A 144,179-nucleotide genomic window follows, 5' to 3' on the forward strand; every position below is an offset into this window, starting at 1 on the left:
GGCCTCAGATCTACTTCATATAGTAAACAAATCTCTTCACTCAGGTATTTTTCCACAGGCCCTGAAAACTGCAGTCATTAAACCGCTCTTAAAAAAGAATAATCTAGATGCTTCAGTAATGAACAATTACAGGCCCATATCAAACCTAAATCAATCTAGGTAAAATCATTGAAAAAGTTGTTTTTCAACAGTTGAGTAATTTCTTGCATTTAAATAACTGTTTTGATGTGTTCCAGTCAGGCTTTCGTCCAAACCACAGCACTGAGACTGCTCTTGTAAAGGTCTTTAATGACATCCACTTAAACACAGACAGTGGCAGAACTTCAGTGTTAGTATTATTAGATCTCAGTGCTGCGTTTGACACTGTTGACCACAGCATATTACTAGACCGACTGGAAAACTGGGTGGGACTTTCGGAAACAGTTCTGAATTGGTTTGAGTCCTACTTAAAGGACAGAAACAACTTTGTTTCTATAGGTAAATACACATCTGAGTTGACAAATATGACATGTGGGGTTCCTCAAGGCTCCATCTTGGGGCCTCTTCTCTTTAACATCTACATGCTACCACTGGCTCAGATAATGAAGAACAACAAAATAAGTTACCATAGCTATGCAGATGACACACACATTTACGTAACAATTTCACCAGGAGACTATGCTCCAATTCAAACACTGAGTAAGTGCATTGAACAAATCAATGACTGGATGTGTCAGAACTTTCTCCAATTAAACAAAGATAAAACTGAGGTAATGGTTTTTGGAGCCAAGTCAGAACGTATAAAAGTTAGCACTGAGCTTCAGTCTGCAATGTTCAAAACAACAGATAAAGCCAGAAATCTAGGTGTAGTCATGGACTCTGACCTGAGTTTCAACAGTCACATTAAAACAGTTACTAAATCAGCCTACTATCACCTAAAGAATATATCTAGGATTAAAAGACTAATGTCACAGCAGGATTTGGCAAAACTTGTCCATGCTTTTATCTTCAGTAGACTCGACTACTGCAATGGTGTTTTCACAGGTCTCACTAAAAAATCTATTAGGAAGCTGCAGCTGATTCAGAACGCCGCTGCTCGAGTCCTCACTAACACTAAGAAAGTGGATCACATCACTCCTGTTCTGAAGTCTTTACACTGTGTCAAAGAATAGATTTCAAAATACTGCTGCTGGTTTATAAAGCACTGAATGGTTTAGGCCCAAAATACATTTCTGACCTCCTGCTAAATTATGAACCATCCAGATCTCTCAGGTCTTCAGGGACTGGTCAGCTTTCTGTCCCCAGAGTCAGAACTAAACATGGTAAAGCAGCGTTCAGTTATTCTGCTCCAAATATCTGGAACAAACTCCCAGAAACCTGCAGGTCCGCTGCAACTCTGACTACTTTTAAATCCAGGCTGAAGACTTTTCTTTTTGTCGCTGCTTTTAATTGAACTATTCATATCTTAGACTGCACTGTAACTTTTATCCATGTACTTTTTTCTTTTAATGTTTAATTGACTGCCATGTATTTTTTTTCTTTTAATGTTTATTTTATTAGCTTTTCTTTTTAATGACTGATTTTAAATGCCATTTTCTTAATCTCTTTCATTTTTTGTAAAGCACTTTGAATTGCCTTGTGTTGAAAAGTGCTATATAAATAAACTTGCCTTGCCTTGCCTTGCCTTGCCTTGCCTAAACATTTGCCGCTGACGCATCCAGGCTTCAGGCCGAGGGCGCAGCTAAAAAAAAAAAAAAATGATAAGAAAAACAATCAAACCAATAAACAGCCCGTCAACTGTTCCCCTTCTGAGAGCAGCTTCGGCATCTCTCAAAAGGCGGATTACAGGCGGGTCTGTGAAGGCACCACCGTCATGCGCATGCGCAGTGCCGGCTGGGGTTTTAAAAGCACCACCGCCACGCGCATGCGCAGTGCCGGCTGGGGTTGTGAAGGCACCACCGTCATGCGCATGCGCAGTGTCGGTGGGGATTGTCGAAAGGGGGCACCACTGTGTTCAGACACTAGAGGGCCCCATAACACAACAAATAGAGACTCAGAGGGGAAGAGATGTGACATCTCCACTGGCTCTAAGGAGCATGCAGTGGAAGATGCTCACATCATCTGCTTGGGTTTTCAAGACAGTAACACGGGGCTACAGACTCCAATTCGCTGTCACCCCCCCCCCTCGCTTCTCGGGCATTCTGCATTCGCAGGCCCGAGGAGAGTCAGCCCATATTCTGGAGAAAGAGATTCTCTCTCTCCTAGAAAAGAGGGCTATATCTATTGTACCCGCCGAGCAGAGTCAGGGCGGCTTCTATTCCAAGTACTTCCTCGTTCCCAAACGGGGAGGGAACGGAATTTGAGGACTCTGAACAAATATCTAAGAAGATATAAGTTCAGAATGCTCACTCACACATCTCTGCTGCGGCTCGTGCGACAAGACGACTGGTTCACATCAGTCGACCTGAAAGATGCGTATTTTCACATCCCAGTATATTACCCACACAGGAAATATCTGAGATTCGCATTTCAGGGGATCTGTTATGAATACAGAGTACTCCCCTTCGGTCTGTCTCTCAGTCCAAGGGTGTTTGTACGATGTACGGAAGCCGCGATAGCCCCGTTAAGACAACAGGGTATTCGCCTGGCGACCTACCTGGACGACTGGCTGCTTCTCGCACAGTCGGAGCAGGAGGCTGTTACGCAGACAAATGTCCTCGTAAAGCACCTGCTCAACCTGGGTTTCATAATAAACACAGAGAAGAGCATGTTGTGCCCCGCGCAGACTATACTCTTCCTGGGTTTACACCTAAACTCGGTGCCCTTTTCAGCTCGCTTGTCAGCGGATAGAGTGAAAGCTTTCAGAGCTTGTCTCGCTCTTTTCCGGCTGCGCAAACATGTTCTCTTCAGATCATGCCTGCGATTGCTGGGGCTCATGGCGTCAGCCATCCTGGTCGTACGACTGGGATGCTTACACATGAGGGAGTTTCAGCGCTGGGTGGCCGCCCTAAAACTAAACCCCGCGCGCCATGATGGTTACTGTGAAATGCGTAATGGCACTGCGCCACTGGCTGCACCCGACTTTTCTAGTACGAGGTGTGCCTATGGGTGCTGTCCTTTCACGGAAAGTGGTCACCACGGACGCATGTCTGACAGGTTGGGGAGGTATTTATGAAGGTCGCCCGGTGAGAGGTCTCTGGAGCAGAGACCTCCAGCGGGCGCACATAAATTACCTGGAGCTTTTAGCGGTGTTTCTCACCCTAAAACGCTTTCTGCCTTTCCTCAGGGGACATCACGTCCTCGTGAGGACAGACAATACGACCACAATATCGTATATTAACCGCCAAGGGGGTTTGCGTTCTCTCCAGTTACACACACTGGCGCGCAAACTTATCCTATGGAGCGGTAGGCGTCTCCTCTCTCTGAGAGCGACGCACTTACGGGAGTGAGGACCCTTCGGGGGCAGATCTACTGTCCAGAGGTATACCACTTTATGCAGACTGGACTCTACATCCAAGGATTGTGAGCCAGCTGTGGGTGCGTTACGGCAGAGCCGCGGTGGATCTGTTCGCATCGAAAGACAACGCTCAGTGTCAGCTGTTCTTTTCGATGCGCGATCTAAATGCACCGTTAGGCGTGGATGCACTCGCGCACAATTGGCCCCCGGGCCTTCTGTACGCGTTCCCACCCCTGGCTCTGATACCCCCAACTCTGGCCAGAGTGAGAGAGCAACGCCACACACTTATCCTGATAGCTCCGCACTGGCCAGCTATGTACTGGCTAGCGGAGATATATCAGCTGCTGTGCGGGCAGCCATGGCAGCTCCCACTACGCAGGGACATACTGTCCCAAGCGGGGGGGGCGATCTTTCACCCACACCCAGAGCGCTTGGCTCTATGGGCCTGGCCCGTGAGTGGTACAATCTAAATACAGTGTGACATGACACTGACCCTGGCAGCTGCCAAGCGAGCCAGTGGCACTCATGCACTATCTGTACAGTTTTCATGCACTCAGTTTGCCCCAGGGCAAACAGAGTGTGGTTGAAGCCTGACCCTGCCTTTATCTTAAGGCGGTCGGTTCGGGTACCACATTTGACATTAAGGCATCCTCCCTGCCACTGTATTCCTCCGGGGAACAGCGGCCGGATTTGCCGTGTCCAGCCCGTGCTTCACGCACGTACAGGGACAGATCAAGGGTGCTTTGTCATAATGACCAACCCCTTGTGTCCTGGGCTAACCCTTATAAGGGCAAGCCTGTTACTAAGCAACGGCTCTCCCACTGGTCTGTGGAAGCAATTGCTTTGGGGCTCATACGAGTCAGAGTTCGCAGGCACCCTCGGGTCCGCGAGCTCTTTCGACTCAGAGTCTGGCTGCATTCTGGACTCTGTCCAGGATGTCTCCCATCAAGGACATTGGTGCAGCGGCGAGCTGGTCCTCGCCGCTCACTTTTGTCTGCCTCCTAACAGGCTGGACGTTCTGCTCCCAGTGTGACTCAAGCAGTGCTGGGCACCTGGTTGAGTCAGAGCTCTACCTGTTAAGTTCTGGTTGGTTTGGTGATTTTCGAGATAAGCTCGTCTGGCAATACGGGAGCTACAATTTCCCATAGTGAGACATCGAACGGAGTGTTATGAATGAGAACTATAGGTTACTTACGTAACCCCAGTTCTCAGAGTAACATGAAGTGGCAATGGCGCATGCGTTGTGGCGCAAGCTACTTATAGGGGGTGATTTCCCTGACACTGACGGCAAGATCTCCAGCCAATCAGGATTGGCGTAATGAGATTGATGCTTCTGTTTGCTCCGCGATGAGGCGCATCCCATAGTGAGACATCTCACTTCATGTTACTCTGAGAACTGGGGTTACGTAAGTAACCTATAGTTTTAGCTGCCTCTTACAGGCATTCTTCAGGTCTGGGTCATCTGTAGAGGAAGTAGAAATAGGCTGGCAATGGTACTCCAGCTCATAAAGTAAGGTCTGGGGCCTCATGTATAACGCCGTGCGTAGGATTCACGTGGGAAGGTTGCTTACGTAGTAGAAATCCGAAAAATAGGTCCATACATTTTCCGCCACTTCCCGATTCACCAAACATTGCGTACCGGCAAGGAAAGTGGGTATGGCACTTCCTACGCCGGTTTCCCTTTATAAATCACAACCGACTCGAAATGCGGTGCAGCTTTTGCGGGCTTCACGTAAAGCCCATATTTGCCTATAAATAGTCAAAGAAACGCCCATTCATTCATTCATTCTGACTGACTTTATGAAGAAGATCGCAGGAAATGACGACAGAACAGTTAAAAACTACATCTCACACCGTGTCAGATTTTGATTATTTTGGGGAGGTCGAGATAAATCATATTGTTCGGTGGATGCAGTTTGAACCAGAGTAGCAGCATGGAGGTCGGATCGTCACCAAAATAAATAAATAAATGGCCCGAAAAAGGTTAATGACAAAAACAATACACATAGCCTTCCTCAGGCAGTGTGTTTGTACCGGGGACAGGAGACCCCCCCTTGATGAGAGACTGTAAGAAGTGATCGGGGAATCCCTCCGGAGTGGAGTCATGACGACTGGATCTGAATTATGTTTTTGTATTTGGTGGTTTGTGTTCCAGCTGTCGATCAGCTGTGCGCAGCCTCTCCACTGCAGCCTGTGCGTCTCAACCCCCCCGCAGCAACCCTATATCCACCAGTTAAAGGAAATACAACTAATGTGTTGTGTTATATCAGCTGTACAATTTACCACATATGGTGTTCTTAGCTTCCATACCTCCTGTGTTTTACGAGCGACTTATCAAGTCTTGGCAAACGGCATAAAACACGATTAAACGTGATAGTATATAAAACCATGCTCGTATCTACAGCCTGTAGAAATGCAACACGGCGTCAGTTTAGACGTAATTCTGTCCTCCTGCTTACCGCATCATTTATGAGAAAACTTTTCATAACATTAACACAACATATTCGAGGTGGTTTTAAATAACATATCCGTATTTATTTATTTCTCCAAGTTATGTTTTTGTGTGCACTGAGGAGTCTCAAACAGGCGTTTGTTCAATCATTTTAAGATTGGCTTTAATCAATGTTTGAAAATGAATTCTTCATGTGATAAATGAGAGGTAACATTTTGTTTATGGTATTATTTCCACATATTTCTCTCCATTCGTCCTTCTGCCAACGGTGTCGCAGTTTCTCGTCTCTCCCGTTGTTGTGCTTAGTGCGTACGCATGGGTTAGAGTTTGCGTGGAGGACCGCACGTTTTCCCATCAAGTTAGTATTTTATAAATCGCAAACATTGCGTAGAAACTGGCGTACGCCATTTTTTGAGCGTATATCGCTTTATAAATGAGGCCCCAGGTCACACTGGCATATGGAAAGTTGAGCTCCTTCGTGAAATTGTATGCATTTCTTTTTGGAGTTTTTTGGTGCTGAATTTGGATTTGAGATACACATTTGTGCCATTTGCAGCTATCTTGACTATACGGACCAACTATGTCATCCATCTCCACGTAGGGTTTTATAGTGAACCAAAATGAAATAAGGACATTCAAAATATTGCTGTGAACTGAAAATAAATAAAAACAATGTATTTTGTACATAAACAAAATTGCCTGGTTAAGATGTTTTTAAATATTATATTTATTATATAATGTAAGATTGAATAAATTAATTATAACCCTGTTCCCCTTCACTATATTTTGCAAGGAGGTGCAAATTAACTTCACAGAGCCACCCTCAGTTGTAAACAGGCATTCATGGTGCGTTCACACCATGTCGACAAGGTGGGAAGAAGAGCTTGGGAGTAGCCTTTTTTTACAATGCATGTGTGCGCTTCATTTTAGATAATGGAACCAAGCAGGCCATGGATATCATCTTGTTGTTAGTTACGTTTTTTCTTAGCCTCAGTGGCGTTTTTATATATGTACAAAAGTGGTGGGGCACAAAAAACTTAGATGTCTATATATAAGCTTCTGCAGTGACGTGCAGTTAGGTTCATGGCTGGTGAGGCACACACACACACACAGGGGTTAAAGTGGGCCGGAACGATCCAGAACAGCGTTCCGGCACCTTCGATTAATAATTAAATAAATCTGATTGGCAGTTTCATACATAATAATGTCAAGCGAGTTCACAGGGCTGCCAACTCTCACACAATTGACATTTTTCACACGCTCTCAGCCACAAGTCCAATTTCTCAAGCAGTGACAAACAAATTCATAACTGATAATGTCATCGTGCGAAAAGAGGACACTACTGCACATTGCGCAACAGCAGCACCAGGCAGCAGACCATCTGAATAGCGAGAAATATACACAAATGTATTATATTGTAACTTATTCCCATGCATGTTGCTCAAATTAATCTCAGTCAGTCTCACTTCTGCGTCTCTCCCAAGGGGCAAACTCTGGGGAATAGCCGGGACGCCAATACGGAAGTGCCACACACTGCAGTTCATATATTGGCCGATAGGCGATGGCTGCAGAAAGGAGCAATTTCCATAGACCCCCATGTTAAAATGCCCAATTTTACAGCAGAAAAAAACATGTTTCTACCCCTGGCTCCATACATTTTTATTATCGATATAGTTAGATTCCACCTTCATGATTATGGATCTGTGAGTGAATTGTTTTCTAACGCGACCCTTTTATTTATATTAGGTCTTAACGTTTTTGCATAAATTAGGGCGTGGTCACATTTAGTGACGGCTCTGTCAAGTGACTGCTGCTGCTAGCTTCTTGTCTCTCTGCTAGCTGCTCCGTGAAGCTACAGGGACTCTGCCTGCTCAGCTCATCCAGGAAACACAACTTGAACTTGTTTGTTCTTCATGCTTATATATCAGACTATTGTGACTCGCTCTGCGGTTAAAACAGACGGTGCATGAATGCGGTTTTGCGGTAAGTGAAATTCGAGTGCTTTATTTATGTGTTAATGATTTTAATCAGCTACGTAATGAATGTTAAGGCTTGGGTTAGCGTGTAGCGAGTGGTAGCTACATCGGTGATAATGATGCAAATCGTAGCCTCCAACTTAAAATAATAGACTGTATATATAAAGGTTAAAACGAAATAGACGTTAAGTGGGATAATACTGTTGAACAAACGGCTTCTGTTTGAGGTTGATAAAATAAGGTCATCCTTGTAACGTAGAGAGATATTTTATTATGTAGGTAGGAACTGTATGCATCGCTAAGGTTAATTTAAATTGGCTATGCTCAAGTATGTAGACAAGCTAACGTTGAAGTAGTGTATGTGAAATCAACCTCACAATAAGATGTGTGTATATTACAATTATTAATGTCATATTTCAAGATGATTAGTTAGATATTACAATATGGTTGGTTGAGCTGGAGTTCATTATCGAGCTTACACGTTAACGTCACAGTCATCTGAAGAACGAACCCAAACCTTGTTGTTTTTATTAATTGCATTACCAAATGGGTATCAAATAAACAGTAAGCATTGGTAACACAACTTCCAAAGTTACAGTAAAATAAAAAGGACCCTGACTCGGACAATACACAATCCAACATGTTCAACAGAAGAGAATCAGTTATATTGTTTGTACACATGGTTCTTTACATATATATCTGTTTGTTTAAGGTGTCCAGGTGATGCAGACAGGCTGGAGCAGAGAGTGAGAGACAGAACTGGACTCCTCACAGCAGTGAACTTCAGCACAGGTACAAAGACTCTTTTATTCATACTGTACAAAGAATCAAGAAAGATATTGGTTTAAATAAATGAAGTATTGACTTGAATACACTGATATACATTCCATTAAACAATACTAAATACTAGATCACCTACACATCAGTTAAGTTGAGGGTTTTTTCCATGCAAAAAGTTACATTTAGATGTTAACAAGTACTATGATTTTGTCAGCTTTCTAATTTAATATATTGAAGGCAAAGATATTTAACACATAGTGAGAACTGCTACTATTTATCTCTCAATATTGTCTGTAAAAAACGTGGTAAAAGTTATTCTTTCAGTGAGACAACAGAGCAAGCTTCTACAGTTGCACTACGTTTTGTAACAGTTCAATATTATTTTGATAATAACATATATTTCAATGTTGATGAACTTCATACTGTTCATTCATAATCTGATAATCTTTGTAGCTCACTGTTGAAATAAAAAAACATTACAATTACAAAATAATTATATCTACAGCCCCTAAACACACAAACACAACGCTTTCATAAATAACACACTTGTTCTGCAATAATATGTTTTATGTTTCCTGTCATTTTTGTTCGGAAAGGACATGCCTGAAAGACACGACATTTTCTCCTTCTGAGGGTCAAGAAGAACATCCAACATTAAAAGCTGATGTTATGAGATTTTAAGACCAGTACACTAAGAAACTACTTTTATTGTAAAAACAGTCAGCTGATCGAATGCACCTATTTCCACATCTACACTCCATCAGCTGATTATTTCTATTTGCCTCGCTTTATGAGCTTCACATCACTTGTGCCTTGTACCGCAGAGTTTGCAACGTCACAAATAAATGGGGCCAATCTTCAGTCAGATGTGAATGTGTAATCTAACATTTTCAGTAAGAATAATGGACAAAAGGAGTGCAAATACAATTTATTGAAATGTGAACCAAAAGTTAAACAAATGTTTTAAATAAAAAGCACATATGGACAGAAGGTGTAAACCTATTAAATGTATAAGTAAACACATTTAGTCAAATAAAGTGACAGACTAGGCATGTGCAGTTGGTATCAGCTTTGCCCAGCATGGGCTCCTCCATCAGGCCTGGTCCTCCTCGCTGATGAAAGACCCTCAGTCCTCTCCAAACCAACAGACAGGACGTCCATCACACGGAGGTTTCTCCCTGAAGTCTCTGCTGCTATCTGGACACCATGCTGTCTCAATCCGTCCACACTGAATATGAGAGGGGGAAAAGGAAAATAATAAATGCTTTAGACAATAAGAAACATAAAGTTGACTGTTGAGTTGCTCAGTTTTTTTAGATTGTCAATACTATTACTGTATAACTAATATATCAGGTTAAGAGGCACATTCAAATAAAGATTGGTCTTTAAATACATGTTGTCTTTTGAATTGTTTGTCTAAAGTCAAGGATCTAGAACTGGTACTTAGTTTTAATGATACAGTCTGGTTATTATGCTGTTTGGAGGAGGCCTCACAGGTAAGAGCACTAACTAGCTACCATCACATGTACCTTAGCTTGACTTAAATGTATTAAACGTATAGTTAAGTGATATCAAAATACAAATAACTAATGTCATGCAAACATATTAATATTTGCTTGATTCCAGTGTTGAATTTAGCACAATTGCATACAAACATTAAGGGGTTTTAAGATTCTGAAGTATTATGCCAAAAACTCAATAACTTAGATTATTATTTATAGTTTTGCTGAATAGTTTCATGTCCGCTTACCTTAGAAACGTAAAATGTGACGGCAGTGTGCAGATGGGGAGCATGTTAGCTTAGCTTGGTAGCTTCAGCTAGCTCTGGAACTTCCAGCTCGGTGGCAGCAGGTCCCGCCTCTTTGCCCTTATTTGGAGCAGGCTGGAACAGGCGGGAGTTGAACTCTGACGTCACTGTCGAGCCGTTAGTGGCCGACTCCGCCTACTATGGGCTTCTCTGCAACTCTGCAGAATCCTATAGGTGATGTCACGGACCCTACGTCCATTTATATATACTGTACACTCCCTCTCCTCTTGCGCCATGCGCACCAGGCATGAGTGAGAGTGAGTTACCATGGTTACGGGGATGCTCTGTGTCTCTGTCGCTCTGAAACTTCTCGCGATTCCCAATAATACGTTTTTAGTAATATAACATCATTTTACAGTTTTGGTTAACATTATACAGGGTTAATGTTTCTTGATTAAATCCAAAGAGGGCAAGGTGGTGTAGACATGTAGGAAATGTGTTTTAAATTACTATTTTTTCACACACACACAGAGAGAGAGAGAGAGAGAGAGAGAGAGAGAGAGAGAGAGAGAGAGAGAGAGAGAGAGAGAGAGAGAGAGAGAGAGAGAGAGAGAGAGAGAGAGAAAAAAGAAAATAAAGAACACCCGCATGGCAACAGCAGCGATTTCCGGATACTCCTGTTCAACCGAAGGCCAAAAGCCCACATGCCCCCCTTGGCCGAACCGGATTCTCAGCCTCCCGTCGCATGCCAGGTCCAGCAGCTCCTCCTCTGCTTTTCCACTGAGACCCCGCGCTGATGTATGGGCAACGAAGGGGTCGCGCGCCCAGTCCCAGGCATCGGTGTCAACGTCAGTGAAATAGTCATTGAAATAGTCACCAAGGGAGGCAAGATGCGAACCGATTGTATTTTTCACAATCTCAGCTGGTATTTGGTTTGTGTCCAAAAACTCTGTGAGTTGAGGGAACATGACTGTAATGCCATTTTTCACCCGCCTTCTCCAGATCGCTGTTTTGGCACGGAATGCCTTGATTTTGTCGCTTACCTCCAGGATAGAGGCATATCTGCCTTGAACGGACAAACTGAGATCGTTCAATAAGTTGAAGGTAGGCGAGCTGTGTAATACATTTGGGGTCCGAGAAGAGTGCTGCAGTGGTTGGCTTGTCATTCTGGATGAACTCACACAGCTCTGAGCGCAGTTCGTACACTCGCTGTAGCACTTTTCCACAGGAGAGCCACCGCACCTCTGAATGGAACAGCAGGGTGTCCTGTCCTGCGCCTATCTCCCTGCAGAGCTGGCCGAATAAACGGGACTGCAGTGGCTTACACTTGATGTGGTTGACCACAGATACCACCGTGCTGAGAACGGACTGTAGCTCAGGACTCAATGATTTTGACGCAAGAGCCTGCCTGTGCAGCATGCAGTGGGTAGCTATCAGTGACGTGCAGTGAGGTTCATGGCTGGTGAGGCACTGACTCTTTCAGAGTCAGATTTACAAATATCATATTTTGACCTTAATCGAAATATTCTGTTATTTTCAAAAGCTTTTTTGGTCTGATGTTTCGATTCATTTTAAACAGACCGTTCAACAAAAGGATACCCACAATCTAAATATTGGATTGTTCTTTCTTAGGAAGAACCAATTTTCATTACCAATGTGGTCTTACCTTGACTTGAAGATGAAGTCCATGCTATCCTTCTGGACAACAATCTCTATTACTTTTTTGTAAAAGTCCTCCTTATCTTCCTCTAGTTTCAAAAGTCTAGTTTGTTGTTCACGTCTATACCGTCTCTGCGTAGAATAACAGTAGCAACAAGGACCTGTGGGCTCACGTGCGCCCCCTTCAGTGCGGCAGAGGTTATGGCTGCCTCCCCTGGTGCTTTTTTCATTGCCGTTGTACGGCGAGCCTAAATATCATATATACGTGAAATAAGTTATTTATGGATGGCGAGGATAAATGTAATAAAGGGATCTACAAACATTACATTGGTGACAAACAGTGAGATGGTGCAGGCATGCGCGTAGGGCCTGCTTTCCAGCCAGTTTCTGTGAGGTGACGCATTTTGAGGTGAGGCAGAGCTCATCTGTGCCTCACCTTACCACACAGTAACTGGCTTGAGCGCGCTCACAAAATAAGTGCCCGCGCTAAATTAGTGCCCGCGCTCCAGCCAGTTACTGTGGGCTTACGTGAGGCAGAGCTCGTCCCTGCCTCACTCCTCATCGCTCCCATGTAGTTGTAGCGGAGCTCGGCAAATTTGCTGATTTTGACTATAAAAAGCGATTGGAATCAAACATAAATCACATTTACAACACAGATCAGTGGAGACATTTTATTATTATTACTATTTAGTTTTTCTTTAGTTGTTTTTCCGTTACATTGTAGTATGGCCAGTCTATGAGTATGACAGGTGAGGCTCTGCCTCCCTTGCCTCCCCTGACTGCACGTCGCTGGCACTAGCTATCATCATTGGATTGTGCTTGGCACGAGCAACCACCCCACTCTTGCGTCCGGTCATGGCAGCTGCCCCATCCGTGCAAATCGCAATGCAATTCTCCCAACTCACATTGCCAGTCTCCATGAACATCTCCTCACCTGTTGCTCGCCCCGTCAACTCTTGACAAAATAAAAAATCTTCCTGAATCCTTCCTTCCCACGGGTAGCGAACCAGCGCGATGAGCTGCGCAGAGCCGGACACATCAGTGGACTCATCCAATTGAACCGCAAATGTAGACCCTCTCAGTCTTTCCAGCAGTTGTGATTTAATATCAGCAGACATGTCCTCAATTCGTCGTCTGATGGTGTCATTTGACAGAGGTACACTTCTCAATTTGGCAGCCGCATCTTTCCCCACCATCACCTCACACAGATCCACCGCAGCAGGGAGCAGCAGTTCCTCCGCTATTGTGTGGGGCTTTCGCGCCTTAGCAATCCTCTGCGCTACCAGGTAGGAGGCCCGCTGCGCTTTAGCAGAAACAGACGTAACATTAACCATCCGTTGTTGTTGCTGGCGGTAGTCCTCGCCCTTCCTCTCAAAAAAAGCCCGGTCTTTTTTTACATAATCTGGATGCTTGGTCTCGAGGTGCCTCTTCAATTTGGCAGGCTTCATCGCCTCATTGGCAAGACACCGCAGGCATATCAGACATTTCGGTTTCCCTTCCACTTCAATAAATCCATATTGGAGATACTCATCGTATTCCTTACTTTTGTTTTTTGTTTTTCATTTACTTCATTTGTAGCCGTAACCGGTCATTTTAAAAATCTGTCCATCTTCGTAGCATGCTAGCCGTGTTATATCTCTATGATGCTAGCAGCGGCGCTCTCTGACTGACGTACCAGTTATTGTTGTTTCCACGGTAACGGGTGACGCGCTTGATTTTTAAATGTATAGTTTTGTTAGATTAGAACGTAATCTATGAACTATTTTAGATTAAAAAAATAAAATATTATTTGTTGAACTATGAAGCCTTTTGTAAAAAAATAAAATGATATCATGATAATTTAAATGAATGAATCTGAAAATCTGAAAATCTGAGGATAGCTGAGGATTCTGGGTAGTGTAGTGTCTTCTACCATCCTAAACTCTGAAAAAATATGTGCTTCTCCGAATCGAAGGGGAAAAATACAAAAGCATTGTACACAATTTAAACCAATCAATGTTGTGTAATTAACAAGGATAATCTGGTGTTTTTTAGTCGATGAGTAGTGCAGATATCACTGTAAAATCATTCGACAGTAAGGAGAATACTTACTTCCAGGTGTAAAATCCTCCGTTATCCAATGGGAATGGACGCTCACATTGCCTTTAACTGCCGCCGACATGGCATTGCGGTGCTTCCCTGAGCGTCAAATACCGCCGCCGATGGGAATACATTGCAATCAGTTGAAAGCTCTTTGCGTCCGTTTATGAAGCTGAAGGAGACTCGGCGCGTCACAACTGCACGCCTTAGGACCCTGACCAAGCGTCGCTCCTGGACGTTCAGGGAGTGAGACTGTGTTGACTAAACAGGTCAAATCACCTTTATTATAGTAGTGGAGAAAAGAGGTGGCAGCTTGCTGTGCGGCTGCTGCTTTTTTTTCTCCGCTTAATTATGTTTTGTTTAATTTTATCATTGACCTTGGAGATTGTATCTCATAAAAAAAAGTTTAATTTCAGTTACTTTGAACTATAACCCCAATTATCTACCGTTCTGTTTACTTATTTATACCTGTTCAAAAATAGTGTCTTGGGTTTTAAAAGTTTTGTGAGAAAAAGTATTAATATTTGCTTATACTTGCTCATATTTATCTATCACTACACACCAAGCGTTAAGAGAAAAAAACAGCAGAATAAAGAATGAGTTAGCCCAATTTAGAAAACACACACAGCCTTTTTCCTTTGGGGAATATGCAGTACACTTATTTGATTATTTGCAGTAATAGCCAGCCAAAAACAAAACCACTTTAAAATGCAACAAATAAGAAACAAAGGCAAAAAAGGCATTATATAGGACAATGGAAATGGAGTAAGACAAATAGCTCATTAAGCCCCTTCACTCGATAGTTGTTCTTCCTATGCACTATGTCAAAACTAATGGCAAAAACACCTGAGCAAAACACATATCAAGGTGTCAAGAACAGGAGCCTATTTATTTATTGTCACTGGCCTCCTTTCTCTTTCTTTCTCTCTCCAAGGTGCTTTACTTTTGCCTTATAAATCTAACCGAGGTGAGGCATTGGCACAGAGTTGGATGTGGCAGATTGAACTCGGCTCAAGTCTCCAATCATCAACCAATCACAGATTCTGGTGCATTTTATCCAGAGGAGTAGCTTTAGTGTATACAATATAACTACTAACAATACAGGAAAACAAACAAATACGAGGTACAAAGTGTAACACGAATAGGAAATAGACATCAAACGAAGCAAGAGTTAAACATTTCCATCATGCACACATTCAGCAATCTTGTGTAATATCTAGTGGTGCAGAGTGCTGCAGTCTTCACACCAGGCAGCTGTAATGTTCTCCGACATATGCTGTGAAAATGACTTGAACATTATGCAGGGGCTTTTACTTCGTCCATCACAATGAGAGCTGCACAGTTTCTCCACCTTCCCCTGCTCTCTAAGAGCCTTCGAAGGGGACAGAAGTGTTGGCACATGGCTCTCAAGCCGTGTAGGGAGGCATCTTTGGATGGGAATGGTGAAAGAAACCTTGTGGTGGTGTTGGCTGTTAGCCCATTGTGCTCTGCTGGACAGCCATTTTCTCACCAATTTGACATGCATGGCATTTTGTTATCTGGCAAGCACGTCAGAGGAGTAGACTACCCTCTGAATGTCGAGGAGGGATATTGTCTCCCGTCTTTCTTTAAGGGTCCAGAAAGCTCAGTGACTCCTTCTCTTTCTCCGTTATTTTTAAACGTATTTATTGTATATAATAGCGTTTGAAGTGAATGACATTACAGTCAGATGCAAATGTCTCCATGCAGGCAAAGGTAGAATAAAAATCAATAAAAGGTGACATGAGGAATTTAATTTTATAAAATGTTCAAAACAATATCTGCCAATGTCAGGAAAAGGAAAGAAAACTGTGACTAATCCAATGGTCCTGAGCGAAAGCAATACACCGTGATAGGATTTGCATAAACCTTTTGACAGGACCATAAGGTGAATATTAAACTATCTTCTTTTTACTTTTTGTAGAGCATGTTTCTGCAAAAGACATGGCTACAAATATCACTGCTTAGTTCAATAAAGCTTGTCATTTTGGAAAAACAAACCAACTTTGACTTTTTACGAACATTTAAAGCACCCACTGACAACTGCATATTTCTGGAAAACACAGTGTCCCTTCTATGATGTATTATCATAACCACCTCAAAAGGGTTTTACCTCGACCTAAAAGGTGATGGTAGGTGATAACATATTCCTGTTGCTTTTTCCAGGTAAATACCAATAAAGGAAAATCATGCTCGCTCTTTCAGTCCTGCTGGAACCCCTATGTAAGGATGGCAATATTTTGGCTTTGTAAGTTATCAGAGAAAAGTTTGGAGCAAATCGAGTGGAGTGGAGACCTTTACAGTTGCTGCTGTGACCTAACAAATATACGCTTTTAGTGGCACCAGTCAGAACTCAGCACTAAGGGCAGTGACATTTCAGAGACCTTCTGGAAACAGAAGTAACAGCTTGAGCTGGATTTTAAACAAAATAAATCCTCTTGGGCCACATGAGAGCCCCATAAAAGAGTGTTGAGGCTTTAGTGAGTTAGTTACTGGAGACTAAGGCATGTTATGATACAGTATAATAGAAATACAGAGCACTCTCCTCAAATAGAAAATCTATTGACATTTTAATGAAGGAATTTTAAAGAATACATAAGGGAATATGTATTCAATTCAACACATGGTTGAATTGTATAATATGTCAAAAGTTAAATGGTCAGGTCGCCGTAGAACACAATTGTATATATATTCTATATAATGGGGCTTGGTCTCCATGTGGAAGACTTGAGTTTGAATCCAGCCCATGACAATTTACCGCATGTCATCCCAACACATATTTTTAATACAACATTTTGAATAAAGTGATATGGTCTATTTTCTTACTGTCTAAATGGTGTTGCAACTGCAGCTTTATTTCAAGAGTTATTTTAGTTCTTACAGTAAAACAATTAATTCCAATTATTTGAAAGTGGCAACATGATATTTTGGGAATTAATTCAATATTTAATGCAGCACATTTCTGAATAGTAATTGAGTTTGTAGCTGTAATGGAGAAAATGTGCTTTGAGAAAAAGGTAAAATCCAACTTTTGGAAAAGCCTCGCCTGAGGAAAATAACTTCCCCTAGTTAATATCTTAGACGAAGACCCATTAGTAATTCTTGTAGAATTGTTGCAAAAAACCTCTAATTAACCTTCATAAAAGAGTAATAGCATAAGCTCTGTGTTGCAGGCATAGTAATTGTATTCTCTCAATTTGACACTTAGGACAAGGATATATAAGTAAATTAATCAAATTGGGTCCCCCAAATAGAACCATGATAGAGTATAATATACTTTATGCAAGTGTTTATTCTTAAGGAGATGCATTTAATTTCTTGATGTTGAGTGTTTATATTTAGTTATTTTAGGATTACCTTTAGCTGTGCCCTAAAGCACATTTAGTCTTCCTGGGGAACACATTTAAAAAGATTCATTAAACATTGTCATAAATCAACACATTTGGTAACAGCAATTAAACATGACAGTTGTTACGTGCCAGGCAGGCTGTACTTGTGTGGTTTTCCTTCCCTCCTGTGTTTCTCTCTTCTCCCTGGTTGCGTTCCGATAATCCAAAAATCAGCTCCTAAATTCTAACCCTATCTCCTATTCCTTGACCTCTGAGTGAAACGTCACGAGGTTAAGGGATAGTGGATAGGAGAATTCAAAAGGATTTAGGAGAAGAGACTGCGGTACTTTAGAGAATCCGAATGCACTTTCACTATCCGACGTGTTTATCATGCGCCAGCGGACGTCATGAATGTGCGTCTGCTGCTGTGGGGAAACTATGGAAACTACAGTTTTCTATACAGCGGACTACAACATGAATGTATAATAAGAACGAGGGACTACTGTAAACTCATCTAGAGACTCTGCACCGTGCTCTGATGCTGTTGCTTTATGCTTTATGAACGTGGACAACAGAGAAACATATTCTTCATGACCAAAGTTGGAATTGAAATAAAAAAGGAAAGTGAAACTTATGCTCCTCACCCTCTCCCTCCGGTCCACATTAATACAAATGATCCCAATACGTATGATTGTATGAACTATGAAAAGATCTAAGGACTAACGTTTATAATAAATACAAATGTATTTATTATAAACGTTAGTCCTTAACACCTATCACTGTGTATATCACCATTCAAACATCTTTTAAAAGTTGAACAACCCCACACAGCTCAGTAAAGACTGTGAAATGTTGACTTTATTTGATCATTTCAGTAAAAACTAACGTTCATATTTCTCTTTTTGATTATAATACTGATGAACGTTCAAAACAAAGCACTTTGGCAACTTACCACATACGTTTTAAAATGCGTAATAAGCACCGTAACTTTCATGATATAATTTCTCCCATTATCGTTTGTGTCCGTGAACGGCCGACTGTTGAGTGACTGCAAATGCTGCGGCTGCAATGCATTGTGGGGCAGCATTTTCTCCTCTCCTTTCGGTTAGGGAGGTCCAGTGGTTCCTAAGCTAAAGGAGGTTATAAAGGAAGTTTGAAACCTCCTTTCCTTTCATTTGGAGAATTGGAACGGCACTTATCATGGCTGCCAGTGACGTACTTCCGGGTCATTTCACTCCGTTAGGAAGGTTCCTAAGCTAAATGGACTATTGGACTGCAGCCCCAGTCTTCTGCACAGCTAATCAGCAGCTGATCGGTATCTGCCTGTGCACCTGAGTCTGATGGCTGATTGGATCCTCTCACCCTCAGCTGGCCTATCAGCAGCCAGGGCCGACCATAAAGGAGGCACCCAGGAAGTCTTCTCGCTCTCTCTCACCCTGGGCCTGTTGCTGATTGAGGAGCCTGCAATTGACTGCCTTGTTAAGAAAGTCATTCTACTTTGTTTGTTCTAACCTTTGATAACCTTTGTGTGTGTGTTGAGAGGTGGGGGAGTTAGGTAAGTCTGGGGTACCCTGTACATTTCTCACCACGTAGCTAACTAATGTTTAGACACACTAGGTTAACGGATTGTTGCCACCCCTGTATATTGTTTTGTCAACTTCTTTTTAGTTTAGTTAGTGAGGGGTTTTGTTTGAGTTTTGGTTTCAAAGGGTAGATGTAGAGATAGGCCTGGTTTTGTTATGCTTGTTTCTTTTGTTTGGCACAATCCTTTGACTCCTCCTCCTTCTCACCAACAGAGTGTTTCAGTTATATGTCTGTTCGGTTCTGGGTTTACACAGAATAAACATGTTGTCAACTGTTACGCTGACTCCCTCATTTTTATTGGTTGTATGTTATTGTCTCCAGGTCCCCTAGACCTTAGTGGGGACGTAACAACAGTCAACACAGATAAAAACAAAACGTACTTGTTCAGCATAGTTCCCAATCAAAAAATAAACCTATCCATAGCATCCTTCAAAAAATATGATGTTCCGAGGTTATTCCCTATTTTCTTTTTAAACATCGATTCCTGTGTTTAGTCAATAACAGTGTTTTTTTATTGCTCAATATGCTACTTTGGGTTTTAGGAGATTAGTGTGTGCCTCAGGGAGTGAAAACTGGCCTTCTGTATCCTGTTGGCAGATACAGTCAATATAAACAATTTAAAACTTTGCAGATACAGATAAAATGTTTCCCCATGCGGTTTAAAAATAATGTGATTGAGGAAGAATTATTTTATTTTTTTTAAACATTACTGCTGTTAAAAATGGGTAGCAAGTAGCAGCAAATTAAATATAAGTCATTTTTTTGAAGACAGCATATCCAAAAGGACTGCCTTATAGAAGGTTGTGAAGAGCAGACTGTTTTCCTCTAGGGTTGGACATTTTAGCAATTCAATACGCTTTATTATTGTTTCATGCAAACCAGTCTTCAACCAGAAATAATTATATGACATAAATACAATTACATATGCTTTTCAACAAGCCAAAACAAACATTTTAATTACATTCCTGCTTTTTATCGAGCAACTATGTTAGTCAATGTATGTTAGCCAACACAACAGTTAGCACTTTGTAAAACAAAAGAAAGTTGAAATGTAAAGAAGTAGCCATATAGCATAAAATCACATGACCCATGGGTTTGACTTCCTCCTGTCCTCTTTATTTTTGCATGTTAATAGCTGCCAATGCAGTGTATATTCAATAGGGTTAAAATGCATAAAGCAAATACCCCTTATTTTTTCAGCTATTAAACTTTATTAGCTGTTTGTTTTGTTCAAATCTGAATAAAATGTCTAAAAGTGTTGGGGATTTTTACTTATTGTTTGGCTGTTTCCTGCCCAACAGTTGTATCCACCATATTGGAAATCCTGATACAGTGGTGTTAGAAAAATATCTCTTGTCACCGGCTTGAGCTTCAATATCAGGATACATGTATTTATTATCCTTGCAAGAATGGAAGCAGTCGTCACATACAGAGCATGGTACAACTAGTTCCCAGAACAGTGTCCTTCACATGCTTTATATACAAGACAGGGTGTTATTCAGTCACAAGATACATGTATACCGGTTCAAAGCAGTATTCAATGTTTAGTTTAGATTAGCTAAGACCCACGTCAGAAATGATCGTCATATGTCTATCTCCATAGAGGCTGAATCATCATGTTAATCGTTGTCACATCGCTGTACTAAAACAGTCCTGATGCTCTTCTAGGTAATCGTACAACCTGTCACACAGCTGCGTATGGCCTTTGTTATCATGTGCTACTCTGATATTGGAAGAGTACATTCAGTATTTTCCCAACAAGTGGATTTGACTTCTGTGTGTGTTTGTGTTTTTTGCCTGTGTGTGTAATCCACAAGATTTTGGTCTCCTGGCCAGCCACCTAACTTGTTAACTTTGCAGTCTGCTCACACCCGCACAGCTCTCTCCTTTAGACAAACACAGCAGTCTCCTCTGTGATGGATGTGGAGTCTAAGTGCCACCACTGTTTTTAGCCTTCTAAATATTTCTGGTTTCGCACAAACGCTTCCATGTGCTTGACGCTGCCTTCTCTGTTTGGCCTCTTTGTTGGCAATATTTGCACCTGCTCATCTGTCTCTCTGCCCGGCATGTTAACATTTGTTTTCTTCTCTGTGTGTTTCTTGGAGAAAGTCCAGTAGATATTTACTATAGGATGATATGCTAATTTCCCTGACAATAGTATGAGGAAAATATACTGCCTGTTGTAGAGAAAATGTGCCTGCATACACAATAGCATACATACATTTTTGTGGGCCATATGTTAGTGTTATTCTCTGCTTCTTTGTCTGTATGCAGATGTGTTCTGCATTCTGCTCCAACATTAGCTCAGTTTGAGTTTATTATGGCTCATATGATGCAGCATTACAGGAAACCCGTAGTGCCTGCGGTGCCAGACACGCGGAAGCCCTTATTCTGAGATTTCTCAGAATAAAGATAGGGATCTGCTGCAGAGGGCAAGTTAGCTGACACGCTTATAGACAGAGACTGGGAGGCAAGTTAAAGACACAAAAACGGGCTTTTATGAGGCTGAAGAAAATGTAAATTCTAAAGCTAAAAAAACACCTTAAAGGACAGTGTGGAGGTGTTCTGTAAGAGACCAATACAATTAATACAGTAAACTATATGAATAGGTTTTAAATGAGTGGGACTACTGCAACAAAAAGTGAAGGTTTTAAAAACGGTATACTGCTGAATTTCACTTTGCCGGTATATGTGAAATATATCTATTCTTTATAGTGTTAGTCAGAACAAACTCCCAATCCAATTGCCACAGATATTAATGCTGATAAATACATGTTTTATTTAATTGATTATGATTATTTACAGCCGCATAGAAAGCTAATGTTTGATTTAAACCCACTGTGCTCAATCAGTGCTGTGCCAAAAAAACAACCTTGTCATTAACTTCAATGACATCACTGTAATGACACAGCAGGACTAATAACACAGGCAGCTTTGGCAATATTGGACGGTGGTACTGGCCTGAATCATGCTCAACTTTTGGAATCCAACATCCAGCAATTTACATGTTTAATTCAAGATAGAATACCATGTTACATGAACAGTGTTATACACTGGCATTTTTTGAGGCACAGGCTGAAATGTATTCTACAAAAGAGAATTAGGGCCACATGTTTTTTGAGATCTGACCAAAAGTGATTTTTTTTGTTTTGCTCAGAGATTAAATACAGAATCCTTCTCACTGCGAGGTTGGCCGCAGAGCCTTATGGTGAATACAGCTAGTAGGGGAGAGTGGGGTAAGATGAGCCAATGTTTACTAATGTTGTCCTCTAGTCAAATGACAACAACAACCTTCAAGATTTCTTATCTCAATAAAAATAAAAATAATTCATATATCACAAATGGTCATGAAAATATGACTTTTAAAAAAATCGTCTTGTGACGTAACTTGCCCCATCTAAGGGGTCAATTGATCCGCATCAAGGGGTACATTGAGCCATCTTGGGGTAAAATGAACAATTGATAAGTGTTGTAAATGTGTAATGTCTTGTCAAAATGAAAAGCATATTCCTTAAATGTCCTTAAAGATGACTTGTATGCCTTGTGATTGAATGGATAGAACAGTATGCCACATTACCCTAAAGGCTTTGCCTCTGTTGACTGCACCTAAACAAGCGGCTTATTCGTAGAGGTTTGCATGCCTTCCATACTGCTTTTCAGTATAGGACCTATATTTCGATTTGTTTTTCATTTTGATCCTATCGACTCAGAGTTTTGAGATTCAGATGTTCGTGTCGATGCCCCTGTGACCTACGTTTATTTGAAACACCAGCAGCCACCTGCATGTTGGCAAATGATAACCTAGTGTGTGTGTGTGTGTGTGTGTGTGTGTGTGTGTGTGTGTGTGTGTGTGTGTGTGTGTGTGTGTGTGTGTGTGTGTGTGTGTGTGTGTGTGTGTGTGTGTGTGTGTGTGTGTGTGTGTGTGTGTGTGTCTTTCCTGACACATCGGTTTCAGACTGGCACTGATCTCCCCAGACACTTTTGTTTTGCCAGTTTTTCTGCCACTATTGGACAAAAACATCTTGGCCAACTTTAGCTGTAGGTTTATAAATAAAATAAAATATTCAGTCCAAATGTTCAGCTGGGTTCACAAAATGTAAATACATTTACAGACCAAAAACCATTAAAGGAAAGCTGTGTCTCATAATTGTTTCTCACGTAAAGTGACTCAGTTAGGAATTGGTGGCAGCACATGTGATGTTTTTCCATTTTGTATTCAGCATTTACAAGCAATAAAAACATTCAAGCCACTGGCATGACCCAAAGGCATAAGTAGTGGTAGTAAATGTTTTATAGTGTCACGATGGAGCACAAATCAAGCTGGGAGAGCTGATGTTCCAGAAATGTACAATCAAACAACCTTCCAAATGTTTCATCATTTTCTTAAAGGAAGTACTGATTTAAAACACAAACACAGGGAGTCAGATTCCAACTGCGACATTCAGAAACAGACCATGAAGGGAAGACATCAGTGCTGAGCTGTTCCCGTCCTCTTTAGGGAAGAGCGAGTAATGCTGGGAGACAGCCTGAGTCAGAGATGCACTGAAGGGTGTCAATATAGTACAAAATTGAATTAAAGTATAATTAGGGAAATCATTACCTGTCACGTCTGCACTTGGGGGATTTGGTTAATTTACTGAACAATCCTTCAGCGAGTGGACTGCGTCTTAGAAGATGTGTATGTCAAGGGTGACTGAGTGGTTGTGAGTGGTAGAGGATGAATTAATAATGCAGTCCTTAATAATGGATCACCCATTAAATCAAATTTGTTTTAAAAGTGGTTATGCGGTGTAAAAGATGGCAAAGTTGGGCCTTACCGAAGCTTTTCCGATCCTTTGTTTAAACATAAAGCCTTATTGTGAGGGGCAATGCCTTGCTGTTTGCCTTGCTCTATATGCTTTTATAGAGTAGTCTAAGTCCAAATTATAAACTTCCAGACATTTTCCAATACGACTACTCGGATGCCACAATCTGTACGTTTCATTATTGCCAAATATTTCTATTTGAGACAGACCTGGCCAAGAGGACGGCATTGAAACATAGTTGCAACAGTATATGCAAAGCGCATAGCTAAAACATCAGACATTTATAGACTTTTGAGAGAACACAGCCCCTAGTGTTGTTTGATTGGTACATACTTATGAAAGCTTTAGCGCAAGTTCAATAAGGAAGACCTAACACGAGTCACTTACACGTCACTCTATGGCTCCCTTCCCCCCTCATTAAATACGAGGGCGTCACCCCTCAGCAGCCAATCGCTGCACATGCTAAATGCCTTAAATGCCTGCTCTTCCTCCCTGTCAGTTGTCATTGCAGATGATCACACGCAATGGTAGTTGCAATACAATACTCCTTCTCGTGAGAAAAACCGTAAGAAACAACTAGCTCAAGATGTCCAACTCGGACAATTCGGAACACGAACCTTCTCTGGAAGTTTCCGATCCCGGTACGGCTCCCCACAGCGGCTTATCAACAGAGGAAGACTTCCTCATCGCCCGGCTCCTGCAGCAGGGCTTTCCCACAGCCCCAGGCCTTACGGCCCGTCCACACTACAGCGTCGACAGCTTCAATCTGCCCATTCACTTTGAATGGGGTGACGTCACGTTGCCGCTTTTTTTCGCCGAACTGAATTGTGGGTAGCAGAGCGGTCCGTCTCCGGCGTCTCAGGCGTCAGAAGTTGAACATTGTTCAACTTCTGACGCCGGAGACGCCGGAGTAGCCAGCGCCAGCCAATCAAATCCCGTTTCGGAAAATCTGACAGCTCAAGCCGTAGCCAATCAAATCGCGTCTAAGCTGGGAGAGATATCCCGCCGTTCATTTCTATATTTCCAAAAAAGATGGAGGAGAAACTAATTATCGCCGTAGCGAATCACCACCCGGTTTTTGTATGACCAGACCCTCTTCACCTACCGGGATACAAACCGTTGGAACCAGGCATGGAGGGAGGTGGCAGAGACAGTGGGTGAAACTGGTAGGTTTTCGCATGTTTGGGGAGTTTATATATATATTGCTCCCATAAAATCCCTGGGGGTTTTTGCTTTGTATGTCGGGGGCGGGAGATTCATGTGATTGGTTGTTGGTCGTGTTGCTTGAATAACATCCCCAAGCTTCAGACACGCCCAGCTCCAAGCTTTTTTTGAAGCTGTAGTGTGGACGCTCCGTCACTCTCTCTCAGCTGCGAGAGCTCTCGGACCAGGTCTCCAGCGTAGCTCCCCAGTCCGGGGCAGCAGCTCCAGTCAGCTCCCCAGAGAGCAGGACGAGGCCGCAGCCGCGTAGGTAAAAAAGGGCAGGAAGTCGAGCCCTCCAGGATCCCGTCCCCCTCCAAAAATCCACCCCTTCTCAGGCTCGCCAGGCAGGGAGTGTCACACCCCTTATGGAGAGTAGCGCGACCGGCTCTCTGCAATCCCTGGCTAGCTCCATGATAGCTATCGATGCTCGCCTCCAGGCTCTGGAAGACTCCGCCACAGGAGCTTCAACTTCCGTTGCACTCAGGTACTAGCTTTAACGAAAAATGTTTGCACTCACCCTTACACAGGGTTGGGTTGTAACGGAATACATGTAACGGTGTTACGTAATCAGAAGAAAAAGAAAAGAAAAAAAATCAGTATATTCAGCTGGTGTTACATTTGAAAAACGAGTAATCTGAGTGCAGTTACTTTAGTAAACCTGAAGTGAATACTTATTGGAATTATTGGTGGAAAGTTTCCTCACAATATGTAATATTCATTACCGGCAGAACCGTGTGCACAGCGCTGTAGCGTATCTGTGAGCGAGAGATGCAGCGTGTCCGTGAGGCCCCACCCCGCACGCAGATGAGAGAGAGAGAGAGAGAGAGAGTTATCTTTCAAAACATATTGGAAGGTAGAAACGGAGATGTTTAGATAAAACGTGGAAGATAACGTTTATGTAGCATTTATTTATTGTCGAAATGGATGACATTTATAACGGGATCAAATCTTAACTGAATGGCCTGCTGCTGCCGAATGCATGGGGCAAGTAACTGGGAAAAGTTTTAAAAGTTATTACAATCGTTTCAGATAATAAATAATAATGATATGCATTCTATTTAGGGGCGCCTTTCAAAGCACCCAAGGATACCTTACAATGCATAAACTATTCCAAGGAAAGGTTTAAGACAGTACAAAGAATGCAGTCTGGGTGAGTTTTTCTTTTTATGTGGGGTGCAGATGAGAGAGCTGTCCAGAATGACACTAAAATGTTGTGTTGTGCTCTTCATAAGCCATTAAAACAGTAAAATACGTGTCTCCTCCCGTTCACCAAAAACATACCCATCTGTTATGGAAAAGAAAAGTATTCTAAAGAGAAAGAAGAAAGAAAAGATAAAAGAAGAGGAAAGAAGAAAAATAAAAGATAAAAAGAAGAGGAAAGAGAAAAAGAAAAGATAAAAGAAGAGGAAAGAAAAAGAGAAGAAAGGAAGTATTCTAAAAGTAATCTGCCACCGGTACCGGCGGGATTGTGGTTAGTTTCTGATGCGCAGAAGAAAAATCTGACCCACCCTATATGTTACAGGCCCACCCTAAAGTACATTTCTGCCTACGCTACTGGTCCGCACAGCAGCAACAACCAATCACATGAATCTCTTGCCCCCGACACACAAAGCAATAGCAATGTTAAAACTAAGTAAACTGGAAGAAAAAATTTTTTTTAAATTCCCAACAGGCGAAAACCTACCAGTTTCACCCACTGTCTCTGCCACCTCCCTCCATGCCTCGCTCCTCTGGTTTGTATCCCGGTAGATGAACAGAGACTGATTATACAGCACCGGGTGATTCACTACCGCTATAATGAATTTTCCCTCAAATTTTTGGAATATGAGGAATTACCTGCGTAGTCTCTCCCAGCATACACGCGGTCTGATTGGCTAGCGCTTGTACTGGCAGATTTGCATAAACGGGATTTAATTGGCTGACGCTTCTGCCGAGGCGCCAAAAGTTGAACATTGCTCAACTTTTTGAAGCGAGCAACGCCAGCAAACGCTCCACGTCGCTTCCCAAAATACAGTTCTGCTAAAAGTGACGTACCCCATTCAAAGTGAATGGGCAAGAAGCGTTTGGAAGCTGTAACGCACGCCACCGTGTGGACGGGCCGTCACAGTGCTCTGCGCCAGAAACATCAAAAAGAAAAAAAAAAAAAAAAAAAAAAACATTCTGGAATATCACCCCTCCACTCCCATTAACATCCCTCAGCGTAGCAGCTGCGCTATCTACTCACCCCAAATTCCGTGTTTGTTGACTATCTCCTGTCAGGGCTCTCCCAAGGCTTCAGGGGTAGGGGTCCTCCCATCTCCCACAGTGACTTTCGTAGCAAGAAACTTACAGTCAGCCGCTAAAGAACCCAACATAGTTTCCCAGCTCATCGACAAAGAACTTCTCAAAAGGATATATAATCGGTCCTTTTAGCTCCTCCCCCTTCTCAGTGTTCCGTTCAAATCCCATCGGAATAGCCACACGTAAATAAAAAGGCTGATTTTCGATCTGTCCGCTCCCTGCTCCGGCCCATTCTGCAGCGTCAATAGCATCATCCCTCCAGATCAGTGTCTCCCTTCACCCTGCCCTCAGTGGATAATGCAATAAAGATGATCAAGTTCACAGGGCACGGAGCTCGGCTCTCCAAAGCGGACATTACCGATGCCTTCAAATCATCCCATTCATCCGTCTCAGTGGAACTTGTTCGGTATTAAGTGGGAGTCCCAAACTCTATCTTTCGCCGTTCACACTGAACTTCGGGTGCAGAAGCAGCCCCCGCATCTTCAATTCCTTCTCGGAAGCGCTCTATTGGATCCTGCTGAAACATCGTCAGAATCCCCTCCGTTCTTCACCTTCGACGACTTCCTCCCCATAAAACCCGCCACAGGACATCTCAGGGATCTCACTGGCCAAGCTTAAACACTGCTTCAGGAGTGAGGTGTCCCTCTCTCCAAAGAGAAAACGTTAGGGTCCCCGACACACGCTTAGAGTTCTTAGGCATCATCCTCGACTCCATAGACATGAAGGCGTCTCTCCCCTCCGACAAATTGCAGCGCATCCGGGAAATCAACAAGTCATACTGCGAGCAACAAGTTATCACAAACAATAGTTGCTTTCCCTTCTCGGACATCTCAACTTCGCCATGCACGTCATCCCCCAGGGGCGCTCGTTCATCCCCGCCTCCTGGACGCAGCATCAGCGGTCGACAACCTCCATGACTGCGTTTCTTAGACGAAGGCTGCCGCTCAGACCTACGGTTCTGGTCCCTCCTGCTCGCCCACTGAACGGAGTTACTTTCTTTTACGATGGCCTCGTGCGTTCCTCTGACTCAATGAGGTTTTTCACGGATGCCGCCCATCCATGGGTTTTGGGGGTTTCTTCCAGGGAGAGTGGTTCGCAGGGTCAACATTGGCCCCGTCAATTTCTACCTCAAGCAAGTTCTCATTAAATCCGGCCTATCACCCCATATCATACCCGGGAACATTCCTTCAGGATAGGTGCAGCCACCTCTGCTGCTAATCAAGGTCTCTCTACCTCATCCCTACAACAACTAGGACGGTGGTCCTCCTCCGCCTTCACAACCTTCATTCGTCTGGACATCAGCGCCGTACGGGCTTCCCAAAGATCTCTCAGACCCTAACTATGGTATCTATGCATATAACTGGTGGTGGCTCATAAACACATTCATAAGTATACATGTCTCACTACGGTACCTGATATTCAAACTGCATTCCCGTCCTAGTCCGCGGGCCCCGCCCACAGGGAATAACGTCTCGTCTTACACGCACCTACACGTAACGGGCTTCATCTCCTGGACACAGGTATCCAAATCCCATGCCCTTGCTCAAATGTGTCAGTGTAAAATGTATATCCTGCAAAGTCAGGCGTGGACTTCGGGCCACCGTACACTTCGGTGTTGTTACAAAACAAAGGAAATAAAGAAAGAGGAAAAGAGTAAAGAAGGAAAAGATAAAGATATATCCTGCGAAGTCAGGCGTGGCCTGAAGGCCACCGTACACTTCGGTGTCAGTACAAGAAAAAGAAAGAAAGAGTAAAAGAAGAAAAGAAAAAAAATATATATATCCTGCGAAGTCAGGCGTGGCGGAAGGCCACCCGTACACTTCGGTGTCGTAGGCTTCGGGCTACCGTACACTTCGGTGTTGTGGACGTTGGGCCACCGTACAACTTCGGTGTCAGTTACAAAACAAAACCGTTCGACCTTCGGGCAGCGTAGTCAAGCCCTGCTAGCCAGGCAGGCGACCCGCAGGTCGTTTTCAGATAAGACCGGCACTGATTTCGGCAGGTCAGAGTCTCCAGCATGACCCGTAAGCTTCCGGCAGTGATTCCGGCCCAATGCCGCTTACATATGTTAATCTATTATCTTTCATTCCCAGATCACCACAGTCAACCCCACAAGGTAAGCAACTCAGTTCATCTCAGTATTTCATACTTCACTGGTTTTGGGGATTTCCTCGGAGCGGTTCTTTCCCTCCTGAATGATTATCCTGCAAACCGGGGCCTAATCGCCAAACACCATTACATTCTCCTGTTGTATTATCATGGCAATCATTTCATTCATATGACGTGTAAACAATAAATATGTAATTCTTACATCACGTCTCTCCGGTTTGAAATGAAAGCTTTAGCGCAAGTTCAATAAGGAAGACCTAACACGAGTCACTTACACGTCACTCTATGGCTCCCTTCCCCCCTCATTAAATACGAGGGCGTCACCCCTCAGCAGCCAATCGCTGCACATGCTAAATTCCTTAAATGCCTGCTCTTCCTCTCCCTGTCAGTTGTCATTGCAGATGATCACACGCACCCGCCTCCACCCCCTCTCGCCTCCTGTCTCCTCAGGACAAAGCTAATCTTCCTCCTTCAGACTGGTCTCACCTACTCATCACCACCACCCAGTGTCTAGAACCCCGGGGATTTCATCGGCAGCGGCATCTTTCCCTCCTGAATGATTATCCTGCAACCGGGGGCCTAATCTCCAAACACCATTACATTCTCCTGTTGTATTATCATGGCAATCAATTTCATTCAATATGACGTGTAAACAATAAATATGTACTTCTTACATCACGTCTCTCCCGGTTTGAAATGTAGATGTAAGGATGAAGCAAACCAAGAAGAGATGTATATTTTCAAAGTCAACACATTTGAAAAGCTGCTTTAAAGGAAATGAATAGAAGGAACGTTGAAGGGTCTGTAAAGGCACAATAGAATAACATTACCATCAGAATAGAAATGTTCCCATGCTTTGATAAGTTATCATCAAAGACTAGTTGGTAAATAACAATGGTCCAAATGTAGAAACCCTGAGGTATGTCCATTGATAAAGGAGCAGAAATATGTATCTATAAAGAGAGGGCAGGAAAAAGATAATTGGCCACATTGTAGAACAAGTTAGTACGGGCAAAAAGCGGTTCATAGCTTCTCTAGATAAGGCAATACTGTGGGACTATATTAACCGAAGAGACATATTCAAAAATGTAATATAGCATTGGCCATTAAACTCATAGGTTATAAAGATGCTTTTGGATATAAATCTGATCTCGGTCACATTGTTGCTTGCTACACACAGATCATTTTCAGTCCAAACAAAGTAGCTACACACAAGTTACATGACCGCAATTAGCTACAGAGGGTCCCTCCGGGGGAGAGATTTATGAGCAGGTGCATGTTTTTGTGTGTTTATTTGTATGTGTGTGTGTAATCTTGAAATTGCTGTTCAGGGGCAAGACATTAGGTTGTGTGATGCTATTAATTTCACAGAGGAGCTTCATTTGTTGCTCCTTCTCAAGTAATTAATGTATTCATGCCAGATCAAAATAAAACCCTTGTGAGAATATGAAGGCAGGGGAGGAAGCTGGAAGGGTGTCAAAACAACTTCTGGTCGCATTGCAGAGCCGCTTACAAGCACAGAACATTTTACTTTATGGGCTCTTAGTGGTGGTGATAAATATTATATTTATATAACATGTTATATTTGGCAGAATATGGACATTTATTTTGGGAAAATAAACAAGATCTTAAATTTGGATTATTGATGTTTACCCGAATTGCTCTTTTTGATTTGTAGGCCTACTGTAGTTAACACCAGCAAGATTTCCATGTTAAGATTTGTATATGTTTCATGGAAGCTAAAATAAAAAAATGCATTAAGAAAATAGTAATAAGTGAGAGGCATGGGAACCTGATAAGCAACACCTCATCCAGTGAAGGTAAGTGTAGTTGAAAACAAAATGTTCAAAGTGCACATTTGCATGCATTATTGAATAACCAAGGGTAAGGATACGACCAGTGTGCGACCTGTGGGTAATGATGCAACATCAAATAAAAAAGGTCTGGAAAATATGACCTTCAGTAGGTGAATTATGAGCGAAAACAACTACGAGTAAGAAAAGGAAAATCAATTCTTCTTTTGAAAGCATTTGGTTGTTCTCTTATCCTTTGCACTAATACATCAACATACTATTTTAAAAATACTTTCAATTAACTGTTGAATTAGATTATAATGCACTAAATCATTGAAGGTGCCACAACCCACTAAACCAGAGTGTGTGTTCCTGCAATTATAAAACATTGTTTTACTGTTTAAGGTATCAGACTTGGGAGATAGAGTGGGTTGTTGAGTAAATTGTGGCAAATAGTGTTCATGAGCATGACATTAAACCCCAGGTTGCTCCCCATGAGGAGAGCCAGCACCTTGCTCAGCCCAGCCGCTATCTGCCTTTGAATGAGAGGCAAAGGGCTTTGTAGAAAAGCACTATATAAGTGTTCACCCTTTATCTTCTCACACTTCTTATGATTTTCTTTATTTTTTCCACATCTCCCTGGTCTGAGTTGTGACAGCTCAGGTCCCCACAGCCTCCCCTGGTGTCAGTCATTTTCCAGCAGCCCCCTCAAATCACAACATTCCATTTATTTGGTAAGTGTTTGTGATCACATGTAATTTGGTGTTGTTTGCACTGTCCCAGTGTTGATGGCAGCTGATGAGGTCTTAGAGAGCCAAGCCTTTTATTCTCCCGAGAGCTTGTCCCAAAACAGCATCTGGCCATGCCTCACAGCCACACACACACACACACACACACACACGCACCACACACACACACACACCCACGTCTGTCCCACAAACTGCCACACACACGTGAATATACTATATTTAACCAGTGCAGTCCTTTTCAATGCTGCATTATCTCTAACCACTCGTCCATCTGCAGCCATTCCATTAAATCTCACTGCAGTCTGTTGTATGCTGTTTAAAATCTCACTGTTGTCTAATTTCAGCATTGCAGAAAACATATGGTCTCTATTAAAATGATGATGTTGATGTTATATATGAAAAGCCCAATCAATTCATAACTATGTCTTGAAAAGGATTCTTATGAGACACATTGGAGATGTTATTTTAGGCGCTTTCACACCAAGTACTTTTCCCAGGAATAGTTCCCCAGAACTTGCCTCTTCTTCTTCTTCTTCTTCTTCTTCTTCTCTTCTTCTTTCTTCTTCTTCTTCTTCTTCTTCTTCTTCTTCTTCTTCTTCTTCTTCTTCTTCTTCTTCTTCTTCTTCTTCTTCTTCTTCTGGTGCATGCTGGGAGATTTTGAGGTGCGACAGAAAGAGAAGATCGAGACATTTTCCGTTTATTTTGGTGTAATGGGTGTTCATTTAATATAGTTTATCGGTGGTGGTTTGATTTGCTTTACTTTTCGGGCTTTTTGGTGGTGTTTGTGGGGTGTTTTGTGGGCTTCTCCTGCCGGTGTCTCGCCGGCCGGCGTCTGACGCCATGGTAAATGGAGAGTTTGCCAAACTCACGAGGAAGCACGGCATTAAAATATCAGCCGGCTTCCCATGCACTGTGGAGGAGATCGGGCTGGCTGTGGGAGAGAAGGTCGGGCACAGCAGCATTAAGTCCCTGGCGCGGATGAACAGCGCGGTGGTGATCTTTCTGGATCAGGTGGAGAAGGTGAACCGCGTCATCGAGACGGGCATCGTGGTGAGAGAAATGTTTGTACAAGTACAGCCGCTGATGCTTCCCGCAACCAAAGTTGTACTGTCTAATGTCCCTCCCTTCATACTGATGAGTTCCTCAGTAGAGAACTGTCCAGACACGGGAAACTTGTTTCTCCCGTAAAAAAGATGCTGTCTGGATGTAAGTCTCAGTTACTGAAACACGTAGTGTCTCACCGCAGACAAGTGTATATGATACTGAACAATCGGAATGCGGAGCTTAACCTCCGTTTTTACGTTAAAGTAGATGATTATGACTATGTGATTTTTGCAACATCATCAGTTATGAAGTGTTTTGGTTGCGGGGAGGACGGGCACACCATGAATGCCTGTCCGAGGCAAGGGGATCCGGCTCCGCCTGGTCCGGATGACCCGCAGGCTGGGCCGTCCAACGCGCCAGCGGCGGGGTCGTCCACCGCTGCGCCGGGGCCACCCGTGGCTGCGCCGAGGCGGACTGCCGCACCGGCGGCCGGTGCGCCGGTTGTAATGGAGCAGCAGGTGGCTGCTGCTGAGGGAGGGGTGTCACTCACGGTGGCGGCCGCTAACGCGGCCGCTACGGTGGTGGAGGACCCCCCTCCGGAGGCGGCCGCTGCTGCTGACGGCAACGCTGCTCCTGAGCAGTCGGCGGTGGCGCGCGATGTGTCGTCTCGGACGCGGAGCGGGCGAGGGCGCGCTGTACAGTGCGTTACTGCTGCTGTGCGCGGCTTGCGGTGCGGTGGTGTTGCACAGGGTGTGGGTGATTATGTCCAGGAAAATGAGGTGGTGGTTTTGTGTGAAGCAGAAGAAAAGGGGGATGGGAGAAAAAAAGATAAAAAAACAAATACAAATGGTGAAAAAAACCCTGGAATAATCAATGAACCACAAGGTGATTTGGTAAAAGAAAATGTAGGGACAGGTGAAGTCAGTAAAACACAGGAGGAGGATATAGATAGGGAAACACATTTGGACAATACAAGAGAGGAGAAGAAAACATGGGGTGAGCAGGTGGAGGTTGCTGAGATGGAGGAAGAGGAGGTCGCAACAGAAATGATAAATAAAAAAAAGACTGCTACTAAACGCAGGAGAAATAAAAAGGATGTATCAACCGTTGCAAAAAGCAGTAAAGTAGTGAGTGAGGGAAAGGAAGAAAGAGAGCAAGAACAGGCGGATGAGAGTTGGGATGATTGTGTCTGACAGCAGCGATGTGCCAGGTTTTTTTAGCAGTAGCCAACAAAAAAAAATGTACTCGGCTGAAATGATAACAAATGACCTGGTGCAGACAAAAAACCAACATAACGTTATAATAGAAGAATATTTCCCAGATTTGTCCGTTTTTTGTGCCTCAGCCAGAACTCATGAGCCGGAGAGAGAGTCTGTCCTGGATGAGCTGGAAATATACAGACTAAATAGAATTGTTACTAAAGTAAGGAAGCAAATGGGCAGCGGTGATTTTAAAAACCTCAATGTCTGTGTTTAATTTATTTGTTTTTATTTTTGCTTTTAACATCTCACTCGAAATGGATACTTTTAGAGTGGGAAGTTTAAATGTAAATGGAGCCAGAGAGGAAAGAAAGAGGGCTTTAATATTTCAGACTGCAAACATAAAATCATATCGATGTCCTCTTTTTACAAGAGACACACAAGCGAAGTATTTAATGAGACGGACTGGAGGAAGGAGTGGGGAGGGGAAGTCATTTTAAGCCACAACACCTCTCTCAGTGGGGGGGTGGGCTTCCTCTCTCCAGTCCTGTCTCTCTGGAGGTCGAGCATTTTATCAATGGGAGGTTGCTTTTAATAAAAGCACGGTTTGACCTTTTTACAGTTGTTTTTATAAAATGTGTATGGCTCCACTAAACGGTGCAGAGAGGAAGCTGTTTTACTCAAAGTTAATGATGTTTTTAAACCGGTTGTGCCACGGAGGATTTTTTATTCTTGGGTGGGGATTTTTAATTGTACAGAAAATGCATCTTTGGATCGCAACCATGCAGAGCCGCATCCAGCATCCCAGCATGCTCTGAGGCAGCTGGTCCACTCCACGGCCTGGTGGTGTATGGAGAAGGATGCACGCAGACAACAGGCCGTACACCTGGTCCCACATCAGAGAGAATAGAATCTCATCAGCTAGACTAGATCGTTTTTATTGTTTTAAGCATCATTTTAATACTTTTAAAATGTGCAGCATATCACCTCCTGGTTTTACGGATCACTCTTTGCTTTTATGTAATGTTTTTATTAGAAATGTTTTACCCAGAAGTGCATATTGGCATTTTAACTCGGTTTTAACATTTGATAAACAATTTTAAAGAGGCCCTTATTTATTTCTGGAGTGTTTTTAGGCAGAGGAAGGGAGATTTTAGCAGTCTTACGGTGTGTCACACAGCAGCAGCTTTGACCAAATCTTGAAAATCCTGGAGCTGGGCGTGTCTGACAGCTTGGGGATTTCGCGACCAACAACCAATCACATGAATATCCCGCCCCCCGACATACAAAGCAAAAAAAACCCGGTTCTTCTACACTATTGTCAAAATGGGATGCCGGTTATGTAGCAAGGGTAGTAAGTGTAGTAGCAAGGGTGAATTTAGTGGATGCAATGTCTCGCTGGAGGCCATGTAGTTTTCGTCGCTGTTGGGTACATCCAATACTCCGAAAACGTCTGCAACGGGGGGAATACCACGTTCTGGTCCAAGAACTCCGTATGGATGACCTGCTGTTTCAGCAGTACTTTTCGGATGAGCAAACACGTTTTCGACGAGTTGCTCCAGAAAGTGGGTCCACTGATTACAAAGGCTGACACCCATATGCGTTTTTCAATTGGACCCGCCCGAGCGACTCGCCATCTGCCTACGGTACGTTTTGTGTTATTTCTACTTCTTTAATATGACTCTGTATATAAAGAGAGAGAATGCATGCCATGGATGAATGATGACTGAAGTCTTTGATTTAGTTCAGATGGATGACATTAATTTAGATAGCTAGGTAAACACAGTCTTGCTCCCCTGTGTACATGGCGTGTGTGTGGTCTGTGTGTGTGGGGGGGGGGATCTCTGTGTGTGTGTCTGGTCTGTGGTGTGGGGGATCTCTGTGTGTGTGTGTGGGGGATCTCTGTGTGTCTTTGTGTTGGGGGATCTCTGTGTGTGTGTCTGTGTGTGTGGGGGATCTGTGTGTGTGTATATGTGGGGTCTGACATATTTATTTAATCATGTATATATTTTTTTCTCAGGTACCTGGCAACCGGTGACTCATACAGGACTCAATAGCATTCAGCTATCGGGTCGGGCATTCAACAGTGGCTGTCATCGTCAGGGAGGTTGCGGGTGCCATCTGGACCGCCCTGGTTGAGGAGACCATGCCGGTACCACAGACTCCTTTCCAGGAGTGCTGGAACATTTCCGAATTGGCGTTGGTGCCATTGATGGGAAGCACGTGGTGATCCAGGGCTCCGGCAAAATTCTGGGTCCCTGTTTTTTAACTACAAGTCCACCCACTCCTTGGTACTGCTGGCTGTCGTGGATGCCCAGTACCTCTTCAGGGTATGGATGTCGGAGGTTTTGGAAGGAGCAGCGACGGTGGGAGCCTGCGGAATTCCGCTTTTGGAGAGAGGCCTCCGAGATGGCAGTCTGCAGCTACCACCTGATACCGTCATCCTAGGAGCAGAGCGGCTCGGCCTTCTTCCCATGTGTTTGTAGGAGATGAGGCTTTTCCGCTGCTGGACAACCTGCTGCGTCCGTTCCCTGGACGCCAGATCACACGCGAGAGGAGGATGTACAACTACCGCCTCAGCCGTGCCAGGTTGGTGGTTGAATGTGCGTTTGGCATCCTCTCATCCCAGTGGAGAATGTTCAGGCGTGTCATCACCACCAGCCCGGAGGTAGTATTAGAGTTGGTGGTGAAGGCCACCCTGTGGTGTGCACAACTTTCCTCCGCAGGAAGACGATGGGAAGGCCATCATGCACACCTATCGCAGAGTCCACAGATGAAGCTCCAGCTCCTTCAACCCTGCGTGATGCACCGAGGATGGGCTCCAACAATGCCACACGCAGATCCATCCAACTGAGGGAGACCTTCAGCTCCTATTTCAATGAGGAGGGGTGCAGGGCAATGTCAGAAGAATGTGGTTGTAGGGTGAGGGTCACCATTGTCTACAAACCAAAAGCACTTTTAAGAGCTACCCATATTTTCTTTAAAAAGCAAATATTCCAAATGAGCCATTTTAAAATCAAACATTCCTAATAAACGTGTTTCTTGAATTGATATTATTATATTATGATATGACTAACAACCTTTTTCCTTCAGCCCTGTTTTTACTGATAAACCACCCATGATTACAAAAGGTTTTCACCTGAACAATTACAGAAGACGTCACATTATATATCGACATACATGAAGCTTCTGGTATGTTGCAACTGACAAACCACATGAACAAGTGAAGACACAGTAGAGCCATAACATACTTTAAATAACTTTTATTTATGTAATGTTGTCAGTGAAGTGTGTGATGAGTGTAAAAACATGTAATGTGGATCAGTATCAGTAATCAATTTTCCTCCTGGTCTGCCTCTAAAACCACCTTGTGAATGTCAAATCTGACTCTTCACTTCTTCTGTCTTGACATCACTCTCATGGTGGGCAAGAGACTCTTGAAGAATGACAGGTCCTCGTCCTCCTCCACCACCACTGGTGGGGGTGGTGGTGGCATGGCCAGAATAGGACCGACGGCAGACAGCAAACTTTGCTGAAAGGAGGACATCTCACTTCCCCTTTTCCTTTTCCCCCCGGATCGCAACACTCGCCTCCTCCTGTCCTGTCTGCTCTGCTTGCTGGCTGTTAGCTGGCTGACTAGCTGACTGACTGACTGGCTGGCTGGACTTGTTGGTTGACTGGCTGGCTGGCTTTCCTGGCTCTCTTCCTCTGGCACCAGGGTGGATGGAGGAAGGGTTTGCCGGGGGACATTGCTGGACGTCTCACGGTCAATCATGAATGGGTTTAAAAAAGTCATGACTGACGCCGCGAGATGCCAGGGCTTTAGTCCCCCCGAAGACCCCTGCACCGCTTCTTTTCCCCTCCTTTTCAATTTATTTCTCCTTCCTGTACTTGTCCCTCAGTGTCTTCCATTTCTTTCTGCACACTTCGTCTAATAAAATGAAATGAAAGAATACAGTTAATTTCTTTAATTTACGAAAATTATTCCTCCATTAATGAAAACCTAATCCCTTTATCACTGTCAATTGTATAAAAGGTTTTGTCATACTTTATCAGAATCAAAATCAGAAACAGGTTTATTGCCAGGTAGGTTGCTCATACTAGGAATTTGACTTGATGTCATGGTGCATATATAAAAAACAAGAAATCTAATATAAAACACAATGTTTTACACCGTAATAAAATACAGTTAAATTGCAATAAGATAACAATTACATAAAGCAGTAATTTACATGGAAATAGAATGCTATGAATGCATTTTTGCATATAAACTAAGAAATGTGAAATCAGAATATGTGCATAAAGGAATATGACATTGTGTGCATTAATGTGATGCAGATATACTGTAGTCTATGATGTGGCAGAGGTAAAGTGTGGGAAGGGCTATGATGAACATTTATTTTTTTAACATTTTGAACATTTATGAGATTAATGTTTATGGTGCTATTGTATGCTACATTCCATGCTGGCTAATGATACTGTCTATGCTTGCTAGCAACGAAGTAAGTTAAACTAGCAACGAAGTAAACTAGATATAAAATCCCCAAAACAAGCGAAAACCTACCAGTTCTTCACCCACTGCCTCTGCCACCTCCCTCCATGCCTGGTTCCTCCGGTTTGTATCCCGGTAAGTAAATAGGGACTGGTCATAAAAGAACCGGGTGATTTGCTACCGCAATAACTAGTTCCTCCTCCATTTTTTGTGGAATATAGAAATGAACTGCGGGTCTGGTTCTCCCAGCTTGCACGCGGTTTTGATTGGCTAGCGCTTGAACTGTCAGGATTTGCATAAACGGATCTGATTGGCTGTCGCTTCCAGCTCAGCCTCAAAACTTGAAAATTGTTCAAACTTTGGAATCCTGAAACATCCTGGAAATCCTGGAAATCTTCGCCTCGCCCCCCCACAATGCAGTTCGGCGACAAGCGAGGGAAAGTGACGTCATCCCCATTCAAAGTCAATGGGCGGAGACGCGCTGGAAGCGGTGGACAAATCGCCAAAAGCTGCTGTGTGTACGGGCCGTAAGGCAGTGGTGGGACCATGGTAAGACTGAGATAAGATTGCTCTGCCAACAGCACACCCTCAATGTCACAACCAAGACATCATTAGATCTATGAAAGACCTGGAGAGTGATATCGTGGAACAACACATCCTCACTCCCAGGTCGGCATGTTGACGTTATGTCAAGTCCTGTGTCGGCTTTTTCCAACGCAAGGGGGGGGGGGCCTTAGCGTCCATTTTCAACGCAAGAGGGGGGCCCTTAGCGTCCATTTTCAGCTTTCCGGGATTGTCCATATGCTTCTATGGACGCTCATGGAAGCACGGCATTCGTTTGTGTCCGCTGCCCTTAAAGGCAATGTGAGCGTCCATTCTCATTGGATAACGGAGAATTGTACACCCGGAAGTAAGTATTCCCCTTACTGTCGATTGAGTTTACAGTGATATCTGCACTACTCATCGACTAAAAAACACCAGATTATCCTTGTTAATTACACAACATTGATTGGTTTAAATTGTGTGCAATGCTTTTGTATTTTCCCCCTTCGAGTCGGAGAAACAAATATTTTTTCGGAGTAAAGGATGGCAGAAGACACTACACTACCCAGAATCCCCAGCTATCGTTTGCACTACACCATGTGCTCTGTTTGACGTCACGTGATCTTCAAATTTCTCCCTGCAGAAAAAAAAACATGGCCGAACTTCGTTTTATTCTCGGTGGTAAAATGCCTATTTTAAAGTTAGTTTGGCCATTAAAATGCCTTTTGATGTCATTTGATGCGAGAAATATGAGTTGTTATTTCAGATTATGTGTGCAGTGGATGTACATGATCTTTAGTTTGCTAGTTATTACGAAGATTACTTCAGGAAGTTTCATTGTTACCAAGGTGGTTGCTAGGGACGCTGCTATCGATATTAATTATGTTATGTTGTGTAACTGTTTAATGGTGTTATCTTTATTGCTACCCCCTTCCCCGTCAATGTATAGTGTTGGTCCACAGCGCAAACTTATTAGTTTAACAAACTCCGCATCTAAAGATACGTTATTTTCCCCTGTGCAATTCCAGTCTCACATCTCAGAGCACATCGTCATTAACAAATACCGGAAACAGACCGAAAACATTTTTTAAAAATAAAATAATACTTTATTCCGAGTGTGCTTGCTTTTCTCTTTGAAAGTCATCACATAACGGCATTGTAATACACGGTTCGGCTGCATTAAATATTACATATCTGCCGTAGTTCTGTATTTATAGAGCCCTGATGAGAAGACTTCTAGACAAACATGAGGAACTGAAAACGTGACGTGGATCATAAATATATCAGCAGTTAAACAACATCTTACATTTATTTTCACACAATACGTCTCCTTGCAGTATCAACACTAATTCGGCTGACTTTTATATTTGATCCAATTGGTAGATATGCTGTATTTACACCATAAAGGTGCACACCTGATATAAAGGGACACCTAGTGGTTAAAGCATGTTATTGAATTTCATTATTTTTATTATTAGATATTAATAGGATCCCTATAAAGTATATTCATTACTCGTTATTCTCTACTAATAGTTAATTAAAGACAGTATATAATGACTATTTTGCACATCCCTTTCAAGATTTCAAGATTTTCTAAGGTTTATTGACATATCATATAGGCCTACACAACTATGGTGTAGTTATGCATTGAATGAAAAACTTGGGTCGCAGGTTCCTCAATAGTGCATTACAAGACATCTATCAATATTTGTGCATACCTCCAGCAATGTTAACTATGTTGAAGCACTTATTTTAACTGATATTATACATAATGTATTATACTCTTATAAGATATATGTAGATATTTCATCTCCGGCCTTGTCAGGTATTGAACAATCAATAAATAAAGAACACAGAATTGTTGAATATAAAACACAGAATTTGTGTGATTATACTAAATGATTTACAAATGAACACCATTGCATATTTAACTGTTACACATGCTGATGTAACGCAAATGTTCCAACTTGGGATCAATAAAGTATATCTTATCTTAAGCTGATCGATGGCTACTGCCATATTTGCAAAATGTGCCTCTGAACCTTGACAAGTGCATGTTTCAGGCTTATCAATTAATGTAATGTAATGTTATCAATTAACAACAGGGGTCACAAACACAAGACCAGCTGTTAAATAAAGCTCTTCTGACCTTAGCTGGCATGTGTGTATATATATTAATGCTGCCCATTATGGGCACAAGCAATTTTCACCCATTTATTAATTATATGTTTTAAATGTGAGTGTTTCCTATCCCCTAAACCTCTATGGATGTACACAGTTTAATACTGGCAACTTCTTATTATGGGAAATACGAAAACGTCTTTTAAAACTACAACTCCCAGTAGAGACGTGCCATAGATAGAGAACATGTTGCGAAACAGAATAGCCAGCATGTGTAGTTGTGGGGACGGGGTGGGGGAGGGGGGGGACGCGGTGGTCCCGTTCAAATCAAGTTTTGGACATTCTGCCGTTCGAGGCTCGGCGTAACCCTCGGAGCACACTCTCCAATCACAGAGCTTGAGGACTATCACGGGGTTTGTCAAACAGAGCACATGGTGTAGTCCAAACGATAGCTGGGGATTCTGGGTAGTGTAGTGTCTTCTGCCATCCTTTACTCCGAAAAAATATTTGTTTCTCCGAATCGAAGGGGAAAAATACAAAAGCATTGCACACAATTTAAACCAATCAATGTTGTGTAATTAACAAGGATAATCTGGTGTTTTTTAGTCGATGAGTAGTGCAGATAACACTGTACAATCAATCGACAGTAAGGGGAATACTTACTTCCGGGTGTACAATTCTCCGTTATCCAATGAGAATGGACGCTCACATTGCCTTTAAGGGCAGCCGACACAAACGAATGCCGTGCTTCCATGAGCGTCCATAGAAGCATATGGACATCCCGGAAAGCTGAAAATGGACGCTAAGGCCCCCCCCCTTGCGTTGGAAAAAGCCGATACAGGACTTGACATAACGTCAACATAGGCCGACCTGGGAGTGAGGATGTGTTGCGTGGAACTAGAAACAATAAGTGAGACCACAGGAGATCGAGGATATATTGAAATCCTCAAAGAGAAAAAAATGGCTTTAGCCAACCTGCTGGACGTTAAAGTTCAGGGTGCACTAGTCAGGTCCCGGTTCCTCAACACCAATGAGATGGATGCTCCCACTAGCTTCTTCTTCGGCCTGGAGAAAAAGAATGGGCAGAGGCGAGTGATCCACTCACTGCTGTCAGACACAGGGCAGGAAATAACAGAGCCAAGCCAGATCAGGAGGCGAGCTGTGAGCTTTTATTCCACCCTCTACACAAGCGAGTATGAGGAGGGGGAAACTCTGTCCGAGGGGTTCTGCAACGAACTACCTCAGGTCTCCGAGGAGACCAACTCACAGCTCGAAAGGCCGTTAACGATCCAGGAGCTGCAGACCGCCCTGCAAGGCATGCAGGGACGGCGGACTCCTGGTATCGATGGCCTCTCCGTAGAGTTTTATAAAGCCTACTGGGACGTCTTGTCACATGACCTTTTAGACGTTTTTAATGAAAGTCTGGCCTCTGGCTCTAGCTGGTGGATGCAGTGGGGCCGGAGCTGAGCGATGCCCGGGCCTTGGGCTCTCTGCTGGGTCTGCACTCTGTTCGGGTGGCCGAGAGGATCCTGCAACTCTGGAGCCAGATCCTCTCCCCTGATGAAAAAAGACTTTTATGGAGCTACGGACAGGGAAGAGCCAAGCCGGACCCAGCAGACCCTTTCCCGGAGATCTACCTGAGCCTAGGGCTCGGAAAACTGACCGGCCCCCTGCTCAAGGTCGCAAACCAAGGACAAATGACCATCCACACAGTTGACAAGAAAACAATATCCATGAACATTGTAAAGAAGACCAACAAAAATGCACTGAAGGACAGGGCCTCCACTGTGTGGAGCACCAGACTGGGTGCAGGAAGCGGACCAGGCCCACAGTGGAGGATTGTATACAAACCTCCCATAAAAAAACGTACTGCCGACCTCCAGTGGAGAATTTTACACGGTGCCATCGCCTGTAATTCTTTTATCTCCATTATTAATCCTGCTGTTTTTAACAAGTGTCCATTTTGTGGTTTTAGAGAGACTGTTTTCCATGTTTTTACAGAGTGCAAGAGACTCATGGGTTTCTTCTCTCTTTTAACATTGGTTTTTAGTCTTTTTAGTATAGCTTTTACCGAGAGTGTTTTTATCATGGGGGCTCCATATAAAAAGACGAACAAGGAAAAGTGGCAGCTCCTGAATTTCCTCTCTGGCGAAGCAAAAATGGCCATTTATTTAAGTAGGAAAAACAGGGTTGAAAATAAGAAAGGGGAAGAGGCAAAAGCGATCTGGCTGTGCAACATCAGAGCCAGACTCTGGCTGGAGCATCGTTTTTATAAACACATTGGAGACTTGGACGCTTTTAAACAGCATTGGTGTTATGAGGATATTGTGTGTTCTGTGGTGGATGAGGATTTGCACTTTGCACAAGTTTTTAAGACATAGGTTTTAATGTATTATTTTAAGTGATTTGTTTATTTTATTGCACAATGAAGCACTTTATTGATCGAATGTATAATTGATCATATGTAAATAAAGTGTTTTTGCAAAAGTCAAAAAAAAGTCTTCTTCTTCTTCTGCTTTGGGTTGCTTTGGCTGCTTAGGCTGCAAACAACTTCACGGCGTATACTGCCACCCGAAGTCCCCGGCGGGAAGTCCCCGGAGTTGGGGACTGGCGAGTAAATCGCCAGAACGCCGACACCTCCTCATCACTCCACCGCTCCCATTTCTCTTTTGTGTTGCCATAAGTTAGTCTCTCTCTGTTGGTGCGCTGGGCTAATGCTAATGCTAATAATGCTGATGCGAGCAAAGAAAATGGCGGCTTCACAAAAACTTTTCTGAGTTTTAAGAGGCATGGTTTGCAATTCGCCCAGCCAATCAGAAATTGGAACGTTTTTCTCCCCAGGAAAGTGCCACCTCTCTAGCAGGGACTGAAAAGCGGTGAAAAGGTTTGCAAAAAAAAGTTCTAGTTCCAGATATTTTTGGTGTGAATGCAAAATCCCAGGAACTATCGGAACTATTCCTGGGAAAAGTACTCCGGTGTGAAAGCGCCTAATGTGTTCATGGCTTTCGGATGTCGTTCAAAAATAAAAAAAGGAGAGAAAAGGAGGTTACATTCAATGCTATCAAGAACAAATATTAGTTAACCAACCAATGAAAATCTTCTTTCCACAGATTACGTTTGGAAGTCGTTATAACGCGTCAGATTCTCCCCCATAATGTTTGTGGATCATAACGAGGTCATTGAGATCTGATGTGAGCCAACAATGACCGTATAATGACTGCAAACATCTTGCACAGCACAATTGAAGAACTCTAAAGTCTAATATTTACCTCATTATTCCCTAGCCCATTATATCACCACTCACCATGCATATGAAAAACGTACGACTGCCGGTTCGTTCTTATTCCTTTTGTTAGCAAATAACAGGAGAACCATGGTCCAATGTTCCTGAAACTAGGTTGAAGGGTATAGGATGGGCAAACAAAGAAGCAATTACATTTTCGATTGATTCTGAATTCTAGGCCAAACCCACACATTGTTTTTTGCTTATGGAAACAGCCTTCTGGTTAATTAATAGGAATATTAATTTTGTTTTTGCACTTGGGGGCAGCGAAGTAACGGTAAATACAATCTTATTGTGCGATCACAATATGTTCTATTTACACAGCTAGCAAAATGGGGCAACTTAAGCAAATATTTTGAGCTTTGTTTATTGCAGTCTGATGAATGCAAGTTCAATGGCCACTCCCTTCAAGCTCTGTTTCCTGTTTGGTCTCCACCAACTCCTTTCTTTAATAGCTTTTTTCATATTTTCAATTTAGTGCAAGACCACTTTTACACATACAATAAATGCCTAGAGCAGCTGGACATGACGATAATTAGAGGTGTGTGAAGGACAAGGGTACGCAAAAACTAGGAATGCAGGTAAAGGTTGAAAAAAACAAGGATTTGATTTGTTTTTCTATATATATACAGTTTTTAGGACGGGTTACAAAATCAATTAGGATGAAAAAAAGGTGAATTATTTATAATATAAAGAGATACAATCTAGTACTCTTCTTCCCAAGAGAAACACACACACACACACACACACACACACACACACACACACACACACACACACACAGCCTTCCACAACAATCACTAATTTTAACAAGATTACGTGCACTCAATCTAGTAAAATGGTTGGTTGTGAGGCTTGTAGCTTTCACAAGATGTAAAAACATTGCTTTGTGGTGTAAAATCAAAACCAAAAAGAGCTACAAGAGGCTACAACGCGCTGTAGATAGGAACTACAGAGCTGGTGATACATTTGTGTGTTCATCGAGATAAGAGATAACATTACATGAAGTCATTTGATCCACGATTGATATATTGTAACAATGATTGATGCCTTGATACTTTATTTTTTAAGTTTAGGATGAAACAATTAGTTGATTGACATAAAGTACATTGACAACAATTTGGATAATTAGTTATTTACGCAAGCCATTTCCCAAGCAAATGTGAATATAAGGTGCTTTCAAAAATGTAATTGAATCTCGGTTTAAGACTGATGGAAGCTATATTGGAAATTTCAATTCAATGCCCGGAAATTGTTTCCAAATATACAATAGTAGGGATACAAATGTAGAAACATTTCCAGAAAGACATTAGTCTGATTAAAAAAGTACATGTTTTATTTTGGACTTTACCTCTCTTTTCAATAGTAAAAATGGGAGCAGATCATGTCTTAAATGCACTGTTGAATTTTTTACCAGACTGCGAAACGGACTGATTGTACGAAGCCATTTGCAAACTCTAATGGCAGTTATACTCACAATGGGTGAGCAATAACAATCCAATCAGGCTTGTATAGAATATGTTTGCTGGACGGAGAGGATTGGAGCAGAACTCTTGGGTATTTTAGCTGGACGCTGCGCAACACTGGAGGCTATTGGCTGAGGTCATTTATCAGCAGCCAGCCACACAGGCAGAGTCTCTGTTTTTTTTCGCTAAAAGTCTCTCTATCACTGGTGAATTGTTTGCTTTTCTTTCCCCAGGTGGGAATGAATCGTCCTTGACCCCCAACCCACCCCACACCCCCCCCTGCAAATGCAGACCAGCCTAAAAGGAGAATAACTAAAAAGGTAAAACAGAACAGGGAGGAAAACATTACAAAGTGTATACAACGGGTAGTGCAGGCCAAGCACTCTGCATGGTCAGATAAGCATTCTTACCATGTTTTATGAGACCCTTAACAACATTCAGCCATGCTGGTCAACATTTTAACTGGTTGTGAAGCTAAAAACGTTAGCAATGGTATAATTTAGGGAGATACCATTTTCTTCTGTCTATTTTATATACACTACATTAAAGGCATATTTTAGATAGTAAACAGTACATTTTATTGAAAGCATTGAATAGGAGTCATTTTGGTTTGCATATTTTACTGTATCTTTTCCTTTTTACTTATCTATACTTAATTTCCGAATGTTTATTATTCCAATGGCATTTCCCTGAGACAACAATCCGCCGATGACTAAATTACACAACTGTTTAAAAGCATCTCAATCATTTCCAAGAAGGACTGTGTTGATAAAATCCCAAGCTCAATTATGTGCAAACATTATTAAGAGCAGAGCAGCACTTCACACATACAAAATCAAACATAACAATTTAATAAAAAGGAATAAACAACAAATGGATTACATAAGACAGACTTGTGAGTCAGCAAATATAAACAATTACTTACTAATGCTGGAGACATGGCAGGATAAAGATTGTGTAAAGAGGGTTGTCAGACTTTTATCCATTCCTCCAAAGCAGAAATTACGGGGTTTACTAATTTATTAAATTAGACAATACTTTTACTATATGTATTTTGTGATAGTTATTTGATGATTACTAGTAATAAAAAAATATGTTCTGGATAAAGTACCGTCGTAGTATTCTCAGCATCTTACATTGTCTTTATGCACACTGTAAAAGGGTGATGCAACATTGTTTCAACAATCTGGAAGATTTAGTGAATACCTGACTCACTATTACACCTACAACCAGTGACATGAAGTATATTATGGACAAGAATATACATGTTGGAGTTTGCACTTGTTAGACCACTGTTGTCTCCATCTATAAAATGAAATCATTTGTACCATTTATACACGTGTATATATTTCAATCTCTGAAGTTAATGGTTTTTCAAGTTAAGGGGCCACATTTGCAAATAACAATTTTGCTCCTGCAAATGAACCCAACTCCCTGATGATGTGAAAAAGTCTATGAGCCTTAACAAAGAGGAACAATTTGACAAGGGCCCCCTATCATATCATAGACACACACGCATGCACGAGCGCACACAAACACAACGTCTGTCACTGCATTCCTGACTGAATATGTTAATGTCAGAATCATTCAATGAGAGGAGCAACAACAGGGAGAGGCTGAGCATCTGGGGAGGCAGTAAGGAGAGGAATGTGCTTAGACTGACACATTTTATTAATTTTCTTTCCTCTCTCTCAGACTTCCTTTTTATTCCAGTATACTATATTTGCACCAATTGGTATGTCACATCTACGGCATGCATTTTTGCATGACACAAATGAAAACCAATGACAACGAAATACATAAGAATCTTTGAAAGAACATACCTCAAATGTGTACATGAGAAGATATAGATATGAGATATAGCTTAAAATGTATCATAAATAAAGACTTAAAATGCAAAACCTATGCATTGATTTCTTCCAAAACACATATTTATGTATTGTACGAGACACAGTGTTCTTGTATGCTTTGAATATTGCAGGGTTAATATTAGAAATGTTCTCTCTTGAGAAAACTCAATGCATTCTTATATAGCTGAGATGCAATAGCAAATCTATTGTATATAAGCAATGCTGCCTATAATGGAAAAGTAAACCTTATTCAGTAGGCAATTCCATTCCCTCTGAAAGACATTTGCTATTTTGTATAGGAGACCGGCTTGAAAACAAATTTGAAGAAACAAGACTTCAACAAATTATCATACAACAAAAATGTGTTATTTTGCAACATACTGGCCCATACACTACATTTATAGATTTACATATTGTCAATATGGTCATGTGAACACATATTGCATATATTTCTGTATAACGGGTTAACACGGTGTCTTCAAACATCTGTTTTCATATAGGCTGATGACAGGTGAGATTGGAATGTGCAGATATTTCTGTTATTTATGTATTTTCACGCAGCTTAATCAACGCTTTCTCCTCACAACTCAAGTTGCAGATTTTTCACACATCCACAACCTCAGAAATAATTAACTACTAGTAAAAATAAAACACATGCCCCTAAACTTACATGAACAAATCTGCTTGTTGGCAGGAAGAAGAATATAACTACAGGGAAAAAAGGCCCAATTGGACTCCTTTCTTTACTTCCATAACATAGTGACATTCCTATGTAACGTTTTGCACTCCAATTGGCTAGCGTTATAAGTATATGTATAGAGCGGGACATCTCTGAGTAGTTTGTCAATCACCACAGAGCCGGCCATTTGACCAATCAGAGCACACTTTGCTCTGGCTTTAGGCAGAGGGTCCAAAGTGCTTTATACAAAAATTAAGCACTTTTTGAACATGTCACATTAGAGGCACAAAATACAAACATGAATCTGAAAATGAGCATAATAGGGCCCCTTTGATGAAAAGCATGCCCTAAAACCTTAAACATCAGCTGTTAATCCCTGAAACAGCCTTGCAGCCCTGACTTATCTATTGACTCTTCTCTGTGTGCGCAATACAATGATGACTCGTACAGTCAGAGAACAACACAAGTTTTCACAGTGCACCAGACAGTTAATTAGAAACCGTATTTATTGTACTCAAACAAAGAAAAACGTGTGCAATCCTACTCAAGTCTAAACAGAACCTCAGCATTTTCTTAAATTGATTAATGGCGAGTTGGGTGACCCAGATGAGCGATAAGTAATGCAGATACTGATTAAAGCGCTGTCAGGCAATTGGCTCTTTTAATCACCACATTATGCATGCCTCTGGCTGCGCTGACATCTGTACTCTGGACAACATTAAGTAAGGACGAGTTTCATTTTTCACAATTGTCTGATAGCAATTTATTATTTAAAAAAGCAGTTAGCTGGCATTCTGCTCCACGACTTAGTGCTACTTATCTGAACAAAGAAGATGCTTTATCCGTCAAAGCCTGTAGGTGGATAACTTTGAAGCTTTATTTTCTGAGCAGAAACGCATCTGCACGGAATACGACGAGGCGAATATTTCATCTAGCACCTTGATGTGTCAAGCAAACTCTGGATTTCTCCCGTCCCGTAATTCAAGATGAGAGAATGAGTAAAGCCAACACTGCGGTGACAAAGCACTGACAAAGGCTGTCAGGTTTTCAGGATAATTAAAACCTCAGCTTCACTCAGTTCCCTGATCAGTCCTCACAAAGACCCTTGAGTGGCGTCAATGAGCACGCCCAAGCTTAAGTGAATGTTTACCTCCCCTAATGACTATCTGTCTCAGTGCTGAGTAAATGCAACTGCCTCGGTCCTCTCTGCGACGGTTACACACACACAGAGACGAGAGCTCAGCCCGAGGTCTGTGTGCCAACATAAAAAAACATTTGCTGGTTGTTATTATTATGCAGTGCGTAATAATTGCTGGACTGCCCGGAGGATCAGTTGTACACAGTGTTGCTTAACAAAAATAATAATTCTTATTAGAGTATACATCTCTATCCTGTCTGCTAAGAGTTGCATGATGGTTTTTCCTGTTTCTTTAAAATGGTTCCAGTCAGGTGGACGATAGCGTGTGTGATTAAAGTAGGAATGTGAATGTTTCTGTATCTGTGGTGGATTAGCTGACCAGGGTTTTTTCCCTTGGCTTGCTGTCCCATAACCCAACAATTGCTGGTAGAGCCTTTGATAATGACTTAAACATGGACACAGTGCATGGCTAGTTGAACTATAGATGTTCTTGTGTGTTACATTGCATTTATCATATGAAGCCATGTACTTTAGCTGTACCTGATAAATATCTGTTGCTCTCACAGAGTCTGTTTCATAATTGTATGTGTTTTGACAGTATATTTGAAATTACTAGGTTGTTAGCTAGCTAGCTTACAGCAGATGTGCGATATTGCAACCCAGTCTCACGGCATTTCGTGTTCACCAACACGATTTTTAATCTATTGATTCGTGTTCCCCAACACGATTTGCCCCTTTTTTTTTCGTGTTGCACAGCACGATATTTTTTCGTGTTGCACAGCACGATTTTATTATGTATTTCTACTGCTTGCAGCACGTCTTTTTCTCCGGTCGGGTCGAGGAAGACCTGAAGCTGTGTGGTTCATAAAAACATGGTCTTACTCAATATCAAGCCACAATTATTGCTTTTATTTTAAATCGTATAATTTCGGACTTTTGTTGCCGTCTGTGAGGAAAAGAAATGGGGCTCAGAGCCTCAGAATACTGAAATATGTATTTTTTATTATTTTTTTCCTTCTATTTGTTATTCTTTTCAAAATAACACACTGTTATTTACTCACCAATAATACACAATTATACTTGATTTTATTTATTGGTTTAATTCCATAATCTCGGGCTTTTTTGGCCTCCGTCAGGAACTGAATTTCAAAATAAAAATAACCGGACATAGGCATTACCCAAGATCCTCAGCTATGGTTTTAAGCTCGTTTATTGGATGTTTTAGCCGCAATGCATGCTGGGATTTGGTGTTTATATGATATGAAATCCGGGAAACATTTGTGTACCTTGTGTGCATCTAGTGGTTAAAGCACGTTATTGAATTATTGTGTTTGATTAAAAAAATATTAAGAGTACATACTTTCATAGGGGGAAAGTATAAATATAGAAATATAGAATATAAAAAATCAAGAAGATACTATAAAGTGATCTCTACAATAAAACAGTTTAGTGCAGCATGTACAAAGATATTAATAGGAGGAGGTGCAAAACAGAAAAACGAATTAACCTTTATTTAAACATTAAATAACAGATTAAGGTCTTCTTCTAAATAAGAAAAAAACGTTGGGGGTATCTATCTACAGATAAATATTAAGCCTGACAAAGTACTTAACGTCTAATATATTGCTTTCCTGCAATGTTAACTATGTTGAAGCACTTATTTTAACTGATATTATACATATGAATTATACTCGTATGTATGTAGATAGAATATGAAATGTGCAGAATATGACAGTTTAATGGTGGAGGTTCACACATATTGATAGATGTATTGTAATGCACTGTTGAGGAACCTGTGACCCAAGTGTTTCATTCATTGCATAACTACACCGTAGTTGTGTATATGATATGTCAATAAACCTTTGAAAATCTTGAAAGGGATGTGCAAAATAGCCATAATATACAGTCTTTAATTAACTATTAGTAGAGAATAATGAGTAATGAATATACTTTATTACTCGTTTCCATTCATGTCAATTGCAGATACATGTTTAGTCTTCTCAAGCACCAACTATCAAATATCTCTCCTGATTGTTGGCACTTGACAATCACCTTACCCTGCATTTTACTCAGGTGTAACTAAGTCTGATTTAAGGGTTGTTTATATTTCACATAATTAATCAGAATCTGCAAAGTAACTCAAATAAATGCAGTGGAGTAAAAATACCAGGTTAACCTCTGAATTGTAGTGGAGTAGAATTACAAAGTAACAATGAGCTGTCATGTGGGTATATATAGCGATTTTCACCCATTTATTAATTATAATAAATAATATATAATAGTTTTACATTTGATAACGCCAATGTGTTTAATACTGGCAACTTCTAATTGTGGGAAAAATGAAAACGTTCAGTAGAGACGTCCCATAGAACATTTGGCGAAACACAATAGCCAGCATCCAGCATGTGTAGTTCTGGGGGGGCGTTCGATTCCAGTTTTGGATAGTCTGGCGTGGTTTCGTTCCATTTCACACAGCTGTTTGACGCTCTGCGTAACCTTACGGGGGACTGTAGTCCTAAACGATAGCTGGGGATTATGGGTAGTGTAGTGTCTTCGGCCATCCTAAACTCAGAAAGGTTGACAATCGCAATGACGCTCGAAATGTCCCTTATAGGCCTACATCTGTTTCCGGATATTTTATTTTGAAATGCAGTCCCTGACGGACGCCAAAAAAGCCCGAGATTATGGAAATAACAGTGTGTTATTTTGAAAAGAATAACAAATTAGAAGGAAAAACATATTTAAAAAATAAGAGATTTCAGTATTCTGAGGCTCTGAGCCCCATTTATTTTCCTCACAGATGGCAACAAAAGTCCGAAATTATACGATTTAAAATAAAAGCAATAATTGTGGCTTGATATTGAGTAAGAACATGTTTTTATGAACCACACAGCTTCAGGTCTTCCTCGACCCGACCGGAGAAAAAGACGTGCTGCAGGCAATAGAAATACATTGCTTTTAAAATCGTGCTGTGCAACACGAAAAACAATCGTGCTGTGCAACACGAAAAAAAGGGGCAAATCGTGTTGGGGAACACGAATCAATAGATTAAAAATCGTGTTGGTGAACACGAAATGCCGTGAGACTGGGTTGGATATTGGCAGTAGGAATAATGCAATCAAAACTATAGGTTACTTGCGTAACCCCACTTCTCAGAGTAACATGAAGTGAGATGTCTCACTATGGGATGCGCCTCATCGCGGAGCAAACAGAAGCATCAATCTCATTACGCCAATCCTGATTGGCTGGAGATCTTGACGTCAGCGTCAGGGAAATCACCCCCTATAAGTAGCTTGCGCCACAACGCATGCACCATTCAAAATAAGCACCTCTTCTCGCTTCACCATAGCAAGGAGGGCCGTCTGGTGAGACATCTCACTTCATGTTACTCTGAGAACTGGGGTTACGCAAGTAACCTATAGTTCTCATTCATAACACTCCGTTCGATGTCTCACTATGGGAAATTGTAGCTCCCGTATTGCCAGACGAGCTTATCTTGAAAATCACCAAACCAACCAGAACTTAACAGGTAGAGCTCTGACTCAACCAGGTGCCCAGCACTGCTTGAGTCACACTGGGAGCAGAACGTCCAGCCTGTTAGGAGGCAGACAAAAGTGAGTGGCGAGGACCAGCTCGCCGCTGCACCAATGTCTTTGATGGGAGACATCCTGGACAGAGTCCAGAATGCAGCCAGACTCTGAGTCGAAAGAGCTCGCGGACCCGAGGGTGCCTGCGAACTCTGACTCGTATGAGCCCCAAAGCAATTGCTTCCACAGACCAGTGGGAGAGCTGTTGCTTAGTAACAGGCTTGCCCTTATAAGGGTTAGCCCAGGACACAAGGGGTTGGTCATTATGACAAAGCACCCTTGATCTGTCCCTGTACGTGCGTGAAGCACGGGCTGGACACGGCAAATCCGGCCGCTGTTCCCCGGAGGAATACAGTGGCGGGGAGGATGCCTTAATGTCAAATGTGGTACCCGAACCGACCGCCTTAAGATAAAGGCAGGGTCAGGCTTCAACCACACTCTGTTTGCCAAGGGGGAAACTGAGTGCATGAAAACTGTACAGATAGTGCATGAGTGCCACTGGCTCGCTTGGCAGCTGCCAGGGTCAGCGTCATGTCACACTGTATTTAGATTGTACCACTCACGGGCCAGGCCCATAGAGCCAAGCGATCTGGGTGTGGGTGAAAGATCGCCCCCCCCCCCACTTGGGACAGTATGTCCCTGCGTAGTGGGAGCTGCCATGGCTGCCCGCACAGCAGCTGATATATCTCCGCTAGCCAGTACATAGCTGGCCAGTGCGGAGCTATCAGGATAAGTGTGTGGCGTTGCTCTCTCACTCTGGCCAGAGTTGGGGGTATCAGAGCCAGGGGTGGGAACGCGTACAGAAGGCCCGGGGGCCAATTGTGCGCGAGTGCATCCACGCCTAACGGTGCATTTAGATCGCGCATCGAAAAGAACAGCTGACACTGAGCGTTGTCTTTCGATGCGAACAGATCCACCGCGGCTCTGCCGTAACGCACCCACAGCTGGCTCACAATCCTTGGATGTAGAGTCCAGTCTGCATAAAGTGGTATACCTCTGGACAGTAGATCTGCCCCGAGGTTCCTCACTCCCGGTACGTGCGTCGCTCTCAGAGAGAGGAGACGCCTACCGCTCCATAGGATAAGTTTGCGCGCCAGTGTGTGTAACTGGAGAGAACGCAAACCCCCTTGGCGGTTAATATACAATATTGTGGTCGTATTATCTGTCCTCACGAGGACGTGATGTCCCCTGAGGAAAGGCAGAAAGCGTTTTAGGGTGAGAAATACCGCTAAAAGCTCCAGGTAATTTATGTGCGCCCGCTGGAGGTCTCAGCTCCAGAGACCCCTTACCGGGCGACCTTCATAAATACCTCCCCAATCTGTCAGACATGCGTCCGTGGTGACCACTTTCCGTGAAAGGACAGCACCCATAGGCACACCTCGTACTAGAAAAGTCGGGTGCAGCCAGTGGCGCAGTGCCATTACGCATTTCACAGTAACCATCACTCTCCGCGCGCCATTGCGCGCAGGGTTTAGTTTTAGGGCGGCCACCCAGCGCTGAAACTCCCTCATGTGTAAGCGTCCCAGTCGTACGCCCAGGATGGCTGACGCCATGAGCCCCAGCAATCGCAGGCATGATCTGAAGAGAACATGTTTGCGCAGCTGGAAAAGAGCGAGACAAGCTCTGAAAGCTTTCACTCTATCCGCTGACAAGCGAGCTGAAAAGGGCACCGAGTTCAGGTGTAAACCCAGGAAGAGTATAGTCTGCGCGGGGCACAACATGCTCTTCTCTGTGTTTATTATGAAACCCAGGTTGAGCAGGTGCTTTACGAGGACATTTGTCTGCGTAACAGCCTCCTGCTCCGACTGTGCGAGAAGCAGCCAGTCGTCCAGGTAGGTCGCCAGGCGAATACCCTGTTGTCTTAACGGGGCTATCGCGGCTTCCGTACATCGTACAAACACCCTTGGACTGAGAGACAGACCGAAGGGGAGTACTCTGTATTCATAACAGATCCCCTGAAATGCGAATCTCAGATATATCCTGTGTGGGTAATATACTGGGATGTGAAAATACGCATCTTTCAGGTCGACTGATGTGAACCAGTCGTCTTGTCGCACGAGCCGCAGCAGAGATGTGTGAGTGAGCATTCTGAACTTATATCTTCTTAGATATTTGTTCAGAGCCCTCAAATCAAGTATTGGCCGAATTCCGTTCCCTCCCCGTTTGGGAACGAGGAAGTACTTGGAATAGAAGCCGCCCTGACTCTGCTCGGCGGGTACAATAGATATAGCCCTCTTTTCTAGGAGAGAGAGAATCTCTTTCTCCAGAATATGGGCTGACTCTCCTCGGGCCTGCGAATGCAGAATGCCCGAGAAGCCAGGGGGGGTGACAGCGAATTGGAGTCTGTAGCCCCGTGTTACTGTCTTGAAAACCCAAGCAGATGATGTGAGCATCTTCCACCTTAGAGCCAGTGGAGATGTCACATCTCTTCCCCTCTGAGTCTCTATTTGTTGTGTTATGGGGCCCTCTAGTGTCTGAACACAGTGGTGCCCCCTTTCGACAATCCCCACCGACACTGCGCATGCGCATGACGGCGGTGCCTTCACAACCCCAGCCGGCACTGCGCATGCGCGTGGCGGTGGTGCTTTTAAAACCCCAGCCGGCACTGCGCATGCGCGTGACGGTGGTGCCTTCACAGACCCGCCTGTAATCCGCCTTTTGAGAGATGCCGAAGCTGCTCTCAGAAGGGGAACAGTTGGCGGGCTGTTTATTGGTTTTATTGTTTTCTTATCATTTTTTGAGCTGCGCCCTCGGCCTGAAGCCTGGATGCGTCAGCGGCAAATGTTTAATGACAGAGGAACAAACAGATTTGTGACATGTGTTTTTGCGGACTTGAGGATGGTGTTGAGGCATCTCTCGAGGCGGCGGGAACACATTTAGAGCTGGGGAACCGTGGACTTCCAGCTCTGTCACGGAGGGGAGAAGGAGGGGCTGTCACGCCGCTCGCTTCTTCTTCCTCGCCTGCTGGCCAAAATTCTGGGTTGGCTGCGCCTGAGCTGCAGCCGGAACCGGAGATTTTCTGGGCCAGCTCGCCCTCGTCTCCAGCCTGGGCTGGGGACTCGGGGCGGGCTGCGACCTCTGCGTTTTCGGTGTTTTAAACCGAGCAGGGTTCAAGGCAGCTTGGGCGAAGGACTGCTGCTGCGAAGGACTGCTGCTGCGAAGGCAGCGGCTGGACCCTTCGAGGGAGGCAGAGGTGGAGTGCCTCGTCCTCCCTCTTTTTCGACTCACACCTCTTTTGCATGGAAGCAAGAGCGGAGCCGAAAATTCCCTCGGGAACGATGGGCATATCCAGCACATCCTCCTTTTCCCGGTCTGGGAGGTTGGTGAGGTTGAGCCATCTCGCTCTTTCCTGCACCACCATGATCCCCATTGCCTTACCCGTGTCCTGGACGGCGCAGCGTTGGACACGGAGACAGATGTCTGTGACCGCCGCCATCTCGTCCAGAGTGGCTGCACCCGGGTTACCCGACAGGTCCTCGCAGAGCTCCGCTTGGGAAGCGGTTAGCAGCGAGGCCACATTCAGGGCCCTGGCGGACAACGCTGCGGCTTTGTAGGACCGTTCAGTCATTGTCGACTGAAATCGGTCCGACTTTGCCGGCAGCGTGGGGTTCCTGCTTGGTGACGGGCCCATCCTCGGTAGGAGGTGGGCTGCTACCAGCGGTTCCATGGGCGGTATGCGGAGCAGGCCGAGCTTCTCCATTCCGTCACAGTCTAGGGAGGAGGCACCCTGGATTGGGACCTTGTTGCTGAAGGGCCGGTCTCTCCACGAGACCGACACCTCATCCAACATCTCCGGGAAGACCGGAAGGAGTTGTCTCTTTGTCCGCGCTGCTTGGGGAAAATGTTTCCCTTCGTAGCGGGACCTGGAGGTCTCCTTGGCCATTTCAGGCCACGGGATGTCGAGTCTGGCCGCAGCGCGTTTGCACACGGCCTGCAGGTCCATACTCAGACAGGGCGAAGCTGGTATGCTATCGTCTGGGAGAGCAGCCCTCGCTCCAGGCTTTGCAGCCTGAGCCGATGACATGAAGATGTCCTCTTCATGTTCATCCGACTCGGACAGGAGGAACACCGAGGCGTCCTCTTCGTCCTCGTCGTAATTCAGCTCGAGGACATCCTCCGCGGGTGAGACCATGGTGAGGTCTAACTGGGAGCCCCAGCTCGGTAAAGCGTGGGGTCCCGTTCCCGCGTGTCTTGCCGCCACCGGGTCCCGGCCTGCCAGGGCGCGGGAATCCGGTTCTGCGGCCATCGCAGATACTGAGCCCCAGACCGACATGGAGAGGGGTTCACTCTCTGTGGCAGATGCCCCCGCGTCTTGACTGCCGGCCGGCAGGTCAGAGGACATGGGGGGTTCCTGCTCCGACAGGCTAGCTTGGCGTGCTAGCCGTCGGCGGAGGCTCTTTACGATGAAGCGGACACAATGTCCGCACGAGCCGGGGTTGTCGATAGCGCCTCGGGCGTGTTCCAGCCCGAGGCAGGACGAGCAGACCTGGTGTGTGTCTGTGCCCGAGATCTTCAACCCGCAGCCGCAGAGTCGAGCCACCGAGTCCCTGACTCCTCTGGTGTGAGGGAGAGGGGCGTCCATCTTGTTCGCCTCGTGGCGTGGAGAGGACCCGCTCTCAACAGGTAGGTTGGGAGAAAAAGAGGTAACCACCCTGTCCTTAATCCGGAGAAAAGGACGGTGTGGGTCTTTTATTCCCAGAGAATACTGACTGGTGTGGCAGTATGCTCCTTTTAATCCTTTCCTCCTCCGTGGGGAAGAGAAAATAAAAGACTTCCTCGCTACCGTGGTGTCGGTAGTGAGGGAGCAAGCTAACGCTAGCTTGAAAAAGTCAGACCTAGCTTACTTTCCGGGGAAAGAGAGCGGCGAGGTCGATTTCAACAATAACTAGCGTTAGTAATTACCGTCTTCCTGCGAAGCAGAAGGAGTAGCCGGCAAGCGCCCGTCGACCGAAATGGATATTTGGGTTCAGTCTGTGGACCGTTAAGCTTGTCCGGCTACCATAGAGATGTGCTCTGAAGCGAGAAGAGGTGTTTGAATGGCGCATGCGTTGTGGCGCAAGCTACTTATATGGGGTGATTTCCCTGATGCTGACGTCAAGATCTCCAGCCAATCAGGATTGGCGTAATGAGATTGATGCTTCTGTTTGCTCCGCGATGAGGCGCATCCCATAGTGAGACATCGAACGGAGTGTTATGAATGAGAACATAGATTTTAGTTTAGTTTCCTGTGGTGGTAACAGTTGGAGACTTTATAATCCCTGTACAGCGCTCCAGCCCCAGCTGTGTGCATCACTTTTTAGTGTCCCTGCTTGAGCTTCTTGCAGCATTTTTTTTTATGCAGCACATTTTAGTAAAAGCTTCATGTTTCCTTAATTTGTGCTGTTTTATTTGCATCGTTTTTTAAACAGCATTTTTCTCCCAATGGAAGTGTTTTGGGCTCCGTATTTAACCCCTTGGTTACTAGGGAGAAGGTTTGTTGATCATTCCAACGTCAACTTTTGTGCTTTCTAAACTACGACTTCTAAACTCTGGGGAAATTGCTCTGAGCATCTTGTGTTAACACAGATAGGATTTAATTAAAAACCTGGTGCATCGCACCGAGAAACAGAAGGGTGGGCCATCATATCAATGATAATGTATCTAAAGTGAGAACTTGGGTTTGTGAACCATGTGGCTCATCACCAAACTGCAGACAGACACAGTTAGTGACTTGCTGTTGAACATTTGGCATCAAAAGAGCAAGATGTTTCCTTCAGAAATTAGTAGAGAAGACAATCAGGGCAGAATAGATAGTGGTATTGGACTAACATTAAGCTTCAATCATAATATGTAGATGATTACATTCATAACTTGTTTCAGCTGCCCCCAAGTGGCAAATACATATTATGTTATTGCAGGGGTTAGTTAGCATACATTTTCTGTTCACTAATAATGGCTGCACAAATCTATTTAAGGACAATAACTAATGTATGATCATTTATGGGGTCCATTGCTGGATAGTACTCACATTCAATTCCAAGTTGCATTTCTTTATGGTTTGCACATTTCCAGACCTCTGCTGAATGCGGTTGCCAAGGTTCCGCATTTGAAATCTTTGGTTACTGGGCCTCAAAGAGCATAAGATGAATCCTTGTTATACTGCAGGTCACTGCTCAACCACTGTGACCTACACATTTATTCTACCGTTCTGGAGCCATAATGAGCCCTTTGCTGGAACATTCACTTTAATCTTTTTTTCTTGTGAAGTGCCGGTTTAAATCTGGTCTCTATTGAGATCTTTGTTTTGCATCATTTGGCAATCGATGATGTTGCCTTGAATGACACTCCTAAAACTAAATAAACAAGCAGAGTTGCTTGCGAGCGCATAGTGGAAACTCATCTCGCACACACAAACGCACACAAATTGATGAATGATTTATTTAAGCCGGTAAATATGAGCTGCATGGACTTGTTTCCACTCTGCTCATTTGAGTTTTGGGGCTCTGACACCTGAAAACAACATTCTAAAAATTGCCTAAAATGCAATGTCAATCCATGAAAGTAATGAGCCATGATGCTGAATTATATTGTATTCACTATGTGTTTGCAGGCAAACTTATAATGGTCAGTTATATTGCAACCTAAAAAACTGAGAACAATTCCTCTTGCAAAAAAACACTATAGACCATAGAATGTCTCTTCCTATTAGGTAGTTGTCCTTCACAAGTCTGTATGGCTTCAAGGCAGGGTCAGAAGGAAAAGCCACCGAATCCCAAGACGTGATGATGAAACCGTGACAAATCAACTCATTCTATCACCCAGAATGTGCAAGTCCCAATGCCACGGGATTTCAGTTTCTCTTTGAGTTTGGGACCCAGTGAATCTCGCGACTCAATGGTGTTCATTTCTCTAATCCAATCCCTGTATAAACCCCCGCTTTGAACGTCTGCAGGACAGCTGAAAGGCAGCACATATCCCTCCCTGCTCTCTGCCTCTCTGATCCACGCTGTGTCCGACTCAGGCGCGCGGATAGAGCGGGGATAGAGCAGATCTAATTAAGTTTGCTGATGGTAAAAGTGATGATTATTCTGCAGGAAGAAAAGGAGAAGGAGGAAGAGGGCAATGGAGATAACAAGAGTAACTGCAGGGGGCTGAAAACACCCTCTGCTTCCTCAGAATCGTCATCATCATCCTATTCAGCATCACCATCACCACGGCCATCATTAAAGTCATTATTCAGATGGCTCAAACTTTTGATTGAGATCAAATTAAATCCATTTCAACAATCTACAATTAGTAATTGGCTCTACATCTGGCAGAGTCCTGGAATATGAATGCATTTAATCAAATTACACCTCTCCTGGTTCTTTGAACAACTTAACTTTCCATATTATATAGTGTCTTTTTATAATACATTTTTCTTTTTATTAAATTAGAGAATAGATTTTGCATTTTTTCGCATCTATTTTCTTGAAATAAAAAAAAAATAATACTGTAAATGACCTAAATTGATATTTGCTGCTTTTATCCTGATCTCATACTCTTTCCGGTTTTCCTGTCTTTCATTTATTTTAATCTCAACAACTTCTTCACGTCGGCCCCCTCTGATCATTGCCTCATCCCCCCCCCCCCCCTCTTCTTCTGAACATGAACACCGCCCACTCTCACTTCCTTCAGTTACGCCTCAGCCAACCGGGAGTGTGCTCGCTACTGGAATACATTAAAATGCGGGGGTATGGTACAGGGGGAGGGAGAGAGCGCCGCGATATCCATTCACACATTCAGTGCGCTGGGAGTCCAGGCACCGTCAGCAGCATCAGCGGGTCTCCGTGCTCCCTGCATGCGCCCTGTGCGCGACTCTCCAATAAGGATCAACAATGAGTTAGAAGGCAGCACCCAGCGACGCTTCTCATGTGCGGTTGGTGCTTTGGCCCCTGCACATGCACCGAATTCCAATACCTACTGCACTGTTAAAATAATTTGTCCACTTGGAAGGTTTCACCTGCGCGCTCTGGAAGCCGAAGGGTCCGCTGCGACTCATTCCGTTGGATTGGACCTACAGAAACTACTGCGCATCGCGTCTCCGCTTGGAAATATGCCACTGTGAGAAAGAGGAGAAGAGTGCACTCTCGGGAGGTTGGATGTCATATTCTGTTTAGCTCAAGTTCGGCTGCTCATAAGTGTGAGTCTGTTTGCATTTCGGCGATAATCCTCACCTAAAAAAAGTCCTTTCCCAATGTCGTCGTGTTTTGGTGAGGAACCGAACCCAACTTCACGGTCCTATCAGGGGATGTTGAGGAGACTAACCAGGGACCGCACCATTTACAGAAAAAGGTAACAAATCAGCATAATATAACAACAAGGTCATTATTTTCTCTCTTCTGGAATATTTTCTACAATTTAAAATGTTGAGGTACAAGAGTTTAAAATTGCATTTGCTTTTAATTGTAGCCTAGACTAGACTACATTCAAATGTCCAACATTTAGAAATAGAGACCTTTTTTAATGATTTCTGACTTAGCCATGCTGAAGAAAATCATTCCTCTCAGTTCATCTTCATGCCACTCACGCCCAAAACGAAATTACAACCTTATTGTTCGGTCTCATGCCCTGCTTCAACTCCTCTCACTCTTCCTCTCCTTCCTCCCTTCCCAGCAGGACTCATCCAGAGTGCAGGGAGAATGACGAGTCACCGGGGCCGGGGGAAGCAGCATGAGTGGCCCGTGCATCTCCACTAGACTGACGGCCCTCATGTTTCTATGGAAGTGGTTAACACTAAGCCTGCTCCAGAGCTGGGTGACACTAGGGGCCGGGGCAGCGGACCATGCAGGGGCTGGCTTCGGGGGCTCAGGTGGGCGACTGGGCTGGCTCCTGTCAGACAAGGGACCCTTTCACCACTCCCAGGAGTTTGTTGATTTCACAGAGCGCTACCAGCAAGGATTCACCACCAAGTACAAGATATACAGGTGAGGAACTGTGATTAGAAGGGTCAGGGATGACTGTCTGCAAAGCTGAGATGCTTTTTTGTGAAATGGACCAAAAGCCTTTTTTTGGTCTTACTTTGTGGGAAAAAAATGGATTTCAGAAAAGTATAAGCAAGAAATCACATCGCACTTTTCTGTAGAGTATAACATATGCAGATTAAGTGGGTGACACGCTGTGGGATGAAGCATTGAGACGATTACTTAGTGGAGTTTTGCATACAAAGCTCTGCATGTACTCTGAACAGATGCAAGCATCTCTGGGTGCGACTGCTTCCTTTTTTTGTGGGCAGCAGAGACATATGCTTTGAGTACGATACAAAACCTCCGAATGCTGCATATCAGTTTAAACTCAAGCGGAGATACCGCAGGAGGGTTTGGGCAAAGCAGCGGGACGTAACAGATATCTGACTGAGCCAGTAGATGTGTGACAGTGGGAAGAAAGGTTAGCTTCAGAAGTGTGTGATGTGAAGTGTAGTGGGTGTGTTGCTTACGAGCTGAAGGGGGATTGTTTGAAAGCTCCATACCAAGACATTTTTCTTCAATTTGTCTATTTAGATAACTCCCACCTATACATGCACAGGCTACAGTATATGATAAGTTAGCAACTTGGATGTCATGTAAATATAAAAATGAACATCTATGCTGTTTCAAATATACCTCAAAAGAAAGAATGTTTATTGCAATTCCATCAAAGTTCATAAATCACAGTTTAACAGCTGTACACATTAACTGTACCCAGCAGGCTTTTCGCAATTGTAAATATGTGACTGTGTATGCGAGCGTGGGTGTGTGTTTGTGCGGGTATATTCCACTGTTTTTTTTTTGTCTTTTCTTTAGCATTTAATCTTAACACTGAAATTCAGACTGATGAAATAATTGATGCCTTTGGCTAAGTGTCTGATTAAGGCAGCATGACCCACACAAAGGATATTACTGTAGGGACAACATTCTGTGTGTGTGTGTGTGTGTGTGTGTGTGTGTGTGTGTGTGTGTGTGTGTGTGTGTGTGTTGTGTGTGTGTGTGTGTGTGTGTGTGTGTGTGTGTGTGTGTGTGTGTGTGTGTGTGTGGTGTGTGTGTGTGTGTGGTGTGTGTGTGTGTGTGTGTGTGTGGTGTGTGTGTGTGTGTGGTGTGTGTGTGTGAGTGTGAGAGAGATATATTTTGGTTTATTTTCACTCCAGTCTCTCATGGTCCTCCAGAGGTTGAGAAATGTCTCTTATCTAGTGAAAAAAAAATTCTTACGTAGAGCAGCCCAAAAGGATGCATACTTGAGTGTCTGTATCTGTGGCTGTTTGTTGTGCCAGGTAAGTGTTGTGATACCCGTTGATGATAGCGATGCTTGGGGAGCGTCAGCAGCCGTGAAGTGGAGGGGCCGATGCCAGCTGAACAGAGGTTTGAGTGACACTGGCATTTAGCAGCTGACAGGAGTGACAATACCAGGCAAAGATAGAGAATGTAGCGCTGTTGGCTCCCCCGCATCCATCACTTGCTCCCTTGCTGCCTCTCTGCTGGTCCTTCTACCTTCTTTTCTCGCCTTACTGTAGGTGTTTTTGACTTCCTGTCTCCACCCTTGGCATGCAAATCTAACAGATATTTGCATTCACAGTTTCACTCACACCGATTTGTTCTGACTACTTTCCAAACTATACATTTATTTAAGCAGTCTGTAACCTACAGTACTGACCTCTATGAGCCAATCAGAAATGCAATCTTGACAAGTGTGTAACCCTCCTTTCCCCTTGAGCTACAGTGGCCTTTTCGGTTTCCTCTTAAGAGAACTAGGCTGACCAATTAGAACAAGAACCCAATAGTAACTCAAGTGAGGAGGAATATTATCACCATTTCTAAAAGTGGAACAATGTTTCTGCACCATCATTTCGCTTCCCTTGCCTTGAAAACAAGTCCTTTCAAGCTTTAAATATCGTGCAACCGAAGCACTTTCATCAATCGCTGAGATGTCAAGGATGCCAGTTATCTGAGAACTGAAAAGATCAGAAGTGCCTCCGAAATGCAACGGGCTGCACAGTTTTGTATTTCTCTTGCTCCCAAAAAGCCAGAAGAATCTAGGCATCTCTGGGTCATTCGTATTGATCAACAACAGGGGTTTGCTTCTTGCCGACACATTACGTTTCCTTTATGGGTCAGTAAAAGCTTTCTTATTGGCTCTTGAATCGTCACTTCTACTTGTTGTAATTTAAATCTGAAACTCAAACTGGTCTCTTATAGAACTGAGGAGCAGTTTCACCATTTTATTTTCCTCAATGCAGCTGTAGAAAAGGCTCCTACTATAAGTTCATGTATGCAAGCACATACTGAGATGGAAACATATAATAGATTATCCATTCTAATTAACAACTGGGTTAAAAGAGGTTTAAACTAAATGATTAAAATCCAACCCCTGCCTCTGCTTTTATCTCCATGTCTATCTATCTTTATTTTCTCTCTTTTCCCCTGCCTCCCTTTTGCCATCCCCCACCCTCACTCCCTCCCTTGTCGAATGATCTCAAACCAATTGCTCTCCCTCGCTCATAAATATTCTCCCTCGCTCAGTTGGCCTTTTCCAGTCAGGGGGCAGGGGAGAGGGAGTTGGGGATGAGAGGGAGGACCGGAGGAGTTTTAGTACAGAGGAAGGGGACATGAGAGGAACCAGAGCTTTACCCCCCCCTGCTGGCCAGCCACTGCACCAGTACAGCTTGTAGCCATTTATAATTATAATTAAAACATGACATGTAACACTAGAACCGCCAACGGGTTCATTTTACCCGCAGCTGTTTCTTGATTGTATGTAACTTTGTTTCAACTAAGATACCTAAAGCACCAGAGACATACATGTTGGTTAACATTTGGAATATGATCATTGTCTTGAGTTTTAAACTACTGGGTCAAATTGACCCCAGAGGATAAAGGGTGTAAAGTATATCTGAGGATAACAGGAGGGTTAAAAGCTTAAAGAGTTACAGCTTTCTGTCATAGCATCATTTATAGCATAAACAAATCTTTAGAGACTGGAAAGGAGATGAGAACAATGAATTAATAGATTTATCGGCTTCAAAGGCAGTGGAAAAACAGGAACAGGAGGCACTTAGCATTATTACTTTAGCTGTAATCGCAGGAAAAAGCATGTGAAAATGGCTGTTTTTAAAACACATCTGTTCATTTATGTTATTCTTTGTATTCTTCTAGTGGGGCTGGCAAATCTCTTAAAAGCGTTGTGGCTTTATTTGTATAATGAATGCTGTCTGCTGTGTTCACTCACCCAACAGATACACCTGGGTATATTTGAAAAATACACAATTAAAGCAATTAGCGGAATTTCTTCATTGACTGCTGTGCTTTTTCACAATGAAAGCATGACTTCCAATTAAAGACATATTCGTGCAGTTTGTGCAGAGGTGGAAATGGGTGTGTAATGAACAAAAGCATATTTGATTTTATAGTATAGAAGCTTGTGCTGATGGAAAATCATTCCTGTGAATGTGAGAAGCCCTGGCTGCATGGTTTCTAGTAGTCGAGCCATATCCATAGAAAGTAGCATATTAGTCAAAATGTCAACTCCTCCTTTCTTCTTCTTCATGGGCCATAACTTTTATATCACGCCTCATCTCCCGTGTTTTCTCCTATCTTTTCTCCTGTCAACCCACTGGCTATTACATTGACTTTATGTGAAGTAAGGAGACGTTCCAATAGAATGCAAAAACGTTTGTAGAAATAACGCATTGCCATGGTATAATGTAACAATGTGTGTGCTGCAGTGTTTAATCATGTCAGTAAGATTCGGAGGGAGTGTTGTGCTTTATGTGCTTCATATGTATGGTTTGCTTTTCTTTTGTTTTAAATGCTTTAAATGAGAACACACATTTTAAATAGATTATACAATTGGATGGAATACATGGTTGTACAACTGCATGGCATGTAGGCAGCAATAACGATAATTGAAAAGGGAGAATTAAAGAATATTATATCACAATGTGCAGGGATGAAACACAAATTGTAGTAAATAATAAAGTAGGTGCACAGGGAAGTATGCCCTATTAAGACAGATGTACAGCTCAGAGCCTTTTCAATTCATATAACATTTGTAAATTTAGTATATATGTATAATATCACAAGGAAATATTTTGTCACATTTGCATATACTGTTATATTGCAGCATGCAGTTTAAAGGTACGCTGATTAGTGATTAACAGTCGGTGGTAAAGCTAGATAGATGAATAGCTCAAAAGGCAAGAGGAAAAGTATTTATTTTTATATTTGTAAAATACAGTCTTAGATAAAATGTGCCTTTTGTTTCAGTTTAAGCAGACCTTAAGTGTCCATGACAATAGCTGTTGTCCCCGAATGCAGGGCTATTGCTGGAATTGCATCACAAAACCTCCTATCAAAAAGGTCAGCTATGGTCAGCAAGACTTTTACGTGCTGAGAGTTATAATCTCTATTTTTATGAAAGATAACATTGTTATCTTTATAGCACCCCCATTATATTGTCCTTACCGTGACCAAGTTGTGCTCCTAAGCAAGGTGAACTTCCTTAACAAAGCACATTTTTTTCTTTTTTCTTTTAATGGTTTTGGAGAGCCCCGACACACAGTTAGGACTCCAGATCAACAAAACACTCCAGAAGGCAATGATAAAACTATTGAGGTGTTCAGTTTGGAGATTGTGTTGGGGCGACTCCCAATAATTTCGACGTGCATCTGTCCCTCTGACATTGGAGGGGTCAACTTCCGATAGTAAACAAAGACAATTTGTATTGAGGGATGCAAACCCTACAAAAGTGCCTTTTTAAATTGCTTGTTAATAGTGTAAAAAGACACTTAAAGTTATTGCTTGTGTATTTAAACATATAAGTCAGATGCACAGATATGTGGCAGTATAACAATGCAGCACTTCTTCCAAGACTGTGTTCCTTGTCCCAAAATCACAAATATAGATTATTCCAAGCAATTTGAGGATAATGAGATAAAAAGAAAGGCAACTCTTCTTTTGGATGCATCAATAAGACTTTCCTGCGTTGGTATAATTACAATAGACAATTAGCCAGTAGACGTTAGTTCATTTCACACTTCATTTATTGTTGGTGCTATGTTCCTTTTTAAATGCAGAACACATTGCAGCTCTTCCCCTGTGCCCCTCCACTTCCCTGGCATACGTAACCAAATCAAATATGACCTTGTTGCACACAATGTAGAATGCAAATGCAGGTGGATGATGATGATCCTCATTGCACTATTCTTGTTTGTTCATGATCGATATATGAGTGCCTGGAAATGATTATGGCAAAGATTTGTTGTAAACACATGATGGAACAGAGCCAGAGAGAGCAGGACTGTATAATGAGTTCTCATCGAACTGCAGTTTTCTATCATGCATGCCTTGTTCAATGACATTGTTGTGTTAGAGACAAGTTTAACGTCCTCAACTCGGAGGTTGAATATGTCTCCAGGATAGAAGCTGAGCACTCTTCTTCGTTTGATCACCAGCAGCGATGGCAGTGACTAGGGCTTCACCCAGCGCAGAGCTTATGGCTTCTGACAAGTGTGTGATGGGGGAGTTATCGGGGCCAGAGGTCCATGGAAATGGCTTTTATGAAAGAGTGACTGCATGAAGTTTGAGCCATGATCATTAGGGCAGGAATTGCATACCCGTTTTAGTAGTTGCAAGTTATTTTGTCCCCTAAAGGTCTCACTATATCATCAAAACAAGTCTTGGATATTCAATTACCATTATTTAAACTGGTGTCTTGAGTGGTCAATAGAAGGATATATTCTCAGTGCAAGTAAGACCAATAATTCTAACTCCCAGTGCACTGTTTTTTGGCAGTCAACGTCGTAATACTGACACATTAGGCACCATTAAGCGTCAATGACGTATGCAATGTATCGAAGTCTAAAGAGAACTGGATACAGCATTGACGAGGGACCCCGGTTATCCCTATGGAAGTTGCTCAGTGGCGCATGAAGCAAAAAAGTACAAAAGTACCCGTATAAAGGAGCAACTTGCATTTTGCAGATATTGCCGTCTCTTATAGAATAGAATCGGAGGATGAAACCTTCTTTATTGGTCACACAAGTTCATGCACACAGCACACAGCACACACACAGTGAAATGTAGTCTCTGCTTTTTACCCATCATAGTACTTGGAGCAGTGGGCAGCTATTGTACAGCGCCCGGGGAAAAGATCTGGAGTATCTGCTATCAGCTGAGTAAAAAAAGTATTTTTGGCTCCAATGACGCCATTGGACTGACATGGATGATTGAGCACCACCATGAAAATCTGAGCAACAGACATGGTGTTAATGTAAAACATCTCCACTTTTGGTGAATTTGAGGTGTGGTGGATGGTTAAAAAAAAAACCGGACCCACAAATGATTTGCAAGGCATTTTTTTTATTCACTGTGTTACGATGTGTGAAGCAGGTAGGACCCAAATGCAGATTAACGTGAACATTCCTTTATTTCAAGGCTATACTAACAAAGACAGAACACAACACTCACCGAGGACAAGCCAAATCACAAGACGAACCGACACTGAACACGGGAAGAGACAAGCCTAAATACAGGGAGGGGTAATCACAAGCCAAGACACAGCCGGGCAGGGGAGGAGAAACACAAGGGCCACAGGTGAAAACAATCAGACAACTAGACACACCAGGGAAACTAACGACGGGAGGAAAAACACAGGGAAAAGGACCAGACAATATACCCAGAGGAAAATATGACAGGGAGAACAGCAAAACACCCAAACCAAGACATAGAAAACGTGACATAACACAATAATCGTAACAGAAACCCCCCTCAAGGGACGGATTCCAGACGTCCCTAAAACACCAAAACAGTCCAATAAACGTCCAAAAAAAATGTCCAGCAGTGTGGGTGGAGGGGGACCGGAGGAGGGACACCAGGGTGGGTGGAGGGGGTCCGGAGGACGGGTCTGGGCTGACAACCCAAGAGCACCGCGGAGGACCCGGAAGGGATCTCGGGCGACGGCCCGGGGGCAGGCAGAAGCCGAGAAGGGGGGACTCGGACGGACGGCCCGGGGGCAAGACAGAGTCCAAGGTGGGGGTTATGGAGGGGCGAAGGCCACCGCGGGCGAACTCAGGGGGCCGAGCATGAGGGCGAGGGCCGCGGCCAGGAAAGTCAGGGGGCCGGGCTCGAGGGCGAAGGCCGTGGCTCTCAGGGGGCCGGGATCGAGGGTGAAGACTGCAGCTCTCAGAGGGCCGGACTCGAGGACGAAGACCAGACAGCTCCGGAGGCCGGGCAGGAAGGCGCTGACGGGACAGCGCCGGAGGCCAGGCAGGACCCGGTGTCGGAGCTGGTGGGACAGGCCTCGGCAGGATCCCCCACGGAAGAGGACCAGGACAAGGGATTGGCAGGACCCCCGGCAGGAGAGCAGTCGGCGGGACTTCCAACGGGACAGGACATAGGGTTGGCAGGACCCCCGGCAGGAGAGTAGTCGGCGGGGCCTCCAACGGCACAGGACATAGGATTGGCAGGACCCCCGGCAGGAGAGTAGACGGCGGGACCTCCAACGAGACAGGACAAAGGGTTGGCAGGACCCCCGGCAGGAGAGTAGTCGGCGGGACCTCCAAGGGGACAGGACATAAGATTGGCAGGACCCCCGGCAGGAGAGTAGACGGCGGGACCTCCAACGAGACAGGACAAAGGGTTGGCAGGACCCCCGGCAGGAGAGTAGTCGGCGGGTCCGCCAACGGCACAGGACAAAGGGTTGGCAGGACACCCGGCAGGAGAGTAGTCGGCGGGACCTCCAACGAGACAGGACAAGGAGCTGGCAGGACCCCCGGCAGGAGAGTAGACGGCGGGACCTCCAACGGGACAGACATACGATTGGTAGGACCCCCGGCAGAGGAGTAGTCGACGGGGCCTCCAACGGGACAGGACATGGAGTTGGCAGGACCCCCAGCGGAACCTCCAACGGACCAGGACATTGGGTAGGGACTCGAGAGGAGAACCAAGGGGGAACTCGAGAGGAGACTCGAGAGGGGAACTAGAGAGGGGACTCGAGGAGAGACTAGAGGAGGGACTAGAGGAGGGAACTCGAGAGTGGACTCGAGGGGAACTAGAGAGGCGACTCGAGGAGGGACTAGAGGAGGGACCTCGAGAGGGAACTGGAGAGGGAACTCGAGAGGGAACTTGAGAGGGAACTGGAGAGGGGACTCGAGAGGGAACTGGAGAGGGAACTCGAGAGGGGACTGTGGCAGCTGGGGCCAGAGCTGGGTCTGGAACCATGGCTACGGGGGCCGGAATTGAAGCCAGAATCGTGGCTGTAAGGTCCGGTTCTGGAGCCGGAAACATGGCTGTAAGGCCGGAAACATGGCTGTAAGGTCCGGTTCTGGAGCCGGAAACATGGCTGTAAGGTCCGGTTCTGGAGCCGGAAACATGGCTGTAAGGTCCGGTTCTGGAGCCGGAATTGAAGCCAGAATCGTGGCTGTAAGGTCCGGTTCTGGAGCCGGAAACATGGCTGTAAGGTCCGGTTCTGGAGCCGGAAACATGGCTGTATGGGCCGGCTCTGGAGCCGAATCCATGGCTGCCGGGACCGGTTCTGGAGCAAGGACCATGGCTGCTGGGGCCAGAACTGGGTCTGTAACCATGGCTGCTGGGGGTTGAACTGGTTCTGGAACCATGGCCTTTTGGGCTTGTGCTGCTAACCTGGCCTTGCGACTCCTCTTAGGAGCCGTTTGGAGGCTCCGTGGACCTCCAAAAGCCAGACGAGTACCAGCGAATGGCTCCTGGACTGTAGCAAACACTGGGTGAGAAGCAGGGGCTCACGCCAGACGGACCACACCGATGCGTGTGGTATCAAAAAGGGAATCTGGAGACCTGGGTCTATCAGGATCGGGAAAACAAACCGTGAGGTAATCCAAAAGCCAGGCCGGTAAGAATTTAACCAAATCTTGATTCCTCAGCGTAAGGTGGACTGCATCTGCCAGAGCAGCATCTCGCTGCTGAACCCTGACCGCTCCTATCCATCGATGAGCGCAGTCAGACAAAGAAAAGGTATAATCCACTAGTTCCTGCTCAAACGGATCTGCTGGGCCCATATCGTGGTCGGTTCGTAATGTTACGATGTGTGAAGCAGGTAGGACCCAAATGCAGATTAACGTGAAAATTCCTTTATTTCAAGGCTATACTAACAAAGACAGAACAGAACACTCACCGAGGACAAGCCAAATCACAAGACGAACCGACACTGAACACAGGAAGAGACAAGACTAAATACAGGGAGGGGTAATCACAAGACGAGACACAGCCGGGCAGGGGAAGAGAAACACAAGGGCCACAGGTGAAAACAATCAGACAACTAGACACACCAGGGAAACTAACGACGGGAGGAAAAACACAGGGAAAAGGACCAGACAATATACCCAGAGGAAAACATGACAGGGAGAACAGCAAAACACCCAAACCAAGACATAGAAAACGTGACATAACACAATAATCGTAACACACTGCACCTTTAAAACATATTGTCACCACATGCAGCATACACAGATTAGAAAAAATAGTAATCGCATTAGCCGTTTATTTGTTGTAACATTAAAGACCTATGTGAGAGAAAAAATGCCGCTTTTGCAAGTGTGTGTGTTTACGCATTATGTGCAGTTACAGTAATTATAATTCTAAAGAGCCCATACCAGGCATGGCATTCACAGAAAGCATCTGTGTCACGAGGAGCTCTGGATTTAGCGTAGCTGGTGGCTCTTTTGTTCTATGTGTGTGTGTGTGTGTGTGTGTGTGTGTGTGTGTGTGTTTTATGAGGTTGAGTGTGTGCACAGCGTGTATTAACAGTATGTGCATGCCTCATTATGTACACAATGTGATTCCAGGCATTCCTTGTTCTCTGTGTAAAGAGGAATCTCTTGTCAATATGGTTATGACAAATAGCAGTACAAAAGGGATGGGCAGTCTTCATGTCATCAAACCCTCCTGCAAATCATCCACTCTCTCTCTCTCTCTCTCTACAACATGCCCTTGCTTTCTATTATCAGAAGTGTTGTGATATTCATTGGAGCTACAAATCAATAAAGCAATTGCTTTTTTTAACAAAAATCACCCTTTTAGTTTTATTTTCCAACACTGTAAAAAACTGTCCAATACAAAATTGGCTTAAGTTTGAAAGGCCTCAGTGGGCTATAATATGATTCAATGGTAAGATTGTTGTGTTTTCTTTCTTCCAATACAAATGTAGATGTTAAATCTTTGCCAACAGGCAGACAAAAAGAGATTCAGTAGTCACCATTTTATACTAGGGTTCATTTAAAATGTTGTAAAGATGGTTATGTTGGGAAAGCAGGAAATCAATTCAGTCAAACCCATTCAAGTCAAGTAAGTGACCATTAATAGGATATAGTATTATTGGAATTATCTCTATAAAGTAGAGCCACACACACACATTACAATGTGTCGATATTAACAAAGCATACCGTAAAAGGAGTTGGTAGTTAATAGTGAAAACAATCTGATTCTGCGTACCACTGTGTAAAACAATCTACTCATACTGTATTATTGGATGTTTCAAATAATTTTGTAGCCAATCAGTTAATTAATGAGCCACTGATGGTAAAGCATGCTGTAAGCAGCTGATGCTGATCATCTAATTAAAGCTTGACTTCAACACTTTGCCTAAACTTCTGTGACAGTTAACTTAATAATTTGAAAAACACAGATTGTTTGTGTTCATTTAATGACTTCCATAGTCATCCCATGAAGAAATGTGCAACCTCAAAGATGATTTATATTTATCCCAATAAAGTATGCTCCAATTATGTTTTCCTGACAAGCCTGTGCGTCAATGAGTGTGCCCAATCATGTCGTTTGAAAAGGAGGTTTTTGGCGTACTACTTCCACTTTTGCTTCTCAGAGACATTTAGATGTTTTTCTATCTTATACACTCAACCCAGTCCTTTAAAGAAAATATCTTTTTTTCCATGGAGTAAGCTGAGAAGATCGAGAGTATTTCACATCTGTATTCTAGATCCAGCCATTAAGTAATAAGCTCAATTTAGCATAATGCTTATAGGCAGGGACTCGCTAGCATGGATCTTTCCAAAGTTGCAGATAAACCATTATAGCGGTACCTCTGTAGCTCACTAATTAATGCATTATTTTATAAAGACAAGCTTTGGTTTCATCGTGAGTTATGCACCTGACTATTTCTTGGCTGGAGCAGTGCATTTCTGGCTCTTGTTATCATTGTAAGTGTTGACAGGCAAGCATGGCGTTTCCTGATTATTTTTTTTAAAACATTTCCGTTGCCTCTTTAGTCCACCTATGAATATTATTTCATTACAATCATTTGAAAGTCTAATGTTTATGTATGACGCTAAATACACAAAAGTCTGTACATGCATTACAGTGTCTTCATGGAGTTTATTTAACAGCTATTCTAGAAGTACTTCTATAAAGAATATCTACTTCAGTCCCTCAGCATATCTATATTTGCTTTTAAAACCATTTACCATCCCCCAATGCACTCTATCCTTATCCTCAACATGAGCTTTCAAATGTCTGTGGCAATGGTCACAGTCTTACGTGGTAATCAAGCCATTGAAATGCATACTTGAACCCTACGTAGCATCAAAGGCAAGACAAAGTGAAATCAGCAGGGAACAGTAAGGCTTCTTGTTTATGGGACCTCTCAGCAGGTTTAATAGGATTTTCACAGATTAATGGTCTGATGTTTGTTTGATGTTGTTAGAAGAACCGTTGGAGTCAATTTCGTGTAGCCTTCACAAACCAGCGGCTAATAAAGACATCATTACACTCTCTTCTCTCGTGTTGATCTGGCTTTCGTTGCATATCTTTCCATGCTGGGTGGATTATAAAATAACAAGAGTCTTCATATTTCCTCCACTCATCTTACTTTCATTCTGATTTGATTCTCCACTTGTGATCATCATAAGCTCAATTAACAAAATCGCCTCTGAAGGTGCCTTTCATGAAAATATCCAACATGCAACTGGCATGCATAGAACTTCTTTTGATGTTGCACCAATGAAAAGCCTCCTTATTTGTCATTTCTAATTTATATAATCCTGTATATCTTGCTGGTCCATGCATATTGAGAAGGATCAATGTCACATCAGATTGAACATAGAGTAGGGAAAAAACGAACTGCGAAAAATAATAAGAACATTGAATCCAGCATAGCAGTTACAGTTTGCTTGCAAGGTCTTTCACATTTTTTTATTTGGTTTATCATCCTGAATGAAGCATGAAGGACCCATTTTGTGCAATTCTCTTTGGGGAGGTCCTTGAAATAACATTGAGTCTTGAATCAACCAACTGTTTTGCACAACCGGTTATTTTGGTATCTGGGGTAACGCAGCTACACACACACCACCACACACACACACACACACACAACACACACACACACACACACACACACACACACACACACACACACACACACACACACACTCATGTTCTGAGGCCTTTTTATTATGAGAACATTTGTTTCTATAAAGGTACAGTAAATGAGGTGTGATTTTTGTCTTTCTTTTCACAGTGATTTTTAGATCCAATTTTGTATGCATTTTAATTAACTGGAACTGATTGAAGTGTTCCCGGAGCTTTGATTACATCTGAAATAACTCCAACTGCAAATCCATTGCAAACTCAGTGTTGTAGCAGCTCATGTAGGTGATCTGGTTCAACCTTCTCTCCTAGAAAGTACGTTATTCCATTATTTGAGAGACGCAAAATATTCATTCTTAACATTTCAGATCTTTGACATTGCATGTATATGCATAGTTTTGTTTGGGCATTCAGAGCTTTTTCTAAAATGTAAGGAAACTGGTTGAATATTGATAAAAGTCCACCATGACATACAACAGCAACTGGATAAATAGTTTATTCAGCATGCAACCAAAACCCTAAATAGCTTTTGTTGCCTATACTCAATGTACTTAATGTATGTGGGACTCAAGATGATGTCACACAGTTTTGTGTGTTACATTTTTACAATTTGTAAAATCAATGTAAACTTCTTCACTGAGGATAATTATCACCGACCTGTCATAAACTAAATGGTAAAATCTAAAGTACATATGAAACATAATTCCTAGGAGACATGGTTGTCTGTTTCTGCATGTAAAAATATTCTTAAGTACAAAGAAAGACCAAGCTGAGATTTAAAAAGGCTAAAGGCCCAATTCTGAGTGAAGTCAGTGTGAAATTAGTATTTTCTGAGTCAGTCGGGTAATTTAATTAACTTCCACCCCTCTAAACCACTGATATGGCTCAAGTAAATGTGCATGAATAAAATATGAAAACAAAAAAGAAAAGATCCACAGTTTCGCCAGTATGTAAATGTTGTGCATTTGCTTTGTTGATCACGCTTCAAACTCAGAGTTTTTGATATGTAGAGCATTGAACTGGACCTAACTGCTACAGTCATTATACCGTATTTGAGTGAAACAGCGAGGACATGACAGATGGAAGAAAACTGTATTCAGAGGTAATCAGCTCGCAGTCAGAAACATAATATCCCGAACACCTGCGAAGACAACTCTGCATATTTTTGCTTTAGTTCAAATGAGAATGCATTGGAGCTCGACACATTAACATTAGCATGATTGAGACAGCAGCAACAGAAGGATCATAGAGCTCATTCATGCTACACTAATTAACAGCCGAGGAGGGATTTTAACCTTAAATGATATATTCTTCTTACATACAAAACTAATCTACTCTCTGTATGGTAACATTTGCACAAATGCTTATCGGAGAGGATCAATTGGACAGTTTATACGTTACACAAGAGACACCGGAAATGTGAGTAGGTTTCAATATTCTGTGCAAATTGATACAGAGCTTTGGGTTATGTATTTATTTCATATGATTTCCACCCATGTTTAGTGGTATATCTCTTTGTTCTGTGAAGTTTATAAATGGGCCAAAGAGTTGTTCAGGCTAAGAGGAACACACTACTTGTAAATGACGTAACAAAGTTGCCTTATTTAAAAAGAATAACATAATTAATTTCATAGTTAAATTCAATAAATAAAGACTTTATTTCATGTAATATTAAAATTGCTAAAATATGGCATTATTTAATACAGTTTTGTTTTATATGTTTCACCAATATGCGTAAGTGTTTGTTGTTTCTTATGAGGGGCCGTACAGGCCGTAATTCATACTGGTCCTCTCACGCACATACATTCTCCTTTTACATACATATATTTTCACTCTCACACACATATATATTTACACTCACACATACATATATTTTCACTCTCACACACATATATATTTACACTCACACATTCATACATTTTGCTCTCATATTATCATATTTCAATGCACACATTCATATATTGTCACACATATATACATTTTGTTCTCATATTCATATATTTCAACGCTCATATAAATACATTTTGCTCTCATGCACATTCATTCAATGTTTACATTTAATTTAGCGATCACGACGAAGACGGCCAAGACACACATTGAGCCCAGAAAATGAATGTTATTAAGGGCTGTAAATATAATAAGCCTATGTCTAAAATGGACAACATTGTTAGGAGATTTAAACTATGCAGCGATTCTGCGGTCAACTCTCTCGTCTCTCGAGTTTGTTTTTTCTGACCTGTGTCTGTTTCGTGAAGAGAGCCACAGTATACTACTTCATGTGAACATCTCTCAAAAGGAATTTTAAATTGACCATGCATTACTTTACCTTCATGCTATTTTGCCCCAAGTCTGAAATACATGGTTTGGTCCTGTGTGATTTTCTATAATTTAACTGCATTGTAAAACAGAAGCAACATAGCTTGTGGGCATTTTATTACCAGGGGGTTAGCCTCTCACCCTGCAGAAGGCCTTTTTATAGACGTTCCCTTAGGTATTTTTCACAAAGAATAATGACATCAAGGGTGATCTAAACAATAGTGTATGTAGGGCAGGACCAGTGTTATTGTTCATGTGACATACAGTATCTCATAGTTACAGTAGAACATTCAAAAGGAGGTGCTTAAACACATGAGGAAAACAATGTTATACATTCTGTTTATTATCCTCTAAAATGTTGGAACTAAATGACAAAAGGCTGCTATAAGATAAGATATATTTTTGTATTGCTGCCGTAAAATTGATTTTGCTTGTGCACTCTTTTTAATTAAACATTTTTGAACGATCATTTCCAGATGTCCTCAACCTTGGAGATAACTTTAGCAGTAGCACACGCTCCCATAGCCTGCTCAGTCCCACACTGTGCTCTACCACAACCTGGATTGCTATGCATGGTAGCGTGTTTCGACTTCATCAGCTTATCCGCCGGGTTGATTCCCTGATTTGTTATGAATTGGTTTGTTACCAAGCGGCACCCTCAGGCAGCCTTTACGCTCTGATGGATCTGAGACACCTAGGCTGTGATGGACAGGTAGTAGCGTACCATTCCAATGCTCTGATCGCTGCCCCTGTAAGCTCCTCACATCCTGCTGCACGGCGCTCCCGCTCGCTTGGAGGGGGGGCTGACAGGTAGATGTGCAGCGAGCCCCCTGCTGCACCGAGCTACGGGTGAAAAAAAGCCGCGTGTGTGTGCGTGTCTGATTGACTATTTCAGTCTATCGGCATCTCACTGAGAGGAGTTCAGGGTGAAATAAACAGGCACATCCATTTTTGTGTTGTGTGTGAGGGGTGTAAAATATGATGAAAATATGTAAAATCTTATAATATTAAACGTTCAACATTAACATACCAATAACTATAATATTTGAGATATATAAGCAGATAAAGAAGTGTATTCAGTTCATGCTGCTGGTTTGAATATAATGCAAAAATACAGCAAAATTATTAATTTCATTCAACATTGAACTGAAACCCAAAAGGCTTGAAGAAAAAAAAAACAGATGATAGTTAAATTGTTGAGTGCACATTTGAACTGTGTCCCTTTTTGCAACTAACTAAAGATAAGTGTCATGAATTTGCGAAGTGGTCATCTCAATGGGGATAAGAAAAAAGATTTCCAGTACTGTATTGTGTAGCCATAGTGTGTATGTGCGTAGAATGCAGGAGGTGAGGCAAAATGGAGGTCTTCATCCACAGATCTGTATGTGTGTGGGTGCTGTATCCTCCAGTGAAGTTCATAAATGTCCATCAGGGAGCAGCACAGCGAGGCAGTGTGTCGATCACAGTTAAGTTCTCCCTCTTCATCTCTGCGCTGCTCCCTTCTTCAGCCAGCCCCGGCGGACGGAGGGAAACACTAATGGATGCTCGTTATCGAGAAATCCAGACATGAAATAGGCCTTAATGAGCTGTTTTCTGCTTTGTATTTTTATCTGGGGGTCATTGTTATTGGTGAGAAATTGATTGGCAGCTGGCCAGCTCCCAAAGGGGGCTCTGCGATATTCTGGGAGAAAGCAAAGTTGTTGCAGCAAGGGCAGCTTTGTTTAGATGTTTGCAGCTGCAGGGTGTGTGAATGTGCATGTGTGTGGGCAAGTGTCTTTGCATGAGGGGGTTGGTGTGTGTCTGGGCCGTGTTGGGGGTTGCATGCATTAGAAAGAGAAAAATGGAAAAGAAAGCTTCACCTTGGCCACTCAAGATCAAAGAGAAACAAGGAGGAAGACCTTTCTATGCAATTAGAAGAAATATGAAATTGGACATTTAAATTAAAAAAAAAACAATATCCTATTTTAGAGATTAGACGTCTCTATGGCAGTGAAACGTCCTGCATGTCATAGAACATCCTGCATGTTCAGTAAGATAAAACATACAATGCCTGAAGAGCAAAACTCGGCCAATACTCCCTCATATTAAACTTTTAAAGAATCAATCATCACAAAGCCATAACCTTCCAGGAGCTGAACCAAGAGTCTCCTCAACCTGCTGGTCATCAAAAAACTAAAAGAAAGGCGGTTCCACATATTGAAATAAAACAACTATAACAGCAGACAGATGAGGAGGAGGCTCCCTTTATGGAGTCAGAACTACATGATATCACCTCTCACCTCATGCTCCAAAATACAACACTCTGAAAAAAGAGAATGTCTCCATATAATATAAAAACAACCTTTTTTTGCACACGTAAGAGGAGAAATGCCCAAATGTGATTACATTAATCACCTCATGTCATGGACCTGAGGACAGCCAGTGAACCGAGATAAAATATATATTTAGCTTTTTTAGTAATACTGGTTGGTAGGTTGGTTGGCTTATAATTTGTATATATGATTGTCAACTATAGTTGTATTATTATAATTGGGTAAAATGCACACACACACACACACACACACACACACACACACACACACACACACACACACACACACACACACACACACACACACACACACACACACTAGTGTTTTTTTGCTTCTTTAAGTTCATTGTTGTTGGGTTTTTTTCCTACAGCGCGAGTACTGTATTGTTCTGTCTCAGTGCCCTCATCAATCCTGTTTGCTGCAGCAGCAGCAGCAGACAGCTGTGTTCAGCAAACAAGCCCAGATAAATCCCCTGTAAGCTACCTGCCCAACAACAAACAGCCTAAATTAACTGCTAAAAGAAGTGGAACATTTAGAAAAAAAAGGCCGGATATATTCTCAGAAGTTGGTGAAGACCAAACCAGAGTTTACACATGAATCACTCATTCAGTAGACAGAAACTCCAAATGAAGCCATGTCAGCATGATTTATTTCTTGTTTGGCAACACGTTATCCTTTGTTGGCACTAATAGTTTCACAGTAGTCAAACATTTCAAAAATAAGTGATCTCATTAGTGTCCAAAAATAGATTGAATCAGGTTGGATGTGATATAGATTGTAACGTCAAACATATACATGTAGATTAACAACACCTGACTAATTTTCTTTGTCTCACTTATACAGTAACTGTTCTGTCTGCTGCCGTCTGGCAAAACACACCAGACTCAGGGACAGCTGTTGCCATCTTACAATTTATTTATCTAAATAGTTATCACTGTAATAAACCATATTTTATTTAATCTTACTGCACAATATTTAATTTAACAATCTGTTCTTGTATTTATCATATTATATTTTACATGTAATACTTCTTGCACACTTCCTTTTTATTTTTCCGTTTTATTTTTGTATTTGTTTTATTGTTTATGCCTTATATAACTATGTTGCATTGTTGGAGGAGCTCGGGACATACCATTTTCTTTGCCATTTCTACACTCTAACTTATCTACCAGACTGTATCTATGTATAATCAAATCAAGTGTATTATAAATGAATGTTTGAATAGACGAGTGTTGAATGAATTTAATTAATAATTAGTTGATTCTCTTTAAAATGACTGTTATCAAGTCTGAACCAATTGTCTTTTTGTCAGGTATTTTTTCAAGTGCTCAAATTCATAGCTATTGTTCAGTTAACATCGAATATATTTACTTCTTTCTGTATTCAATCCCAACATGTTTTTGTTAAGTTTTTGATCACAGGACTAAAAAGAAAAGGTAACTGCAGCTTAAGATTGGATTTTAAAATGTTTGCTTTTCTCCTTTGTACGTTGGTATTCTTTTAACAGACAACACGTCATTCCAAACATGAGGGTAGATGTAAAAATATTGAGGAGAGAGCATTTGTGTTTCAGCCTTTGCTTGACCTAACATGGCATGCTTTCACAGCTTCACAAAGCAAAAACACATCCAAACTCACATCCATGATAGATTATTCTCCTTTTCCCAAAAGACGAGTCCACCAACAACCAAAAAGTGATTGAAAGGTCTTCAATTTCTCGCCTGCTAGGTGCGAGTAGAACCATATTCATTGACAGCTGCATTTGCATAGCACTAATCAATGCATCAAGCAGCAAAACTCTGCCTGCAATTGGTAGATAAAGGAAGCTGGCATGCTCCAAGGCCAGGCTGAATATGAAACGACTTCAGATGAAGCCTGTTCCTACCAAAAGAGGCCCTGAAAACAGCATGACTCCATCCGTGATTATAGCTCGTCCAGTAACAGCGTCTCCATTTGTGTATCAAGATGAAAAAAGATTACGCAATTATTCAAAATTGCTGGAGTAACACAATGTTTTTCGCTATCTTGCAAAGCAATTCTCAGAGCCGGAGGTACAAATGGCATGAGATCTGTCATCAGTAAAAACCTTAACTTGAAGTCCAGATACTAAGTATAATAAAAAGCAGTATACAAAGGACCATAACATATAGTTTTAACACTTAAATACACTTATATGCAGCTATAAGGACATTGTATGGGTTTATTAATGTAGCGTAATTGTCCACAATTTCAATCCCTATGGTATTTCGCCATCCAGCCTTGACAATTGCTTTACATCACTGACAAAAACGTTGTTTCTCCACCAATTTCAAAAAAATAGCACAATCCCTTTTTCCTCTTATGTGACCATATTAGGCGCTGTGGTAAAACAGAAACCTATTTATGTTCTAAAGTCAAGTACATAAGATTCACTTTGAGTTTGTGCAGATTTCCCAGAGTTTTTCTATAGCTTCTGTAAAGGACTAAGGACAAAGGTTGTAATATGTTGTAACTGTAGATTGTATTGTAGATGGTTTGTGGATATAAAACTAAATACTTGTCCACTTCAAAATCCCAATAGGTCACCAATTTTACAAAATGAAGAAGCAGAAAACAATTATTCAGTGACTCTTGGTGCACATTTGTTTTTCCATTGTCCATTTGGATGTGGTTTCTGCGCCTGCATGCAGCTTTCATGTTTTGTGTGCTCATTCTTAGCATGTGTTTTTGTGATATTGCAGGGAATTTGGCCGCTGGAAGGTGAACAGCTTGGCCCTGGAGAGACAAGAGAACAATGGCTTTTCCTTGCCACTGGACCCCGAGTTCCTCCAGACCATTAGGCAGTTGGGCAGAAGGCCCAGTCTCAGCTCCATCACTGACAACATTATCAGGAAATACGGAACCCACTTCCTGCTCTCTGCTACACTGGGAGGTAAATAAACAGCTTGTTGTTCTCTTTGATTGTTTGTTGTTTTCTTAATTGACCAACCTTTACGTGATGGAGAAAGCCATGTGGCCTAAAGCCAGGATGGACATGTGGCCCATCCGTAACCGCATAACTGTCATCTGATTAACTTTACGTGTATTTCAACTTGAGGAACCAGGGTCTAAATTCAATAGTCAATGAAAATCAATGTTGCCATACTGTGTATACCAGGGGTGCCCACACTTTTTCGGCTTGGGAGCTACTTTTAATATGACCAAGTCCACACGATCTACCTACAGGGCCGCCCCTGCCCAATCTGTGTCGCGACCGGGGGGGGGGGGGGGGGGACTACGAGCGCCGGAAACCTTGCAGCGGCGGATATACTGTGGCACGCTTACACTAATTGCACCGCATTAGCGCATAATAGCTTCAGATGAGGAGGTGAGGCCCCCTCATAACTGCATGAACCCGTATGGCACAATACAACTCAGTACATTTTTGGTAATTGTTATACCCTTTCTTTAGTAGAATTGTATAAATTGGAAGGCTAACTAGGTAATCAGCTCGTCTGTGATTTGCAGCCCATGAGTGGTGAACAGCGTGTTAGAAAATATGAGATCTCAGACTGGCTTACCTGTACATCAATCAAGTGGCAAATGCTACAGTATTGTAGTTCCAGTAATCCAAAATTCGATTGACAGGTAGCAAATAAGCTTGACTCGGACAAGATACGTCTCAGGATAGTTTGTTTGACTCATTACTTATACAAAAGGTATCAAATACAAACACATGTTTTCTCAGGTCAAAAACTATGTTGCTCTGTGCTTCTTTCTCCTTCTCACACACACAATCACCAGCAGCTGCCGTCGGCTATAACGTCTCGTAATCACGAACAGCTGCGGTCGTCTATGCCGTCAATTTCATATGGCTGGTTCAAATAAATGATATGATAGCACTAACAACAAAGGATTATAATATTCAAATATATCAAACTATACATTTTAACATATGGCTCCTACAGCTATAGTAAGGCTAACTTAAAAAAAAAGGAAAAACAAATTAAATATTTTTATTTTTTTCAATGCCATGCGATCTACCCACACTACCTGTGCGATCAACGTATTGGGCACCCCTGGTGTATACCATTGTTTAAACTAAGGAGATGTCTGGGACTCAAGCAGAAATGCAACAGGACACATGAGATATAGAAACTTTTTTTGTTTGTATTGGTTTTTGGAGCCAAGGCAGAACGTATAAAAGTTAGCGCTGAGCTTCAGTCTGCAATGTTCAAAACAACAGATAAAGCCAGAAATCTAGGTGTAGTCATGGACTCTGACCTGAGTTTCAACAGTCACATTAAAACAGTTACTAAATCAGCCTACTATCACCTAAAGAATATATCTAGGATTAAAAGACTAATGTCACAGCAGGATTTGGAAAAACTTGTCCATGCTTTTATCTTCAGTAGACTCGACTACTGCAATGGTGTCTTCACGGGTCTCACTAAAAAATCTATTAGGAAGCTGCAGCTGATTCAGAACGCCGCTGCTCGAGTCCTCACTAACACTAAGAAAGTGGATCACATCACTCCTGTTCTGAAGTCTTTACACTGGCTTCCTGTGTGTCAAAGAATACATTTCAAAATACTGCTGCTGGTTTATAAAGCACTGAATGGTTTAGGCCCAAAATACATTTCTGACCTCCTGCTAAATTATGAACCATCCAGATCTCTCAGGTCTTCAGGGACTGGTCAGCTTTCTGTCCCCAGAGTCAGAACTAAACATGGTAAAGCAGCGTTCAGTTATTATGCTCCAAATATCTGGAACAAACTCCCAGAAACCTGCAGGTCCGCTGCAACTCTGACTGCTTTTAAATCCAGGCTGAAGACTTTTCTTTTTGTCGCTGCCTTTAATTGAACTATTCATATCTTAGACTGCACTGTAACTTTTATCCATGTACTTTTTTCTTTTAATGTTTAATTGACTGCCATGTATTTTTTTCTTTTAATGTTTATTTTATTAGCTTTTCTTTTTAATGACTGATTTTAAATGCCATTTTCTTAATCTCTTTCATTTTTTGTAAAGCACTTTGAATTGCCTTGTGTTGAAAAGTGCTATATAAATAAACTTGCCTTGCCTTGCCTTGTATTTACCCAACAAAAACAAAACACATTATAAACCAATAATCTTTATATATAATTAGGCCTATAAAAGAGGTAAACAGAAAATAACTTAAATAAATGTAAATGCATCTTAACAGGTGTTAACTGAACAAACTTACCTGCCACAATGACGCAAATGGAACATATGACTAAACCAAATAGTAAACAAGGGGTCACTGCGGTCCTGCCTGACTCTCATCATACTACTTCCCTGATGGCTCCCACAGGATTGTTGACATCCTTGTGGATTAATCTTCTTATTATAGACACATGCATTTCTAAACATTTGGTCGACCTATGCTGTAAAATGTATTATCTCTTCGATTTACACACGGCATCTATTGCACGTCCTTCCGTCCTGGGAGAGGGATCCCTCCTCTGTTGCTCTCCCTGAGGTTTCTGCCATTTTCCCCTTAAAACTGTGGGGGTTTCTTTGGAAGTTTTTTTCAGAGGGTGTCGTATTGTCATACTGATATTCTGTACAAACTGTGAAGTCCACTGAGAGAAATGTAACATTTGTGATATTGGGCTATATAAATAGACATTGATTGATTGATTAAAATGATCAAAATACAAAAGGACACTGACAAAACCAAAATCCCCCCTTTCACATAGAAGCATGTGGTTATCTTCCAATTTAGCCCTCACCCACGCCTTTTTCTGAACCATGAAGCAACCTCCTCCAACGATCATGGTAACTCAAAGACAAAGAAAGTTATTATTACAAACAAATACTGGGAAACTGTGCTAAAATGTGTGAAAATAAACTTAATAATATCAGGTTACAAGCAAATTAAAGTTTACTTTTTAAATCAAATGTGTGGTGTTGATTGTAGGAGTGGCCATCAAAGGAGACCTCTGGACATCTTCTATCCAAACCTTTCTTTCAACTTAATATTCATGTAGCAGTAAATTCAAATTCAAGAACCAAGCTACTAACTACTAAACTGAACCCCAATAAGGAAAGGGCTAAAGTGATTTATTTGTTGTTGTTCAGAATGTATTTATTCCTCTATTTATCCTGAATATTGATCATTTTATCTATATTTTGGACCTTGTCTCAGATCTTACTTTTGGTATATTTACTATAGGCATTGAGCTTTTTGAAATGGTGATGAATTCCCAGAAAGATCTATTTGTTGGAAGTTTGGAAGCTTGAATGCTCAAACAGCTAAATATTTGCCAAAGAGTGGTCTCAGCTGTGACTGTCGGATTGTTTGTTGAGCCTTTGTTTTTGGGCTCATAATATCTGATTCAAGATGTAAAATCTATGTTTGGAGTTGTTAAACAAGAATGTTAGTCGATCCCCTGATTCCATAACAATAGATGTAATTTGGCCAGACTTTGTGCTGCAGAGCCCCCGTGGTTATCTATTTCCTCCCAACTTCTCTGCTGGCTCTTTTCATCTTTGTCTCTAGTGAACCATGATATATACCAACCATATTTAAAATAGATTGGCAAGACAATCCTGTACGTCATGTGTTGGAAACAAATAGAGAGAAGTAAAGCCGCGGAAGCATGGCCTTATATAACCTCCAATATGACCAGTAGGCAGTGTTAATGGATATAGAGTTTATATTTTTTAAATGTTTTATCTAAGGATCATGGTGCAAGTGTATTAAAGGTGATTAATAAAGCTTATTTAAACATTATTATGTGTTGAAATAAGTGATGCCTGGTAATAATTATTAATCATTCAACTTGCATTGGACGTCTGATTAATTTAAAATGTTTCATATTTATAACAAAGGTTTTTAAATAAACAATATTATTACAATACAATTAAGACAATTATTACTATTGTAACTTCATTATGATTGGAAAAACATTGTTGTTAAAAGTTTCAATGACTCACTAATAGAAAACAGTTATTATATTTGAGATTGTCTTTCAAATTATTGTGGAAAACAATGCAATGTTATATCTATCCCCAGTGGTAATGTACTGTATGTTCAATCTAAAGCCTCTCACAATTAAAATCCCCATAAAACCTCATGCTGTTAGAAAGGATTTTAACATTGATCTCAGTCTGTCTACTGTTTGTCAATACATTCTGCTCTGTTAGCATTGAGAGACTTGTTCCATGAAGCATCTCAATTGCACTCTAGCTGCAGAGGAATCACCAAATTAACACAATGTAGAACACAGTATACAACCGTCAGACAGGGCTAACTTGCCTATGGGACTGTATAATTAACGTTGGCAGGTGTGAATGGGTTAATGTTTACCACTACACCACTTTATGCATGTTCACAGGGGATGAGTCATTAATTAAGTGTGCTTATTTTACTGTGTGTATTCATAGGGGAAGAGTCATTAATGATCTTTGTGGACAAGCGAAAGTTGAGTCGGATGTCTGAAGTGAGCGAATCCAACGGCACAGCTGTGACTCTGGAGGCTCTGCACCAGCTGGCGGCCTCCTACTTCATCGACCGGGAGAGCACCCTCCACAAGCTGCACCACATCCAGATCGCCTCCACTGCCATCAAGGTAAAAAGCTTGATCTGAATCAAACACAAAAGGTTAAACATTCACAAAATCATGTGCTCATTTGCCAACCCTATTGTTGGATTTCCCCCCCATCTGTTTAATGCGTTCAATGAGATTCTGTTTCAGTGGATACATGTAATAATTGCATTTTTAAAAACATTGGCAAATTATCTTGATTTGCTCATTCACTAAATAATCCAATAAATAATGGCCAGTATTAAGCATTTGAAATGGAACCCTACAATCAGCAGGTTTAGCTGATTTTAATGAGACAAGCGATTCAAGCGACCAATCAGGGTCCACTGTTTTTCTCCCTCTTTATATTCACTCAGTATACATACATGTACAACCATTCATATTTTTTAACTAGCAAATATTACGAACATTGAAGATAGTGAGTTGCTGACCTGCATGACACTGGAGTTTATATAAAACATTATGATGATCACATAGTATTATGGGATGTTTACTATCTCATATTGCTTGACTATAAATGCAAACCTGCGTCCCTAATGAAGGCAGTAAAGTTCACATTGTCGTTTTGTAGTTTTATAGCTTTGTTAATTGTTCTGTGGGAAGCTATTGATGCTCCTTGGTCCATACATAAGACAATGTTGAATGTTGAAAATGAATAATGTTCTGTACAGTAAATACAACACTTGTTCTTTCTGTTTTCTGTTAATATTCTTGTGTTTTCGAGATAATTATGGTACATGTGCTCCCTTCTGTGCATAAGTATCCGAACAAATTAAGAAAAACAGACTCCAGAGCGGTCAGTACCTGCCAAGTACTTACTGCTTACTAACAATTACTGGATGCAGTTGGCGACCTATCAATAGGCACTTAGCGGACACTCTAACCTGCTTCATATGCAGAAAATCATAATGCCGCAGATTAATAATACATAACTTTAAGGGACATAAAGCAGACTCAACCCTTTATCTGGAACAGAGCTACTTTATTTTTGATTTATGAACCTTTCATCGTGAATGCACTCTAAGACCTCACCTAATGTTTCGTATACTTTCTGACATTGCATTAGGTAATGTGAGATACGGCTGATACTTGCACATTAGTTTCTGTTATGGATCAGTATCAACAGTCCTGCCAGTAACGTTACTATATTATCAATACTACTTTAGTTATAGCCTGATATATGATAGCTAACTTTACAATGTTGTGATGTGACTGACGTTAGCTAACATTAACTGTAGCTAACGCCGGTGTTCCGGATTAACTGGTTTACAGAGGTGGGGGGCGTGGCCTTTGACTGAAATACACATTTCGACCGCTTCTTCTGTCGTTTACATACATATTTTGGTATATTTGGCTCGGTAGGAAGACTTTGATGCACATTCAGTACCAGTGTGTGAGGTTGTGCTTACGATGGCGATATCCGGACGCGAACAGCGAGGACTACAAAAAGAAAAACGAGTTGACTGGGGATGTCTGTTCAAAACATTGCGAACTCCAATAAATCATTTAAACCAGCTATTGTTGCCAGACTAATTACTGAATATCGTTCTTAATGTGATACCAAGTCCATATGAGACCTGTGTACACCTTCAGATAGCCTCCAAGTGAAGCACACGTTGTTTACTCACAGTTTGAAAGCAGCGTGGAGAAGTCTTCAGCTGTGGTAAACTGCGATCCGCCCAGGGAAAAATGGGATCCGCCCAGGTTAAACTGTGCCCCACCTCTGTAAACCAGTTGATCGGGAAACCAGTTAATCCGGAACACCAGTCACTCACCAAGACAGCTGCCCTGTTCTCCACTGGTTCTCCTCACACCACACCTCCATTTCTCACCGATGGCTGTTATTTAGTCTAATCCTTGGCTGCTCCTGGTCTCTTGGTCTAGCAGGCTCATAATTATAATCATATGCATTCGAATATATATTTTCAACCTCTTCTGTGTCAAAACTAGCATTGTGATCCATGTTTATTTATACGTTAGACCGGCCGCTCTCCCCCATGTTACGTCACACGCGGGAGGTCAAGTAAAAATGTCTTACAAAAACAACGCCAGATGTCACTGTAGTGTATATTTCTGTATATTGTTTTGAAAATCTAGTGTATGCATCGTTTTCCTACACATTTATTCACTGGTGTGTCCAACCTGCAACTTGCTCTTTAAAAATAAACGTGTGGTTTCAGGGTATCTCTTTCCTCCATATGGCAAATTCTGCTGTGTTACAAATGCTTTCCCTTCTAAGACAAACAAGTAGCTGCAGGGTTTCTGTCTGATATGAGTTGTATTGTTCAGCTCAGATCTATACTACTGAGACTGTATTGGGGACTGTGCACCTGGAACATTGCGTGCCAAGCCGCTTTTTTCTAATGAAATGTGATGCTTTTGCTTCGGCATAATTGCAGTGAATTTAACAGCATGTAATTTTAGTTTTTCAGTTAACCTGTCACGCAGTTTGGAAACCAATGTCATACGGCTATCATCCCATGTGCTATTATGACAAAACTGCTTTTATTTAAATAAATAATTGATAAAGCAACAACTTAGCAGTGCTTTTAGACCACAAAAATTAAGAACATTTAAAGCACATATTATTTTTAGTGAAGATACTTACTTTATAGGCAAGTAAACTAACAGATCTACTTGAAATTCTTCATTTCGCTGGTGGGTTAAAACCATATTGTCCTTTTCCTTGAAGACACTATAGTTATTTCATGTGACACTGGAGTAAACATGTTCACATGCACACTCAATGAGCAAATGAGATTCCAACCAAGAGAAGAGATGAAGCGAGCAGTACGGTTTATTCCGGTCCTTGCTCTACCAGGCGAGTGCAGGCTTTTATATGGAACAGCATGCAATGCATATCGAGATATGCTTATGATGTAAATATCACCTTGCATCTTTTACTGCTTAATACCTTCGGGGTGTGTTCATTCATCACTCTGTCCGTTTTTATCAAGCAGAATGAATTGAATCGGCTGAGTTTGCCCTTCGCACCGCAGACTGAATTCTATTTGCTTTCTGAAGAATCTATTCCCTCACGTGGCTTTAATGTGTTTGCACTGGCTTGTGGTAAACAACAGATTAACGTCACAGAGTCTAGGTTATATCAGCTACCTGCAAAAACACAATCTGAGACACGGTCATCGTCTTCAGTCTGCGTGTGTTACTGTATACTGTGATGACAGCTGCTTCTGCAGTGATAGTTTTCTGATTGGATTTACCTCACCCGACACATGACATGGCTAATACATCACAATTCATTGCTTTGGATTAGAATGTGTTAAGATCTGTGTGGGACCTTTTTTCTTTTACATGTTATACTGTGCTTTGATACAGTGGATGCCTGGCGTTAAATAAGGCGAAATAATATTGATACATATCAAAAAGGTTGAAATACTGAGATTACATGACATTAAATCTGACAGAATATGACCACAATGACAACATCTAACTTTTGAACATGAAAGTCTAACTATTATTATCTCAAAATATTTAATGAGCATCTCAATGTTTTATCAACAATCTGGCTCAGGTTTCATCATATAACCTACAAATAATGCTTTAAAATGTATTTTGGATGCATTTGTTGCTGTCAAATAAACAATGTATTTCCATCCACCAGCCCTGTTAAGCTTAACGCAATAATCATATTTAAATAAAAGAAGCCAGTGAATATATTTTGTCCAAAGGATGAGGATAGTGTAAAGCTTTAATACTTCTATCTATATTAATCATTATTTAGAAAATATGAGATACCATCCATCATTTCCCGTAGCCCAGGGTGATGCATTCAAACAACAGACCTCATTACAATAATGACAAAAACAATAATATCCTTTATCGAAAAGCAGAGTCTGTCATTTTGGCTTGATCACCTAAATTATCTAAGCAAGTAATTGATAATCAAACTAATATAGTTATACATTTAGTAATTCAAACAACATAAATGTATTGGTGCTTGTGTAGTATCATGATTTTACTTGTAACTCAATGAAGTACCACCCTACCAAGCAAATGTTGTGTGGAGATCTAGCAAATAGGATCATGTGTGATATGATTATGTTAAGAAAGTAAACAAAGGAGTCCATCGAAGCGTTTCAGGCAGGGGGGGAGAGTGTGTGTGGAATAAATTCCTTCTGGTGTGAACATTTGCATGCACAACAACCTTTATAACACACTACAGGAAAGGTTAAACCTTAACGCATGAAGGGTCTCTTTAATATTTGAGAGGCTGAACATGCATTTGCATAAAAAATACATAATGTAAAGACTTGAATACTCCATGTTTCATAAAAAACTGATGATCAAATGATTAACTGGGTAGAATTAAATGTATAAGAAAAAACTGGCCATCCCTAGTATAATATTATTTGATGATTCCTGACACAAACACATAGTTATCTATGCATTGCATGCCTAGATTGTACAAAGACAGTCATCAGCGAGTAGAGATTTCTTTCTCCACTGAAGAAACTGAAGATGGGTCTGAATCCCTCATTCTGACTGTGGAGCTGCAGCTAAAACATTAAGTCCCTTGGTTTTTTCTGAGCTCCAGCCCATTTTTCATCCTTTGCTTTACAGCGCATCAGAGATACAACTGTACATTCTCTAAAGTGAATTGGCAAGAAGACATTGGTTCAGTGGCTGCTGCCAAATCAGCTCAAAGTGCTGCTAAAAAAATACGTGATTGAGATGAATAAAGAAGTAGTCCTTTGGGGTACATTTGTTTGTGAGGCATTTTCAGGTGACTTATGTAAGATATGCACAACGTCAGCAGCCCTTAATTGGGAACATGGGTTTTTACCTCACCCTGATGAAGACAGATGCCAAAACAAAGCTGCATTGAAGAAGAGCACAGGTCTCCTGGTTCTAAGAGATAATCATTTTAAATAGTAGATATGCCTGGCATTAAGGCCTCAAGTAAAGCAAAACCTGCAAAATAATCAAAGATGAGGGGAAAAGGGATAGTAGTGCCGAAATAAAAGGTTTCTGCTATAACATAGTGTCATGAATCATCCCTTCCATTTCTGTAATTTCCTTTGAGAGCCTCCATCATTTGTCAAACGTTTAGCGGTATGAGTTAAGGTGTCATATGCGACTGAACAGGAGAGATGAGACGGGGATAGACAGGTCTTATTTAAAAAGGCTTTTCAGGAGAGGATGGAGGTGAGGCAGTTGCGCAGGAAATGCGACATCAATCAACGAGCTTACCCTTGATTTGCAGCCCAGGCTCCCTCTGTATTGAAGATTCATTAAACCGAAGTTGGGAGGAGAATATCATTGACGGGGAGGAGAAGTGTTAAGGGATGTTTGACCCAATTTGCCACGCGAGCCTTGTTTGTTCAGTCAGTCGTGCGGCGTCGCGCTTCATTTGTTGGCGTGGAAGGAAACACAAGTAAAAGTCGAGCCCCAGAAATCAGATAATGGTTGCTGAGGAGCGGTTGCAGGGAACACGGTTCCCTGAGTTCGGGGCAGTTTTAATGGCAAGATAAACAAAAACAACGCAGTGTTATCGCAAGCTCTGATGAATAATTCATTACAGTAGATTTATTTTCGCATCTACATTATTCAAAAAGGAACATAAACGTCCTGCTTGGTTTCTTTTCAACTCGTCTTTAACATTTAACAAGATCTATAGGTTTCCTTCCTTGATATGTGTGGGAGTGAGGAATAATCCTAAAATATTCCTCCTTATAAATAGTTGTGTGATACTGTAGCTCCTGGCTCTAGCCTTATGTCTCACTTCCGATTCTTTTTAAGAATTTAACTTCTTCCAGCTATTTTGCTTTAATCTGCAGCTGGTTCAAAGAAGTGAAGCCTGGAGAGCAACAATAAATACACAGAATGTTGCTCCCTTGGCCCCTTTTCAAGTGACTGGTACTTCCTGTACAATTGCATAGCTTAGCTTCCCTTAGAGAGTCTCAGTGAATATAACACCACACAGAGGATTAAATTCCACTTTCTTCTACCAAAGGTTGCCCTCTGTTCCCCTGTGGCTTGGAGTGACATTTTTTTCTCGTAGACACATAATTGCTCATTATTCTGATGCTATTTTCTTCTCGTTCCCCCTTTTCTCACTTATAGTAAGCTTATCCCTCGCTGGTTGACATTAGTCTGTGAGCCAGTGCAACAAAGTGGTCTTAATACATGCATTGAAATCCTCAGTGTATAAATAAACAGCCTGAAACATATCTGGGATGCAGATTTTTGCAAATCTACTATGCCGTGGTGATTAAGCCTGCGACAATTCTTGAAGGTGCAGAAAATGAGGCGATTCTGAAATGAAAGACGATTTTCATGAAACATTAATGCTATCTTGTAGGCCTACTTTTTTTCCTCCAGCAAGCAGAAAGTGCAGCCATTTAAAGCCCATTGTTGCTCATTCTGACAACACAAGCTAACACTAAGTGACATTTTATGCTGTTTTTGTGGAATTATTCATATGATGGATTTGCAGCATCAGTAACATGCTTTCACCTAACTGGTCGTACAATAATATTAAAGTCTTCATTTTTTTTTTTAAATAATGGATGTGCCTTAGGGTTAGGGTTATATATTAGTAGACCATGTTAACAGGATAAGTGCTGCTTTGCCCTGCAGATAACACAACGCTTTCCACCAATCTAAAATCTGTGCGAGAAAAGATGAGGCATAATCTTATTTAGATGATGCAGGTGTTTAAGTTATCAATTTATTAGCATAATTTCCTTGAATTATGTATTTATTTATTTTTTAAACAGCATTCATTAGAAAAGTACCTCCACTGGTTGAACAAAAAAAGATCTTATGTCTTAAAGTCAATGAGAAAATTACCCTACTTCCTATTATAACCCTGGTGGACTTTTTTCTGATGAGTTTATGGTTTCAAATGCTATTTTCAAGTATTTTTCTTAACAGCACGATGCTTTTCTAATTCATGCTTTCATTAAAAGCTAAATAAAGCTGATATTTGAAGGCGGTGCTAGCTTGTGATTGGGGCATGGTCCAGTTTTTGCCTTACAACTGTATTCCTTTCACAGTGTACTTTCAGTGTTCAGTAGTACTTTTCTCCACACATTTAATTAAAATACGAAAAAGAAAAAAGAAAATGGCGACGTCCAAAATGTCAAAACCAAAGTCCAAGCTAAAAACCAATGGGTGACGTCCAGTGACGCGGTGAGGTTCATGGCTGGTGAGGCACTGACTCTTTCAGAGTCAAATGTACAAATATTATATTTTGACCTTAATCGAAATATTCGGTTATTTTCAAAAGCTTTTTTAGTCTGATGCTTCGACTAAAGATCCCATTTTCATTACAATTGTGGTCTTACCTTGACTTGAAGATGAAGTCCATGCTATCCTTCTGGACAACAATCTCTATTACTTTTTTGTAAAAGTCCTCCTTATCTTCCTGTAGTTTCAAAAGTCTAGTTTGTTGTTTGCGTCTACCGCATAGACTGTGGTCTACCGTCTCTGCATAGAATAACAGAAGCAACAAGAACCTGTGGGCTCACTTGCGCCCCCTTCAGTGCGGCAGAGGTTATGGCTGCCTCTCCTGGTGCTTTTTTCATTGCCGTTGTATGATGAGACCAGCGAGCCTAAATATCATATAAACGTGAAATAAGTTATTTAGAGACTATGGATGGCGAGGATAAATGTAATAAAGGGATCTACAAACATTACATTGGTGACATACAGTGAGATGGTGCAGGCATGCGCTTAGGGCCGGCTTTCCAGCCAGTTTCTGTGGGGTGACGCATTCTGAGGTGAGGCAGAGCTCATCTGTGCCTCACCTCACCCACAGTAACTGGCTTGAGCGCGCTCACAAAATAAGTGCCCGCGCTACGTTAGTGCCCGCGCTCCAGCCAGTTACTGTGGGCTTACGAGAGGCAGAGCTCGTCCCTGCCTCACTTCTCATCGCTCCCATGTAGGAGTTGTAGCGGAGCTCGGCCAATTTGCTGATTTTGACTATAAAAAGCGATTGGAATCAAACAGAAATCACACTTACAACACAGATCAGTGGAGACATGTTATTATTATTATTACTATTTAGTTTTTCTTTAGTTGTTTTTCCGTTACATTGGAGTATGACAGGGGAGGCTCTGGTGCTCTGGTCGCTGGTGACGTCACTTACTAACTATGTAACTTTCTTATTACCATTCTATGTATATTGATTACTACCTGCTACTAATTTATTTAATAATATTATGATCTAGTTAACGTTTCTTATTAATTAGTCATGTGTTTAATATGTGCTCTGAGTTTCCATTTTCCTTCCAGTGTTCAATACCTGCTTTTGCAACAAAACTATTATTTCCCAAGTAAACCACATTTCAAGTGAAGAGTGTTCTTGCTGGAACACTTGTCCCAACATTACCCCGGTCTGCAGAAGAGACTCAGTTAAACTAGCAGCTGAGTAGTGTTCAATTCAGTTACAATGCCAAATACTATCTCCGGCTCTCACCTGCTCCAACTGTCAAAACGACACGTCCTGAGCCACTGCACTCGTGTGTTGGGCCACAGTGTAGTCTGAGAGTGGAAATATGTCAACTTTCCAAGCAGCAGTTTTCCCTGAACAGTGTGTTTGGCAGAGCTACACTTTCAGCGACAGAGTGCAATGTGAAGTTAAAAAAGGATGCCTTCAGGGCTCACTTGGGATTGTTTGCTTCCTGCTTGAATACACAGACTGGTGACGAATAAACAGAAACATAATAAATGCTGATGCTTCCAAGCAGGGCACCTGAGCTCCACGAATGGTTTGATGACAATGATGAATGATATATAGTATACTAATTCAATATGCTATGGCAATGTTACCAGATCTCACCTCAGTTGAGCATTTATTTATCCAGTTAGAATGTTATCCACGTTATCAGCCTTCACCAAAAGAAGAAACACAAGAAAAGGACATGCACCTCTATGGCTAGCAAATATGAAAGGAACAAAGGAGGCAGTCAGGTCATTTAAAGATACAGTAACAAACGGAAAACATCCGATCATGCAAGAATATAATTTGAAGAATCCAACCGTGAGTCCTTTGCCACCAATGTTACTTGTAATTGCAATGATTGGTAGCCAATATTTACTGCGCTTTGTTCAGTGTTTGTCCCTTGTGTCATAGCTGTTAGCTCACATGGTTACACTTGAGTACAAACAAACCTAAAACAGCAGTAGCATCAAATGGTGTACATTTTTCTCCCAATGTTCAAATGAAGTTGAATGACATTAGTGCACATTCTTGTGCACATTCTTACACCCATGAGGCTGGTGTTCCTGTCCCACAAGAAACAATACAGTCATGTTGTGTTTGTGTTCACAATGTTAACATGTCATTTTACAAATCTAGTTATTATAGTTGTGTTGTTTAGAACAAAACAAGTTATACAATAGTATGGTGCAATAACTTAAATGAGTTATAGCCCTGTGGCCTAACCCAAAATAAATGATGTTTACAAATGAGTTTCATAACACATTGTTTTCATGTTTTATACTCACTTTGACAACTAGTTGCAGTTGTCCAGTCTGAATTAGTATATCCATAACTCTAACCACTTATACTGTACGTGTATCAGTTATTGCTAATTTACAGTGACATGTTTACAGTCTATAATGTTCAAAAACTGCTTTATTTTCCTCAAACTGCCTGTTTCCTCTTAACCCCCAAAAGCATTAAAGGGCCCGTTTAAAATAGCATTCAAAATCGGTGACCTATGGAATATTTAAGTGTGCAAATGTTTGACAACACTATCCATAATGACACCAAGAGACTGCAGTTTATGTGGGAGGAATTGTACTCACCCTTCTGATAGACTTTTGAAAATGTACTAATCAGAAACAGCTTGTGGTAATCAAACACCTTGCTAATACACATTATGTGAGTTTTTCCAGTATAATTTGTCATCTGTCTGTAGTGCGTTTACTGTCTGTTGCCTCACTTTTCCTCCTTAATTTGGGACAACATATTAAAAGCCTATACAGAATGTGAAGCTAAGCACTGATCTGATGCCAATGAGCTTTTTTCCCTGCCAGCTTATAAACCTGCATGTTTAAGGATTCTGTGCACAACGTTGATCAGCGGAAGACAGACACAAACTGCAAAAGACTTTGAAAAGAAAAAAACTCAGCCTAATGGAAAACTGAAATAGGCATTAGCGTCTGCGAATTTATGAAAAATTACCATTTGCTTTTTCAACGATTAGTTTCTGTTAAGCTGATACTCCACCAGGATCGATCAATATGATAAGTCACAATTTTACTTAGCCACATTGTGATAAAATACCCTCTTCTATTATTTTGGTGGTTTTGTATTTCAGGCAGCTCTAAGAAATGTATTAATAATATTCTCTGAAGGAGCATTTAGACAGATAGGAGACATCAAATGGTAATGCTTGAGGGCATAGGGAAGTTCAGCGATTAAATAAACAAGTCACATCCTCAATGTGTGTAAGCACATTGCGTATTCTAGGAATGCCTTAAAGTGCAATTAAATGCAGCTGTTAGTTATTTCAACAGTCAGCACAATTATCTTGTACTCAATTATGGCACATTAATAATTCCCCTCCAACTGATCCATGTCATTTGCATATCATATTCTTGCAATAACTCTGTTATTTTCTCACTTTTAGGAACAAAATAAATGCCCAGTAGGGCCTTGGAAGTAGTGAAATATATAAAAATATTTTTAATTTTGGGGTCGATTTCTAATAGTGAAGGCTGACTGTGCTCACATGCTCTGCTCCACTGGGTTCTTTTTGCAGATGGTCTCATTGCTATGCATGGAAAAGACATCTTTAGAATTGCATTTGGTCCATTTTCCCCTTTAAGTTGGACATCTGTCTGTGTTGAATTAATCTGCTGATCCCTACGGAAGCTGCCGGGATTTTAATTAATTGTGTTAATGCGTCAAACATAAAAAGGAAAAGAATGCAAGTCAGTTACTCTCCCTCTCCCAACCATCTCTGTCTGACTGTCATGCCTAAAATGTGTATTTAAAAGACAATATTTAAGCAATAACAACTTGACCAACAGTCGACATGAAGTATTTTAAGAAGGAGACTGAAAGAGACACACAAGGTACATTCAAAGCTCCCAGCTACTTTTCATCCTCAGGTCATTCTGTGTTTAATTTCCTCTATGACCTTGTAGTTGTCAAAAGTAGATGTCAAAAGAATGACAACTGTTTTGTCCATAGCGGTAAAAGTCTTCCGTTTCCTCCCGGCTGGATACCATAGTTTCTGTCGTTAATCTAGCAAGGAGATGTTGTTCCCGTTATTGGACCTTTGGGGAAATATTAAAAGAAGACACCGTCATGGTGTCTGGCAATAATTCTCAAGTGACAGCAAAGGAGATGGATTTCCCTTCAGGTTGGCAGTTTATCTTTGCTGCCCGTGGAGCCTGGATATATTCATGCTCCAAATCAGGCTTTTGTCAAGGATGATTGAGCAGAGATTGCGAACAATCTAACCAGGAGCTCCAACCGAGAGGAGAGACTCCAAACTGTTCTTTTGTGGGTGTTTTGTCAGCACAAATATTGTGTTGATGTCTTTGAAGCTTGGATATAGTTGCAACTTTCAAGATGTACGTCAAAAGTTCCAGGATATTTATATACCTGCCTCAGAAGGTATTCTGTTTTTAGCTAACTTTAGTTTCTCAACTCCAACTTTTTACCAATTAATTTCAGTTGTATTCATGCAGTATGTCTCTTTGACCTTAATCTTTAAGGCAGCTTATTTTCAGCTTCATTTAGTTGACTTTCCACACTTGGGGAAATTATTATGGTCAGTACATGACTCCCTCTTATAGGTTTGCTGTTTGCTTGTTGGCAGTGTTACTTTTTTAGTTCTTGACCGGTATTTGCTGCTCTTCACATTTCTTCTAATTAAAAATCTGTGTAATTAAACCTATGGCAGCAGCTTCCAAAAAGTATGTTCTCAAGCTAGCCGGCATTTAACCTATGACGCACTAGCTCTTAGTACAGTAGGAAATAAGCCCCTAAACGGTTTGACAGTCCAACTATAGAGCCCAAAAAAGAAGACCTTGACAAATCCAGCAATGCATGCACAGTTTTTAAACCACTTTCAACAAAAGGCCCTCATGGCATGAATATATGTTTGCTATTTTTCTCAGTATAACTTATAGTTACTGTGTTACTGAAAGAATAACCAGACTGACTTTTGCTATATGGTCAGCTTAGGAATAGTAAAATATATCTTCTACACATGTTTGTACACATTTTTCTGTCTAGGTGTCCTTTTCTACAATGCAGAAGCGTAGACTAACACATTCGAGGGCATTGGACTCAATTGAACACATGTTGGCTTGGATATCGATTTAGACTTTAACACCAAATACTTGAGTCTTTTGACTTACATCTACTATCTATCAAGCCCAGAGATTCAAATGTATCTCATTCAAAATGTGTGCCACAAATCAATCCATTTCCTAAATCAACTAACATTATTAATTGTGTCAATTAATAATACCTCAGATCCACTTAGTTTGAACCAAATCTACAGCATCCATCAACGTTGCCGAAGAGGAAAAACAACTTAGAAAACAGAAATTGGGAAAGATGACTTGTTCAGGACTCAAAACTCAACGTAGGACTCAACTTGGGACTAGAGTGCAAATCATTTCAACTTATTTGTGAATTGCAAAACAATTACTTGGTCCTACTTCTGTAACAGTGCATCTTAATACTTCAACTTGTGATTAATGTTGGCAGCAGGCGAAACCTAATGTCTTTAGAAAATTGAAGCACTTTACATAAAGATGTTTTTTCTTATATATTACTGTATTCAGTCAACCCACACATTGACTCACAACATAATACGTTGGAATATATTTGAATCTAGAATTTGTTTTGACATCAAGGCAGAAAAAAACTGAGCTTTAATAGATCACCTAACTGGTAATAGAAAATAACACATTCAGCTTGAGTGTAGCTGTGTATCAGTTATCTGCCTGAGCAGCTTCTAAAGCTTCATTTGTGCCAAGAAAATTATTTCCTCCTGGCACACTGGCAAGCAACAGATCCTATAAAACTCTGTTAGGTGTGCTGTCATTTAGCTATTGTGGTATAATATGGTACATGCAATGCATAAATTCCACTAGAAATGAGCTTTTCTCTTACTTCTTTTTTGCTACACTGGTGTTAAGAGTTATGGTGATTCAGGCTTCTGCAGCAAGGACACAAGCAATGTTTACTGGGCTTGTTTATAAAGAAAAACAACAGCTTTTAATCATTCCGGACGGTCCCTGCGCACACAAGTCACTGCTACTGTCCACAGGCCTCCGCTTGTTCATATCTCTCCTCAAATAAACACTCATTTCCCGAGCAGAAGCCTGGTGGACAGAGTTGTCTGATGTGCGTCAATTGATTTTTCTCTCCTACTCCTACGTGGTTGAACTTGTTCTGAGTAAATTAACATTACTCTGAACAGGTGTGATAAACCGAGTCACCTCTCCGCCTCCAGATGGTTCTTCCAAATCTCCCAGTCATCACAGATTTTCTTTCGCTGTGTCTTTTGTGTGGATTGAAGCTCTCCAGTATGATATAAAATCCTAAACCTGCAGGAAAGCTCTTCATTGCTAATTATATGACATAGCTGTTGTGTGACAGATTGTCACATATACAATAATTCCTAAATGTCGCATTAAGCCTACATAAATAAGACGTCTATATCCTCTAGGCTGGTTGGTATAACCCTCTCTGAGTGCCAAACAATCAACTTCTGCCAACATGTTTGGCGCCCTTCTTTGTGTCACTGAACCGTTTCCTTATATTATACATGAGTTCTCCTTGGACAAGAGAAACTCATGCTAACCAAGTGTGCTTTAATCCCTCAAGCTGTAGTTATATCATATTCTACAAACCTCAGAGTGCTATGTATGCTCACACCAAGACTTTACACCTCCCGCTTGCTCAAGTTTCCTCTGGGAAAAAATGTTCTGTGGTGGAACTTGCTCCAAACTGTTCCTTCACCACATTGTCAGACTGTCATTGTGCAAACCGCACCCCTACAGAGAGTGTTAACAGAGGTGACTTTGACATGATTGAAGTAATCACACCTGGTGATAATAATCCTAATCTAGTTCTGTTTTCAACTTCGCCACAAAATCACTTAATGTGAGCTCCTATTATACAACTGTGACAGGGCTTTGTGTTGTGTGCCACTGATTAAGTGAACAAAGCCAGTTATAATGAAGGGTTACCTTTATAATCACCGGCAACAATTTGGAACCAATATCATGTAGTAATTTACTTTAATTTATGTGGAGAAGTTAGCATCACAATTATCATCAATAATACTATAAGCTACTTTTAATGAATAACTCAAACTTTTAAAAGGGCAGATACAGTATATCCAAAGGTATTCACCCTTGCTCTTAGCACAAGTTTGTAAATAGTTTTTTTTAGGAATGATTCTCAGGATGGCAATGTCAGTTGGTCGGACAAACCTTGGTAGAGAAAGAAATATCTCAACAACTATTGGATGGATTGCCATTTTCAGACATTCTTGGTCTGCATAAATCATACTGACTTTAGTAACGCCTACAACGTTGCTCTAGTACCACCATAAATTCCACATTTGTAGTTTTAAAAATAGTTTCTTGAAGACCATTAGAAAATATTTATAACATTGTGTAATTGTCTGTTAAAATGTCCTTTCATCTAGTTCTTAGTTGACAAAATATCGGCAACACTTGTGTTATTTAAAATGTGACATACCAACTCGCCTAAACAAAGTGGACATCGTAAACAATCCTGCTTAGCATCAGCATGTTAGCATTGTCATTGTTAGCATGCTGTCATTTGAATTCAATACTTAACCCCCCAACCCTAACCCTAACCCGCTAGCATGGCAGTAGACTCTTTGTCTTGTTGAAATACTATACCAAACTGGGATTAACAAATCAATCCACCACTTGCATTGATGTTTAGTTGTATAACAGCACATCAATAAAAAGGCTGTTCAAGGCCCTGGCAGAGTGATAACTAAAGAAAACCTTGTTATCTTGAGAAAGAATAAATTATTCAGCTTACATCATGTAACATGCAGCCTTGATTAGTTTAAGGGGCACTTGGCCAATTTCACATATCAGAGTCTCTTTACAGGCAACAACGAAAAATGTGTCTAAAGCATATTCATGTCACTTTGCGGCATGATTTGTCAAGGAAGCAGAACATATGGCATCAATAAGAATGACATTATATAGGTAGTTCTGATTCATCCATTTTGATACTTTTTGTCCATTGTGTGTTTGAAATTGTAACAGAAGTGACATTCGTATTAGATGGAGTCTTCTTTTAGCTGCATTTGAAGAAAAATACCCAAAACTAATTTTTTTAATATATATTTTATGCCAATCCTCTCATCACATGTACAGTAGGCATGTGAAGTCTTGAAACAATATTGCACACCCCATGTGAAAGTTTGCACCAAGCAATTACACAAATCCTCAGTTGCATGTATGATTCAATAGGACATGCTCAAAATAGATTTGACCATGTTATGGGTGTCAGGGGGCATTGTAATGGGGACAAACAATGTTGAGACAAATTTGAAACAAACTTGCTCATTAAGGTTTGCTCCAGAGATATCACGACACAGTTTCCAGTCCACGTCATTCTCCTAGTTAAGATGTTCACAATACATCTCAGAATATGTAATATGTTTATAAAGGGGGGAGAAGATTAATCTGATTCTGCTTGACAAGTCATACATGCTCTCCCTTTTCTTTTTCCTTTATCTCACCCTCCCCCTGTTTATTTTGAATGCCATTGGTGGATTACTCTCTCAATATGGATTATTGTTATGTTCCTTTGTATTTCTCCCTTTAGGTGACCGAAACAAGAACAGGCCCTCTTGGATGCAGTAACTATGACAACCTCGACTCTGTCAGCTCCGTTTTGGTCCAGAGCCCTGAAAACAAGATTCATTTGCAAGGTTGGGCATCCATAATTGAACTCCTCCAATTTTTGATGGAATTGTCACAGTGTCTGTTCTCCAGCGAGCTTATAACAGCAGCATGAGTGTCAGAAGGAGTTTTGCTTCAATCATTCTTTTTTGCCCATGCATGCTTGCAGAGTTCTGAAGTGAATCCAAGTAATGATTCACAATAAAAGTAGCGGCACTGTGCAGTACAAATACAACTTTAAGTGTATCTCAGCACATTGCATGTGACGCCAAGCATATGTCAAGCGTGGCAAGATAAAAGCAGAGAAAATGAGCGCCGTCGACACTTAGTGATTTACAGATCGAGTGTACAACAGCCATTTCAACTAATTTACTGCTATACCTGAAGAGCTCCGTATTCATTCAGCCATGTGACATTTCCATGTTTTTGTTCTTGCCTCAGGCCTTCAAGCCATTCTGCCAGAGTACCTGAAGCCAAGGTTTGTGCAGGCAGCTCTCAGCTACATCGGATGTAATGAGGAGGGCCAGTTTGTGTGCCGGGACAATGACTGTTGGTGCCACTGCGCCGTGGACTACCCACAGTGTAATTGCCCTGAGGTAGCTCTGAGAGCTATGGAGGCCAGTGTGCAGAAAATCAGAGATTCCTGGAAAATGGCCAACCGAGACTTTGAGGAGTCAGGTCAGTGTTTTCCTATTTGCACTCATTCAATAGCTGTGGATCTCCCACTGGCAGAAAAGTAGACCCCATTGTTAGTGAAGCCAATGGGCAAAGAAAACAATGAAAACATGGGATAAATTCCATCCAATAGATATATTGGGAATTCAACAGTACACAGAGGACTTGCTTGACTTGTAAATGTGGTAGATACATAACATTGGGACTTTAGATTATATACACAAGGCAATGCAAGGCAAGGCAAGTTTATTTATATAGCACTTTTCAACACAAGGCAATTCAAAGTGCTTTACAAAAAATGAAAGAGATTAAGAAAATGGCATTAAAAAGAAAAGCTAATAAAATAAACATTAAAAGAAAAAATACATGGATAAAAGTTACAGTGCAGTCAATTAAACATTTAAAAGAAAAAAAGTACATGGATAAAAGTTACAGTGCAGTCTAAGATATGAATAGTTCAATTAAAAGCAGCGACAAAAAGAAAAGTCTTCAGCCTGGATTTAAAAGTAGTCAGAGTTGTAGCGGACCTGCAGGTTTCTGGGAGTTTGTTCCAGATATTTGGAGCATAATAACTGAACGCTGCTTCTCCATGTTTAGTTCTGACTCTGGGGACAGAAAGCTGACCAGTCCCTGAAGACCTGAGAGATCTGGATGGTTCATAATTTAGCAGGAGGTCAGAAATGTATTTTGGGCCTAAACCATTCAGTGCTTTATAAACCAGCAGCAGTATTTTGAAATCTATTCTTTGACACACAGGAAGCCAGTGTAAAGACTTCAGAACTGGAGTGATGTGATCCACTTTCTTAGTGTTAGTGAGGACTCGAGCAGCAGCATTCTGAATTAGCTGCAGCTTTCTAATAGATTTTTTAGTGAGACCTGTGAAGACACCATTGCAGTAGTCGAGTCTACTGAAGATAAAAGCATGGACAAGTTTTTCCAAATCCTGCTGTGACATTAGTCTTTTAATCCTAGATATATTCTTTAGGTGATAGTAGGCTGATTTAGTAACAGTTTTAATGTGACTGTTGAAACTCAGGTCAGAGTCCATGACTACACCTAGATTTCTGGCTTTATCTGTTGTTTTGAACATTGCACACTGAAGCTCAGCGCTAACTTTTATACGTTCTGACTTGGCTCCAAAAACCATTACCTCAGTTTTATCTTTGTTTAATTGGAGAAAGTTCTGACACATCCAGTCATTGATATGTTCAATGCACTTACTCAGTGTTTGAATTGGAGCATAGTCTCCTGGTGAAATTGTTACGTAAATTTGTGTGTCATCTGCATAGCTATGGTAACTTATTTTGTTGTTCTTCATTATCTGAGCCAGTGGTAGCATGTAGATGTTAAAGAGAAGAGGCCCCAAGATGGAGCCTTGAGGAACCCCACATGTCATATTTGTCAACTCAGATGTGTATTTACCTATAGAAACAAAGTTGTTTCGACTTTAGATTATATACACAACACCAAAGTCCCAGTGTTATGTATTTTCAAAGCCACACATGTCTTTTACAAATAATGTATTGCATGAATGTTAAGCACTCTTATCTATTTTATTATATCTTTGTTAGACTTTGACTGAAACATCATTGCAAACAAATGGTTGACTATGTTGCAGCTTGATATAGATAAGTCATGATGTCATTTTATAATATCATTTTATATTGTGAAAAAGTATCTGCTTATTCAATTTAGAAAATGTTTTAATTTAGATGTGTGTTGATGGTGATGATGATTTATAAATGAAGTTGTAAATCCAATACAGCCTGCCTTTGATTTGCAACTATTTCCTCAGTGGCTTGATACAGGCAGTTATATTAAAGGCATCACTGACTCGGTAGCATGGACAATTACAGTTGTCACAACACCTCACACTCTTCCTCGCCACTCAAACAACAACCTTTGGCCACCATTTGAGCCTGGCTGTGTGCTGAAATTGTATGGAGAAAATCTCGATGTCCAGAAAATGAAAGGGTAGCATTTGCTGTAATGTGACTAGGTCAACAGTGAGTCAGCCAAATTAAAGTTTTTCAGTACCGTATAGGGGGGACGCTGTCACACCTCAGAAACAAAGCACAGTTGCTGTAATCTGTTAGAAGCCTATGATGTAACCTCTGTAACACTTTCACATTTTACAAGTGAACCATATTTTCTGTGGGTTTGGTCAAAACCGCAGCTAAATATTGTTTTGTTCACTTCAAGATTCCAGCTTTAGCTTTTTGCAAAGAGATTACATTTTTAAATCTGGTTCACACAATTGGATTTTACCTCAAATCTTAGATACTCAAAGAAATAGCTCTTTCTATTTTCCAGTCATTATTGAAACTGTGAGATGTATCCACAGGCTCTCAGGGCATCTTGCTGTTTCAGTCGTTTACAGCCCAGCCTTAAGCCGTTCTTTGTGCACCTCGATGGCTCAGTGGGTCATTACTGGCTACATGCTTTGGTACTGAGGACAATTTGATTAGCACACAGCTGGCAATAACTTAAGCAGCAAGGTGCCCTGAGAACTGTGGTTGCGGTGTTGTATTAAATAAAGAAAAATAAGTAAGTTCCTTTGAAAAGCCCTGGGGATCCACTTGTATATTTCATATAATGGAGAACAACTAAGATCAGCCGCAAATAGATTAGTTATCACAGTTACTTGATGGCGGACATCATTTGCTTTGACCTTTTACTGTGTGATGCTTTAATTTGGAAAATGTATTTATATGGATAGATCAGTATCTACAGTTTTAAAAGATGTCCTCACTACTACACTTGTGTTTTTCCTCTATGTGTTGTATAAGATATTGGTTGCCTACATTTTCCTCGAGATGCATACAGTTTTTATCTTTCTATATCTATACAGTTGCAGTATAGAATATATCAAGTCAGTGGGTACAACATTTACGGATCTAAGAGTCTATATGAATCTTACAATTAACCCAACATCAAAGACAAATAAATCTTTATTCGCAACCTTATAATTTAACAATTAAAGAAGAATCGGCAAAATGAGCATCTTGATACACATCGTTACCATCCAACCCTGATTTATATTTAACAATGCCCAGAATCTGTCTGTACTTGTGCTCCTCCAAATCTCCCAGTGTTTTCTATTTTTAAAATCATACCTAAAAGGGAGGGCTGTTAGTTTCCTGGGTTCAGCTGCTGACAAGATAATAATGGTGGGCCGAGAGTGAATTCCCTGGGATGAGGGATTGTTGTCTTGGTGATAAAATAATGGTCGAGCTCAGCAGTAACTCTGAGTTTCAAGCTGCCGCAGGAAACTGGACACTATGAATAGATATAGTAATAGTTTTGTGTACTGCACTTAGTCAATATATTCACTTGAGCAATATTTGTTACCATAATTTAAGCTACGATCTTGAGATCTGTGTAGCTTTTAATGCAATGATCATGTACTGCCCCCCGATGCTCCCTTGGTGACGTTGACTGAGCCTATTTCGAATATGTAAAGTTTATATGACCAAAAAACAGTGGATGTACATTTTCAGAGAATGACTAATTAAATGTAATAGGTTTTTTCAGGGGATTGGTTGACAATAGGAAAACTATTATCCATGTAACCCCCAATATGATGTTATAGTACAAATGTCAAAAGCTAACATCTGAACAGAAGTCGTGAAATCAAATGATTCACCCCCTGAGAATAGCTCTCGTTTCAAAAGGCAGGCCATGGAAAGCTCCCCCCAAACACTATTTTCATATATTTTATTACAAGCTGTTTAATCAACTTATTAATTTCACATGAACATGTAAAACACCTTGCATAATCACCAGGGAAGCCATTGGCACTTAATTGGGTTTATAATCAGATGCTGTGTTATCAAGATAACGTGAACTAATTACAAACAGTGCAGTCATTTTCTCATCAGTGCTGCACTTCACATTGATTTTCCATACAACCGATCATGACAACGATGACAATATTGTTATTGAGTGCCTTGGAATGTAATCGGTTTGCTGTGCTGTGTGAGCACTGGTTTTAAAAAATGGTTTTCTTGTTTTTGTTCAAACACAATAAGCCCTGGAAAACGGTTTTCCATTCATTATAGAGTAAAAACTCACTCACCCAGCCTTTTTGCATTAAAGTATGCATCAAACAGGTCACATCCAGTATACCCTAAAGCTCTTCAGCACAGATGGCCTCCACAAAATAATTCTCTCATTTTGGTTTGACTAAATCAGCCAAATATAGTTGGAAGGAGTTGGGAGAGTTAGTTTGGCGGAGTAGTGTCAACTCTAACATGTCATGTCCCCCTGCCATGCAGATGAGTTCCAGAACTTCGTTCGAAGGCTCCCCACATTCTACGCCCTGAACACATCGGCCATCCAATACTTCTGGAAGGCGGAGCCGGCCATCCACCAGCGCTACAAACAGCTCGAGCTCAGCACCCAGCAGCTCCTGAACAAAGCCCAACGAATCATCAACAAGCTATTCACCCTCAGCAAGAGGTGTCGCACTCAGCCCAAAATCATTATGCTGAGGGAGAGGTGAGAAGCTGATAAGTATTCCTGCTGACTTTCTTGTTAATTCGGATGTGCAAGTGTGTGTGTGAGGTTGTTCATGTATTAAGGTATTAAGCACAAACTCCCAAAGCCTGCTGCCACGTCGCGATTCCTTTCAAGCAAGCTCTGAACGGCAATGCTCATTTATTTTCTTCCGCACACGCTTCGCATTATGCTAATAATGCACACAATGTACTAGCGCTTTGATATTCCACCGAGGTCCTGCTAAAGTGTCACACCTTGATGACTTGGCTGTACTCCCAGCACAGGTCTCCTCTACATGCAGGGCATCAAAGCCACCCTCCTGTGAAATTAAAGTTTGCTGTGTTTTAAAAGAATATGCTAAGTTTGGGAGATGTTCCTGTTGGTTAACTAGCCTGAGATGAAATCATGGACAAAACAAGTTTTCCTCGTATCCTCAGTACATCATTCAATCATTTTTTTTCCTCACACAAAGTCATATAGTCTGCAGACTCCAAGCTTATGAAAAAGAAATGTGATTTAAGCAGTGCTGTTAATGCAGCCAGGCTCATTTTAGGGGCTATTTCAGGTGAAAAACTCTGCAAATGGGATGTTAGCTGCATCAATCTCATCGCCCAACACCAAAGGGAATATAAACTAGTTCATTATTTTTCCCACATTTTCCCATCACTTATACAATCATATCAGACCAAACATATATGCACAAGATGGATTGTTAACCTCTGCTGCTTTAACTCCTTTCTTGTTTAATTTTTAACATAGCAAAGACCAATGCTTTAGTGTGAGATATTAGGATGCTTCTAATGATGTAAAACCTGTTTGTCCTTATTTCCCTAATATACTGCATCAAGAGTTTAGCTACCACTGGACAAATTGCAAGTTTGGTCTCCTGCATCATGTATTTTAGGGTGATCATGTTTAAAGGTGCAAATATTTGACACAATGGACACCATCTCTCTCTTTGGTGGTCATGTGTTGTCTCTTTGTAGATGTGTTGTGTGACTTTGTTGTCATTATGTGTTTATATGTGTATTTTGCATCACTTTGTGGTCATTAGGTATCTCTTTGTAGTCAGTTTTCATTTCATTATTATTGATATGTGTATCTTCGCCTGTACATAATTAGGTCGCTCACTAATCCATGTATTAGTAGGACGGATGGAGCGGTTATACAAATAACCGTTAGACATAAGTAACACCTAAAATGGACCAATTCTACAAAGGAAACGTCATCTGAAAAGTCTGAGAGAGGACACTGTGAAATCTATCGGTGAGACTATAGCCAGGCACAGTGAGAAATAGATAGATAAATGTGTATTCATTACACCGTTACTTTATCTCCTCTTGGCACCACAGAAGAGTAGCAATGCAACACTTGTTTATCTTTCACACTACTTTTTGTATACCTCACGTCCCCCATTTTCCCCCATGATTCTGAATGGATCACAGCAACTCTTATCTAGTACACTATGATTAAATGAGCCAGTTATAGTCATTCACTCGGCAGTTTTACCAATGAATAACATTTTCAGATCTGAAACCAAGAACATATATAATTGTTGAAGCATATATTAACCTATAACCTACCTAATATTGACTTATATTCCTTTGAATGTTGTAAATTGCCTCACTTGTGGTTCAGCATTGTTAACTTATCTGTCTTCTAGTCTTTTTGTTAGGCTGTGTTTTTGTTTGTCTGGTTTGGATTAATTGTTTACAGTTTTCATTTGAAAGGGTTATTCTAGTCAGATGCAGAAAGACTCCCCGTTCAAAAGCAAGTGCCAGTATATATAGCACTATTTAATCACAATGAAATAAGATGATGCAGATATAAGTGACGAGTAAGTGATGAGCTAATAAAAAGGCACATCCATAAGTACATCTGCATTAAAATTAATATAAATCTCAACACTTCAGCTTGAGAGTATCTAGAGGGAGCAGATATAAAAACATATATTGGGAGTGGGACTAAATACTTCAACTGGATATTTTGGATCCTGCTGTGATGTAACCTGGTGCTCTCAAAAGATCTTAGCAGGAGTCCATTAGTTCATTAAAGAGATTCACATCTATGAACTGTGGGAAATCATTTATTAACTTTGCATTTAAAAGATCTGCACACAATGCTGTGCTAAATGACATGTCAAATGTTGACACGGTCTGTAATAATAAGCCATTTTACTGTTTAACACGTAAAAAATGTACAATGAGTTTCCATATTCTACAACATATTTCCCTATAACCTTGCATTTAAAGACCTTTTTAATAGAATATATATTTTCCTTTTGTTTGAAAAGAAACGTTTATGTATCTGCATCAGTATGAAAATTAAGGAAAAAGGGGAACAGAAATATGATATGCTTATGACTTATCCATTTTAAGGGTTCTACAGTAGATTAACTCCCTAGTCTGGAAATTATAAAATAGTAGTAATTTTTTCGGAAGCTGCACTGTCTGAAATTAGAAGGTGTCAGAATATCATCGATGGAGCCGCCATACTAATGTTTTTTTGGTTCATTAAGCAAACAAATATTGCATCTTCTTTAGGGGGAAAGTTTTGCTCACTAGTGGAAATTGAATATGTAGCAGAAGGAGAAAGTTAGTGTGACGCATTGATCAGTGTGAAATGAGCTGGCAGACAATGAACAGATTGCAGAGTGAACACCCGGCTTCTCTTTGGCCCACACTGCACACTGCGTCTGCACGACAGTTTACATGTCCTGCAGTGCTGACACAATGCGCTTTATGGTGGTGGGGAGGCTTCCTCTCTCTTGCTGTGCACAGCTCACGCTCTGGAGGTGAGATATGCACAGCTGACTCTAACTGATGAGTTTCAGAGGAGCTGGGTAGTGTTAACACATTGTATCCACTCAGGGTTCACACAGATCCTTAAAAAGACTTAAAAGGCATTGGTTTAATGAATCCTAAATGGTGTTAACATTCATAAAATCAAACTTCTCGCAAAACAGTAGGATTGCATGGACCATTTTTTAAATACAAATGTTAAATCTAAAAACCTATTAAAGGGGCCCTATTATGCACATTTGTAGGTTTCATAATTGTGTTTTACTGCCTCTGCTCAGTTATTTTTGCCAGCGAGAGCCCAGTGATTGGTCTGTTGTGATTGGCAATCTCAACCATTGAAAGATATCCCGCCCCTTAGCCATTCACAAAAAATATGTTGGAGTGCTGAAACGGAAGTTTAACATAGTGATGTCACTATGTAGCAAAAGTATACAAAGTACTATAAATTAGGCATGTTCTGGAAGGGGGGAGTGTGTGGGAGAACAACTTGTGAACTTTGGGATTTGGGAAGACCCCAAAAATTATATTAGGGCCCCTTTTAAAAAATACATAATGCCTCTTGCTCACAGATATTTAAGGCAGTGGAATATAAGACAGTGTTTCTCCAATGTTTGTACTGCTTAATAAATGCAGCAAATCAGACTCATTCGCAGTAATTGGAGTCTCAGATTGTAAAATGGTTTTATGTTTAAAATACAACATACAAATGAATTGAAAATGCTATCTGCTTGTATGCAATTGTACTTCTATCATCACAAAGCATACAGTAGTATGGTGTTATCACAATTAACTTGGTATGTCTATGCAATAATGATGGGTTCTGGTAGCCGAGGTATTAATGTTACTTTGTAATACAGTTAATTAAAAATGATTGCATTCAAATATGTTGTATAAAATCAAACAAAAATGATTATTCTATTAGAGGACATTCTGTGTTCTGCACTGATTAGCTATGTGGAGCAGTTTTCAAATCAGAGCTTCATATACAATTTATCAAAATGCAGTCATTAGTTGAGTTTGAGCGTTTTGTTATAAATGAATGCAAATTGCTCTCATCTGTTCTACTTGGCCATGGCATGCTGTGTGCACACACATGCATTTGAAAGTTTTCATTGTCTCATCACATTTTAGTAAATAAAAGTCAGCACCACACACTGCTATAGTGATTATGTATGTGTATAAATGGGAAATGCACTGATGTGGACCCTATTTAGAAGTGCTTATGTTTGCTCTAAACTGGGTTTGTAAAGTTGTGAGAATAAACGTGGCTCACTTTCAATGACTTTGATCTAATATTCATCATTAAAGATACAATTCACTGTGTGTTAAATAGTTAAACAACTGCTGGGAACAATGTTCAAAAATACATTTATTGAATGTAAACTACTGATACCTGCGCCTTTGTTTGCCCTAATTTCATTTAGCAGCTGCAAATGACCAAACTAACGCAACTGCTTACTCTGCACAAGAACAAAAGGGGGGACTCAGAAATATGACAGATGTGGAACAAAGTGAATGAAAAGACTGATCTACAACATTATATTCTTGGCATGTTGGCCATCTGCTTTCTTTTTTTAACAAAACAAACCCTTTCTTTTACAGCATCAATCAAAGTGTAACAACAAAGCAATCAGAATCCAAATAAAAATGAATTGTTCTGCTATGAGATTTATCACACCAGGAGGTATTGTCATTTGATGAAGCAAATTAGCTAACTTTTAAGTGCTAAACGAAAATATAGAGTTAAGGACTGTTATTCTTTAACATTACATCTTTAGGTTTTATATATCTGACCAAAGAATATGTGGGCAGAGATGCCAGAGAAGCATTTGTTGAAGGATTTTATGCCTTAACCTCCTGGGACCCAGCCCATTGAAAATGTCCACTGTAGTGGACATTTTGTTAACATGCATCTCCTTTTACTCTTTTGAGCTACTCTATCAGTCCCTGATGTACTGTACAGAGGACATCCTGGTCTTTCCAGAGATATGTCATTGGTTAAAATTGCATGCTGGGAAGTTCCTCTTTCTTTTCATCCAAAATGGCTGGCATACGAACAACACAATTGTATAGAAGCAGTAGAAGTCAAATATTGTTGAATAATTGTAATTTTTACAATGAAAATCATATATGTTCTTGTTTATTAACATGTGAGGAAATATATAATTAGTTCTGAAAGCAATTAAATAATTCAAGTTTTCAAATAACAGCCCTTTTATAAATGTCCCTTCTAGTGGACGTCAGGACCATCTTCATGGACTTTATGACTCAATATTGTTGCAGGAGACGGAACTGAAGCAGACATTTTCTGTACCAGAAAGTTCAGGGAGATTAAGATTTTGAGCTCTCAGATGATGAGAGAGATGAGGATTTCACTCCTGGGATAAAAGAGGGTCAAGAAGAAGGGGGGGAAAGATGCAGGATGCTCCATGAGCGCACAGATAGATACATAGAGACAGATAGGGACGAGCCATGGCCCCCTGTGGGCCAAGAGTAGCACGTATGTCTTATTGTTGTTTTATTTTAAGTGGAGCCATGAAAAATGAGAATTGCCTCAGGAATGTAAGCTTTGTTTCTATGAGCATGGTCAAATGGAGACAACATCCATAAAACTAGTCAAGATGACCCTACAGCCCGTGCTGACTGGAGTCCAATGAGGTACTTTCCCAGTACATTGACTACAAAGTCTTTGAAGATCTGGAAAGATTCACCAAAAAACAAGCTAGTTTTGTATTGACCAAATAAACAGCAATGTTCAGATCAATTACTTATTCATGTTTTAAATAAAGGTGAATATATTATTGTATTAATATCACTCTATAACCATACTACGTTACATAGTCCATCTATTAATTTTGGCTGTCTTTTCAAACTAATATGGTCCTGATGTCCTCTACAGTGGACATACTGTAACATTTTTAAATAAAATAAAATAAAAAAAGTCTAAATTGCAAGATGTTTTTGTAACCCTAAATAGGTAGGAAATCACACAAAAAAGGAAATTGGAAGACACTTTTTTTCCTCGGGTCCCAGGAGGTTTTATGTATGTGGTTCCGAGCAATGGTTTTATTACATTTGATTTGAACCTTTTATGGATGTGTAATGAAAGTAATTGTGTGTTGACAGAAAGAGAAAAGAGAGAACTTGATAATTAAACTCAAAATTATATGTTATGTTTTTAATTAACTTGTTTAAATATAGATTAAAGAACAAATAACAAGAGGCACGAGATGAATACTAATATAACATAAAATGAAAGAAAATAAAAAGGAAAACGTGTTCTTACATTTTTGTTTTCATTTAAAAAAAATCCCATGTAAAGTTAATACTCGTAATCATGTGGTTTTGAGTAGCTTATCTTGTATTACCGGTAAATCTTACATACTTCTATTTGTGTTTAACAGGCCCTTCACCTACTGGCTGAACTACATCCTCTCCATCATGTACTGCAGTGAGAACAACCACATCGGTTCCTACCTGCAGGACACCCGGAGCTGCTCCTGTCCCTACGAGCACCCCCCCTGCCAGGGTGTGATCCCCTGCACGGTGGGCGAAGGCACCTCCTGCGCCTCCTGCTCCTACGAGAACCGCTCCCGCTGCGCCACCTGCAACCAGGGCTACATGCTGAGTCAGGGCCTGTGCCGCAACGAGGTGCCCGACTCTACGGATCACTACATCGGCTTCGAGACAGACCTGCAGGACCTGGAGCTGCGCTACCTTCTGCAGAGACGTGACAACCGCATCAGCATACACGGGATCTTTGTCAGCAACGATGTCAGGCTGAATAACTGGTTCGACCCGTCATGGCGGAAGAGGATGCTGCTGACGCTGAAAAGTAATAAATACAAGTCAAACCATGTCCACATGCTCCTGGGGATGTCTCTACAGATCTGCCTTACCAAGAACAGCACTCTGGACCCCTTGCTGTCTGTGTACATCAATCCGTTTGGGGGGAGCCACTCGGAGAGTTGGATCATGCCTATTGAACAGGACAACTACCCAGACTGGGAAAGGACTAAATTAGACCTTCCCTATGATTGCTACAACTGGACTTTGACTTTGGGCAACAAGTGGAAAACATTTTTTGAGACGGTCCACTTTTACCTGCGCAGCCGGATCAGAGGGCCCTCGAGTACCGGGAATGGAACTGTATATTATGAACCCTTGGAGTACATGGAATCGGGGAAAAATCTCGGCTACATGAAGATAAACAGCATCCAGGTATATGGCTATAGTATGCATTTTGACCAAGATGCGATCCAGGACTTGATTTTACAGCTTGACTACCCTTATACTCAGGGATCGCAGGACTCCGCTCTGCTGCAGCTGCTTGAGATCCGGGACCGGGTCAACAGGCTCTCCCCGCCCGGAGCTCAGCCTCTGGACCTTTTCTCCTGTCTGCTGCGCCACCGGCTCAAACTGTCCACCACGGACGTTGCCAGGATCCAGGCAGCGCTGCAGACTTTCAGTGCCAAGCAGCCCAACTCGTTGGAATACGAAACTACCAAATTATGTAGCTAATAAGTGGGCAGGCGGCCAGGTGCACAGATGGCGGAGCAGTTATCACACAGGCATGATGACGGTTGAGAGCAATTCTGGAGTCGAGGAAGGAGACATTTGGGGGACATTTTTGTTGTCGTCATGGATCTCAAGAGTGCATTTTAGATCCTCATGTCAGCTTTTCGTATACATTTGTACAACATTGTAGATTTAAGGAGCACCAAACTTGCCTCATACTGTAGCTTTTTTCTTTCCTCTACGGATGAAAATAATAACTTTGACAGTTGATAGTATAAGTTTCAATCTCTGCCATCACTGATATGTTGCCAGTGTGATGACGTTTGTAGGTTGCACACATTTAAATCGCTCATGTACGTAAACAAAAACTTTTGCTGAAGAATTACCCAAGCAATGTAAGCATCTCACAGATATAAACATCTCAACACCAGCATGTTTTTTTGTTTGTACTTTCCTCATCACATTTACTCCCCCCCCAGTACAAAGATAAACATACATCCTTGTTTTACTACTATTGAACTCCCTTTTTAACCTGGAACATGATGGGCACCTCATTGTTTTTAGCTTTCCATTTAACAATAAACTTTTTAAACTGTACTACACATTTTTGTAAGAAAATGACAAACAACAACTCAATAAACAAACAAATAGACAATGTATTATTCCAGATGTGCTGATAAAAACGACACCATGATCACAATATATGTTACATGTGCTTTTATTTTTATAATGCTGTTTGTGAAAAAGTAAAAAAAAACAAAAAAAAAAACAGTGTCTATAAAATGTATAATACAATTTGTTAATACACTAAATAAAAACATTTTTATGTGTGGTCTATAGATGGTGTACTTTTCATACAAGAAATACAAGGACTTTTTCCCAGCAGCTTGATAGCAGCAGCTCGTTAAGGTCGTTAATAACACCTGTGCTTTTTCCGCTATGGCACATCACTGTCTGTCGTACATGGTCACATTTTATAAAAAGCATTTCAGATATGTTTCTGTTATTCTGAGGTGCTTTCAAATGCATCTGGATCTGTTGTCAGGCTACTGACTATTCAAGGCCAAACATGCAAATGCAAAGGCTTAAAGGTCCCATGTCATGCTTTTCCAGTTATTACCCGTCCCCTTGTGTGTTATGAAGGTTTGTATGCATGTAAACGGTCTGCAGAGTCAAAAACCCTCAAAGTACACCCTGTAGCGAGTAAAACTCTAACACAGAAAAGACCTCCCCAAAAGCCTCGTTGGAGATTTCTCATTTTGACATAGGGATGGCCAGTAGCCACGCCCAGAGCTATGACGCGATACGGTCATGCGGTACCCGGAACCAAATGGAATCCGTGGAGCCGTCACGTTACGTTCGCGGAGCCGTTACGTTAAGCTCCCGCTGATTGGTCCAAATTGACCAATCCACGGACTTCCCCACACACACACTCAGTGCAGGCAGATCTGCTGATTTCTCCTCCCTGGCTGCAGGCTGATAACAAACAGTTGGGATCGCGGCGAAATTCGCGTATCTGAAGCATTTGAAGCTTGGGGATTTTTTGCGACCAACGCGACCAACAACCAATCACATGAATCTCCCGCCCCTGACATAGAAAGCAATAGCAATGTTAAAACGAAGTAAACTGGATATAAAATCCCCAAACAGGCGAAAACCTACCAGTTTCACCCACTGTCTCTGCCACATCCCTCCATGCCTGGTTCCTCCAGTTTGTATCCCGGTAAGTTAATAGGGAATGGTCATAAAGAACCGGGTGATTTGCTACCGCAATAACTAACTTCTCCTCCATTTTTAGGAATATAGAAAATGTCACTCCCAGCTTGCACGCGGTTCGATTGCCTAACGCATGTACTGTCAGATTTGCATAAACGGGATTTGATTGGCTGACGCTTCCACCTCAGCTTCAAAAGTTGAACATTGCTCAACTTTTGAATCCTCAGATGCCTGGAAATCTCCGCTTTGCTTCCCATAATGCAGTTCGGCGAAAAGTGAGGCAAAATGACATCACCCCATTCAAAGTGAATGGGCAGAAGCGTTGGAAGATTTTGTAACGCCCCCAGTGAGATGATAGTGAACTGTTCATGAACTTGTCATGAGAAGTTCATGGAAATTCCGTGAACCATATTCATGAACAGCTCATAAACAGCTCATAAACAGCTCATAACAAAGTTGATGAACTGTTCATGAAAGTTCCATGAACATTAAATGGCACTAGGGCAGTTCATGAACTACTCATGAAACTCCTGTGCTGGAATGGTTCATGAACAATTCATGGATATGGTTTTAGGCAGGTTCATGAACAATTCATGAAATGGAGTTTTCAGTGAGTGTAGGGATATTCAGTATTCAACCAAGAACATTTCAAGAATTGTTCATGAATTAACCATGGTTCATGAACATATCAAGAACTGTTCATAACAACTTCATGAACAGTTCATACCCAGTCACTGAATATAATTAAATGGCTGGCTATGAACTGTTCATGTACATGAACTGTTCATGAACCATTGACTGTGGGTCAATTGGCAACCATAGAAAACAACAATTATGTCAATCACAATGGAACTTTATTCAAATTAACAAACATACAAACATACATGTATACAGGTGGAGCACTACAATGAATCCTATCACTATTTGAAGCACAGTTCTTGACACTGAGCTGCACACATTTTTTTGTTACGGGTCCCAAAAGCTTGGGTACCACAGCAACAATAAATGATTTCTGTAGAAAACAGAAAAGTGCAGCAGCAATAATTATACACAGGATCCGGTTGATCGTCTGGATTGCTTCTTATTCAAAATTCAAAGTACACAGTTACATTCAAATAGCTGTACTTTACAAACATCACATTTCTCCATTTAAGTTATCCGTCTGTCACAGTCCATTACTGTATCTCAAGGAGAAATTCAACATAGTCAATATAAACACATAACGCTATCAAATAATACTTTCTATCAATATATCTATCTTTACCAAATGAGGAGTTCTTTTCCAAAACACTATATATCCATTTTAATAGTTTTCAGTAAAATGACATTTTTTACCTAGACTCACACATTTTGTTAATATTAAATGTATCCTGTTAAAATGGTTTGTTGGCTCAGTCTGAACATATTGAACAATGATTATTAAATCAAACAACAATATTTTTGATTAAATCAAAGTTTTTTATTTTTTTTTTTTCAAAACGCTATAAATCCATCCATTTTTTTTAATTGATGGTTTATGTCTTTTTTTTTTTTAAACGAGAACATGCAACATATGATAAGGGACTCATACTATAAATGAATATAAATCAAATAAGTGCAAATACATGAAATAAATAAAACCCAAATAAAATAAATAGTAACATAAACTAAATAGTAAAATAAAATAAATATTTGCAATTTCACATTTCAATATTGTCCAATTTATAACAATATATAACACATACAAATACCACTATTACAACAATGTTAAAAATACATTCAAATAATTTAGTAACACATTTAGGCCAATAGTCATTCAGTGCCGAACCTGTAAAAAGTAATGATCGTAATGATAACGATATTCAATAGGCAACTAATTCAGTAATACATTCAATAAGGCATTCAGTAAAGTGTTGAACCTGTAAAAAGTAATGATAACGATATTCATACACACACGCACACACACAATGTGTAAATGTTGGACTTAAATGCATGAATCTGGTGCATTTTGAGGGGGAAATAAAGAGACTACACCCATATGAAACAGAACTGTATACATTTAAATAATCATACAATCATGGCCATAACCAATAACATACCATATCCAATATGAAAAAACATTGAAACTTGTTTATTTATTTGTTTTTGGTTAATTTATAGTTGTGAGTGTGTCTGTGCTCCTGAACCAGCCTCTCCTGTCTCCCTCCTCTCCCCCTGCTCCTATTTGAGGCAACAGCAAAGACTAGTTTTAGCTCTCAACAAGTTTTTAAAGTTTATCTTGCCTTTTTTCACCTAGTTAACGTTTTTTTTTTTTATTATTCATGCATATTTTACAAATCACTCCCCCCTCAAATGGAAATATGTGTTTACATAAATGGTGACCAAACCGTTTGAGACCCACTGAGATAACTTAGACTAAGTTAACTATCTAAACACTCAGAGTCCTTTACCTCACCTGAGCTGAGGTTATCAGTCTCTCAGTCTGACAGGAGAGGACTCTTCTCCACCTTGTTGACAGCTCATGATATCCATTAGCGCCGCTAGCTAGCACCAGATGCTAACAACAACAACAATACACGTAACGTAAAATCATCAGGCCAGCAGGCCACTTAGCAGGCCTGAAACGAAAGTTGTACTCAACAAACACTTTAATGAAGGTCGCCTTGCAAACGGGAACCTTCTCTGGGTGACTGTTGCACAGGAGATTGAACTTTACAGATACGTTCCGGTCTTTTTGTTTGTTTACGTCTTGAACTTTCGGACGCTTCCTTTTCACTTGTGTGATGTCCAGGAGATGAAGTATAGCCCGGTCCTGGTCAAACTTGTTTGGTTTTTCATAGAAATGTTTGAAGTTCATCATCAGGTCGTCTGGTGACAGCTTCTCGGCCTGACAGAAACCTTTCGCAGCAGCTTTGTGTTGACATCCCACAGTCGGTATTAACGCGCCACCCGAGTGACGAACCTTCTTTTGTTGTTGTTTTTTGTGGTTTTCTTTATCCAGTCGACGTTTTCTACCCCCAGGTGTAGGTCTCACTGGCTCATCCAGGCCATCAAAGGTGTTACAACAGTTTAAAGACATATTTCGAAGACTGAATGAACATAAACAAACCTCGACTCAGGGCGCCGCCATGTTGGATTGCATAGAACGCTCACCGAATTCTGATTGGTAGAGAGGATATATCGCGTTTAGGCTCAAAATAGGTTCGGCGTTTATCGCGGTTTGGAAAGGAACTGCATCTTGCCGTACATGTTAAACAAGGATATATAGCGATTTGGCATGAAACGTTGATAGAGCAGTGAATAGGTTCAGTACACAGCAAAATGGCACGACAAACTCAATTATTTTCAATTTGGCGTTTATAGCGTTTTGGAAAAGAACTCCTCAAATATAACATATTATGGAGATCACAAAAATACACTGTCAATGTTAATAAACAAAAAACAAGGCAATGTGCCTGCAAGACTTCACTCAGGTAAACAAAACATATTACCCGTGCGCAGCAGCTAACCTGCCTGCGAGCCTTCGCTCAGGTCACATTTGCCCAGGCGCGGCTGAAGCCCGCGAAAATGGCATCTATTGTTGCCGACAGTTTAGTATTTTTAAAATACCGTTACTATGTCAAACATGCTCAAAACTTTCTGACACACTCTCCTAAACATCTCCAACATCATATCTAATTCACACAAGTTAACATCAATCATTTTCATCATGTACTGACCTGTAGAAAACAGAAAAGTGCAGCAGCAATAATTATACACAGGATCCGGTTGATCGTCTGGATTGCTTCTGACTGGAGGGGCGGAAGTGTCCCCCCTAAGATAACCCATATGTCACCGCTCACCTGCCAAAGGTTCCACCTTGGCGCTACTTACTCGTACTGCTTCTCAAACAGTACAGATAAACCATAAAATGATATGAATGTCACCAAAATAAATACAGATAATGTTCAGTTTCAAATGCACTATTGTTTTGTTTTAAGATTAAAAGTTTTAAAAAATAAAGAAATGTTCAAATAGTAGATGAATATTCAAGAGGTCTTTAAAATCATCACACTGATCATCAAAAGTTCATAAAATGCTCATGAATATTAAAAAATATTCTGAACTTGCCACAATCATCCAAAATTCATGAAATGCTCATAGTCATGAAAAGTTCATGAAATGCTCATGCAAACTTTTTGGGGTTTTAATTATAATTTTGTGATTGGCTGGATCATGAAAAGTTCATAAATTGCTCATAAAAGTCTGTCATGAGCAAAACAGGAACTTTATATGAATGAACAATGTTCATAAAAATGTCATGAACTGCTCTTTAAAATGGTTCATGAGCATTTTAAGAATGTTGGTTCATGAACATGACAAGTGAACATATAATGAGTTGTTCATGAATGTTTCACGAGTGCTCATGAACAGCTCATAAAGTCATGAACTCCATCTCGCAGGGGCCTGCTGTGTAGACGAGCCGTTGAACACATTAAAGCTGGTTGTAAACATTGACTGGAGTCCACCTGTTGTCAATTCCGTTCATTGAAAGCCACACACCTGTATATATGAGGTCTCACAGCAACAATGCTTGTCAAAGCAAAAAAGAGAAGCATGTTATCAAAGGACCAGCCTGCATAGCTCAGAGTCACGGTTGTATCTATAGGCACAAAAGAAGATCCTGCTGCATTGGAGGTTGCAAAGAACACAATAGGCACGTTCACACCGCTGTACTTTTCCCACTTTAGTTCCGATATAGTTCCGAAATGTTGCGTTCACACCAAAAAGAGCCGGAACAAAAATGTGTTCATGAGAACCTTTTCACCCCCTTTTCCGTCCCTGCTAGAGAGCAGGGACTTTCGTGGGAGAAAAAGGTTCCTATGTCTGATTGGCTGGGCGGATTGCAAACCACGGCCCGTAAAACTCCCAAAAAGTGTTGTGAAGCCGCCATTTTATTATCCTCGCATTAGCATTATTAGCATTAGCCCAGCGCAGAAACGCAGAGAGACTAACTTATGGCAACACAAAAGAAAACATGGGAGCGGTGGAGATGAGGAGGTGTCGGCGTTCTGGCGATTTACTCGGAAGTCCCCAACTCCGGGGACTTCCGGCCGGGGACTTCGGGTGGCAGTATACGCCGTGAAGTAGTTTGCGGCCTGCCAGTAAACCCAAAGCAGAAGAAGAAGAAGTGACGTCAGCGGCTTCATTTGCCTATTCCTCCCCCAGGGACTTATTCCGGTGTGAACACGATCTGTACTTAGTTCATGAGAACTAAAGAGTTCTCATGAACTAAGTTCTCATGAACCTTTGTGGGAAAAGTACTGCGGTGTGAATGCGCCTATTGGGCCCTAGAAAAGTACAAAACCAAAAGTACTCACATTTTCCTATAATGGAAACCTGGTTCAGAGTGTTCAGACTGGACAGTGGCCCAAACAGCTAAGGCAATGCAGGGGTGGTTTAGGGACAACTCTGCTATGTCATTGAGCCTCAGCCATAGTAGCCTGAAACCAATCGAACATAAAAGTGCAGGGAATGGCAGAAAATCCCTACTCAAGGTGTGCAACGCATCAAGGCTGAAATCGCTGCCAAATGTGAACTAAGTACTGAGTTAAGGGCAGGCCCGGACTGGCCATCGGGAGGACCGGGAGGTTTCCCGATGGCCTGGCCTGCTAAGTGGCCTGCTGGCCTGCTGGCCTGAGGATTTGTTTTACGTTACGTGTATTGTTGTTGTTAGCATCTGGTGCTAGATAGCTGCGCTAAAGTATATAAGGAGCTTTTTCAACAACAAGGTGGAGGGAGAGTCCTCTCCAGTCAGACTGAGAGACTGATAACCTCAGCTCAGGTGAGGTAAAGGACTCTGAGTGTTTAGATAGTTAACTTAGTCTAAGTTATCTCAGTGGGTCTCAAACGGTTTGGTCACCATTTATGTCAACACATATTTCCATTTGAGGGGGGAGTGATTAGTAAAATACGCATGAATAATAAAAAATAAAAAACGTTAACTAGGTGAAAAAAGGTAAGATAAACTATTAAAACGTGTTGAGAGCTAAAACTAGTCTTTGCTGCTGCCTCAAAGAGGAGCAGGGGGGAGAGGGGGAGACAGATGAGGCTGGTTCAGGAGCACAGACACACTCACAACTATAAATGAACCAAAAACAAATAAATAAACAAGTTTCAATGTTTTTTCATATTGGATATGGTATTTTATTGGTTATGGCCATGTTCTTATGATTTTATGATTATTTAAATGTATACAGTTCTGTTTCATATGGGTGTAGTCTCTTTAGTTCCCCCTCAAAATGCACCAGATTGATGCATTTAAGTCCAACATTTAAAATGGCCTGCTGGGTGTATAAATCCCGGCCTGATTTATTGTCCCAGTCCGGCCCTGGTTAAGGGTCATAATAATAATGTCCATGATGTGATCTTTCTAGTTTTTCTTTGTAATAGATTTAGCAAAATGTAAAACCCTAAGTCACAATACGGTATTGAGTGATTTGACAATTGGAAAAAAGGGTCTAAATGCGCTGTGTATTGATCCACCACTTGTAATAGAAGTGTTTTCACGGCAAACATGTTGACGACTCATTGTAGGAGAAGTACAGGTGTATTTAACAACTTTAATGAGCTACATTACACTAAGGGGAGGCCCTGGTGTTGTGCATGCTGGTTAACTTGAATTGCTTACTGTGACACTTAATGGACTGTGTCATTGTTAATTATCAATTTCACCTGTGCTCTTCCTACTATGACAATTCAAATTCAGTTAAAATGCTCGCACCATAGCGGCCAGCTGTTATAAACGACATCATTGTGCAACATTAGCAGATTAAAGTGGGAAAACAGTACAGTAGAGAAGATTGTTTTTGTATCATCTGCTTTTTGTAGGAATTATATTATGGTATTTCTATCTCAGGAGCTCCTTGAGTGAATTTGGCCCAAATGCAACTTGAATTAATAAGAACTCAGTGGTCAAGGCTGCTGTGACCTCACAAAAACACATTGTTGGCCTTCTGTCTGGGGCTTACATCCGCAAGATAGACATTTAATTTTCCAGCAAATTCCCTGATCAGTCCCAAAACCTATTCTCGGGATAAGCTCTGAAGTCCCTTCCAATTCTTGGCAGACAGAGTAAATGTAATTTCTAGGAGATGGCATATTATATTGTGTATTTAAATGTATAAAACAAGTAATATAACATTCAAATAACTTGTTCAAGCAGAAAAAGAGATGTGTCACATCAGAGAGATGAAGTGCAATTGCCACAATTGAGACAGCTGCATTCAAGATCCATTTCATCCGGCAAAAGAAAAATCAGTGGTAAGTGAATATATAACCCAGTCTCACGGCATTTCGTGTTCACCAACACGATTTTTAATCTATTGATTCGTGTTCACCAACACGATTTGCCCCTTTTTTTCGTGTTGCACAGCACGATTTTAAAAGCAATGTATTTCTACTGCCTGCAGCACGTCTTTTTCTCCGGTCGGGTCGTGGGAGACCGGAAGCTGTGTGGTTCATAAAAACATGTTCTTACTCAATATCAAGCCACAATTATTGCTTTTATTTTAAATCGTATAATTTCGGACTTTTGTTGCCGTCTGTGAGGAAAATAAATGGGGCTCAGAGCCTCAGAATACGGAAATCTGTATTTTTCAGGGACATTTCGAGCATCATTGCGATTGTCAACATTTCTGAGTTTAGGATGGCCGAAGACACTACACTACCCATAATCCCCAGCTATCGTTTAGGACTACATTCCCGTAAGGTTACGCAGAGCGTCAAACAGCTGTGTGAAATGGAACGAAACCACGCCAGACTATCCAAAACTGGAATCGAACGCCCCCCCAGAACTACACATGCTGGCTATTGTGTTTCGCAAAATGTTCTATGGGACGTCTCTACTGAACGTTTTCGTTTTTCCCACAATTAGAAGTTGTCAGTATTAAACACATTGGTGTTATCAAATGTAAAACATATAATTAATAAATGGGTGAAAATTGCTTGTGTCCATAATGCGCAGCATTAATACCCACATGACAGCTCATTGTTACTTTGTAATTCTACTCCACTACAATTCAGAGGTTAACCTGGTATTTTTACTCCACTGCATTTATTTGAGTTACTTTGCAGATTCTGATTAATTATGTGAAATATAAACAACCCTTAAATCAGACTTTAGTTACACCTGAGTAACATTCAGGTAAGGTGATTGTCAAGTGCCAACAATCAGGAGAGATATTTGATAGTTGGTGCTTGAGAAGACTAAACATGTATCTGCAATTGACATGAATGGAAACGAGTAATAAAGTATATTCATTACTCGTTATTCTCTACTAATAGTTCATTAAAGACTGTATATTATGGCTATTTTGCACATCCCTTTCAAGATTTTCAAAGGTTTATTGACATATCATATACACAACTACGGTGTAGTTATGCAATGAATGAAACACTTGGGTCACAGGTTCCTCAACAGTGCATTACAAGACATCTATCAATATGTGTGTACCTCCACCATCAAACTGTCATATTCTGCACATTTCTTATTCTATCTACATACATAAGAGTATAATTAATGTGTATAATATCAGTTAAAAATAAGTGCTTCAACATAATTAACATTGCAGGAAAGCAATATATTAGACGTTAAGTACTTTGTCAGGCTTAATATTTATCTGTAGATAGATACCCCCAAAGTTTTTTTCTTATTTAAAAGAAGACCTTAATCTGTTATTTAATGTTTAAATAAAGGTTAATTCGTTTTTCTGTTTTGCACCTCCTCCTATTAATATCTTTGTACATTCTGCACTAAACTGTTTTATTGTAGAGATCACTTAGAGTATCTTCTTGATTTTTTATATTCTATATTTATACTTTCCCCCTATGAAAGTATGTACTCTTAATATGTTTTTAATCAAATATAACAATAATTAAATAACGTGCTTTAACCACTAGGAGGTGCACACAAGGTACACACAGCCATAATAACTTTGTATTATTAGTGTAGGACACTTATGTTTTCGTACAACATCTGAAGATGTGTAGTTGTATGCATGCTATCACATAATTTTACAGCATATTGCTATACTATTTCAGACTCAGAATGTTACATTCTTACATTCAAAGAAAATCAGTAATATCTTTAAAAACTACAGTCCTTTTATATCATCTGTGCACCGTTATGTGTTAAATATAACCTATCTGTGAATTAGACCAAATGTAAAAGTCAGCCGAATTAGTGTTGATACTGCAAGGAGACGTATTGTGTGAAGAGAAATTGAAGATGTTGTTTAATTGTTGAATATATTTATGATCCACGTCAAGTATTCAGTTTCGACGGCATTTTCTCAGTTTTTCCAAAGGTCTTCTCATCAGGGCTCTATAAATAAAGAACTACGGCAGATCTGTAATATACAATGCAGCCGAACCGTGTATTACAATGCCGTTATGTGATGACTTTCAAACAGAAAAGCAAGAGCGCTCGGAATTAAGTATTATTTTATTCTTTTAAAATGTTTTCCGGATTTCATATCATATAAACACCAAATCCCAGCATGCATTGCGGCTAAAACATCCAATAAGCGAGCTTAAAACCATAGCTGAAGATCTTGGGTAATCGCTCGAAATGCCTACGTCTGTTTCCGGTTATTTTTATTTTGAAATTCAGTTCCTGACGGACGCCAAAAAAGCCCGAGATTATGGAATTAAACCAATAATAAAAGCAAGGATAATTGTGTGTTATTGGTGAGTAAATAACAGTGTTATTTTGAAAAGAATAACAAATTAGAAGGAAAAAAAGATTTAAAAAATACAGATTTCAGTAGGCCTATCCTGAGGCTCTGAGCCCCATTTATTTTCCTCACAGACGGCAACAAAAGTCCGAAATTATACGATTTAAAATAAAAGCAATAACTGTGGCTTGATATTGAGTAAGAACATGTTTTTATGAACCACACAGCTTCCGGTCTCCCACGACCCGACCGGAGAAAAAAGACGTGCTGCAGGCAGTAGAAATACATTGCTTTTAAAATCGTGCTGTGCAACACGAAAAAAAGGGGCAAATCGTGTTGGTGAACACGAATCAATAGATTAAAAATCGTGTTGGTGAACACGAAATGCCGTGAGACTGGGTTGGAATATAATGAGGAGCCATTCCGTTAACCAGTTAAGCCCCATGCCCCCGGTACCGCAAGAAACAGCATCTGAGGGCTTCTTAACATTTAACAAACTATGAATGTGTCATACTCACTTAACGGGAAGAAACTCAGCCAACAGACAATATTAACAATTTTTAGCAAAACGAAACATAAGGGTAATAACAAAGGCTCTGAATTAGCCCTGAGCAAAAAATTGCTAACTTACTTAGTACAGAACTCAAGGTAAAATACCCTTATTACTTATCAGATCTTCATAAACAAGATATCGATTAGCAAGCTGAAATATAAGTATCATCACTGAGCGATCAGAACTCGCAACAGCGGAAGCAAAAACAGACATCCCACAACGCAGCTTTAGGTAGCAAACACGGCCAATATGTCTTACCTTTTGCTGTTTCTGATCAAAAGTTGTGTTCAATGGCATCAAAACGATAAAAACGCTGCTGAAGGTTAATCCAATGGTTAATCCAATGTGTCTGTGTCACTTTGAAATGATTACTGATAATCCATCTTCATATTTACTAGTTTGAGCCTAGGTTTCAGTTTTCAGAGCGTAACATAGCTTTCGACTGCGTGCGTGCAAGGGGCAAACTCTGGGGAATAGCCGGGACGCCAATACGGAAGTGCCACACACTGCAGTTCATATATTGGCCGATAGGCGATGGCTGCAGAAAGGAGCAATTTCCATAGACCCCCATGTTAAAATGCCCAACTTTACAGCAGAAAAAAACATGTTTCTACCCCTGGCTCCATACATTTTATTATCGATATAGTTAGATTCCACCTTCATGATTATGGATCTGTGAGTGAATTGTTTTCTAACACGACCCTTTTATTTATATTAGGTCTTAACGTTTTTGCATAAATTAGGGCGTGGTCACATTGAGTGACGGCTCTGTCAAGTGACTGCTGCTGCTAGCTTCTTGTCTCTCTGCTAGCAGCTCCGTGAAGCTAGCTACAGGGACTCTGCCTGGTCAGTTCATCCAGGAAACACAACTTGAAGCCGGCCGTGGTTGTTTGTTCTTCATGCTTATATATCGGACTATTGTGACTCGCTCTGCGGTTAAAACAGACGGTGCATGAATGCGGTTTTGCGGTAAGTGAAATTCGAGTGCTTTATTTATGTGTTAATGATTTTAATCAGCTACGTAATGAATGTTAAGGCTTGGGTTAGCGCAGCGTTTCTCAAAGTTTGGGGCTTGCCCCACTGGTGGGGCGCAGAGATGTGATAGGTGGGTCGCGAAATACAAAATAAAAAAATAATTTCTTATTTTTTTTTTCTCACACTGGTGGAATATCAAAACAACGGCCCGGGGTGCAAAACGCATCAATGAAAGCGACCCTCTACCACACACAACAACACCTGTAAATAACCCAATTTGTGTTCTTTGAAATTGAAAAGGATATTTCATTGTGTTCGTTACTTTCGTTGCAGTTGTAATTTTGCATGCTTTTATTTTGAAGGCGAATTTACGCTGTTGACAGTTGTTGTTGCTATGGAAACAAGAAACGTTTCACAGCGGGCGGAACTTGTCATAAAGTCCGTGATAATAAAGCCCACCCATTTAGAGGGAAGATATGATTGGTCAATTGTACTGTCATTTGACATTACTCTCTCTTCATTCTCTTTATAGCTGGCCCTCTGTGAATTCATAGCTGGACGTCCAATCAGCTCCTGTCTTCACCTCGCAGAGACGAGCTTCTTTCATTTAACCCTTCACATTCAAACAGAAACTGAATAGGCAGATTCAAAGGATTTATTTCTTTGGAAATATTATTTTAAATACAATTTAATCAAGTTATTATTGGTAAAACTAATGACAAATATTACTAAAAACATATTTAAAAAAGATAAAGAAAAATATAATTTGTTTTAATGTTTTTAAATATTATTTTGTAGAATATCTTAGGCCCTCAGAGACAGGCTCGTCACTGGTAAACATCTCTCATACACACATGTGAAACGCTCTCACAGACACACACAACAGCGTTGCAGTTGGGAAGAAAAGCAATGTGGAGCGAGAGAGAGCGAGAGAGCAAGAGAGAGAGCACACCTTTATCTATTTAATAAAGTTGTAACAAATAAAGTAAGAAATCATTCCAATGTGTACTATAGGACAGTAAAAAGTTTAAAAGGGGAGTGATTAGTCAAATATGCATAAATAAAAAGAAAGAATGCTAACTAGGTAATATAAGATAAGAATAAACAAGTTTAAATGATTTGTTGTTGGTTGTGATCATATTCTAAAGATGTTTGGATTATTGAAAAGTATACAGCTCCCTTTCATCTGAGTGTTGAGAGCTGTATCCATAAATTGATGTTGGGCTCAAAGTAGGGCTGCTCGATTATGGCAAAAATCATAATCTCGATTATTTGGGTCAATAACTGATATCACGATTTTAAAAAACGATTAACCATTTACTTTGAAAAACATCAATTTATTGAAGAAAATCATTTGAAAAGTATGTTTTTAACAGTTCATTACCCTGAACTTTAAGTATAATTCAACTGAAAAATCTATTTAAAAAAAAAAAAATCGTTTTATTTCGATTATGTTGTTTTCATAATCGTTGCAAGCCAAAATCGTAATTGCGATTAAAATACGATTTAATTGAGCAGCCCTAGATCAAAGTGCACCAGATTGATGCATTTAACTTCAACATTTAAAAAAAAATCTTCCTGGGGGTGCATGCCCCCGGACCCTGCCTAGAGGATGTGACGTCCACCACCAAATAAAGCAAGTTAAAATAATTAAATTGCATACATTTTATTTTAGTAAACACTGAAAACGGGTCCCACAGACCCAAACAGCACACAAAGGTTAAAGGTAGCATATAATAATGTTAAAATGTGCTAAATATATGCACTGCAAAAAAGGGGAGTAAAAGTAGCTCACGACTTGTTTTATTTTTTGAAAGTAGCTCTCATCCTAAAAAAGGTTGGAGACCCCTGTTATAGAACGATACATTTGACAATTTTAAGCTTGGCCTACCATTTGATTGGAGCGATGAGGGACAGGTGGGGCTTGAAAAGGCCCACCTGTTCAAAGTGGGGAATGACAGAAAAAGTTTGAGAACCACTGGGTTAGCATGTAGCGAGTGGTAGCTACATCGGTGCTAACGATGCAAATCGTAGCTTTCAAGTTAAAATAATAGACTGTATATATAAAGGTTAAAACGAAATAGATGTTAAGTGGGATAATACTGTTGAACAAACGGCTTCTGTTTGAGGTTGATAAAATAAGGTCATCCTTGTAACGTAGAGAGATATTTTATTATGTAGGTAGGAACTGTATGCATCGCTAAGGTTCATTTAAATTGGCTATGCTCAAGTATAACAAGCTAACGTCGAAGTAGTGTATGTGAAATCAACCTCACAATAAGATGTGTATATTACAATTATTAATTTCATATTTCAAGATGATTACTTGGATATTACAATATGGTTGGTTGAGCTGGAGTTCATTATTGAGCTTACACGTTAACGTCACAGTCATCTGAAGAACGAACCCAAACCTTGTTGTTTTTATTAATTGCATTACCAAATGGGTATCAAATAAACAGTAAGCATTGGTAACACAACTTCCAAAGTTACAGTAAAATAAAAAGGACCCTGACTCGGACAATACACAATCCAACATGTTCAACAGAAGATAATCAGTTATATTGTTTTTACACATGGTACTTTACATATAAATCTGTTTGTTTAAGGTGTCCAGGTGATGCAGACAGGCTGGAGCAGAGAGTGAGAGACAGAACTGGACTCCTCACAGCAGTGAACTTCAGCACAGGTACAAAGACTCTTTTTTTCATACTGTACAAAGAATCAAGAAAGATATTGGTTTAAATAAATGAAGTATTGACTTGAATACACTGATATACATTCCATTAAACAATACTAAATACTAGATCACCTACACATCAGTTAAGTTGAGGGTTTTTTCCATGCAAAAAGTTACATTTAGATGTTAACAAGCACTATGATTTTTGTCAGCTTTCTAATTTAATGTATTGAAGGCAAAGATATTTAACACATAGTGAGAACTGCTACTATTTATCTCTCAATATTGTCTGTAAAAAACGTGGTAAAAGTTATTCTTTTAGTGAGACAACAGAGCAAGCTTCTACAGTTGCACTACGTTTTGTAACAGTTCAATATTATTTTGATAATAACATATATTTCAATGTTGATGAACTTCATACTGTTCATTCATAATCTGATTGTCTTTATAGCTCACTGTTGAAATAAAAAAAAACATTACAATTACAAAATAATGATATCTACAGCCCCTAAACACACAAACACACCGCTTTCATAAATAACACACTTGTTCTGCAATAATATGTTTTATGTTTCCTGTAATTTTTGTTAGGAAAAGACATGCCTGAAAGACACAACATTTTCTCCTTCTCTGAGGGTCAAGAAGAACATCCAAGAGGAACATTAAAAGCTGATGTTATGAGATTTTAAGACCAGTACACTAAGAAACTACTTTTATTGTAAAAACAGTCAGCTGATCGAATGCACCTATTTCAACATCTATACTCCATCAGCTGAGTATTTATATTTGCCTCACTTTATAAGCTTCACATCACTTGTGCCTTGTACCGCAGAGTTTGCAACGTCACAAATAAATTGGGCCAATCTTCAGTCAGATGTGAATGTGTAATCTAACATTTTCAGTAAGAATAATGGACAAAAGGAGTGCAAATACAAATACAATTTATTGAAATGTGAACCAAAAGTTAATCACATGTTTTAAATAAAAAGCACATATGGACAGAAGGTGTAAACCTATTAAATGTATAAGTAAACACATTTAGTCAAATAAAGTGACAGACTAGGCCTGTGCAGTTGGTATCAGCTTTGCCCAGCATGGGCTCCTCCATCAGGCCTGGTCCTCCTCGCTGATGAAAGACCCTCAGTCCTCTCCAAACCAACAGACAGGACGTCCATCACACGGAGGTTTCTCCCTGAAGTCTCTGCAGCTCTCTGGACACCATGCTGTCTCAATCCGTCCACACTGAATATGAGAGGGGGAAAATGAAAATAATAAATGCTTTAGACAATAAGAAACATAAAGTTGACTGTTGAGTTGCTCAGTTTTTTTAGATTGTCAATACTATTACTGTATAACTAATATCTCAGGTTCAGAGGCACATTCAAATAAAGATTGGTCTTTAAATACATGTTGTCTTTTGAATTGTTTGTCTAAAGTCAAGGATCTAGAACTGGTACTTAGTTTTAATGATACAGTCTGGTTATTATGCTGTTTGGAGGAGGCCTCACAGGTAAGAGCACTAACTAGCTACCATCACATGTACCTTAGCTTGACTTAAATGTATTAAACGTATAGTTAAGTGATATCAAAATACAAATAACTAATGTCATATAAACATATTAATATTTGTTTGATTCCAGTGTTGAATTGCACAATTGCATACAAACATTAAGGGGTTTTAAGATTCTGAAGTATTATGCTAAAAACTCAATAACTTAGATTATTATTTATAGTTTTGCTGAATAGTTTCATGTCCGCTTACCTTAGAAACGTAAAATGCGACGGCAGTGTGCAGATGGGGAGCATGTTAGCTTAGCTTGGTAGCTTCAGCTAGCTCTGGAACTTCCAGCTCGGTGGCAGCAGGTCCCGCCTCGGCTCCGCCTCTTTGCCCTTATTTGGAGCAGGCTGGAGAAGGCGGGAGTTGAACTCTGACATCACTGTCGAGCCGTTAGTGGCCGACTCCGCCTACTAAGGGCTTCTCGGCAACTCTGCAGAATCCTATGGGTGACGTCACGGACCCTACGTCCATTTATATATACAGTCTATGCGTGCCGTGCGTGTCACTCTCACTCCTCAATGGTAACGTGTTTGTGTATGTGGAACTTCCGCTTCGATTATATTGGCTCTAACGGTTCAAAAGAGATGTCAATCACCAAAATCGACCAATGGGTTCCAGAGAAACGACAAATCCACCCAAATGATCCCAAAAGGTGGTTTCTTTTTTTGCTAAACCTCTCTAAAAAGGTGAAATGTCACTTGTTTTGCATCAATCTTGATACAGGGTATTATATGTTGTACTTTGGATTCCTAAAGCTTTTAGTCTACTAACCCATCTTCCAAGGGTAGTTTTCACTATAAGTATAAAATAATTTTTGGACGGACACCATAATTTACAGTTTTTTACTATGTTCAAACTGAATTTTCTTTAAAATAAAAAACATCTATATTGATTCTGACTCTTCTACATCCAAGTCACAGGTTTATCATTACTTTGAGGAAAAACATTATTAATTTTCCCTTTTTAGAAGGGAAGATATGGTCATTTGTTCTGGGAATGTCATTTTCGAGCCTGAGACCTGAAAAACAGGAATGGGGTTCAACAGGTTAAAAGACAAAGGGTGTTTTCTTTCGTGGTATGATAGCTCTTTACAGAGCATTCAATACTATATCATTGTTTTGTTTTGGGATTAAAGCTACAACCTACCACATTTGGCAGATTATCAAGATATTCAGCAATGCCAATGCTTTGTGGTAATAAGAAGAGGATTTCTGTGCCTAAGGTTGCCTTTGGATTTTTGCTGATAGATGGCTGCTGCAGGTGGGGTGTGGGGTGGACCCAGCATCAAAGCCCTTCATCTCAGGTGGTTCTTTAACTGGTGTGTAGCAGTCTGTTGTAATTTGCCGGGGTTTATGTCTTACTCCACAAACCGTAAAAATAAAGCGTGACCCTAAATTGCTTTGTGCTGTACACGTCTAGTATGCAGCTGCTCCACACAAAACCATTCTCTTACTCCCCTTGATCTTTAACCATTTCAGAGGATGAAAGCACAGACTGTTTAAATGCAGGTTCAAAGATTCAAATCGCCCAGAGTGTTCCCCATCACATGATAAGACGGCAATAATGCTTTCTGTCGGAGATGTCAGAAAAATGCAAATGGTTTCTTGCTGCTAGCACATTAGAATGAAAAAATAGATCAAGTGGAGTTGAAAGGTAGAATAGGAAAGATTTTTCAACCACAAGTTTTCCAGGACATGTGTTAACTGGCATTGCATTAAAAAAAATCCTTCCCATGTTAAAATGCACTTTGATTTTTCCCTTAAGATCCAATCAGAATTAGCACAAAAAAGATATATCTAAGAAGTTGCACTCAACTTAGGATAATCAGCACTTTTGATTCTCTGCATGACCATTGCTTTGCTTTTGCATCCGTGAACAAGAGACTAGGACATTGATCAATAGGCGGGTTAGTTCCATGGAAAACATACAGTTTTGCTGGTTAAATCAAATCTCGGAAACATCAATATTTCATTCACTCATTTTCTGGAAAAAAGCCCTGTGGCATACTAATACTGTAATTACACCCTACATGTATGTTCCAGCTTCTAGCAATTATTGGAACATAGTGTCACCCCCATGCACCTGAGTGTTGGGTGTTTTTTTATTTTCTGAATTGTGATTTACTGTGAAACTATCCATGAATTACAACAATCATAAAGAAAGCTCTGTGTGGAAAGTTTGCTCAATCGCTCCAGAGAAAAAAACACCCTGTGCATTATTTTCAACGAGGGATTTCTTCATGCTCAGGCAGCCATAGTAATACATAAAATACAACAAATGAAGAAGAAAAATAAAAGGAGTCCAAGTATTAAACTGGTATAGACAGACAGAACAGATTGTAAAAATAGAAAAATGTAAGTTTTCCTGCATGTGGTAATGGGACATTAAAGGTCATCTATTGTGCAAAATCCACTTTTTCACGTCTTTTATAACCCCCCCCTTATCACCTGAATCTCCTCCTAGAGCACCATTGTGTTCTTTTTAACCAAATATCTCTCAGAGGGGCGTGGGAAGGGGCTCCTTATTTTCATCTAAAGTAAAAGACAGAGAATCAGCACTTTAGAAACAGGGCTGAAACAGAGGGGTTTATGGGATGCTGCAATGCATGATCTGTTTGGTATTTCGAGCCAAACACTTCAGAGACATGTTTTGTATATATCTGAGACCTATTATATATTGATGAAAAACAGTATAATAGGGGACCTTTAAGTGTGGCACAGGTGGTAACTAGAAACATAATTTCGTTAAGAGTGTCTTAATAGTTTATAATAGCTTTATAAATGTAATGTATTATTATTATTATTATTAATAGTCATTTATTATAAAGGCAAATGTGTTCTGGGCCACAAGAATTTCAAAAGATAAGATAAGATTTTCTTTGAGTTTTTGCTGCTTTGGTGATAAGAATCACTACCGACCTCTCATACCAATCATCAGACGCTCAGAGAGGAGCTCACTGATGGCAGATCTGTGATTTCGTTTTTTTGGGACATGGCTTAATTATGTGATGTTTCTGTCTTTGCTTAAGGGAGTCAGATCTTGGCCTTTTGATGAAAACAGAAAACAGAATCCTTTATATTTACTGCCAAAACATTCATCTCTTTCGTTCAAATGAACAGAAATGTAATTCAAAGCAAATGCTGATCAAGGCTGTGTCAATATTGGAACATATTTTAATGTAATAACTGTTCAAGGTTTTATTTCCTGCAAGGTTAAAATAAATGAAAATGTTGATTTATTCAAGGGCTTGTTTTGTCATAAAAATATAACCATGCCACATACAAGGCATGCTCTTAAATAAATGCCACAAGTAGTACATTCTGTATACGCTCAAAGCAATACATTGAAATAAATTAAAAAAACATCAATGAAGAAAAATGAGTAGAGTAAAACTATTGCCAAGATTAGATAACATTCCCATGTGAAGCTCCACTCCAGACCAGTGAGCAATCAAAGCACATTTTCAGCTCAACCTTATAGGCTAGCAGAGATTTGGTGGCATGTAATGAAAAAAGTGCTTTGGGCTGTGGGAAAAGCATGAACGGTGATCCAAGGTATGGTTTTTAGAATGTGTCTATTTCCATCATCTCACTAGCTTAAGAGCACTAAAAGCTATACACAATTCTACTCAACATGATGAGTAAACAAATATAATAATCACATTGGCTGCGGTTAACATGCAACTCTTCCCAAATTAAAAACCAACACATAACAAATCCTTCCCTGGTCACATAATTCCCCTGGGGAGTTTTTTTAGTTGCTTTAGTTGTGCTGTCTTGAAGGCGTTTAATCAGTGGATCTTGCCAATATGCGAGAATCAAAAGATGCCAAAAGTGCCTCTAATAGCCAGCAGGGTGCAACTGTTCTGGTGGCAAAATGTAGTACAAGAGAAAGTGACCTTAGTGTTTTACCTCTGCAAACATGTTACTGAAAGGTTAATCATCTCGATCGCACAGCATGTTGTTTATTTTCTATTTTGAGTAAATGAGCAAATAGCTAATGGCTAACCTGTGATGGGTGCGTTCGGTGTATTCGTCTGACAAGATTAACCATATCACAGTGTGTTTTCATTTCATGGAAGTTGAATGTAACCTTTGAGTCACCTTAAAAGTTATTCTGCGATATAAAGGCTAAACATTTGTGTCACTTCTAAGCTAAGGACTGCCAAATTGCCAGACTCAATGCTTAAAAAACATTGACTAACAATGTGACATAACGGTGACAGTGTCCACTTCTTAAATTCATAGCAAAAATGTTGATAATTAGATCTCTTCTGTTTTTATAATGAATTATTTCTAGCTTCTTTGTCATTAAATGAAATATTTACTTCTACATCTTAGTACAACAAAACAGTGGGTACATTTTTAGTTTGCATGATGGGCCAAAAGTAGAACCATTTGCCTCCTCAAGAGACAGATGTTCTGCGATTTGAGAGTCAAAATAGTTCCGCAATCAGCATGTGCTGCTTTGCTTTTATTGTTCAGCATTGTGTTGTTTCTTCTCAGCCTAGTCCTAGCCGCAGTTCCCCACAGAGCAATCTGCACGGCTCTTTGAAAATGTACTTCATAGTTCACCACACAAGCTGCAATCAGACACAATTCCCAAGTGACCCAGGGCGTCTTAGTCTTTTTTTCTCCAAGAGAAAGAAAACACTCATGCATGCTCATAATGCCTTAATAGTAGCACTAAAACATAATGTGAAAGGATGAAAGTGAAAGAGCGTCATCTGAAGATAATATGGTGGGTGAAGGTGATAATGTTATCATCATCTCTATGCCAGATCCTCAGAGAAAACATTCCCTTAGAAACAAAGTAGGAGGTGGGACACAATGTCCTCGCCTGTGACTTTTAGAACTTAAATCTAAAGAGAGGGGCAGAGTAATGTTGTTCATATCACAATACACGTCTGAAACATGAAGGAGTTGTGAAGGTTATTGATATTCAATTGGCCTACCTACAGTGTACTTGAACTGAATATTTTGGGAACAAATGTTTAGGGTTAGAAGTTATTTTTATGCACAATGTGCTTCTTTGCTAGAGGGGGTAAGTGAATGTAATTTAGAGGCAATAAAACTAAATTAATGGACTGCGAGCATCGGAGCACATAAAGGACTAATTATTTATGAAAGTAACATTAACATAGAGAATATGTAATTGCGAAAGGGGGTCTATAAAAATAGTGATTTGCTCGGCCAAATGCAAATTTGTCCCTCAATCAACTGCCAAGTTCTGTTCAAGCGTGATGAAGGCTTAAAACTCGATCGAGGGCAAGTATTTTATCCTCACATCATCAGATTTCAGAAAAGCCCTGAGGTGAATAAAATATTTGGGATAATGGAGTAGAAAGATAAGAAAGCTTTGAGAATTACCAACTGCAAACCCTATAGTTGCAGCAATGCTGAGTTCATCCTTGGTGTCCTTTAAAGCTGAAGTGAAAGTCATGTTTGCATTTATGGACCACATAACATTTGAATTAACTCCAAGGAGTATGAAGAACCGTGAACCTTTTAGCACATAGTTTTGGTTTCCGTCTGTCAAGAACTTCAGTTAACACCCAAGTTTTCTCATGGGTGTTAATTGTGTGTTTTCTTTCTCAGTAGGCATACATTTTTTATTTGACATCTAATTGTTTCATCTTTTCTTTCTTTTTCTCAACCTCCTTTCGCAGTGTTGGTGAGCCAGGTGTAGTTGAAAGAGGCAAAGTCTCCATGCTTGATGTCAAACCCACTTTCCAGCGATCACATTTCTCAACAATTTAATAAATCTTGCTCGACTTTGTAATGTAAACAAAAATCTGGCACTTCACTGTGTCTTTAAATAATGAACATGTGTCATTATATTTGCGTTTGATTAAAGAAAGCTGAAAGCTCAGATGTCTAGCATAACATTTATCAAACTTTTCAAAGAGGTTTTAAAGCTCTGATGTGAAAATGACGCTATTTCTCCTTGGGTCTTTGAAAGCTCTGTCATTGGGAGCAGGACGCATAACAGAGCCCTTACAGTTGTTTTTAGAATTCGAATACCATTTCTCTGATCTCTTCTGAAAACAGACATGTGAGGCTCAGAATAAAAAACTACAACAACAAAAATATACTAACCTCATTCCTTTATGGATTATGCATGCAGGCAAAAAAGTATTTTGTGTCCATTTCTATTTCAATTGCTTATGATAGCAGGAGCACCATGGTCTCCTCTGGGGCCCGAGAAATGCTCATTTGAAAAATCGCCCAGACGTGCAAGGAGGTTGCCAACCTCAATTTTTGATGCAGTAGCTCATTTTGTGTGTCTTCCTCAGGAGTCAGAGCCCAGCCCCACCGGAGGACCGAGCCACACTAGCCAGCCAATTATCAAGGCCTCTTCCTGCACCTGCCCACTTCCGCCAAGTACGAGTCTGCAGCTCCCCCGCAGGCCAGGGAGCAATCAGAGCTGATAGCCCACTACAGCCCGACTCTGAGAGGAGCTGTGGTGGCATGTAATGAAAAAGGTTCAAATGTTTTACCTGCAGTGGCAAATCATGCATTGAAGTCTAAAAACAGTGATTTAAAAAATAAAATAATTTTCAAACCTAAAATAAAAATACATTATTTAATCCTGTGTTATGAACAGAGGTGGGAAGTAGTGGAGGACAAATACTTTGTTACTAAGTACATTTTTATGGTATCAATACTTTACTCCACTACTTATTTTTCTGATGACATTTTACTTCTTAAATTTTTTTACACAAATACCTGTACTTTCTACTTCTTATATTTTCAAAACAGGCTCGTTACTTTAGTTTTAATCTGTGTTTGGTGCCGTGATCATTATTATTTTGAATCATTGCGTGCCACGATCCGTCTATCCATCATTTCCTGGTCTTCTATAAAGAAGAGGGACCAATGAGAACTTGGCTCGAGTCTATTCGGTCTATTCCCATCTTCCTCTGAACAGGAAGCAACTGCGGCACCTTATTTTCAAACTGTGTCAGTAAGGGAGCAAGTTATGGGTATTGTTTTACTTTACTTAAGTACATTTCGAAGCCCGTACTTCTTTACTTTTACTTGAGTAAATAAGTTTAGTCAGTACTTCTACTTTAACCAGAGTATTTTTAAACACGAGTATCTGTACTTCTACTAAAGTAAAGGATGTGTGTAGTTTTGCCATCTCTGGTTATGAATGGATAAAACACTTGCAGATCAAAAAGAGAATTAGCCATTTACAAAATTATTTTTGGGGGGAAATCTGACACTATTGACATTCCAAACATTATTTATTTATTGATAGCCCTAAGCCACTTTAACATAATGTGAGTTTCAGTCTACCTCAGATATGTCCTAAACTGCCAGCATTCTAGTTCTATTATTTCAACGAGTACATTTTTATTTTACAAAATCATGTTTGTATTAATGTTTGGATATTTTAAAAGGGTAAATTAAGTTGTGTTGCAATTTTCACTCCCAGCTAGCCCTAATCAATAATCAGCCCCATTTCAAATTCCCAATGTCCTGCTTCCTCTTGGCCTCCACACTCTGTCCTTAATCATCTCAATCATTCATTGCTGCTATACACTCGTATTTCTGTAGATAGCATTTTTGAAAATTCCGTGTGTACAGTCTCCTCTGCAGCAAGTGGACTGAGTAATGTGGTGCATGCTGCCTGACTGGCAAACACATTATTGGGCATCTGTCCGTGGGATGGAGTGAATTTAGAACAAGAGAGAGCCCAGCCACTGTGACTTTCCAAAAAATGTCATCTCAAGGTAAAATCACACAACACTTGCTCATATACCCAGCCAAATTGAGTGTCATGGCAACAAATAAGGGCATCATTTAGTATTGGTGTGTATCAAAAACTCTAAAATGTCTCTAAAGCCCCAAAACTCTTATGTATCACTTTCACTTGAAGCCACTTTCAGGGATGTATTGCATTCGCAAATCACAATAATTCAGCAAGCTGATCAAAACAAGCCAACTGATTGAACGCTGTCCTGGATGTAAATTAGTCTTTTTCCCCATCCTCCTGAGACACAGGAGATTGAGTGTCGAGGAGATAAGATGAACAAGTTGTCAGTGTGAGGAGATAGACTGATTGGAGTCTAGATTAGATGAAAAAATGGTCTGCATAAGTAGTTGCTGTCATTCCCAATCAGTTGGAAAGCAAAATCCAAACATACTTTGTTTGTATACACTGCAGTTTTCTCATAACATTCTTGTGAGAGTGTTGCCATGTATCCTGGAAAGAGAGCCTTCATGGACAATATAAATTATATCAACATTATATTTGTCCGGGAGATTACCGTATAACTCATTAATACAACTTTAAAAAATGGACTGGTTTTCTAATCAATCATTCACATAGAACAGAAATGCCTTTCCTGCAGTTTAGACATTCATTTTTCCAAATAAACACATTTCCAAAAACTATTCCCAACCATTACCTAGGTTTCAGGCTACGCGTTACACCGAACTTCATATACTGAATTAAAGACCTGACTGCGGCTAATTTGTTTGTCTATAGTCCTTCAGAGTCAGATAATTGTATATTTGTATCATTTTCATCATGGCTGGGACTGAGTAAATGCAGGATGTTCCTGAACCAATACAATATTTTAGTGGGAACCATTTATTTTAACCAGCAAACAACACCAATCAGAGTATCCTGGGGCTTTATGTATAAAGTTAAGAAGCATAAACGACTAGCCGAAAGAGGAGGGTGATTTGGTCAAATAAAGACCTTGTTAGTTCTGAGATCATTCAGCAGCTGATCTGAACACATACACTAAAAACATTCCCATATTCGTATATCCTTGATTCATTTGCTTCCTTGGGTTTTCTTCCCACACACAGGAGATGTAAGCAAAGGAGGTGAGAAAAGGACTCAGAGCAGTCGTGTTAAAGAGATCGATTAAATATGATGTGTGGCACATCGCATCAGCTGTCCGTTTGTTTTGTTATTCCTCTGTATTTTATGATACCTGTCAGATGAGCATAATAGCATTTGTGACATTATATATGTTTACTCTTTATTCAATTCACAATGTCTCAATGTGACATGAATGTGAGCTTTGGATGTCATACTTTCTTGAAGAAGAGATGTGCAGAGTGGCATTTATTCTTGACAGTCTGATGCTCTGAAATAAAACCATTTCAGTCAGACAACTCACGTGTTCCTTTAACATGTTTATTAGAAGAAGCATATAGTTGAGTTTGGCGACTAGGCTCGGGCATCATCACTCCATAGATATACATAGCATGATTAGTGATGATTAAATAACTAACCCCAGAGCCTACAGGTGGAAGCTGGGGTGGTGGTGGGGCAGCAAGCAGCAGCGACGTAGAGGTAGCTGCAGCAATAGCAGCAGCAAGCAATGCATGGAGAGAGATCTGGCAGGTTCAATAGAGCGGTGTATTAAGGAGACTCTGTTTGGTTGGTTGTAGAGTGGCAAGGGGGCGTTAGGTATGAATGCAGCATAAGTGCTCGAGTTGACTGCCTGAACTAGCTCGCAGGCTTCGCCCCATATATCATCCTGATACCTATGATGACCTCAAACCGTTTACATTTTCAAAATTAGTGTATAAATAATGTCAACCTATGAATACACAATCTTTCTATTTGGTGAGCAAAGGTTAAGTTAGAAATGTGTGTGTAATCATAACCAAGAGCCATATTAATCATCTCGCATTAGCATCCCACCAGTCTATTATTTATAATAAGTAAGAAAAGTGCTAAATAAATAATCAAATTGTAATTTCAATCAGCTAGACAACTCAAACATGCTGCGGATTGTGAAAAACAAATCTCAATCTTCTGCAGGTACTCTGAAACACTGATATGTTATCTATACAAAACGGGAATACAACTGTCACGATCTGTCTGTGTTGTGTTTTGTCTTGTCTAGATCTGTCTTTGGTTTTCTGTCTGCGTTTTGTCTTGTCTAGATCTGTCTTTGGTTTTCTGTCTGCGTTGTGTCTTGTCTTGTCAGATATTTTCTCATTGACACGATTCAAAGATGGCGACGGAATTCAAGATGGCGCCTGTGTCGGCTCGCCGCTCCACCAGCTCTCTGCTTTTAGCTATCCTGTTTATATTTGTTTTTAAAGCACTAAATGGGCTGGCTCCGGCCTATATAGCTGAACTCCTCCAGCGCTACACCCCAGCCAGAGCGTTAAGGTCTGCTGACCAGCTGCTACTGGTAGTGCCTAAAACCAGGCTAAAAACCAGAGAGCACCGAGCCTTCGCGGCGGCTGGCCCTAGGCTCTGGAACACTCTGCCCCTCCATGTGAGGTCGGCCCAGACCCTAGGAGTTTTTAAATCTAAACTACAAACTCACTTCTTCACCCTGGCCTTCTAATCAGAGTAGAGCACGACTCATGACACTTCCCTGTGTTTGACTTTTATATTTGATGTTGTAATTGATTGTCTTCTGTTTACATCGGTAGGAATGTGTTATTTATTATCTGCATGTGCAGCACCTGGCTCGACCGAAAATCGTTTTTAAATGTGCTATAGAAATAACATTTGATTTGATTTGATCTGTCTTTGGTTTTCTGTCTGCGTTGTGTTTTGTCTTGTTTAGATCTGTCTGTGGTTCCCTGTCGTTAGTTTCCCTGGTGTGTCTAATTTACCCGATTGTGTTCACCTGGTGTCCCTGTGTTTTCTCCTCCCTCCTCACCTGTGTCTTGTTTGGATGATTAGTCTTGTGTAATGACTTGGTCTGCGGTGAGTGTTCTGTTCAGTCTCTGTTAATAGCCTTGAAATAGAGTTATTTTTGTCACCTTAATCTGCATTTGGGTCCTGCTTCCTGCACACACCGTAACAGAAGATATGGGCCCAACAAATCCTTTTGAGCAGGTTATACCTTCTCTTTGACTAACTGCGCTCATCGATGGATAGGAGCGGTCAGGGTTCAGCAGCGAGGTGCTGCTCTGGCAGATGCATTCCACCTTACGATGAAGAGTCAAGATTTGGTTAAATTCTTACCTGCCTGGCTTTTGGATTACCTCACGGTTTGTTTTCCCGATCCTGATAGACCCAGGTCTCCCAATTCCCTTTTTGATACCACACGCATCGGTGTGGTCCGTTTGGCGTCAGCCCCTGCTTCTCACCCAGTGTTTGCTACAGTCCAGGATCCATTCGCTGGTACTCGTCTGGCTTTTGGAGGTCCACTGAGCCTCCAAACGGCTCCTAAAAGAAGGAGTCGCAAGGCCAGGTTAGCAGCACGAGCCCAAAGGGCCATGGTTACAGACCCGGTTCTGGCCCCAGCAGCCATGATTCTTGCTCCAGAACCGGTCCCGGCAGCCATGGATTCGGCTCCAGAGCCGGCCCATACAGCCATGTTTCCGGCTCAAGAACCGGACCTTACAGCCATGGCTCCGGCTCCAGAGCCTGCCCATTCAGCCATGTTTCCGGCTCCAGAGCCGGCCCATTCAGCCATGTTTCCGGCTCCAGAACCGGACCTTACAGCCATGTTTCCGGCTCCAGAACCAGACCTTACAGCCATGTTTCCGGCTTCAGAAACGGACCTTACAGCCATGATTCTGGCTTCAATTCCGGCTCCAGAGCCGGCCCATTCAGCCATGTTTCCGGCTCCTGAACCGGACCTTACAGCCATGTTTCCGGCTCCAGAACCGGACCTTACAGCCATGTTTTCGGCTTCAGAACCAGACCTTAGAGCCATGATTCTGGCTTCAATTCCGGCTCCAGAGCCAGCCCATTCAGCCATGTTTCCGG

The 144,179-nt window shown here is 41.0% G+C and overlaps 1 protein-coding gene across 3 annotated transcripts; it reads left to right on the forward strand.

The window, feature by feature from the left end:
* The first annotated feature begins 32,922 nt into the window (after window positions 1–32,922).
* Window positions 32,923–116,062, forward strand: LOC117560590 (BMP/retinoic acid-inducible neural-specific protein 3-like). Of its 3 annotated transcripts, XM_034237516.1 has the most exons (9): window positions 32,923–33,049; window positions 46,381–46,467; window positions 62,039–62,346; window positions 82,088–82,278; window positions 86,739–86,923; window positions 102,723–102,828; window positions 103,241–103,477; window positions 107,752–107,974; window positions 114,180–116,062. In XM_034237516.1, the coding sequence occupies exons 3-9, from the start codon at window positions 62,093–62,095 to the stop codon at window positions 115,294–115,296; spliced, it is 2,313 nt and encodes a 770-aa protein (XP_034093407.1). In that variant the 5' UTR covers window positions 32,923–33,049; window positions 46,381–46,467; window positions 62,039–62,092; the 3' UTR covers window positions 115,297–116,062. The 3 variants fall into 3 exon arrangements, with proteins under 3 accessions (XP_034093407.1, XP_034093405.1, XP_034093406.1); XM_034237514.1 differs by lacking the exons at window positions 32,923–33,049; window positions 46,381–46,467 and adding an exon at window positions 61,161–61,714 and having other exon boundaries at window positions 62,036–62,346; XM_034237515.1 differs by lacking the exons at window positions 32,923–33,049; window positions 46,381–46,467 and adding an exon at window positions 61,161–61,714.
* The last annotated feature ends 28,117 nt before the right edge of the window (window positions 116,063–144,179 follow it).

This window comes from Gymnodraco acuticeps, unplaced genomic scaffold (genome assembly GCF_902827175.1).
Source record: "Gymnodraco acuticeps unplaced genomic scaffold, fGymAcu1.1, whole genome shotgun sequence".
Lineage (NCBI taxonomy): Eukaryota > Metazoa > Chordata > Actinopteri > Perciformes > Bathydraconidae > Gymnodraco > Gymnodraco acuticeps.

Bases quoted from the DNA above. Each gene is read 5' to 3' on its own strand.
- LOC117560590 (XM_034237516.1), top strand. From the start codon at position 62,093: ATGAGTGGCCCGTGCATCTCCACTAGACTGACGGCCCTCATGTTTCTA. The intron at 86,924-102,722 runs GTAAAAAGCTTG...TTCTCCCTTTAG, and splicing joins TCGCCTCCACTGCCATCAAG to GTGACCGAAACAAGAACAGG. The intron at 107,975-114,179 runs GTGAGAAGCTGA...TGTGTTTAACAG, and splicing joins ATCATTATGCTGAGGGAGAG to GCCCTTCACCTACTGGCTGA.